Source organism: Suncus etruscus, chromosome 11 (genome assembly GCF_024139225.1).
Source record: "Suncus etruscus isolate mSunEtr1 chromosome 11, mSunEtr1.pri.cur, whole genome shotgun sequence".
Lineage (NCBI taxonomy): Eukaryota > Metazoa > Chordata > Mammalia > Eulipotyphla > Soricidae > Suncus > Suncus etruscus.
The window spans coordinates 56,249,275-56,393,453 of record NC_064858.1 but is presented as its reverse complement, the minus strand read 5'-3'; the positions used below and the strand labels follow the sequence as shown (position 1 = coordinate 56,393,453).

The window sequence follows — 144,179 nt, the reverse complement described above, 5'->3', positions numbered from 1 at the left end:
AGGCTAGTAAACCAATAAACCCAATTTTGAAACAAGATCTGTAAGCAAATGATGGACTTACTCTGATGAACAATATTTTATCCCCTAGTCGATAACGTCCTTCAGATAAGTACTCAATAGAAAATCGATGAGAACAACTGCAAGGAGGGTCTTCAGCAATATGTTTAACCTAAGATTAAAGTTAAATAACAAGAAGCAATTAAATGTCAAAATATATGGTAATTTGACACTTGGTAAAATCAATCTCAAAGATAAAAATTTAAAGGCAGTTAAAAAACTTAATTTATCTCCTTTACTTATTGACAATAACCCCTAGGCCAGACACTGGCCAACTGAATATAAAAACTTGCAGGGAGGTCTTGCTAAGTCTCATTGTTATAGTTCCCCAGGTTGTAGTGTCCTCTTTGAACATTGGAGAAGCTGGTGGATGGGAGAGCCCCTCAAATTAATATAGTGGGAAGCCCTGGGAAAGTATGAGTTCAGTGTTAATTAAGCTTGAACTCCTTTGAGTCCTGGATCACAGTTCTGGCAAATCAAAGACAGGCCAGTCACACATAGGAATTCCTCCCTATCTCTAGTATATCAGACTTGCTTCAAAATTACCATTAAAATAAGAGAGATGGGGGTTGGGACAATAGTACAGTGGGCAGGGTGCTTGCTTTGCATATGATCAACCAGGGTTTGGTCTCTGGTACCCCATATGGTCCTCAAAATGCTGCCAAAAATGATCTCTGAGTGCAGAAATAAGAGTAAGTCCCAAACCTCACTGGATGTGACCCAAAAACCATAAAATAAAATAGCACAGATTTATTCATTATTAATATATTTATTAATTATTCATATTAATCTATTTATTCATAGATTTGTTCATTTATTCACCCAAGGTTAGAAAAATGTAAAATCAAGTTCAAGTAGCCCTTCTTAAAGGACACTTGCCTTATATTAGCCAAACAGGTTCAATTCCCAGCATCCCATAAGGTCCCCCAAGCCTGCCAGAAGTGCATATTGTCTGAGTAACCCCTGAGCACTGCTGAGTGTGGCCCCCAAATAAACAAATAACACAAACTGTTAATCTCCTAAAGAGATAAAAGTTCAGAAGAAATCGCAACTTCCAATCTTTTAGAATATACAACTTTGAAATAACTCACAGAATTTTTAACTACAGTATGCATTTAAAAAATAGTTTTACTCTGGAGCCTTCTCAGAGTGGGGGTGGGCAGCTTCTCACCCTCAATGCCAGAAGACCCTGAAGTCACATCCACACCCCCAAAGCCTCAGCATATAAACAGCCTGTTTTAATCTGGAATGAAGCATGCCAAAGAATCATCCCAATTCTATAGCTCCTGCCATGTATGCAGCCATGCAACATTCTCATATTTCACACTATTAACAGCCAGTAGCCTGGAAAATTGCACAGAAGTCCACAAGGCTCAATGAGCAAAAACAATAACACTGAAGGCTCAGCTAGCAACAAACAGTTTAATAAATCCTCAAACAATGACTTTAATAACATCATTGCGAGATATTATAATTTTCATAAATTTCCTTTTAATGAACTTTTTTTTTGCTAATGCCATTTGCCATTTTGTTGTACAAACAATATAAAATAGATTATTTTGTGTGTGCTAAAGGGGCAGGCTTGAGAATGGGTGAGAAAGTAGGGACAATGGTGGAGGGAAGATCATTCTGGTGAGGGCATTGGTATTAGAATACTGACTACCCGAAACAATGGTATTAGGAACATCTTTGCAAATCATGATGCTTAAATAAAATTAGGGGAAAAAAAGGTTTTAAAAGAAAAAAGACATTTATGTGTATAAATATACATACATATAAAAATCCAGGGATTTTACACTTAAACAGAAATTAACATTAATATTTGCTGAGTTAAGATTGGGTGAAAATAATGTTTCATGTTAGGTACTATGAAAAATATTTTGTCTTACTAAAATTGTATTCTTGAAAAAGCAAAAGCCATGCATACATTACTCAATTACTTCAAAAAGAGAGAGCATAAATAAATTCACTTAACTGAATTTAGGAATAATGTTAAAGTATCTTAAAATAAGTCCAGTTTACCTGATTAGTAATAGAAAACTACATTTGTAAATTTATTCTTTGGGGGGGGGGTTTGGGGCCACACCCGACGGTGCTCAGGGGTTACTCCTGGCTGTCTGCTCAGAAATAGCTCCTGGCAGGCACGGGGGACCATATGGGACACCGGGATTCGAACCAACCACCTTTGGTCCTGGATCGGCTGCTTGCAAGGCAAACGCCGCTGTGCTAACTCTCCGGGCCCTGTAAATTTATTCTTATCTACCCAAATAAACAAATGTAGATCAACTGAGCTCAATCAACAGATCCAGAATTTATCTTCTTATATAACTCACTAAATTAATAAATTATTAATAATATTAATGATTATAATTAGTAACATCAATAATTTATTATTAATAAATAAATTATTATAAAGAGAGCTTATTTTTATATATTCTTCAATCAAGGCATTTGCCTTGCAACTGGCAGACCCATGTTCGATCACTGGCATCCGATATGGTCCCCTAAGCCTGCCAGAAGCGATTCCTGCACGTAGAGCCAGGCACCCCTCCTGTGTGTTGCCGGGTGTAGTCTCAAAACCAAAGAAACAAAAACAACAACAAAAAAATAAGTCTGCTTCTACCTTCTAGGGGAAGATTTAGAACTTTGCCCTCATAACTTCCTCTTTTAGGTTCTTCCTCTCTCAATATGCCACCCACTGAATTAGAAATTAGTATTGGTATGAATCTTAAACAGGAAATATTTTCTTTTAAACTGTGGTAAATGATGACATTTTCATCTTCGGAGCAGAAAAGGAGTGTTACTTACCGCTTCATCCAATTCCTCATGCTGACAACATGACTTTGGAATACTGATGGAATCTTCAAGGCCTGAAGTATTAAGTAATGTCTCTTCTAGCTCAATTTCTTTCTCAAGTTTTACTAATACTGGTGGCTCAACACCATATCTGAAAAACAATGGGGAGAGCTCATCATTTATGGGTCCCTGACCCAAACATTTTGCTGAAGATTGTTATGTTATTTTATTTTAAAGAGTACAACTCCTACCAATTCTCTCATTGTGACATTTGGAAATGCTTTCATTGCCCCAGATTGCCGAAATCTTAGATTATAATTTTGATACTATGGTTCATATTTAGTTAAGGATATTCATCTGGGGATCCTGAATGATGCCTCTATAGTAAGCTCATGAATAAAGATGGGGCTGAGACAGGTATGAGTCTGAGATTAAGCCTTGACTTAGTAGTCAGATCCGCCTGTCTCCAGAGAATTTGTCAAATTTGGCCTGCTAAAAGACTGTAAAATCTTAATCTATCATTAATTGGAAGGGGCGTAACAGGGAGCTGAGGAAGGGAGATAAACTCTGAAGGGTGGTGGTTATGCTCAGGATTTACACTAAGTTCTGAGTTTAGGGATCACTCCTGGTAGGATTGGGGTAGTGTATGTGGTGCTGGGAATCAAAATGGGTTCAACTTATGCAGGAAAAGCTTCTTATCCCTCTACTATCTCTTATTCTAATATAAACTTTTACATTTTAATGTGAAATGAAGAAGCAGAACAAAATCAACAAGCAGATACTGATTACTTTAAGAAGAAAAATACCATAGGAAATCAGGTTTATTTCCATCAAAAATTATTTTCTTTCATTTAGGAAAGATTAAAATGTTTATGGTATTGAAATTATGAAATATTGTATAGTACATACCTTGATACAATCCGACCAATTTCAAGAAGACAAAGATATACTTGTCTTGGGTCTTTGTGCAAAACTAAAAATATAAGATCAAATATTTTAGGAGATAAAATTATATGAGAAAATATGATATTTTATAGCATGGAAGTGGTAAAAGAAAATAAGGAAGAAGAAAGTAGGTTTATTTGCTTGCAGATTTAGAAAAGACATTATTTTCTCTATATACTTAGCTAACAGGAAAACTTACCACAAAATATTACCTGTTTACAATTTTAAGTTAAAAAAACCTAGAGACATTTAATTATTTATATTTCAGGAGCCTGAGTAATATCACAGAAGATAGGGTGTATGCCTTGCATACGGCTGACCTGAGTTCAATCCCCAGGGGATGAGTCCACCAGCAGTGATCTCTGCATGTAGAGCCAAGATTAAGCCCTGAGCACTATCGGGTGTGGCTCCCTACTGCCCCCCAAAACCCATTTTTTTAATTTCCTATCTCTCAAAAGAAGCTACTATTCAAAAGTATGTATCAACTCAATTTTATTCTAAGGAATTATTAGCCTAGAACTATATGTTGTTAACTGCCTTCTCAAGCTTTCTAAAAAACAGAACAGGAAGGAAGATTTAAAAAATCTTTCTGAGACGATTTACCACAAAGCAGTGTTTTCAATTATTTTCTGTCATGCTCCCCTAGGAGCATTCCCCCCCCCCCCCCCCCGGAGAAACCCTGTATCTCTTAGGCCGAGGGAATTCCTTTTCGAATGACTCCATTATTTATTGTGTCTGTGCAGGAGGGAAGAAAAAAGAAAAAAAAAAAACGGCAAAAAAGCACAAAACAATTTTCTTTTTTAGTTATTTATCTAGTTTTTGTCGATTTCTTTGTTTTGGTGTGGTTATTGAAGTTGTTGTCTCCATTTATATTTGTTTTTTTTTTCTTCTTTCCTTTTCTTCCTTTATGTGCTCTGCCATGTTTTTTAACTCAAGGCCATGGCCTTTATGTGGTGCTTATCTTTATTGTTGGAGTGCTCACTGGATATTTTACTTGACACTTCTTTTTGTACACATTTATAGTTAATAAAAAAGTTCAGCAAGTTACAGAATATGAGATCAAAATACAAATATCCCTATAATCCTTGGGAAATTTAGGCCTAATGCTTCATATAGTAGACTTTATTTAATTTTCTGATTCTTTAAAACTTGTATACAGAGTACCGTGATTTTGGCATATGCTTGATTACTGAATATACTTATATAAGTATACTGAAAAGAAATTAAAGAGAAAAAGAGATAAATTAGAAATTTTAATCCTTCATAAGAATGTCACTCTAAGGCATACCTAAAGAGCAAAGCAAGCAGCCTACCCTAGGTGGACAAAATGAGTCTATATATTCAATAGAGAAATGTAAAATACTAAGAAGAATATGCCATTTATTATCATCACAAATCAGCAGCTCTAAACAACGACAGTGATGGAATACTTCTCTCCACCAGGCAGAATACTCACCCTTGGTAGGTTACTACTCCTATTATAACATCATATGTTTTGTAGATAGGTATATTAAACAGAGATAAATGCTTTGAGAAAGAATATAGTTAAAACCTAGACTCCACTAAAGCCACTGCACACGTGATTCTCTTGGCTTAAAAGAAATGAGAAAATATCAATAGTTCTTCAGTTTAGCATAGCTATTCAAAATTAACTTTGAACGTCATTAATCTATTTAGCTAATCACGTTGACAGCTGCTGCTTAAAAGGTAAAGCTAAACACCATACACATTAGGCCTTCTATTATTTCCTTAATTATCCAGTTAGAAAGAAATTAGTAGAAGTTTAGACTTGCTAGAATAATTTTTGATGAAAACAGTAATTAGTAAAGTATTATTCCAGAACATTCTTATAGCAAATTTATTTAGGGCATAATATATTTCTAGAGTATTCTACATGTATAAGCTTTATAATGTACATACCTAGTTATGCAACACATACATATATATAAAACACAAAAATAAATTTACTTTTATTACTGATTCTCCAATTATTTCACATATTTTTGTTTGGTTTTTATTGGATTTTGGGGCCACACCTGGTGGCACTCAGGGGTTACTCCTGATTCTGCACTCAGAAATTGGCCCTGGCAGGCTCAGGGGACCATATGGGATGCCAGGAATCAGATCTGGGTCCGTCCCAGGTCGGCCACCATACAAGGCAAATGCCCTACCACTGTGCTATTGCTCTGGCCCCTATTTCACGTATTTCAAGTATTTTTACCCAAACAAAATTAAATGTGGTGTTATTTGAATCTACATTCAAAATGAAAAACTGAATTTTGTTTGTTTTCTGGATCATAGTCAATAGTGCTCAATATCTGGGGGCATTTCTTGTTTACTACTTGGGGTCAGGGAACAATGTGTCAATGGGAGTCCTATTTAAGCCTCCAATGTAACAACCATGTGCTCCAGCCTTTTGAGCTATCTCTCTGGTCCAAAGTGAGGACTGAGGATGTAACTTAACAGCAGAGCATTTGCCTTGTATATGTAAGATCCTCACTTCAATCCCCAGCATCACCAAAAGGTTATAAAAAAAGAAAAAGAACCAAAGTACAGTTATAAACATCAAGCATAACCGTGACAATAATAGCACTTACCTAACCCTTCAGATTCAAAGAGGTAAGTTTCATCAACTCCCAGGTGCCTACACCAGTGAAGGAAGTTTGCAGTATTATCTCTAGCAAAGAATGAACCAGAAGCAGCATCTTTTTTACAGGGTACTTTTCTCATTGGAAAATTCTGGAAAAGTAAAAAAAAATGCTTTCAAAAAATATATGAAAGATATTTTTATATTTTAATACCTACTTTATAATACTTAAATTTTTAAATTCAATTAAAATATATATGCTATGGGGGAAAGTATTTTAAAAATATTTTGTAATGCATAATATCCTATCAGTATTGCAAACTATAGTGCCTAAAAGGAAAAAGGAAAAGTTTCTGCCACTGAGGCAGGCTAGGGTGGGTAGAAGGGAAACTGGGGACAGTGGTCGAGATGTGGATGCTGGTGAAGGGATGGATGGGTGCTTGAACATTGTACGATTAAAACTCAGTCATGAACAACTTGGTAACTTTTTACCTTTATTGATGGTTCAATAAATTTAAAAATATAATTAAAAAATTTAGAAAGAAAATAAAGAAATTTTTAGAAAGAAAGCAGGTTGTGCTTGCTTCAGCAGTACATATACTAAAATTGGAATGATACAGAGGAGACTAGCATGGCCCCTGCGTTAGGATGACATGCAAATTCGTGAAGCATTCCATATTGAAAGGAAGGAAGGAAGGAAGGAAGGAAGGAAGGAAAGGAAGGAAGGAAGGAAGGAAAGGAAGGAAGGAAGGAAGGAAGGAAGGAAGGAAGGAAGGAAGGAAGGAAGGAAGGAAGGAAGGAGGGAGAAGGAAGGGAAGAAGAAAGAAAGAAAGAAGAAAGAAAGAAAGAAAGAAAGAAAGAAAAAGAAAAAAGAAAAGAAAGAAAGAAGAAGAAAGAAAGAAAGAAAGAAGAAAGAAGAAGAAAGAAGAAGGAAGGAAGGAAGGAAGGAAGGAAGGAAGGAAGGAAGGAAGGAAGGAGAAGGAAGGAAGGAAGGAAGGAAGGAAGAAAAAGGAAGGAAGGAAGGAAGAAAAAGGAGAGGAGGAAGGAAGAAAGAGAAGAGAAGAGAAAGAAAGAGAAAGAAAGAAAGAAGAAAAGAAAGAAAGAAGAAGAAAGAAAAAGAAAGGAAAGGAAAGAAAGAAAAAGAAAGAAAAGAAAGAAAGAGAAAGAAAGAAAGAAAGAAAGAAAAGAAAGAAAGAAAGAAAGAAAGAAAGAAAGAAAAGAAAGAAAGAAAGAAAGAAAGAAAGAAAAAGAAAGAAAGAAAAAGAAAGAAAGAAAGAAAGAAAAAGAAAGAGAAAGAAAGAAAGAAAGAAAGAAAGAAAGAAAGAAAGAAAGAAAGAAAGAAAGAAAGAAAGAAAGAAAGAAAGAAAGAAAGAAAGAAAGAAAGAAAGAAAGAAAGAAAGAAAGAAAAAGAAGCAGGTTACGAACTTGCCTTAGCATGTAGCCAACCCAGATTCAATCCACGGTATGAACAGGAATAATAACTGAGCACAGAACTAGGAAAAAGCCCTAGCACTGCCTAGTATGGTCCAAAATTATACTTTATTTAAATATATTCTAGGATCCTGGGAAAACAATCTAGATTAAAAAAAATCAGCAAGATCAAGCAAGAACTTTGTTCTTCAACATGACACAAACATGACATCAACAGCCTAATAATTGTGAAGCACATCTCCATAGTTATATGTCTCTCTATATACTGTTTCATTCATACAAACTATATACTACATAGTTTCATTTATTTTGTTAAAGGTTAACACATACAGAATCATTTTTACTTCCTTATTACTGATTCATAAAATGTTGAGTTTCTTGAGTAAGCTATCAAACAAGGAAGTTAAGAGTCATGCTTTCTCCCCCCTCCCCCGCCCCCACCACCACCGGTGCCATAGCAGTTTGGTTGTTCTCAGGCTTACTCCTGATTCTGCACTTAGGAGATGACTTATTGTGGGGCTTGGGTGACTATATGGAGTGCTGTAGATGAAGCTGTTTATAACAGCTATATAGAAGCTGTTTATAAGCCTTACACAATGTTCTATTTCTCCAACCCCTGCAGCCCATTCTTCATTCAAGTTCTTTTTATTTTAAATGACTGTCTAAATATTATAGAATCAGAGCTTTTTTAAAAGCTAGACCAAGTGTTTAGATAATCTAAATTGAGGTTTTAGTTTAAATTTTAATTGAAAAAATTTAGGCACATGATATTTTAAATATAATGACACAGTTACATCTTTCCCCCACCTTTATCACTCAGTTCCTCTTTTTCCTTAGAAATAACCACTATTACCATTTCCTGTATATCCTTCTTACTGTTATTATTTTTCAGAATTAAAATAGCTAGCTGTAAAAAAAATATATGATCATGAAAAGAATTAAAATAAAATAGCCAAATAAAAAGAAAGTTTCAACTGAAATTCTTTCATTCAGAATTTTACTAACACATTTCTATTCAGAAGTACGTACTTATAGGTGACAAATGAGTTACAGAGACAAATTATTCTGCAGTTTAATTTGTGTTTATACATTCACTTGCACACTTAGTGATAGATTAGTTGTAAGTAATGTTAAGGATTAAAAAAAAGATTAAAGTAGTCATTTCTTATATATGGATAATAATCTACTGTTTAGATATCATAATTAAATTTTAACGGTTTCATTATTGATAATCATTTCAACTATTTTAAATATATTATATAATCATCTCAATAAAACATGATTAATTTCTGAAAATAATTTTCTGTGGAAGTGAAATTATATTGTGGACCAAAAATTGAATTCCATTTTCAATGTGATATATATCACACACATCACCCCAGGAGAATACCACTTTATATTTTCAAGACCATTTGAGTGCTCAAAACTCACACTAATAGCCATGTTGTTTTTTTTTATTAAATAATTTCTTTAACTGAATGAATGTGAGGTTACCCATTATTCAATTTCAGACATTCAATTATGGAGTCCAACACCCATTCCTTCACCAGTGAACATTTCTTGTGACCAATGTCCCCAGTTTCCCTCCTACCCTCTCCTTGCCTGCGTCTATGGCAGATATTCTCTCTCTCATTCTCTCTTCCCTTTTTTACATGTTAGATACTTTTATTTGCAATGTCTAACACCCATGTTTTATGAAAATAAGAGAAACCTTGTCTTCCTCAAAAAAATGACTTCAGGATCAATGGAAAAAAATCTCCTAAAAAATCATTCTATTAATTGATATTGGTAAACTTACCAAACAATATACTGAAAATACAAGTGATAGTGATGATTATAGCTCCTCACTTTTTAATAAGATCTATCACAAGATCTCTCATTTAACACTCAACAATTCTATAAGCAAAGTTCAAGAAGAGGTAGTTTTTGGATATTTTACTCTGCAGTAGAAGCAAAGCTAAGAACCACTAAATATTATCCTAGTAAACCTGGTAAGATCTTTACAAATAAATACTACGAGTTGAACAGTACTATCTCTATTTTTTTAAACTTTATTGATTGGTTTTTGGGCCACACCCAGAGGCGCTCAGGGGTCACTCCTGGCTCTGTGCTTAGAAATCACTCCTGACAGGCTCAGGGGACCATATGGGATGCCGTTAACTGAACCAGGTCCCTCCTGGGTCAGCCGCATGCAAGGCAAATGCCCTACCACTGTGCTATCTCTCTGTCCCCTACTATCTCCATTTTATAAGAATATTTTCTAGATGCTTAATCTAAATGTCTAAGCACATTATCAAGTTCTCATCTACAGTTGGGAGGAAGTTATAATCTTGTAAAGATGATAAGAAAGGCCCATAAACGAATATGGACCATATATAAAATCACTACTGTCAAATATTGACTTACCCTTAGTTCTTCAGAGTTGCCTGTTCTCACCATGTTTTGAAGAACATCAATCAGTTGGCATAATAGGGCTCCATTGTCAAGTTCCTCCAATAACCGTTCTGCTTTAACTTTAACACCTTAAATACAACACAGATTTCATATTTAGATGCTTCTAGAACAGTATGTTCAAATGTGATGAAAATTTAACTATAGTTAGACAATATTAGTCTCCATATGAATATATGGAGAAATGGTCAAAGGCAATAGAACCTAAAAACTAATCAACAAAACAGAGCTGTTATGGTGGGGATAGGGTGGCAGCAAACACTGAGACAATGGTGGAGGAAGTGAACACTCTAGTAGAGGGTTTGTGCATTAAATTCTGCAATAGGATTGCAAATCATGGCACCTACAATTTATAACAAAGAACGAAAATGACAAAAGACAAATATCAAATTAAAGACAACCGAGGGGGATAGCACAGTGGTAGGGCATTTGCCTTGCATTTGGCCAACCAGGACGGACCCAAGGTCAATTCCTGGCATCCCAGATGAACCCCCAAGATACGGGGATGATTTCTGAGTGTAGAGCCAGGAGTAACCCCTGAGTACCCCTGCATGTAGCCCAAAAACCAAATAAACAAAAAAAAACAAAGACACTGAATAGAATCACTGCAAAAATATAAAAGAAAACAGAAAAGAAATAAAGAAAACTGATGTCTATTTTCTGTCCTTCAGAAAAAGTCTAAGTTTTGATATTTCTGTATTCACCATAAAGGTTATGATATGTACTTCATTAACTAAGCAAAGCTCTACCAATATACAAGAAAATACTATAAATTGAGTGGATTTTGCTTTAATTTTAAAGCTGAAGTTAATAATAAAAACAAATGGGAATATGAACTTTTATCTCTAAAATACCTTCTTTAGAAGCACATTTTGTAGTAAACTTAAAAAGCATTTAAATCATTTAGCTGATATAACTCGAGTGCATGTTTGCTATATTTTCAGTTAGTTTGGGAAATAGGTTAATTTACCGTATTTTCCGGCGTATAAGATGACCCCCTAATTTTGCAGTTAAAACATAGGTGTAGGCCTATATTCACTGTATCAGACAGAACGTTCCTGTGCTGCATGGGTTCCTGTGCTCATGTACCACAGTGAGCCAATCACAATAAGCAAAGGTTCAAAGGTTATACTGTAATAGACTTCCTCTCTAACTCTGGCCAATCTGAGCAGGCTTTTTACAGTGTAGATTCGAGTCCAGAACATTATCTAATTTGCATGCATCAAAAGCCTGCTTGGATTGGCTGAGTTTGAGAGGCGGTCCGAGCAGCCTTGCAGTGATTGGTGCAGGACTGAGTTGGAAAATTCGTTTTGTGGCAATATTCAGACAATTTTCGTTTAGCAGCATATTGAACCATTTTTCGGGATATACTCGGCGTATAAGACGGCACCCGATTTTCGGTTGACTTTTTTTTGTTTCAAAAGTCGTCTTATACGCCAGAAAATACGGTAAATACTCCTTGTGACAACTTGCTTTGTGACAAAACTTTGAAATGTTACATGAAATTCTGAATTTCAGAGAATTCTGTAGAGACAGTTCAGAGAACTCATCTTAATCTCTAAATGAGGATTTAAAAATGTGATGCCAAGAAGCTGGAGCAAAAGCACAATGGTAGGGCATTTGCCTGGCACTCTCGGCTGTTCCAGGACCAGGACTGACCTTGGTTCGATCCCTGGTGCCCCCAAGCCAGGAGCAATTTCTGAGCACATAGCCAGGGGTAACCCCTGAGTGTCACAGGGTGTAGCCCAAGAAGAAAAAAAAAACTGTGATGCCAAATGCTTGGTAAAATGACACATCTTTCTAGTTGTCCAATGCCTCTCAATGCCTCACTCAGAATAGTAATCATTTTAACTAAAGTACATAATCAGAAATGCAAGTCTCCATGGGATTTATGGGAAAACCAGTAAAATATAACTACCCCTTCCCAAATTAGACCTATATTCTTAAACATAAGATTTAACATTAGTAATGAAAATGTTGGTTAGTTCAGTATTATTGATCTCTTTTTCTTTAAGCTTTAAATTTCCTTTTATTCTAGCATAAGCATTGAGATGAATCAGAATATTGCCTCTACTAGGAAGTAAACTATAAGAACAGGGCTATCAAACATTTCACTTAGTAAAGTATCCAGGCCTCTAGAATAATCATTCCTTGATTATCTAAGCCTTACCTAATAAGCCAGATAACCAGATTGAGAGATCTTCTTGCATGGGCAATAGCGTTGCCTCGTGCCTCACAGCTATCCATTCATCATACTGACAAACATCAGTCAAACCTGGCCCATGCCTGGGGGTCCGAGGACTTTGCGGACTTAGAGGCAGGTCTTCACCAAACCATACCTAGTAAACAAAGCCAGTAAGTAAATAGACAGGAAACATCTTAAAAGTCCATGTGAGATACCTGTGTGTTTAAAAGACATGTATATATATATATATACATACATATATATATATACATATATATATATATGTAAAACTGCAGCAGCTCATACTTTAAAGATTTTCAATATTCAACATTGTGGCAAAGATAAGCAAAACCCTAGTTAATGAATGGAGTCCACTGTCAAGCTAAGAGAATGAAAGCAAATATTTTTTCTTTACATAGATTAAGCTAAATAGGTTGCTTGACCAGACTTTGAGCAACTTGGTTGTAAAGTGATTTATAAGTTATATCTTTATAGCAGCTAACATTGGGCCTAGCAACATTTGTTGAATTGTGGATAAATAAATGAACAATGTTCCACTTATTTGAAACATGCTTAAGGAGAATGCTTTCAAGGAACATGCATTAAAAGAAAATCCCAAGGGTAAAGAAAAAAAAAATGGATAGATACCACAAGAGGTAAGCAAAACCAGCAAAATTCAGTAAAAATATCCAAAGACAAAGATAAACATGTTTATTTGAACAACATTTCAGGAATTGAGAATAAAGATTGTGAAATGGTCCATTGTACAAAGTTTAGGGAAAAGACAATGTGTTATTTATTTCCATGAATTTCCCTTTAGTGATTTCAAAAGTATAACAGCAAAAACATAAGCATACTTTTTTTTATAGCCCAAGAAATTAGAAATAGGGGGGCCAGATCAGTGGTGCAAGTGGTAGGGTGTTTGTCTTGCACGTGGCTAACCTAAGACAGAAACAAGGTTCGATCCCCGGGCGCCCCATATGGTTCCCCAAGCCAGGAGCGATTTCTGAGTGCATAGCCAAGAGTAACCCCTGAGCATCACCCAGTGTGGCCCAAAAACAAAAAATAAAATAAAATAAAAAGAGAGAGCGAGAGAAATAGATATCAGCAGATCACTTTGTACCAATACAATTTGTAGGCATTTTATAATCAATGATATTTTACAGTAATTGGAATTATTTGTCTTTAGCCATTTGGCTAAACTTGAATAAAGTAGAGCAGATATACATGCTTGTAAGAGAGAAAAAGAGAGAAGAGAAAGGAAAAAGAAAAGAGAGATATTTGTTAGAAGGGTAGTTTTTTGTTTTTTTTTTTAAAAAATTACATGTGAAAAGAAAGACAATTGTAGTGAGAGGCCATCCTAATTTTTTTTCTTTTTTTTTTTTGTCAAATCAGGGCTTTCCTATTATTAAAAACAGAAAACTCTACAATGGCTTGAAATAATCAGTATCACATTAAATCTATTAAAAGATTGTTAATAACTAAAGCTCATTAATAACAGTGCTCTCAAACATTCTAAAAGCTATAAGCCTGCCAAATTACAATTTTAAGTTAGTTAGGGAAGATTTTGCATATATACACACATACAAATGGCCTTTTTTTTTTAGAAAGAGTTCACAAAAGATTCTCAAAAGAGTTGTTTGCTCAAAAGCAGCTCAAGTTTTGAGATATGAAAAATGACTAGAAAAGTTCTAAATGTATTAAATTAACAAGAAATCAATTGAAAATGCTAGTTACTGGGTGTTTCCTCTCTGTAAAAAAAAAAAAAAAAAAGTAGCAGTCTAATAAAGAAACAGAGAAAGCCTAATAGAGAAAAGTAAATATCCTGAAAAGCTCATTTATCAGGAAGAGAAATAAAAACTTCCATGTGGTGTTAAGGGAGCAGAATCAATATAAATAGGTTTGGATGGAATCTAGATCAGAGAGTATTTCTTGGAAATATCAGATATAACTATGAAAACAATCATCATGTTAAGAAAATATTAAAGGTGATTAGGAAAGATGGGAGGCAAAAAGAGTCGGGGTGACAATGATTATAAAGCACTATATACACAACAGCCAAAAAGAATAAGAAACTGAGAATGTTTCTGAGACTAGAACAAAAGAAGACACAGAAGTAATTGGATTTAAAAACAGTTTTGAATAAGAAATGCAGACTTGAAAGGACCTAAATGGGAAGGAATCAGATCTTCTGGGAGCCTGCCATGGACTCCAGAGTCTCTGAAGGCAAACTGCCTAACAGAACTCTGTAGAGGGCAACACAGCTGCAAGGTGCAGGAGGGCGCACAGGCAGAATTACACGCAGACTTGTTCTTAGCTAATAAGTAAAGTACTTTCCTGCGGCTCTCTAAGTAAAGATATTACTATCTTAATAATATCAATTTGCAGTTGAAAAATGACTATCACGAAACAGGCATGATCTCCAGCTTTATACCTGAATCTTTGTTCTTATTTTAAACAATTAAAGGGTCCACTATGCTATATGCATTCTAGTGGCCACTCTACGGTACTTGTTTTCATTGATTCCTTATATCTACCCTACAAAGCAGTAGTAGTACTCTCACTTTAGATGTGAAATAGCCAGGTCAAACACCTTGCCCAAATCCCACACCACAGAGACAGGACTACTATCAGAAAAGAAATCTGGTAAAAGTTCTCACTTTACTGGGCAAATTTTATTATCTTTCTAAGACCACCAGCTCTCAAAGTGACTGTGATCTTTAATATTCAATCATATTCCATTTTTATCAGAAGAAAGAAAACTTAAGAAGAGCAGCAAATACTAATTGGAACTCTAGGATCTTTTGCTTTGTCTCATTAAACCTACCAAATGAAGCAGAAAATCTTAAATTTTACTATTTGGCTACTTAAAATGCACAGGTACATTAAAAATGGTTTATATCAATTCTAACTGATAGCTCTTATAATTACAATATTTATAAACATATACTAAATTGCCTGAGAAAAAAGACTACAAAATATTTCTATTCTTTTTCCAGGGCAGTAAGGAGATGCTCAATCCATCATTCCTAAAATATTTTTATTATTACAAATATACAATATAAACTAAAGATTAGAATTTAAGAATTAAAAAGTAAAAAATACTTGTTATGAAAGCTGAAATTAATGCAGGTGAAATCTTTTATAATAAGTTTTGTATTTTACTAATTATAATTCGGTATGTTAATCTCATAAATTAAATAATATTTTTCCAAGAAAGTCACTTACTTGAATTGCAGGCTGCATGGTCATCAATATGGGAATGAAAACAGTTTTTCTAAAAACAGAAAAAACACATAAATATGTAGACAATGGTAGCTTTCTATTTCCCCCTAACCCTCTTCTCCATTTGAAAACCTATAAACTACCTTCTAGTTGGAATAATCTGTCTAAAAGAGTATTCAATAATCACTGACAGCTTCTTAATTCATAATTTGAAAGAGGAAAACCTGAAACACATTTTTATATGTGGTTTCTGGCACTAGTATCAAAGAAACCCTTGAAATATCTGGCTAGCAAAATAATAATAAAAATAATAAAACCTAGTTCACATAAAGTCTCCAATTTTCTTTATAATCCTCATGTAAATATAAATATCACAACTGATACTGAGGTATGTATCAGTTATCTAACCCTTACATGAAAATTTGACAGTTCATCTGGTATTTGTATATTTCACAAGCTTAATCATAAGCTGCTTCTGCCAAACGAGGTAAAAAATGCTAAACATTAATTTGAACTAGGAAAGAGAGCTTAATGCCTATATAATAATTTTTCACGCAAACTTTCCCCATGAGGCAAAATGAAAAACACAAAGCAAAAGCAACTACAATTTTAGCTCCAAATTACTATTCTTTATGCATATAGAAACATACAATTTTAATTACAAAATTATTAACATAACTCTTTAATGAAATTTCATATTATAAAACTATGAAAGTTTAGAAACATTTGGAATAATCATAAGGAATATAGAAAACCTAAGAGTTTGAATGTTGATAGCAGCATATTAGTCGTTTGTTTTTTTCCCCAAATCACCACCAAATAACACTAAAAAAGTCACAAAATGCTTTATAATAAGGCTATATATAATACTCTTACTTTCCAAGTGATATTTTTGTCTCTAAAGTGTACTCACATACCTTATTCAAAGGGCCACCTACACATATCACAGGAACATTTCTTCAGTACTAAAGTTGAACTTGAGTAAACCTAAGTGAAAAGTCTAACAGTACATCATATTTTTTTGCAGGGAAGCAAAGGATAACAGAATGTCCTTTTTGATGTCATCTGTCCCATCTCTCTACCATACCAAAAAGGCCAAAGTACAATCGAGCATTACTAATGAGCTTGTTATGCTTCCCACAAGCTAATTCAGTGGGGAATACATTTTACTTTAGCATAAATAATCCTTTGTATTCGACAAAGCCCCACAGTGAGTAGCTTCCGAGACCAGTTTTCAAAAATGCAGCAAAGAAGCTTCTCCCCTTAAACGAAGGAGTCCCACATCATCAGACAAGAGCTTTAACAGTTGGAGCTGCCAACCACAAACAAAAGGAGGCCTAAATTATAAGGCGTGTGCAAATCATGAACAGTGACACATTCACAAAGAAGCTATCACAAGAATGTTTAGTAGTTGCACTTTTTTTATGAAAAATTCAACAAAATTAGTTTTGTGAAAGAAATGAACTTGTGTAAAAACTTCAGTGGCATGAACTTTACAAAGAGTTAGACATTTGTTTAATCATTCTCTAATAATAGAACTACTTTTAAGATAAAAAAAAAATTCTGTAATAGTACTGAGATGAGCTATAAATCTTTCTCCCTGTATAAAGAACTATCATTATACAAATACCTGCTTTCATTGGAAAATTTTGTACACTGAGGAGATTGTATGAATGAACAACTGAATGAGTATTCATTAAAGATCCCGAACTAAATAACTAAATATTGAAGCTATTTATTCACTATTCTCTTTTTAAAACATCTTTATATTTCTGGCATTTAATTCCAAGGACAGTTTCTTTTCTACAGTTAACTCCAGTACTAAATCCACATTACAGTTTGCTTCTCACTCATTAGACTTATTTTCCTCTTTTTCTATGCTCTGAAAAAGTCTCAACTGTTCTTTCTCTCCACATGGGCCAAATATCCACAATACTTCACCTTTGGAATCACATCTTCAATAACAACTTATTAGCTTTATTATTTGTTTCTGTCCTTCTGTACGCTGAAAAAGCTCACCTTAATTCTGTAATCAGAAATGATTTTCTTGGGGCCTGAGCAGTGGCACAAGTGGTAAAGCGTTTGCCTTGCATGCACTAACTTAGGACGGACCGTGATTTGATCCCCCAGCATCCCATATGGTCCCTCAAGCCTGGAACAATTTCTGAATGCACAGCCAGGAGGAACCCGTGAGCATCACTGGTTGTGTCCCAAAAATGAAAACAAAAAAGGATTTTCTTGGGGCAGAATGATGGTACAGCAGGTAGAGTGCTTGCCTTGAATATGGCTGATCCCAGTTTGACCCATGGTATTCCATATGGTTCCCCTGAGTACTGCCGATAATGAGTTCTGAGCTTGGAGACCTCTGAGCATGGCTTTGTGGTGACCCCAAAACTAGGGGGGGAAAGAAAGACCTCTCATGTGACTGTTGAAAAGAATCCTGATGGTCATCTTTTTTGTTTACTTGTTTGTTTTGTTTTTTTTGGGCCACATTCGGTGGTGCTGAGGTGTTATTCCAGGCCCTGAGCTCAGATATTGCTCTCAGAAGGCTTGGGGGACCATATAGGGTCCCGGGGATGGAAAACAAGTTCATCCCGAGCCAGCTGCATGCAAGGCAAACACCCTACTACTGTGCTATCACTCTGGCCCCCTGATGGTCATCTTTTATAAAACAAGGAGTTTACTCAAACTTCAGAACTAAAGAAATTTTAAATTGTAGCAAAAAAATCTGTTCAGGAATATAGTCCAGAGGCATATGAACTATCCTACACACACACACACACACACACACACACACACACGCACGCACATACACGAGAGCATGTTTCTAGAAACAGTGAAGGTACTCATCCACTTGAAATCTGAAGAGGACTTGCATCTAGCCTAATTGTCTTATAAAAGTAGGAGATACTCAAGTTCACTTGTGGCAAGGCTGTTCAAATCAATATGACTTTCAATCATAATTGGAACAAATGCCAACCTATGTAACTTATTCTTTTTCCCACATGTCAATAGTTAAGAAACTATTTTTATTAAAAAGTCACAGGTTGGCACCCATGATCCAGTATAAATTTGGAAGAGGGGGCATATTTAAAAAGAATAAAAAAAAAGTCTCTTCGGAAAAGCAGTAACATTCACCACCTTTACACCACATATATATTCCATACCTGCCAATTCATATATACATTCCACTCTCATCCGTTCCATATATACATTCCATACCAGACATTCCATATATATGCCATATTCAGCCATTCCACAAATACATCCCACACCAGTAATTCCACATATAGATTCCACATTCAGCCATTCCACACATACATTGTACAGCCATTTCACACTGTCAAGGCACATAAGCTACAGAAATATAGTAAATGCCAAAGTTTGGAATGGTATGGCAAAGGAGCAGGAGTAAAATAATAATGGAAGGCAACTGCAGAAATCTTTCAACTAGGAGCCAGAGCAATAGCACAGTAGGTAGAGCATTTGCCTTGCATGTGGCTAACCCAAGCTAGATCCCTGGCATCCCATAAGGTTGCCTGAGCTTACCAGGAGTGATTTCTGAGTGCAGAGCCAGGAGTAATCTCTGAATGCCACTGGGTGTGGCCCCAAAACCAAAAAGAAAGGGGGAGGCAGAGAGATAGAATAGAGGTAAGGCGTTTGCGTTCCATGCAGAAGGTCATTGGTTCAAATCCCGGTGTCCCATATGGTCCCCTGAGCATGCCAGGAGCGATTTCTGAGTGTGGACCCAGGAGTAACCCCTGAGCACTGCCAGGTGTGACCCCCCAAAAAAAAACAAAAACAAAAAAAAGAAGTCTTTTAACTATACTGCTAAGATCTCTCTCAAGACAAGTGATGAAAGCACGGGTATTATACGGTATGTATATTTACCTATACTGATGTCAAAAATCAATTCATCAGAAGGGAGGTAGGGGTCTAAAAGAAGAAAAAAAATTATTTCATAATTTTAATGTGTCACTTAAAAAATTAGATACCTTGGGGCCGGAGTGGTGGCGCAAGCTGTAAGGCATCTGCTTTGCATGCCTAGAATGGACCTTGGTTCAATCCCCTGGCATCCCTTATGGTCCCCCAAGTCAGAAGCAATTTCTGAGCACATAGCCAGGAGTAACCCCTGAGCATCACCGGGTGTGGCCAAAAAAACCAAAAATAAATAAATAAATAAATAAGATATTCTCTCTCAGTTATCTAGAAATTTTTTTCTAGGTTTTAAAATGTTCAGTTAAAGAGTTCCTTATTGCCTAACTGATAAATACTATATCCATACCAAACATGGGCCATTTCTTAAAGTCAGTAAAAAAAAACTCACCACAAAGGACCCATGGCAGTAGTATAAAGTAGCAGGCAGACGCACCATGAATTCCAACTCTGGCATATATTAGCTATAAAAAGTAAATTTCTTTAAACACAGTGCTATATTTGTGAAAGGAACACTATCACTTCCCTCACATGGTGGTTGTAAAGAATAAGTAAATGATGTATAGCAAGTGTATTGCTAGTCTTAACAAAAGAGTTGCATTGGTCAGTAATAAAAAATGGTGGAATGAGCACAGAGAGGTATATAATTATAGTTCATTTAATATCATTTATTAAGGAAATAAGAAAACCAGGCTACTCATATTCAAATCATTGAACATAATTTGGAAAACCATAACTACTAACAGAAAAATAAACAATAGTTATATGTGGAAGTAAACGCTTTAAAACACCTTTAAACAACTAGCTGCTCTGAAATAAATTTGTGACTAACAATTTTATTTACTATAATGAAAGTCTTCTAGAGTTTATCAAGCATAGGTCTTCTGTTTCACACTATCTCCTCACCATCCTGGTCAGCTGAGATCATGTCTCTGGCTATGTCACTGCTCAGGCTATATTCCATTCCATGTAGTAGACATTCATTCACTTATTCAACAAGCATTTTTCATAATCTTTACTAAGTAAGAGAGCTGGTGATCAACACAATGACACAATTAACACGTGACCATCCTTATGGAGTTAAGCCAATAAGGAAGATAGAAAATAACAAATATACAAACGCTACATGATAACTGCTTTGAAAGAAAGAAGAAATATCAAGGGTCTGGAAGTGCAATGAATTAGAAGAATGGTAGACATGAGAGAAGAAAAAGGGTTCTGTACATACAGGACTTTTGTAGATACTGAACGAAGAGTTTGGCATGTTATAAGAACAATGACAACAAAACAGTGTGGTTGAAACATAATAGCTATGCATATAAGGCTGAAGAAATGGATAGTGTCCTCAATACATAGCCATACTAAGAGAATTATATCTAATTCTAAGTGCAGTGAGATACTACAGAAGAGTAAATTTAGCTAAGGAAGTGCACATAATCTAATTTCCAGTTCCAAAAGAGCTGTGCAGAGAGAGAAATATGGGAGAAAAGAAACAGAAAAGAGAGGGACAGAAAAACAGGGCCAAGTGGACAGAAATGTAGGGGAAAGAATGAAAAGAGGACAGAAAAAGGGATAAAGAGTATCCTCAAAGGATGCAGCACACAGGTAAAAGTTGGAGAATATCTGAAAGGGGAAGAAGAGATTGCTCAGCATCTCAGTAGAGACTTAATTACATTTTTATTTACCTCCCCAGACATTCCATATTGGTTTGCATTAAAGTAAAAAAGTTTATTTGGGAAATAAGTTTTTAAAGTTGAAATCTGACCCCATGTGGGCTTGTAAAACTATTTAAAATATTGTTTTAAAATAGCCAGAGAGATAGCACATCATGGATTAAGGTGCTTACCTGTCATGCGGAGAGAAGTGGCCCAGAGCCCTAGTGGATGTGACCCAGAAACCACCTCAAATAAAATAAGTTAATATTTTGTTTTAAAACGTAGTTCTTTATAACTTATCATCTGTAAATGTTAGTTTTGTATGTTTATTCTATATACTTTGGGTTATGTAAAAACTTCTCAGGCAGAATGGAGTTATCGCAAGTGGGAGAAGTTTAAGTAGCTCTTACCCAGTAGACATGTATATGACAATAGTCATTAATATATTTTTAAAAAATGTATATGACTTCTGAACTATGAATTTTTCTGTCACCCAAAACAAGTCCAAGGTAAAATTTTTACATTTTGGTCAAGTGAATTTTCTCTTACCAGAGGAATAGCTTTAAAAAAAAAATAGGACTAAGACTGGTATATAGGTGTAGGGTCCAAGTAAGTAGGACAGAAAAGCTATGCCAAGAACCAAGTATATTTTTCTTACGTTTAAAATAACGGTTCTCCTGGAAGAAATGTATAAATTCTTAGACTCTTACAGTCTTCCACGGTTTAATCAGAATGATCTATCCTATCTAAACAGACCAATCACTACTGAGGAAATTAAAATGGTAATCAAAAGTCTTCCCCAAAGCAGGCTCTGGCCTTCCGGCCTTCTAGCTCAGGAAGGATCTCCTTCCTTCCTAGGAGCCAGGAGGTTCTGCCAGCATGGCATTTGGCAGCCCTCCGCCATGCCAAGGGCCTCTTTAACCGGGCCTAGGAAGGGGTGCGGGACATGGATCATCCCAGCACCCCTCTACCTCCTTCCTCCGGTGCTCCAGGGCTTTTCCTGGCCACATAGCTGGGCAAGCCAGCGAGGTGGGTCCCTTGGAGGAGTTTATTGGTTTTATTGGTTTTCCTAAGCTTTTCCCATTTCCCTCCCAGCTCCAAAGGGTGGGTCTGGGGGTGGGGGCTCTGACCTTCTGGCCTTCTAGCTTGGGAAGGACCTCCTTCCTTCATGGGAGCCAGGAGGAATAGCAGCACAATAGGTTCTGGCAATAGGACTTACCAGGGATTAGTTTCCTTATTAAACCTGTGCATTGTGAAACCGAACATTATGACAAATATATGGATATCATTGTGTTTCATTGCTTGTCATTATCTGAACGCTGTCCAGGAGCTTGTTTTATTCCTTTACACCTTCACTCCCATCTCTTGTTACCCACATTAACCATTTTTCTGTACTAATGATTTTGTTTTGGCCAAGGTGGATTACATATCTTTCACAGTAATTTTTTTGGTTGGAGTCTAAAGCTTCAGCAGGCAACACATCATGGCAAGGTTTCATGCTGTAGGCTTTTTGGCCAAGATAAGGTGAAGATGCAGACTCGGCTGGCCCCCACTTTCTCTCTCCTTCCTCCCTGTCCCCAGGGTTATTTCTGGACACCTGCTCAGGTCCCAGCCAGTGGGTTCCGGTGAGGTGCAATTTAAAAGAGACCCAGGCTTCCTTGCTCCTGCAAAGGGCTGGGAGGGAACTGGTGAACTTTCAACTCCCAGCAATTAGAAGCAAATGACTCTCGGGGAGTCGGAAGCTTCAGCAGGCAACAAAGGGAGGACATGACTCCATGTTCTCTTCACTTGTCCAAATCACAGACCAAAGTGGTGTCTTGGAAATATCCCCCTCCCTCTTGACTATTTCTAAACACACAAAAGGGACACGTGTATCTCCTTTGTATATCTCAGATGTATTCCCTTAACATCTATAACTCTTTTCGAACATCCTCATATAGTGAAAATTCTGCCCACTGGATTTGTTATTTCATTGTTTGATTTTCCCCCTTTGAGATCTGTTTTATAAGCAATACTGGTAGAAGAGTATCTCTGTATAGATTTCATGTTTGAACCAAGTTACGGGGAATGTTGGACTTCATTGGTCAGCCCCCAGCTGCACCAACAATATCTTGTGGCATTGCTTCTCTTTTGCATAGGCACATTAAAATTGGAAAATAATACATATGCAAACAAGTTCTTATCTAATAGAGATGGGAACACATATTTGGTAATGTAATTAGGCCTTTTACCTTGAACATTGGCATAATGATTTGGCTCAGGCCTCAGAAGAATGGGCATCGCCCACACACACCTGAACAATGGATACCATCTATGGAAACAACCACAACTGTCTATAACGTTACCAGGATCCAAGCCTCTACCAGGGAAGACCTACCACTGCTTTGGCATTGACTTACTCCAAAGAGTGCTCCCAATACCCAGACGACTCAGCAGCAGTCTGCATGCAGGGCAGATCGCTTCGCATTTAATGGTATGCTGAAACTAGAGGATGTTCCACATCAGCGTGACATCAATGAAAGAAATGCACAGAATCCAGAGTCTTTAAATATAAGAATCTGATACCAACAATAGCTAAAGTGTGAAAAAGTTTCACCAGGACCTTGAGAATGACTCGAGTTAGACAGATTGGTATGCCTGGAACCCAGAGTCGGTCTCATGCCAATAAACTTCTGGGCTGTGGCCTTTTTGTAATCAGGTCAACAATTTTTTTTCATTTTCCCATTTTTCTGGACCTATGCAAACAACGGCGATTGCCACTACCACACCTTTACTATATTTTTTTTACTCTTATCCTTTAAGGAAAAAAAAATACAACTAACTGAACTTAAAAACAAATAATTGTAGTAGAATGCCTGTCTCGAATACAGGTAGGGGATGGGAAGGGGGTAGGGAGTAATGTTACATTGGTGAAGGGGGGTGTTCTGGTTATGACTGTAACCCAACTATGATCATGTTACTTAAATAAAAAATATATTAAAAAAACGGGGCGGCGAGGTGGCGCTAGAGGTAAGGTGTCTGCCTTGCAAGCACTAGCCAAGGAAGGACCTCGGTTCGATCCCCCGGTGTCCCATATGGTCCCTCCAAGCCAGGGGCAATTTCTGAGTGCTTAGCCAAGAGTAACCCCTGAGCATCAAATGGGTGTGGCCCGAAAAACCAAAAATAAATAAATAAAAACAAATAGTTCAAAAATATATTAAAAAATGTCTTCCCCAAAGCAAAAACCCACGCCCAAGTAGATTCACTAATAAATTCTTTCAAACCTTTCAAGAGGAACTACTATCAATACTTTTCAGGCTCTTTCAGGAATTTGAAGAAACACTCCCAAATAGTTTTTATGAGGCTAACATAATCCTAATACCAAAACCTGACAGAGATGCTGCAAAGAAAGAAAACTACAGGCCAATATCCCCGAGGAACACATACAAAGATCCTCAACAAAATCCTAGCAAATAGGATCTAACACCTCATCAAAAAGATCAAACACCATGACCAAGTATCATTCCAGGAATGCAAAGACAATTCAATATGCATAAATCAATCAACATAATACATTATATCAACAAAAATAAAAACATATGATCATATCAACAGATGCATAGAAAGCATTCAATAAGGTCCAAACCTATTCATGAAAAAAAACTTTCAACAAAATGGAAAGGTTAGGAACTTTTCTCAATATACTCAAGGCCATCTACACAAGCCAATATTCTCAATAGAGAATAATCAATATTCTCAATAGAGATAAATCAAAGCCTTTTCTCTAAAATTTGGCAAAAGACAAGACTTCCCCCTCTCACTACTTCTATTTAATATAGTACTGGAAGTACTTGCCAGAGCAATTAGGTAAGAAAAGATATCAAGGGCATCCAGAAAGAATGTTTGCAATGACATTTTACTTTATTTAGAAAACCCTAAATACTCTACCAAAAAGCTCATAGAAACAGCTTCATATAGAAAAGCGGCAGGCTACAAAATTAACAGGCAAAAATCAATGGCCTTTAATACACAAATTATGGTAGAGAAGAAATGTACATAAAAAATACCATTCACATTAATGTCACACAAACTCAAATATCTTTCAGTCAACTTAACTAAAGATGTGAAGGATCTATACAAAGAAAACTAAAAAAAAACACTGCTTCAAGAAGTAAGAAAAGGACACAAGGAAATGAAGACACATACCTTGTTCATGAATTGGGAGGATTAACATAATTAAAATGGCAATACTCCCAAAGCATTGTACAGATTTAATGCAATTCCTCTAAGGATACCAATGACATTCTTCAAAGAAGTGGATCAAACACTTCTGAAATTCATTTGGAACAATAAATACCCATGAATAGCTAAAGCAACCCTTAGAGAAAAGAAGTTGGGAGGCATCACTTTCACCAACTTTAAATTGTACTACAAGCAATAGTCATTAAAACAGCATGGTATTGGAATAAAGACAGATCCTCAGATCAATGGAATAGACTTGAATATTCAGAGAATGTTCCTCAGACATACAATCTATAAATATTTGATAAAGGAGCAAGAAATGCAAAATGTAGCAAGAAAAGCCTCTTCAACAAGTGGTGTTGGGACAACTGGTCAGCCACATGCAAAAAAAGTGAACTCAGACCTCCATCTAACACCATGCACAAAGGTCAAATTCAAATGATTAAATACTTGATGATCAGACCTGGAGCCACAAGGTATACAGAACAACATGTAGATAAAACAGTCCATGACATTGAGATTAAAAGCATCTTCAAGGAAGAAACATTACTTTCCAAACTAGTAGAAACAGAGATTAAAAAAATGGGGCTATATTAAACTGAGAAGCTTCTGCACTTCAAAGGAAATAGTGCCTAGGATACAAAAGCTACCACAGAATGGGAGAAACTATTTACCTAATACCTATCAGACAAGGGGCTAATATCTAAGATATACAAGGTACTGACAGAACTTAACAAGAAAAAAAATCCTAATATCATCAAAAAATGGGGAGAAGAAATGAGCAGTCACTTCCTAAAAAAAAATACAAATGGTCAAAAGGCACATGAAAAAAATGTTCCACATCACTAATTATCAGAGAGATGCAAATCAAAACAACAATGAGATACTATCTCACACCACAGAGACTGACACACATCACAACAAGAACAATCAGAGCTGGCAGGGATGTGGAGAGAAAAGTACTCTCATTCAGTGCTGTGGGAATGCCTTCTAGACCAGCCTTAATGGAAAACAACATGGAGATTCCTCAAAAATCTGGCTATTGAGCTCCCATATGATCCTGCTATATCACTCCTAGGGTATGCCCTAGGAACACAAAAATACAATACAAAAAATGCCTTCTGCACACCTATATTCATTGCAGTGCTATTTACAGTAGACAGAATTTGGAAACAACAGATCTCCAACAACAGATGAGTGGTTAAAGAAGTTGTGATACATATGCACAATGGAATACTATGCAGCTGTCAGGGGAAAATTAAGTCATGAAATTTTCCTATACCTGAATGGACATGGGAACTATAATGCTGACTGAAATAAGTCAGAGGGAGAGAGACAGACACAGAATAGTCTCACTCATTTCTACTATTTAAGAAAAATAGAAGACATTATTGTAATAATACCCAGAGACAATAGAAAAAGAGAGAGAGAGAGAAAGAGAAGAAGAGAGAGAGAGAGAGAGAAGAGAGAGAGAGATGAGGGCTGGAAGGACTAGCCCATGATATGAAGCTATGATGAGTGCATCTAGAGAAATAACTACATTAACTACTATCATGACAACAGTAATAAGTGAGAGAAATAGAATGCCTGTTTCAAGGACAGGCAAGGGATTGGGAGGAGGAAGATTGGCGAGGGGTAATGGTGGTGGGAGGTTACACTGATGAAGGGGGGTGTTCTTTCCTATAACTGAAATCCAACTGCAAACGTATTTGTAATTGTAGTGCTTAAATAAATATATTAAAAATAAAAACAAAGTAAAATGGTTTTCAAAGATGCCTAAATCCTAATCCCCAGAGTATGAATATGCTATTCCTATGGACAAAAGACCTTGTAGTACATTAAGAGCAAGTGAGAGCTCATCCTGATGGGTCTAGTGGTTTCAGGAATACAAAAATACAGAAGGTAAGACTCAAGAACAAAAAAAATGAAGGGGAAGCAGAGAGGAAAGAAAGAGAGGGGGGGCAGAAAAAAGAGTGGGGGAGGGAGAGGAAAGAAAGAGAAAGAGAGTTAAACCTAGAACTTTGTATGAAGATATGCCAGATATGATGAGAGAGGAGGAGGAGCCTTGGAATGCTGGTACCCTTGAAAGCTGAATATACACTCTCTTCTGAGCCTCCTGAAGGAACAGGTTCACCTTTATTTGAAAGCTATTTCCAAAAATAATTTATTTTTACCCTCCTGAACAAGATGTGCTGTTTTAAACCACTAAGCAATTGGTAATTTGTACTAATCATTATAGGAAATGAATATACACTTAAGTGAAAAAAGATCTAGAGACAGTACTAGATAGTCAGAACACAGTAACAGGTGTAGTGAGCCCAACATATTGGCGCAAGGAGAGCAGAAATTGCAGGTAAAACCCACTGATTGGAGTGCTTCAGAACTGCTATGATCATCATCACCAGATGGTCTTGCCTTCATGTCTCTTGGATATTTTATGGGTTCATTCACACCTTTCAACATTTACAGAGGCATCTTCAGGGAACATCTCCTTTCTACTACTAGATATCCCTTGATTCTTCCTTCTCTCCCTCCTCCTGACCTATGGCCACACCTCTTGTTCAGCCATTACTATCTTTCTCTAAGTTCACTGCAATCCATCACTTTTTTCCTCAGCCTGGTAAGCCTCCAACCTGTTCTGGACTTGTAGTAACAGTGATCTTCAAAAACTCTGATATGGACGCATGTTCATAAGCCCTGCTTTAAAGCCTTTAAGGATTCTCCCTCCAAAGTCAGGATAAAGCCAAACTCCTTAGAAAAGCTAAAAGTCTTAAAGGAGCCCTTTCTGTATCATCAGGACCTGCTACCCAGCAGCTATTAATTATAAGTACTTCAGAGACAAGAACGTTGTCTATCCTACCTCTTCTTTCCCATCATATTCCTACCTCACATACAAATCAGTACCTCTTAAAGACTCCATAGTAACCCCTTTCCAAATTTAGGATTATATATTTTTATATGCTGCTATTTTTCTCCGCTCTATCCTTTAAAAAATAAGGTCCTTAAAGATACCTTACACTTTTTGAAATAGAAATGGCCCAGCTTCATATCTAATCTCAAAAAGAACACCCAGGTTGCCTGGTCTGGGCTGAGAACTCTGAAACCTCAGAATGGAGTCAGCAGATTCCTCCCCCTTATCCCCCATCAGACCCCACCACACACCTGACATTTTCTAGCATAAAAATGGCCCAACTCCACAGATAAACCTCAAGCAGCCAAATTACCAAATCTTCCAAGCTCCTGGAGTGTGGGCCACATATGCCTCTAAATGTCATAGTGCTGACTAGCACAGCAAATTTGGTGGGAAAGTTGTATAAACCATTTTAAGATCAATAAATGAAAACAATAAGACAAAGTTCAGCTAGCAAATCTTCAATAAGTTTAGTAACACTATTGTGAACTATAACAATTATATCACAACTGACTTTATTGATCTATTTTCTGGTAATTCCTTGTAACAAGTTATATAAAATAAATAAATCACCTTTGTTTCTACTAGTAGCAGGATTGGAGGTGAGTGGGAAATGCCAGTGTGTGCAATCAAAATAATGGGCAGTGCAGTCAAGTGTGTGGACACTACAGCTAAGTGTTCCACTTGAGAGCCAGCATACATGAGCAAGTCTAAAACACATGTGCACGCATGTGCCATCCTGTCATTCCCAGATACAATCCTCACTATATATTACTATATATACAAACCTTACTAGATATATGATCCTCACATTATATATTAATGAAAGAGTAATTTTTGTGTTTTAGTGAGTGTTGTAAACATGGTATACTATGGTATACATGGTATAAGTAAACTATTTTGAGCATCCTAAGAGGGCAGACTTGGGTAGTGGTGAAAATGGGACAACAGTGGAGGGAAGGTCATACTGGTGGTGGGATTGGTGTTAAAACATCAAATGCCTAAAAAAAACTAAAAAACTGTATAATAAACAACCTGTGGTGTTATAATTAAAAAGTTAAAGATAAATAAAAATTTAAGAAATCCTTAAGGGTCAGAGGATATGACTCTAGTAAAGTGCATGTCTTATATCACAAGATCTGGCACCACATGGTGCACACAGCCACACACAGTCAGATAGACACATCTATAGAATATATATAATATATATCACAATTTTATGAATAACCTTCCTTTGTACTTCTACTTCTTTGTAGAAATCAGTGAGAGTGCTGCAATTTTACTAGAAATACTCCTAAACAAAAACTGCATTTATTCCTAAATAGACCATAAAACAAAACAAAAAAAAAAAAAAACCTGGGCTGATAGATACATACTACAGTAGATATGGTGCTTGTTTTGCATATAACCAAAACCAAATCCCTAGCATCACTAATGGTCTCTTGAGAACAGAGCCAGCAGTAAATCCTGAGTATAGACAGGTATGGCTAAAATAAACAAAAATAAATAAATTAAAGCAATTAAATCACTGGTACTTTCACTTAAGGAAACAGCAAATTCCAAAGTTTATAAAAATACTAAGACAAAGCAATATTCTTGAAGTTTAATAAAATACTATGTTATTTGCAAAAAATAGAGATATCATTTTTTAGGGTTTATGTTTGTTTGATTTTTTGGTTTTGGGGCCACACCCAGCAGTGCTGAAGACTTACTCATGACTGTGTTCTCAGGAATTACTCTTGGGTATTCTTGGGGAAACTATATGAGATGCCAGATATCAAACATAGGTTAGCCACATGCAAGGCAAAGGTCCTACCCACTGTAATATCTCCCAGCCCCAAACTTCATTTCTTGTTTTGTTTTCCTTTGTTTTGTTTTAAATGTTCTTCTTGCATTATTTGGCAGAGACTCAACTTGAATTACAATTTTAATAGACAGATATAAGTTTATCATAATATTTTTAGGATACAAAAACTGTTAAAGAAGCTAAAATAGCATGACCTTTGTACATAATAAACTAAAAGAAAAACGTACACCTATTTCAACACTAATCTAAAGAAATTCAGGGGGGGGGCTAGAACAATAGCACAGCAGATAGGACATTTGACTTGCAAGTGACTAACCTGAGTTTAATCCCTGGCATCCTATATGGTCCCCAGAGCCTACCAGGAGTGATTTCTGAGCCAGAACCAGGAGTAACCTCTGAGCACCACCAGGTGTGGGAGGGAAGGAGGAAGGGACAGATGGAGGGAAGAAGAAAGGAAGTGAAATGAAGGAAGGAAGGAAGAAAGGAAAGAAGAAAGGAAGGAAGGAAGGAAGGAAGGAAGGAAGGAAGGAAGGAAGGAAGAAAGAAAGAAAGAAAGAAAGAAAGAAAGAAAGAAAGAAAGAAAGAAAGAAAAGAAAGAGAAGAAAGAAAGAAAGAAATAGAAAAAGAGAAGAAAGAAAGAAAGAAAGAAAGAAAGAAAGAAAGAAAGAAAGAAAGAAAGAAAGAAAGAAGAAAGAAAGAAAAAAGAAGAAAGAAAGAGAATGAAGGAAAGAAAGAAGAAAGAAAGAAAGAAAGAAGAAAGAAAGAAAGAGAAAAAGAAAGAAAGAAAGAGAAAAAGAAAGAAACAAAAAACAAAGAAATAAAGAAAGAAAGAAGGAAAAAGAAAGAAAGAAAGAAAAAGAAAGAAAGAAAGAAGAAAGAAAAAAAGAAAGAAAGTAAGAAAAAGAAAAGAAAGAAAGAAAAAGAAAGAAAGAAAGAAAGAAAGAAAGAAAGAAAGAAAGAAAGAAAGAAAGAGAAAAGAAAGAAGGAAAGAAGGAAGAAAGAAAGAAAGAAAATGCAAAAAAATTAAAAAATTTTAAAAATAATATTGTTATTATTGATAGTGTTTAAGTAACATGAAATATTCATACAGTGGATTCATCAAGCCTCATCAAAGAAAAGAATTCTCTGATATGAAAGCATGTCATTATATGCTATGGGACCAAGAAGAATCTTCAGAAGAGCATATATAACTAGAAAATGTAACAATATCTTCTAAATTGTGTTTATGTATAGCAACGGAAAACTTCTGAACATAATAAGAGAATATTCTCAACAGTTTTACTTCTAGTATCAAAAATATTAAGTCCTCCAATAGGGAAAAATAAAAACTATTTTTTGTTTGTTTTTGTTTTGGGGCCACACCCAGTGGTGCTCAGGGGTTACTTCTGGCTCTGTACTCAGAAATTGCTCCTGGCAGGCTCAGGGGACCATATGGGATGTTGGGATCAAACCCGGGTCAGTCCCGGGTCATCACATGCAAAGCAAATGCCCTACTTTTGTGCTATCACTCCAGCCCCAAAAGCTATTATTTTTATAATAATATAAAAATTATATTATATATTATATTATAGAGCCAGAAGACAGTGCAAAGGGCTAGAGTGCATGCCTTGCCTAACCAAGGCCTTGAGTTACACTGCAGCATGTGGCCCTAGAATGGCTGGGTCGTCCCAGTGCTAAGGGACCTAAGCAGTGATGCATCATAGAGTCTGCACACTGCCTTCCTGTCTGGACCCAGCATCACCAGAAGTCACTCCTGGGAATCTTCTTACTAAAAGCAGCAATATAAAGAGAGCCCTCCATCACAGCTAATATTGAATTTTCTTACTGAAAAGTTTGGGTTCTGTAATAAATAATAGGCAGAAGCCTCAATCAGCCAGCAGCACTTTAGCAATAGTCAGCACATGACTAATGGTCATATGCTGGAGATTCCAACCATGCTTACTTTCAGCAGCAAAGGAGAATTACACTCATTTCATCAGCTACATTTATTTTATTCTAGATCTTTGGTAATGAGTGATTCACTTATGAAATACATGTAACTTTCTATTAAATCTGCTGTGTAACAATATAATAAGAGGAAACTAAAAAAAATATAACTGTAACTAGCCAGGGCAAAAGTACAAAGGGAACTAGCCTTGTGCATGGCCAGTAACCCCATCCCATTCCCCACCACACATACCCTGGGGGCATGCTCTCCTTTCCTCAGCACCACCAGAAGAGCTCTCTGCAGAGCCAGAAGTAAGCCTTGAGCACCACCAAATGTAGTCCAAAAACAAACAAACAAATATACATTTATCAATTACTTACAATGTATTTCAATGCATTCTATAGCAGTTACATTTCAATTAAAAAATAGGAACACTTGGAGCTGGAGTGGTGGCTCAGCAGTAGGTAGGGCAAATTCTACATATGTCACATGGTTTGTTAGGTACAAGTAAAGGTATATCTGACATCAAAGAATTATAGATGACAATAGGAAGAAAATAAAAGACAAATATGACAATACATATTAACCTTATTACCTACTTTTCTAACCAATTGTCAACTTGAAAAATTATCTAAATGACTTAAGGGGAGATGGGGGAATAACTTATGGAGGAACTGCAAAAACAGGCAAAACCTAAATGGGAACAAATGAATTTGGAAATATAACTTCTAAATTGGTAGGTCAATTTGTTAATCATTGGACTCCTTTTGTTCAATGACTTTTTGGGGAGGGCACATCAAGGGGTGCTCAGAGAGCATTATTGGTGGTTCTTAAAGGGGCTTTAAAGAATGCTAGAGACTGAACCTAGGTTGGCCATATGCAAGGCAAGAACCCATGCTGATATACTATCTATCTCTGGCCCAAATTCTTTTAGTTTTTAGCAGCATGCAAATTACTGACACTATCTTTTTACACACTTTAGTTTACCAAGTCAGGTAGTTATTATTTTAATATATAAAATATTCAAAATAAGTCCATACCCAGGGCAGAAACAAACCTCGTTCATACAAACAACTTTGTACCAGGAAGCTCCTTGATATAAGAGTAGTGAGTGAGAGGGTCAGAAAACAGGCTAGACAGTGGAATGAGATCATTTGGACTAAATTCTGGGTGATATTTATGAGGTTATTCCCTTTCTCAGCTTCCTCAACAATACTGGCAACACTGCACATTCTAAAATATTTAATATGTAAAGTCCCGAGAACACAGCAGCAGGCTAATTCTAGAAACAGAGTTTGATTATTTTAAGAAATCTACCTGTATAACTAACCAAGGAATGGTTAAGTACCACTAAACCTAAGACATTACCTTCATCTCCTGTTATTAACCTTGGGATAGCTTCAAACATTTAACCCAAATTAAACAGCATACAAATAATAGCTAGGTGTAGGGCACTCTAGTATTATATGTATTATTTCATTTAATCCTCATCACAACCCTGACATCAACAAGGTAGGAACTATTATTAACCTCCTTTTGTAAATTAGAAAATATAGGTTAAGGAAGATTAACTCGCCTAAGGTCACACACCAACCTTGGAAAATCTGGGTTTAGAGTCCATATACTTACCAGCTCTGCTACTGGCAAAAAAAAAAAAAAAAAAAAAAGGAATACTTTTCCTTTGATAACGTCAAAATAACAAACACATAACTAGTCAAAGTCTATCGGTATTTTTGTTTTGCTAAACCCAACAGCGCTAAAGGGTTACTCCGGGTTCTTTGCTCAAGGTCATTCCTGGCAGTGCTTAGGGGACCATCTGGGATGCTGGGAATTGAACCCAGGTCAGCTGTGCGCAAGGCAAAAGCCCCCTAGCTTATCGTTCTGACCACTCCATTGGTCTTTTTTAAATAGGCCTTGGAAAAAAAGATGAGTTAGACCAGTACCCGCACCCGAGGATTCTCACAAGCTTCCACTTTTTTATTCAAGTCAACTCTGAGATGGCACGAATTCCAATTCTAATCATTTAAGTGTCCATAGGATTGGATCAACAGTTCAGAAACTGCCCATTTCCTGTGAGTGTGGTTATTAGCTCAAGGGAAACCAAGCCCAAAGTTACGAAAGGCGCCTACAAACCAAAAAAGAAAAAAAAAAGAGAGAAAAAAAATCAACCCTCCTATCTTCATTAGTAGGTATCTGCAACTTAAGTACCACCGCCCATCCCAAAGCACTCAAAACCTAAGAGCAAAGCCTTGAACTGAGAATATTCCTTAGGAACCAGAGGTGCTTGGATGGAAAACAAATCCTTCACCTGAAACTTGCACCGATTTCTTTTGCAAGCCATACCCACCCACCCCCCAAAGCCGTCCTCCAAACTGGGCTGGTGTGGGGGTGAGAGGGGAGTAGGCATCGCGCTGAGAGATGCCCCAAGACTATCTCTCTGGGAAAGCCAATGGCGAAAAGTAGCAGACTTTGCTGTGTGTTGTTGTAGTCTTTCTAGGGCCAGTGATTGTCACTTTTCTCAGTTAAAGTGACGTTTAACTAATTGAGACCCTATCACGCTCGGCGTTGAGGAGGAAGGGAGTGTGTCTGGAGATCACAAACTAGCTACAGTCGCAGATACTTGTAGAAAGCAGATTCACTGGGTCGCGCTGCGCTCCCCGCACACCTGTAGCCCTTCAGAGTCCCACCAGCACGGGAGGCGGGACTTCAAGTTGACATCCGCGCGAACCAATCAGAACACGGGGATCCCGCCGCCGCCGTCTCAGAATCTACAGCAGCCGAAACCGAACCAAAGCCGGGATTCCACCCCGCCGAGCTCGGGGAAGATTCCTCAACCCCGCAGGCTCAGGCTCGGCCGTCTCTCAGAGACCTCCGGAGATTTCCGATTCCTAAGGCAAAAAAGAAAGCACCAGGGGAAGGACTTACCCGTCCGAGCGCGGAAGGCTCACTTCTCCCTGCGGGGTGACATCGCGGTCCACGTTTGCCCGCCCGGCACGCCCCTGACCAACCGCCGGTGTCGCCTCCGCCTCAGGGTTCGCCGCGGCCCGTCGCCGCCTGTTTCGAAGGGACCAATCAGAAGGCGGAGGCGGGCGGTGGGCGTGGCTTAGGGCCGGGTCCGCCCCGGGGGTCGCTCCGGAGCGCGCGACTAGCGCGATGCGTCAAAGTCAGTCCCGCGGCGGCAGCAGCCGGGGTCTAGTGGTTTGGTGTGGAAAAGCCCTCTGATTAAGAAGACAGCTCTGCCTCCTACCTCCACAGTGGCATCTACTGTCTTCCTCATTTCATGACCCTAGGCTCAAGGGATTATTAGTTCTTAGCATCCAGGAAAGCTAATGTGGCCGAGTGCAAGGGTTTTTATGCTGATCTGCTGAGGAGCCTAACCCAGTTCACATCCGCGGGGATCGGATCATTCCGATAGACACAAGCTGGGCCAACCTAGAGGGGAGTGGACAGACACTCCTAAGCAGAAACCATTCAGAGACAGGCTCCTCATCCCTCGTGACAGGGAGGGGAGCGAGTGGGAGGGGAATCTAGGGAAACCCTGAAAATTTACGGCTGGCTCTTATGGGGAGGATTAACCTCTATATAAAAGGGATTGGGGACCAGCTGAGAGGGTTTGAGGGAAATGCAGACCGGTCCGGAATGTAGGGATAGGGTGATCCTGGGTTAAACTAACTACACAAAGCTTGGGCTGGAGCTGGGTAGAGGGACTTGCTTTAATATGATTTCAAAATTGATAGGGTCAGAAAACTGGTAAGGCTCAGTGGCTGAGGTGCATACTTTGTGTGTGGGGAAACTCGACTTGGGGTGCCATTCCCAGATGGTTTGAAGAGGGGACTGGTGGTGCTGGGGAGTGTATGTTTTAGGAGACTTTTTTTTTTTTATCAAAGAGAGGAGTAAGATTCACAGTCCATTCTAAAATTCTGAACATTGGTAATTACCAATCTAACTGAGGGCTTAGAAAAGGCCTGTCTGGAGACACCTTAAAGAGGCTGACTTGGCTGCCTTCCTTTTCCTGTGCGGTGTGCTGAGCTAAGGAATACAGGAAGAAATCAGGCTGTGGCCTTTGGGGAACAAGGCGTTTGTTCGGTTTGAGATCTGATTTGTTTGAAGAAAGACAAAAGAGCTGGTAGAAATTGTTCGGAAGATGCTTGGAAAGTAAGATCTGAAGATGTTTAAGTTGGTTTGTGAAACAGATAAAGATTTGAGGAGGCAATTCAAGGAATAATGAGTATTTGCTTTGCACCAGGCTCTATCTTAAACAGATGGGACCTGTTCTCACAGAGTTTACTTTCTGGCTGGATGGGTAGAGAAGGGCATCAAAATTCTTACATTATCAAGATGCTCCTGTTTTTGTTTTTCTTTACTGAAGCTAAACCTCCAGAACACCACTGGCTGCCTGAGACTGATAACCCGGTTTTTACCTGACCCACTGTTCAAGTCAAGCTAGGTTTTATAATGCTTTATTTTTTAAGCAGAGGGTTGGTATGTCATACCACTTAATTTTGCCAAATGTTGAATTGATGTATGATTGTAAATTGGAATTGTTGAAGCCCAACATCAAAACACATGCACTTTCTATGGAACCTTAAAAATAAATCATTGTGTTATATAGATCTTGCTTCATGTCATTAGTTGTTAAAACCTCTCTTTATTAGCACATACACATTATGTTGCTGAAATATTTGCATACCATTTGTAAAACAGTGAAATCATGCTCTATAAAGTAGGTACTCATTCTTCATATACACAATACAGTTTCATATTTCTAAGCCATTTCAAAAATGTTGGTAGATTACTTTGTTAATTCCCTTAGTTCTATTTGGTTTTCTCATGGTAACTCCTCTTATTAAGAGAATAGAGCAATGGGACAAGTAAATTTGGAGTCAAGAAATCTATATCAAAATAACACTACTTTGTTTGTTTGTTTGGGGGGCTGTTCTAAGCCCATATTTTCCTCAACTGTGAGAAGTACTCTGTGGGATCTGCCTCTTCTGTATATATAAAGGAAGAATTGATTCTTATAGCTTTTTTCCCACTTCACACTTACACCAATTCCCAGTCAGAGCCTCCCTCTTACCTATCTTGATTCTAACAGTGTAATTAGTAATTAGAGGTTCCACTAATGAGACACCATCTACTTTCATGTATATTTCTTTTAATTCGTGGTTAGGTTAATAATCATCTTAGAGGTTTATTCTTTACTTGAAATGAACATGGTTGTAACAAGTAGAGCAAGCCTTGTTGGTGCACAACCATCAGCTGCAGTCTATTCTGACATACAGATTGTAAAAAGTATACTCTCTTTAAAAAATCCCCCATAGGAGACATGCTGGGAACAAGAGTGGAGGGAGGACAGCATTGGTGGTGTGGAATGCCCCTTCATTCATTGTCTCTATGTACCATAAATAATTCTATATAATGCACTTCAGTCACAATAAAAATTTTAAAAAATCCCCATAATTGGAAGAGTCTTATAATTTTTAAATGTTTGAATTTCATGGCCAAGTTGTGTGATGCTCTTATTGTGACGCCTGAGTGAAATTTCCAGCTCTGAAGCAGGAAGCATAATTCATTTTTTCCAAAACCTAAGTATTAGTGAAGAAAAGGGGATAGGAGCCTTAAAACAATCCGAGCATAGACTATGGATTCAGGTTCCCCCCAATATAACAGATATCGACTATAGAAACAAACACCTAAATGGAATATGGGTTTTCATATCACATATCACAAAAATTAAAAAAAAAAACAATTTGCTGAATTTATTATCTCCCACAATGAGGGAGAAAAGAGACTCGAGAAAAAATAAAAGGCAAATGCAATTGCTGCATAATAATGAAGTTATTTTCTGACTCACATAACAAAGAACAGAGCTTCAAAAACAGGTGCTCATATTGGGGCTGGACAACCAACAATTGGGGCTGGACAACCAACATTGGTCCTGGACAACCAACATACTAGAAGCCCATGTTGGTCCTGTGAGAGTATGCTTCATGGGTGAAGACAACCTGTATCTCTTAGGCCAATGGCATTTTTTTAATTTCCCCAAAATTTGATGTGTCTGTGCAAAAAAAAAAAAAAAAATGACCAAGACCACCAACTACAGAAGATGGATTAAAATGACACTGAAGAAACAGAACTGCCAGTACTACAAAGAAAGACTTCATCATAAGCTCCATTCCTTGAGCTGTACAGATATCAGGATCTCTAGATACAGAGGTCTGATTTTACCATCAATGATGAAGCAGAAGTCTTCCATACACCACAAAAGCAATGAGGGGAGAGTAAATGATCATGTAAGGAGGCGATAGTTAATCCCATGACAGTATACTCCAAGGGTGGAGAAACCCTGTACCTCCTAGGCCAAGGGAATTCTCTCTATAATGTCCCCAATAGTTACTGTGCCTATGCGGGGGAGGGGGGGGAGAGGGAGCACAAAATAATCCTTTTATCCACTTGTATATTTAATTCTTGATTGATTTTTTGACTTCTTTATTTTATTGTAGATATTGAAGTGGATGTCTCCAATTTTATTTTATCTTTTTCTTTCTTTTTGCACTCACATGGTTTGATTTCAGGACCAAGACTATTGTGTGGTGCTTGTATTTATTGCTGCAGTGCTCACTGGATATTTTATTTGATATTTCTTTCTGTATTGTTGCAGTATTTCAATTACATTTTTCCTGTCTTCTCTCAAACTGAGGTTGAAAACCTCTAGAAGGACTCTGCCCATTTTCAGCTTATTTGATTTTTTTACCCCATTCTATTGCTTTTCTTTCCTTCAAACGAAACCACATGACTCGAACTATCTAGCTCCGCCTCTCATTTTTGGTTCCATTTGTTGATCATTTTCTAATTTTATAAGCTGTGTCAGTAAGCTATTCAGGTATACCCCTTCTTCCTTCCTGATATGTTCTTGCAAAGCTATAAATTTTCCTCTCAGTACTGATTTTGCTATGTCCCATAAATTCTGATAATTTGTGTCTTTATTGTCATTTGTTTCCAGGAATGATTTAATTTCTTCTTTGATTTCATCTCTGACCCATTGGTTGTTCAGTAGTAAACTGCTTAATTTTATTCCAGGTGTTAAAATTTTTCTTCTGTGTTCCTTTGTAATTTATATTTAATTTCAGTGCCTTGTGATCAGTGAAGGTAGTCTGCACGATTTCTATCCTCTTGATTTTATGGAGTTATATTATATGGGCCAGCATGTGGTCTATCATGGAGAATGACCCATGTGCCTGAGAGAAAAATATATATCCAGGTTTCTTGGGATGGAGTGCCCTAAATATATCTACTAGTTCACTTTTTCACATTTCTCTTTTCAGAGCTGGGATATTTTTATTGGGTTTCAGTCTGATTGACCTATCAAGGGGTGACAGAGCCGTGTTTAGTCTCCCACAATTGTCGTGTTGCTGTTGATATCTTTTTTCAGATTTTTCAACAATTATATTAAATATTTTGCATATACTCATTGATTGCATATACATTTAGGAATGTGATTTCTTCCTGTTGTATATATTCCTTGATTAGTACAAAATGTCCATCTTTGTCTCTTAAAACATTTCTGAATCTAAAGTTTGTGTCATCTGATATTAGTATGGCCACTCCAGTTTTTTAAGAGTGTTGTTTGCTTTGATGATTTTCCTCCAGCCTTTGATTTTGAGTCTATGTTTGCTCTGACTATTCAGGTGTGTTTCTTGTAGGCAGAAGAAGGTTGGATTCAGTTTTTTGATCCATTTAGCCACTCTGTGTCTCTTAACTGGTGCATTTAGTCCATGGACATTGAGAGAGAGAATTGTTGTGGGATTTAGTGCCATCTTTGTGTAGGAGTTTGGTGTGTCTGTTGGTCTCTCTTAACTTAAAGTAGACCTTTCAGTTTTTTTAAGTTTTTAATCTGCAAAGTTTCTGAGCTGTTATTTATCCATGAAGCTATGTATACTACCTTCAAACCTGAAAGTGAGTCATGCTGGGTTCAGTATTCTAGACAAAGCATTCAATTAATTGAGTTTTTTCACTATGTCCCACCACTGTCTTCTGTCCTTGAGGGTTTCTTATGGAAGCTCTGCTATAAATCTTAAAGATGCTCCTTTGAATGTAATTTCCCTTTTTCAATATTCTATCCCTATCTATGGGATTCATCATTGTGACTAGGATTTGTCTTTGGGTGCTTTTCCTTGGGTCTCTTTTAGCTGGTACTTTTCGGGCGTGCAGGATTTGGTTGCATGTAATCTTAAGCTCTGGTAGCTTCTCTGTAATGATGTTTTTGACTGTTAATTCTTCCTGGGAATTTTCTTTCTGGGTCTCTGAAACTCCAAATATTCTTTTTTTTTAATTGTGACTGAAGTTTATTACACAGAATTATTTATGGTACATAGTGACAATGAATGAAGGGCATTCCCACCACCAATGCTGTCCTCCCTCCACTCCTGTGTCCAGCATGTCTCCCACATATCCCTTCTTTACCCACCAGAATCCTAGTGCAACTGGTCTCCACCTTACAGCTTGTTGTAGGTTGGGTATCTATTCTGTTTAGTGTTCCAGTCTGGTCATTTTTTATTTACACTACATGTTCATATGACTGGTCCTCGTATCATTCTTTTCCCCACTCCATTTATGAGGCTAAATGATTCAAGTTATGCTATTCTGTTGGAGATAAAAAGGTTAAAGAAAAGAGAAGAAAAAATTTAGTATCAACTACTAAAAAAGAAAAAAAATTACTGAATAATATCCACAAAAGTGAAAAAGAACTCCAAATATTCTTATGTTGTTTCTGTTGAGCTTATCAAATACTTCTATTTTCATCTGTTCACATTCTTTGAGTAATTTTTCCGTTGTCTGATCATTTGCTTTAAGGCTTTTTCCAATCTCTTCTGCTGTATGGAGTTGTTATGCATCTCATCTTCCAGCTCACTGCTTCTAACCTCAGCTGCTGTTATCCTGTTGGAGGGGCTTTCCATTGAGGTTTTCAATTGGCCTACTGAGTTTTTCAGACCTGTTATTTCAATTTGGAGTTTTCTGATTTCTATTTTCATATCCTCTTGATTTTTATTTGTGTTCGATTCAACTTGACCTATGCTTTCTTTGACTTCTGTGAACATCCTCCACATTTCTTCTCTAAACTCCATATCTGAGAGACTAACTAGGTAACAGTTGGCCTTTTTTGGGTTATCAGAGTTGCCTCTTCTTTCTCTGTGCCTTATGTTGGCCTTCATTGTTTCCCCATTGCCACACTTGTATTGTGGATTTTTCTACGTGTTATGATAGTATTTGTTGGCTAGAAGATGCATGCAACCACGAATTGATGCTGAGTAGCCTTGCACCTCTGGCTCCACCCTTTGTGGGGAGTCGGCTCACCTCTGAAGAAGATAAGCCCTCAGGAAAGAATGGTAAAGAGGATAAAACTCCCAGGCTGCAGGACAGCAGAGAGAAGACCCTAGATGCCTGCCATGTCTCAGGGCAAATAGCAGAGACCAGCTTTACTGTCTATGGGCAGGATGGCTCACTTCCTGTCTCATATTTCTATGTCTTTTTAAAAATTGAAAAGAAAGGAAAAAGAAAAGTGAATGGGGCACAGGGGCCAAGTGGTTTCAGGAACATTGAATGGAAAAAAAAAGTCAGATCGAAATACACAAGTCAAACAACAACAGAATTAAGAGACCCAAACTATAACAAGCTAAACACAAAATGGACCTGTTACACTAGTAGTCCAGAGAGCTAGATGCAGAAGTTTGGGATGCATGTGGGGAACTATCATGGAGGGAGGTCAGCACTGGCGGTGGGAACAGCCCTAATTCACTGTCACTATGTAACTGAACTACAACTGTGAACGACTTGTAATTCACATTGTTTTCAATTAAAAAAAAAAAAGAAAGAAAAGAAAAATAGGAGCTCATCTCCAGAACCCAGACTCATTAAGAGAATGATGACTCCTAATATTGGATGAACTAGAAAACTGCATGGTAAGGTGAAGATGGGAAAAGGAGGTCAAGTCTGGAAGACTTGTGCAGGTCTAGTGTAGGTCTAGTGTAGGTGGGTTGTCTTTCTGGGACAGGAGAGAGCCACAATTCCCACATCTGAGTTCTACTGACAGTTGCAAAAGAGCCTTGTTCATTATAGAATGTTTGGCAGCATCCCTGGCCTAGACTTATGGGGTGCTGATATTACTCCTACCACATACCTGTGATGACCAACTGTCTCTAGTCTTCCATGGGAGACAAAAAACACCAGCAGTTGCAATTCACTATAAAGAGAGGGGATGGAAAAAGCAAAAGCAAGCAGTCCTTTTGTCTCTTTCTCTCAACTTTCTTCCTTTCTCAGTTTAAAAGACTATGGCTTTCAGAGATGAACATCTCATTGGAAAACCTTAGAATTTAGGCAGGAAAAGAAGATAGGGCTGGTTAGGAACAAAAGATTTAGCTTCTATCATTCTAGCAGCCCTGGGGGTGAAGGTGGACTATATGGGAGGCAGGACGGGAAAGGAGGTGGAGGGAGGACAATTCGGTGATGGGAATTCCTCTGATTCAATGTTAATATGTACCTAAAATATTACTGTGAATGATATGTAAGCCACTATGATTAAATAAAAATTATATTAAAAAAAGATTTAGCTTCTATAGCCAACTTCCCTGCCATGAAGTTCAGAGTTAAAACACTAAGGAGGGTACATAGATTTGCAGGTACAGTGGCATAGTTTTTGTGATTGTGTGAGAAATGATCCATAAAAGTACACATCAAAGGGAGGGAGAGAGCTTCCTTATAAGCACTAACACAATTAGTATTAATTTACCATTTTCCCTTTTATTTTTCCTTTTCCTTTCTAGGTCACATCTGACAGTGAATAGGACTTACTCCTTGCTCTGTGCTCAGGGATCACTCTTGACAAGAACTGGGGGACCATATATGGTGAAGGATATTAAACTGGGGTCAACTAAGTTCAAGGCCTTGACCCCTATACTATTTCTCCGGTCCCTCTTTTAATTATAATATGTATTTTACATTTTACTCCTACAACTTCACATATAGCTCTTTTGTTTGGCTATAAATTCCATAAGATCAGAACACTTTCTGTTTAATATAGTGCCATCATTCCATTTATCACAACTACAGAAAGACTTTGAAAGAAAATACTAACAACACCAACTTGTGAAAGTCCATTTTTTTATTAATAATAGTTATAAAGTTACTATTTAGGGATGCTCAATAATAGTGAGGACCACTAGATAAATTGTTTCTGAGACAGTGTCAGGTCTAAGTTTCACACCAACCCTGGAAGGTAGGAATAGCATATTATACTCATTTTACACATAAAAATACATAGAAATTATAAAGATTAATTTTTGTGATATTCTATCAAGGATAAGAGTTTTCTTACTTTGAGTCAGATTCTGCCATATTTCCTCATGAATATGGTATTGTATGAGTATTTTTATTGTCATTTGTTTTTTGGCTTTAAAATGTTACAAAAATTCTGAAGTAAAAAATGACCCACTGGTGGAATGTTGCTACTACAGTTTTGATACCAAATACAAATTTTTGCTTCATACCAACAACTGCTTCTTAAAACCAATGTTGTGTCCTACAATTCAATTCTAACACTAAACCTAGAGTTCATGCTAATCCCATAGATTAAGGGCGATTTGCCACAAACTCTAGCCCATAAAATGTTACATACATGTCCTACCAGCTAGCTATAATTACCATAATCCCCTCCTTAAATTTCATAATTTGAAAGTATTACTCATAGAATTTAGGAAAATGTCTCACTTATTCTTATGTACTACTGTGAGATAATAATAAAAGCAATAACATAGAAACAGCCTAATAAAGAGGCATCAATAGGGAACAGCATGGGGTGGAGTGAGGGCAGAGAACTTCCCTGCACCTTGATGAGCTCACCAATCAATTCAGTAGCTCTCTTCCACCCTATCATGTGGGGGGTTTTCTGCAGTTCCACATGGTTGATTTAATTGTGGGCTGTTGATGATTGCCCTCAGGCCTCTGCATGGAGAGAACCCTTCTAAATTTGTAATCACATGATGAGCTCCTCTGTCTGTCTTCCCTTCACCTACTTCAATCTTGATGGCAGGTGCCATCAAGAGTCACCCTATTAGTATGAACTCAGGAGAAGTTGAAAGGGGCTTCCTTGAAATAACCAAAGATGCTTCTAGCTCTTCCACAATCTCATAATTCCTGAAGTTTTATAAGCTATGTGTTCATAACCAGGGTTAAAGGCCAAATGTCTATGTCCTATTGTATATCATGATAGTTTCCCACCTAAGAATCACTTTTTTTGGTTATCACCAAGTCTTGATAACTTAATTAGAACCAATCCTGGGAGGTGGACATAGCTTTATCTTCAGTGCCCATATCACAGTTCTGACTTTTGACCTGCAGGCACCACACTACACTCTGTTCCCCAAACTGGATTTATTCCTTTCAACATTTTACTTCTAACTTAAAGTCCCTTTCCTGATCAGTCTTTTTCATACAACTTCAGGCACTGATAGCTTCATTTTACAGTGGTCAAAAGGAAGCCTACAATGGCACAGGGCACTTTTCTTCAAATTACTCCTGGGATTTGTATTTGGTTTGGATGGTACCAGGGATCAAACCCAGAGTCTCATATAGGCAAAGCATGTGCTCTAGCACTGAGCTACATGTCCAATCTCTGTGTCTTCATAGCCACACAATTCCCTAACTCCTACCTTTGGGTCATGCCACCCCTTTCATCTGAATCTTCTTTCATTTTACCTTCTCAGGTTGACTCACAATACTTTCCTCAGCTCTGCTCAGTAAACCCACTGGGCAGTAATTACATCCTTATCATACTGCATCCTTGGGAAGTTTAAGAAAAATCTTGATCTTAATAGGGAAAACTTGATGTTTTTATTTTGGCAAATGAAATCAAACCACTTTTCCACAGACTATTTTTAGTACTTCTGACTGCGTTAGAATTTTAATGAAAACTAAAACAAACAAACAAACAAAATAAATAAATCCCTTCTTTGCTAGCTAAACAAGCTTGACTTCAGCTGACTTGAGAAGAAAGGCAGATACAAACTCATTATTATAGGTATTTTTATTGTATTCACCAAAGAATAGGTGAATTCTAGGGAGAAGAATGCAACATTCTCCCTCACATTCAGTGTAACAATGAAGGAAGGAAATGAAGTAATTCCTTCTTTGGGGGAAATATATAACAGCTGTGCACCCAGCTGTAGGAGTGTTTTCCAAATGCAAAACAAAAACCAAAAATGATTAATTATATACACTGAAGCCAACAGTGAACACTTTTAAGAAAGAAAAGGGAAAGTATTCTGATGCCGCTAGGTTTATATCATAGTATATCTGATACTTCAGTATTGTAGCTCTAGAAAGAATTGCTGGAGGAAATATTTTATATGAGAATTATTATTAACTTTTCTGAAAGTCACTCCTTTGAACTTCAAAGAAAAGGAAATGATCAGAGCAGTTATACCAAAGGATGCATTTCACCAGGGCTTCTATAGGAGAGAGAAAGTAATTTTTCTATTGTGTGAGTTTCTCTCTTTGGAAAATCATTTCTTTAAGCTCCAAGAATATCATTCATAACTATCAGAAATAAGAGTTTGTATAGTTGTCCATTTCTGCTCCCAAGAAAAACTTTTTGCCACTACTTTTGGTTAATTGCCAAAATTGACATAGCACTTTAATAAAATATTTCATAAGGTAAAATGAAGACCAAAACTTGTCTTGTTTTCAATAGACAGAATTGAAGCAACAATCAATTGAGGCACAAAAAAGTGGGGGGATGCCAATTAGAATGAAAGATTCCTTATAGCCTTGCAAAATCCAATGCAGAGAAAAATAATTCTATCTCACCTTTCCTTTACATTGTGGCACTCATATCACCACTACATAAATATTGAACAGAATTCTTGTGTAAAACCAGGTACAAATGAAATAAAGCGAAGTTATATGACCAACTGGTATTAGGAGTAAAGACTTAGCCAGCTCCCCTATCTTGTCCATCACTGCACATCCCAGATTTCACAGAGAAGTGGGGTGAATTTGTGATCGTTCACTCTCCAGGACATCAGCATCTCTGCGTGGTGATGATTGAATGTCCGCAGCTCAGTAAGGCGACCCAGGAGACAGGCAAAGTGTTGAGGGTTTTTAGGCTGATAAATTTTGCACAGCTTCTGTAGTACATCAAGCAGGGGTTCCTGGAGCTTCTCCACAGCTTCTCTGTCTTTAATGTATTGTCTGTCTGTGTTGACATTCAAAATAATAAAAAATGAAAAGGCAGAAGTATTTAGTGGATGGACAAGAGTGTCAACTTTTTAAGGATGTAACAGATACCTGCTGTATACTTAAAATGTAGAAATGAAGTGTTCTATGTACTATATTTTTACACACACATGTAACCACAAGTGAATCACTCACTGTCCTTGGAGCAGAGAAAAGTCAGCAGACTGATATGCATGCCTTGTGTTCTGGAGGCTCGAGTTTGATTTCTAGAACTAAGTTGTCACTGAGCCCAGAGCCAACAGTAGACTTTGAGTATTGTGGGTACGGTCAAAAACAAAGGAAAACTCTTCTGCTTCCCACTAGAGCCTTTTTAAATTTTTCTAGTCAATATTCTGCAGGCTAATTGGAAAACATCACTTCTGGTGTCTGGAAGGCAGGTTCCATGTTATAGTTTTAGTTTTGTGGCCACACCAGTGCTTAATTTAGTTTTCAGTGCTAATCAGTTTAGTGCATAAGAGCTACTCTTTGTTGTATGCTTGAAGGTCACTCTAATCAGTTTTCAGGAACCATATTGTATTAGAGATTGAACCTGGGCCTCATGTATAAAAAGAAAGTGCTTATCTTGTTGAGTTATCTCTCTAGCCCTTAAAAATTAATTTTTAAAATATGACTTTTATGAAAAAGTAACCACTATATTTTGCCTCAATGTAATACATAAATTTATTTAACATTAGTTTGTCTTTTAATAATACTTACTCCCAAATTAAATAAATAGTAAAATGGACAAACTTAATACATATATAATCATGGACAAAAATTAAGTGGTTCTACATTATTGCCATGAATTATGATGCATTAAAACAACAAAATTACAGTAATATGATTTTAATGACAAGGGAAAAGACTTTTGAAAAAAAATAGAGTATTTAAAAATATCATTTGTTTTCTAGTATGTTAAAAAATGTAAATTAATGTGGTTTCTTCTCAAATGTAAACTCCTTAAATAATACTTTTATGGCCACTTAAAGGGCCAGAGAGACAATAAAGTGAGTGGGACTCTTGCACTTGGCAGAAATCCTGACACCATATATATTCCCCGGACTCCCATCAGAGTGATTCCTGAGCACAGAGTCAGGAGTAATATTTGAGCATCACTGGGTGATCCATGACTCAAAAACATGCTCAGACCCCATGTACTCTCAGAGACCCATGTGGTATCAGGGAGCGAGCCAAGGTGGGCCACTTGCATGACATGTACCCTAACCCTTGTAATATCTCTGCAGCCTTTTATGTTTACATTTTTTTTTTGGGTCACACCTGGCAGTGCTCAAGGATTATTTCTGGCTTCACGCTCAGAAATTGCTCCTGGCAGGCACGGGGGACCATATGGGACGCCGGGATTCGAACTGATGACCTCCTGCATGAAAGGCAAATGCCTTACCTCCATGCTATCTCTCCGGCCCCCTTATGTTTACATTTTTGTAGTTTTCATTATCTCCTGGCTCACAGAGTATGAAGTGCTGGGTCAGGCCTTACTTGCTGTATTTTCTCTCAGGTCCCTTCCTAGATCCCTTTATATTCACATTCCCACCCAGTTTCTTTATTTTTTCCCATCCCACTAGAATGGCTGTCTACATGGCTGTCTTCTGCCTGTTGCTTATTGCTATATCTCCAATGTCTAGTACATAGTAGATGTTAAAAAATGCATTGTTTAATTAAATTTTTTATTAAATTAATGTGAGATTTTGAGGGATAAATCTTAAAACTACACTACATTGAAATGTTATGATATTCAAAATTTAAATAGTAAAATTATACATAATTTTATTTCATGTTTGTGTGCTTTTTTAAAAAAGATTTTACTTAATAAATTATTGCTATTGTGTTGGAGAAGAGGGAAGAAAAGTAAAAATGCAGTTTTAAATTTACCTGGAGATAGGATAACAATTGCTGTAAGCAGAGCATATTCTTCTTGAGTCATTTTTAATTCTCCAACACTTTTATAGAAACTAAACATAGGTGTTATATATTCATCAGAGATACCTATGAGAGAAAATTGAAATTAAAAAACAATTAAAAAAATTGAAAAATTGAAAAACAACAGAGAAATTGTAATTTTTTTGAAAGATTAATAAATATAAAACTACAAATACATGATATACATCGTTGTCAGTATTTACTCTATAAGCACATATTAAAATAATAACTCCTGCATATCTGAGAGCAGGGGATTATAACAAAGGTCAGGCAACAGAACGTCAAATGTTATCTAATCACTGATTTGTTTGATTGATTTATGTCACTATTGTCAGTAAGTGCTATTCTTTGAATTACTGAAGGACTATTCAAACATTCCAATTTTCTAGATGAGTTTTTTAATTTTTTAATAGTTTAATTGTAATCAAGGAATAGATAAAAACATCTTTCCCAGCAAAAACAAGGAGTGACACTCAGTCCAGAAAAATCAACTAATAAATAGACTCACCTTACAGACAAGAATTATTTGGCTCTGAAATACTAAATCTGTAGTCCCCTACTAGCATGGGTTCTTAGCTGTTCTTTACAAAGCCATTATGTCAAAAATAAGTAAATAAAATAACCACTATGTGCACAATTAAACTCCCTAACTTGTTCCCATTCCTCTTATTCTGTCTCTTCCATTTCAATGGCCACCTGCCATTTGGCTCACCTGCTACACGCCCTCACTCGAGCACCTGTCCTGCCCCTTCAAACTAGATCCAGGGATCCAACCTGCTGATTTTCCTTTGCAACCCTTCCTTCCCCCCATGATACAGTGGTTCTGGAAATGACTGTAATTTCTGTCTTTTGCTGGCTCACCATCAAGCTGAGGCAAGGAGGGAATCCCTGGGCACTGAATTTCTGAAAGCCATGGAGGAAAAAAATAAAGTGTGGGTATTTTTTTAAAAAATAAGTTTGAATCACTCCTGAGACAATCGGTCCCAGAGACAGGTTCTGGGGACCATATGAATGCAAGACAAATACCCTACCTGCTCAGGCCCTAACAAGAACGTTTTGACAGATGAAAAGCATAGAACAAACCAAGAAGTGTCTGAAGAGAAAAGTATATTATAAACAGGAGCGTGTAGCTGCCAAGCTCAGGATGAAAACCCATCCAAAAAGCTCTTAAGCTCCAAAGTCCTTGTTCTTGACAACTCCTTACCAATAACACTCAGTTTCTCTAAAAATTCTCTACTGTGATAAAAAGACAAGAGCCCGAGTCATAAACTTCGGTGGACACTTGGCATCACCCCATATCAACATGACAACCATATTGCCCCATATCCAGCTGGCGGAGACCAACTTGATGCTTTGAAGACAGCCTGGACTCTACCTTAGTGCAGCTGATAGAACTTTCAGGATGTGCTACACAAAAGCTTGACTGAAGCCTGGCATCAGTTTGACCTTTTTGGAATGTACATCACTATGACCATGAACTTCTAAATTTTAAATCTGGCTTCTTACAAAACTTCACTGGACATGACTTCTGGCTTCAGGCTTCTTCCTAGTCTATACCTAGTCAACCTAGGTATAGGTCAACTTATACATCTATCTATCTATCTATCTATCTATCTATCTATCTATCTATCTATCTATCTATCTATCTATCTATCTATCTATCTATCTATCTATCTATCAATCATCTATCTATCTATCATCTATCTATCATCTATCATCTATCTATCTATCTATCATCTATCTGTCTGTCTGTCTATTTATCTATCTATAGATATATATGTATATAGTCAACCTAGGTATTTTAATGTCAACCTAGTATATACCTTCTCATAGTGTAAAATACATTATGTCAGTCAACAAGTAGAAGTTTGGTGACTCTTCTGTGCCTGGATCCACTTCACGTCTCTCTGTGTGTATGTATGTAAGTGTATGGGAGGGTGTAAGGAGATAAATTAATAAATGAAGGAAGACAAGCAACTGGGGTAGGTTCCTAGGATTGTTCCAGACTATTCTAGACTCAATATTCCAAACCAAACCTAGAATCAGAGAGCATTGTCCACATCAAATCAAAATAACATTGAATTCCAGATGCTAACAAGTACATTAAGCTTTTATAGTACATTTTATAAAAATCCCACAGAATCCTAAATCCTTACTTTTAGAAAAATTTAGAGTCTTCCACCATAAGAGAAAGTCTTGGCCCTTTCTTTGGCTAACCAAGGACCACAATTTTTCTCTCTTTTGCCTTTTAATTCTTTAATTCACCTCAAAGTTTTCTCCTAATTATAGTGTTTTTGTTGAGCAACTGGGTATTACATCACATAAAAGATTGCTTCCATCCAGCTGTCCCATAGGAACCAAACACCCTTAACCAAATGGAATACATTTTATAATGCGGTAGATTTGGGCAATGTGAAACTAGAAATGCCAGTCCTTGGTCTCCAAGAAGTTATATTTAAGAGCAAGTTTTGAGTTTGAAATCTGACCCCATAACTTGACCTTGGGCACATTACTTAAATTCCTGAACCTTGAGTTTCTCCATTTGTGAAATATGAATTAGAATGATAAAATTATCTGATCACAGGTACAGTGATTAATGTTATTCTTGAGTAATAGTAAACCTAAAATAAAAAGTAAAAAAAATCACAATAAGGTTATTATTATTCAAGAACACTGAATGTACACATTAATTCTAAGTTCATCTTAATCTTTGATTAAGTTTGTGCATTTTTGTGTTTACTGGGACCATTTTTTCCTGCTTCCCTAATAAATGATAGTCTTTGATATTTAGGAGCCACATTCATTTGTTATGAATACCTTAAATAATAACTCATGACAGTGTCATTATTTTGTCTTATTTCATTTCCCAAGCAATGCTATGGGGTTCCTCCTAGTGATTCTTCACCATTCAGATTAGATGGTTTATTAAAGGGTCTGAGGACATGGTGCTGGTTTGGCTAGGTAGTATGCTTCCAGATAAAACCAATCAACACCTGTTGTGCTTTGTGGTTCTATTGTACCGGGAGATGCTGGGGGACTATGTTGTGACAGTGATTGAACAAGGGTTGTTCACATATAACATAACCCCTATTCTATCAACTCCAGGACCTATCATTATTTTAAATAGTATATGGTATTTGGAGATAACCTTAAAGGCTGCTGGGTTGAAAAATTTAACTGTCAGAAACCATCTTTGACTGCCAAATTTTCTATCTTATTGTTTTTTAAAATCCCCACTTACTCTTCCAAGATGCTCGTTTCTTTAGTTATCTAATTATAGTTTACAATTCTTAGGAAGGATTAGGTAAAAAAATCTTTAATAGAATGATCATTTTTCATGTTTTAACAGCCAACATTAAGTGTAGAGAAAATATGAAAAAAATTCTTTAGAGAAAATCATTTTCCTACAGGCTAAATGAATTAAATGACTTGGGAACCAAGTCAAGAATGAGAAGTAAGTAGCCTTTTTAAGGGGCTAGCAAAGTGGCTCTAAGTGTGGAACCCTAGATTTAATCCAGCACACTGCAAAATTAAAACACTAAAAAAAGACGCTTTCTCCTGAGAGGAAATTGGACAAATTAATCCAGCATTAAACAAGAGGCTAATTTAGTGTTAATGAACCAGCAATTTCTAATCTAAGAAATGCAATATTAACTGTCCCCGGAAGAGGCAGGCTTCCTCCTGTTTCCCAGTTTAATTCCTCTCTTAAATCTTTGCTTCATTTCGACTCCACGTCTAATGCTGTGATTTTTCTTTTATTTATTTTTTAAATATAATTTTTATTTTTATTATAGTGGCTTACATATTGTTGACAATAATATTTTAGGTACATATTAACATAATATCAGGGGGATTCCCATCACCAAATTATCCTCCCTACACCTCCGTTCCCATTCTACCTCCCATATCCTCCTCCCTCCCCCCGGGGCTGCTAGAATACTTGGTCTCCTCTGAGCCTAGCTTACTACTTAGTGGTCCTACATCTGTTTTGGTCTTGGTACCTCCCTTGTTTCCTCCTCTAATTGGGAGGCGGTACTAGATAGTTCCAGTTATGTGGTTTTGTTTGAAGAAGAGAAAAGTGATAAACTGGGGTAAAAATCAAATACGCCAAAAATGGGCGGAGTCCTTCTAGAGTCTCTCATCATCGGTTTGAAAGACAAAGGGGAGAAAACAGTACAAAAAGAAGTGTCAAATAAAATATCCAGTGAGCACTCCAACAATAAAGATAAGCACCACATAAAAGCCATGATCTTGAGATAAAAAACATGGCAGAGCACCTAAAGAAAAAGAAAAGAAGAAAGAAAGAAGAAAAAGAAAAAAAGTAGTGAGAAGAGAGGAGAAAAGGGCAAGGGAATGCTAGTTTGCTTGAATGTGTTCGATGGGTAGGGCCTGTAGAATAAGTCTGTAGGTCACAGTTGCTGCTTCGGTGTTCTGGCTGATCACATGCTTCTAGTCCTAAAAGAAGGTATAACCTAGAGATAAAGTGTATGTTAAAGAGTTTTCTCGGGACATTCTCGTAGTGCAAGCTGGGTATGGTATCTCGTGTGACTGGGCCCCGAGATGCCATCTTAGTTTGTCCACCCTTTGTATCCAAGAACGCCTGTGGACAGAAAAGCTGAGCAGTTATTTTAAATATAGTAGGATTAAGGCATTAAAACATATTGTTATGAGATATTTCTGTTGGAGTCAGTGATTTCCCATGATATTCTGTACCTGTAATCCTGTATAAGATCCCTAAGGGATTATTATGGACTTTTGTAGTAAAAGGCTGATTACATACCTGTTCTCTCTATGCTGTGTTTCTGCTGTTGCTGGTTTCTTTGTGGTATAATGTGCAGTCAAGAGTTTGTGTTGTTCTTCTTTCATGTGTTTTGGGCACTGCTCCCCAGTGTATGTTGACTGTTACAGTGTTTGGAGTTTCTACCCTGTTAAACCCTGTTATTTGATTGTTGAGTATTAGTTGTATATAAGGTGTATGTTCTAGGTGCTTCAGAATAATGCTATCATTCTGTGTTTATCTTTTGTCTTCTGGCTTGCTTCTTTTAACATAATATATTCTAGGTCCATCCACTTTGCTGCAAAGTCCATGACTGTATCATTTCTGACTGCCATGTAGTATTCCATTGTGTATAGATACCACATCTTAATGATCCACTCATCTGTTGTTGGACATAGAGGTTGGTTCCAAGACTTGGCTATTATACTGAGTGCTACAATAAATAGTGGGGTGCACACATACTTTGGGATGAATGTCCTTCCGATTTGAGGGTAGATACCTAGGAGAGCAATTGCTGGGTCAAATGGCAGCTCAATTCTGAGTTCCTTGAGCACTCTTTAGACTGTTCTCCATAGGGGTTGGACTAGGGAGCATTCCCACCAGCAGTGGATGAGAGTGCCTTTCATACCGCATCCCTGCCAACCGAGGCTGTTCCCATTAATTCGATGTGAGCCATTCTCATTGGTGTAAGGTGGTACCTCATTGTTGTTTTTATTTGGATTTCTCTGATGATGAGTGAAGGTGAGCATGTTTTCATGTATTTGTTGGCCATCTTTTGGTCTTCCTCCGAGAAGTGTCTATTCATTTCATCTTCCCATTTTTTATGGCTTTATTTGGTTTGGGGGCCTCAACTTTCTGAGTGTTTTGTATATTCTGGATATCAGCCCTTTATCTCATATGTTGAGTGAAAAGATTTTTTCCCAGTCAGTTAACTGTCTTCTTGTGTTATGTAGGGTTTCTTTTGCCATGCAGAAGCTTTTTGGTTTGATGTAGTTTATGTTGATGTTTATGTTTGATGCTAAAGTTCTTGCCATTGTTGCTCCATCCTCAAAGACCTTCTTGATATATAGGTCTTCGAGTGTTCTACCTATTTTATTCTCTATAAATTTTATAGATTCGGGTCTATTTTTGAGGTCTTTGATCCATTTTGAGTTGATTTTTGTATGAGGAGTGAGGTATGGGTCAATTTTGAATTTCTTACATGTCGTTTTCTAGTTGTACCAACACCGTTTGTTGAAAAGACTTTCTTTGTTCCATTTCAAGTTCTTGGCTCTTTTGTCAAATATTAGTTGACTGTATATCTGTGGGTTTATGTCTGGAAATTCTGTTCTAACCCACTTGTCTGAGGCTCTGTCCTTGTACCAGGACCATGCTGTTTTGATCACTGTGGCTTTATAGTATAGCTTCAGGTTAGGTAGCGAGATGCCACCCAGCTTCTTGTTTTTTAGTATGTGTTTGGCTATCCTGGGTCTTTTGTAGTTCCAGATAAATTTTATGATTGATTGTTCTAATTCTTTAAAGAATGATGTCTGAATTTGGATTGAGATTGCATTGAATCTATATAGTAGTTTTGGTAGGATAGTCATTTTGACTATATTGATTCTACCTACCCATGAGCATGGGATGTTTTTCCATTTCCTTAGATCCTCTTAATGCTGTGATTTTTATCACAAGGGGGCGCTATTTTCTAACGTAACCACAAAAATCACCAAGGAAAAGTTTTACTGTGAAGGGAGCAAAACATTTATATTTCTGCTAGTTTTTCTTAAAGAAAAATAAATTTTAAAAAGAAGTCAGCTATGAATGAATCCGTTGTTTAAGAATAAAAATAATCAGGGAGGAAGGAAAAAAATAAAAATAATCTTTGGGAAAATAAGTATGTGAGAAAATTGACATGCTGCCTGGATTTGGTATTTAAAATGTAAATGCCCCCTCCCCCCATTAACTTTCTAGTTTTAATTGGGTGCAAGGATAAAGCTCTGAAGGCTCTGAAGATGGTTTTGTGCCCTTCAGACATGGGGTTGTGGGTTCAAGACCTGGTGAGCTAAGGCATTCAGGCCAGTTTGGTGGTTAGGGAATCCCCAAGAAAAATTGCAGAAGATGAGGCAGGAAGAGTCCAGGCCCAGGGCAAGCTTGGGTGTGTGTGGGGGGTGGGGTGGGGGGGGGTGTCTGCACTTCCAGAGCAGCGCTGTCCGTGCTCTAAAGGGTCCAAATCCCAGCAAGGGGGCATGGGGAGATAGTACAGCCTGTGGAGTGCTTGCCTGACTTGAGTTCCATCTCTGGCATCCCCTTTGATAACCAGGCACCGCCTGAAGTGATCCCTGAGTGCAGTCAGGAGTAACCCTAGAACATGGCTTTTTAGTCCTCCTAAACAAAACAAACACACCATGATCTGGGTCAGACCACGGAAGAAAGTAATACATATACAATGGTTTGTGTGGGGTTTTTTTTCTCCCTTTTCTTCCCAACTTTGCTCCTTCTCTTTTTTGCTTCCTTTTCCTATCCCAATTTCCTCTTTGCCCCTCCCCCACCCATTTTTAGAACTCTGGAGTTACTTAAAGTAGACTTCCCTGGGGTTTGTACTTTGGAGGATGTGACCCTGGAAGATGCAGCACTAGTTGCATACTGTTGGCTCTGATTGGGCCAAAGTGTAATTATAAGATCACTTCTTTCCCCCTCATCACGTCTTTAGTTGGGGTACTAAGATTGACAATGAATAGTGCTCACCTGAAATCTCGCAAAATTGTATTCAAAAAATAATTTTTTGGGGGGGCCTATAGGTATACCAGGTGATGCTCAGGGGTTACTCCTGGCTATGTGCTCAGAAATCGCTCCTGACTTGGGGGACCATATGGGACTCTGGGGGATCGAATCACAGTCCTTCCTGGTCTAGCGCTGACAAGGCAGACACCTTACAGCTCCATGCCACAGCTCCGGCCCCTGCCTAAATTTATTTATTTATTTTTAATTATATGCATTTAAACGATGTTCTGAACAATTCTGGGCTAATACATTTTAGGGTTTACATGAAATTGGTAAATTCTACAAATGTAAAATTTAGTAAGAATGAAAAGAATTAAGAAAATTTCAAGAAGAAAATATAAATAGACCTATAAAAGTGTGTTTTATACTGAAAAGGATCCAGACCTCTGGCTAGACAGTATGGCCAGTGGAATTTGCACCATAGAACCCATTTCAACTCTACTCCAGTACTTGGCCATATACAATAGCAGGGTTAGTAAATACATGGTACAATACTTGATTCAGCTTCAGGATCCAAAAAGAAACAACATTATGAGTTCATATGGAAACTATTAGAAAAGAGAGAGCTTAGTTTGAAAGGAAAGCAGAAGTCATCTTTATCCTATATAGATTGTATCAATCTTTGTACTGGGGTGGGGGGATAAATGTTATTTTTAACAACATGTTAAATTATGTGGTTTTGAGCAAATAGTACCATTTTAAACAAGATTTCACCACCTATTTTACTTCAGTTATAAACAAGGCATATAGCGATTTAAAATACCAGAAAATTGGTCTCCTGTGATATTACTTTCTTGTGTATAATAGGCAAACATCCACAAAAATCTGTGTTCTATATGTTTCTATATGTTTGTTTGTATGCATGTGTATATCTATGTATATGTTATTGTCCTAAAAAAGCATAGAAACAGCTGAACAGAGAACTTTATTGGCAATGAAACCACTTCAGTTGGAAAGAATGTTCACCAGCACAGGTTGGCAGGAGAACAGCTTCAAAGAAGGAAAGCTGAGGGTCTGCTTTTATGACCAGCAGAGGTAGAGCAACTTCATAACTTACACATATTCTAGTAGTTTTGCTCAGGAAACTTATGCATATTAATGGAGAAGAACCTATTAGTGGGAGAGCAAACATGGTTGGGAAGCAAACAAAAAGAATTACATGCACAGGAACTGGGGGAAATGTCGTGAGGTGTGTAGTTTAGTGTGGTGATGAAGACCAAGGAAACGAGAGGTCTTTATAATAGTTCTCTTTAGCTGATAGCTGAGCAGAGAGAGCTTGGTGAGTAACAGATGCAATGCACAGCTAGTATGAGTGCTGGTATTGAGTTAGAATGCCTGCTTTTATATCCCAACAATTTGCTCATGTGTGATTGGTATAGGTCAGTTAGACTCTCTCGGTACATTTTTCTCATCTATAAAACAGGTCCATTGGAAATACAACTGACTGCTTTTAAAAACAAACCTTTGCATAATCAAATGTTATATTGCTATCCTTATAAACAGATAATTAAATTCTATACTATGTTAAGGAGAACAAAAACCAAAAAATACTTTACATTTCAAAAGTTTATCTGTATTGTATTCATGGCCAAGTTGCTTTGGCCTATGAAGGGCTAATTTTAATTTTCTGACTATTAAAATATAAAGCCAGCATTAGTAAGCCACTTCAATTCTATCATATTTAATGGTATCATCTGACTATTCCTATTTTTATTAAATATCCAAGTTCAAACACATAGGTTGTATAATACTACACTGGATTTTTCTAACATTTATTTTTATATGAATTACTTTTTAATTTAATCTTATTTTTAAAATAATGTCTTTAACTTGAATCACCATGAGATAAACAATTACAAAGTTGTTCATGATTGCATTTTAGTCATACACTTATCTCTTCACGAGTGCACATTTCCCACCACCAATGTACCTAATTAACTTCCTGCCTTCCTGTTCTCTCCCTATCTCTACCTCTAAGTCAGACATTTTTCTTCTTTCTCTTTGTTTTAGGCACTGTGGTTTGCAATCTCACTACTAAAGGGGTATCATGCATATTACTTTACATTCTTTCTACATTCAGTTCTTGTCCCAAATAATCATTTCCAACTATCAATGTCATAGTGGTTCCTTTTCTGCCATAACTTCACTTCTCCACTCTTTGTGGCATGCTTCCTATTATGGACCAGTCCTCCTGGACCTCATCTCTCCTGTCTTTGGGTTTTAAATACTTTTTTTTTATTTAACCAGATGAGCCACACATAGGATGAAATCAGGCCGAAAATGCAGCACAGCACAGAAGAGAGGCCGGGTTTTAAATACTTTAAAGGGCTTTTTTATTGATAAATGTTCTGTGACTTATAAAACTATTAATGACAATGTTCATGCACATAATTCCAAAATTACACCCATCACTAATGTCTCCATCATCCTCTCCTAAGGATCCAATGCCCCTCCCTTTCACCTCCATCCATCAACTCAGTTGTGCTGATCAAAGTCAGTTCTCCTGCCTTTGGCTCTTTGTTACTCCCTTGCTCTATAACTTTAAGTTCCATAATGAGATAGATCAATCAAGACAGAAATCTGTTTCTTTCTACATAAAAAATAATTTTTTAATAATGTATTAGGATTATATAGAAACAATATAATCATAGTTAAGCTGAATTTGATATATGTTCTGATGCCTTGATTAAAATAAATAAACACTCCAATCTCAGTAAATAAATGTATTTTAGGAGACAGTATCTTTATACATAAAATTGGGATTTGATAGTAAGAAATATAGATCATGAATTAGAAAAACAAGAATAGAAATTTTACAACATATTCATCAAAAATAATAGATATAAATAGGGTATCTTGATATGTTATCTGTAATTAAATGCACCATTGAAATAAGAATATGTTATATTTGCATAAGAATGAAAAGTTATTCTGAAAGGTCATCTTACAGATCAGGTTTTTATGTGGTATATGAAAGAAGTAATGTCTGAAATTCACTGGGAAAGAAAAATTTATATTTATAAATGGAACCATTATTAAAGAAAATAAAATCCTAAGTAGAATATGTGAGTTAGGTTAATTTTTTTAAGTTAGGTTAATTTTTATTGTCACAATACATTGTTGATGTTTGGGTAAGTTCCTTATTGTTTTTAAATAATATCTTTATTTAAACACCATGATTACAAACATGACTGTAGTCTGGTTTCAGTCATAAAAAGAACACCCCCTTTTATCAGTACAACATTCCCACCACCAGTGCCCCCCATTTCCTTCCTCCCATACCCCCTGCCTGTATTCAAGACAGGCATTCTACTTCTCTCACTAATTAACATTGTCATGATTGTTGTTAGTGTATTATTTCTCTAACTGCACTCACCCCTCTATGAGGTAAGCTTCACCTTTTGAGCTGGTTCTTCTGGCCCTCATCTCTGGGCATTATTAAATATTGTCTTATATATTCTTAAAACCCATAGTAAGTGAGACTATTCTGTGTGTCTTTCTATGATATATTTCACTCAGCATAATAGTTTCCATGTCCATCTATGGAGAGGAAAATTTCATGACTTCATTTTTCCTGATGGCTGCATAATATTCCATGTGTATATGTACCATAGTTTCTTTAGCCATTCATCTGTTGAAGGACATCTTGGTTACCTCCAGAGTCTGGCTATTGTAAATAGTGCTGTGATGAATATAGGTCTGAGGAAGGGATTTTTGTATTGCATTTTTGTGTTCCTAGGGTATATCCCTAGGAGTGGTATAGCTGAATCATATGGGAGCTCAATTTTCAGTTTTTTGAGAAATCGCCTGCTTGTTTTCCATAAAGGCTGGGCTAGATGGCATTACCACCAGCAGTGAATGAGATGTGCTTTCTCCCCAAATCCCTGCCAGTACTTACTGTTCTTGTTCTGTGTGATGTGTGCCAGTCTCTGTGGCATAAGATAGTACCTCATTGTTGTATTGATTTATATCTCCCTGATAATTAGTGATGTGGAACATTTTTTTATGTGCTTTTTGGCTATTTGTATTTCTTCTTTGAGAAAGTGTTCATTTCTTCTCCCCATGTTTTGATGGGGTTAGATGTTTTTTCTTTTTAAGTTATGCCAGTACCTTGTATATCTTAGATATTAGCCCCTTGTCTGATGGGTATTGGGTGAATAGTTTCTCCCATTCTGTGGGTGGCTTTTGTATCCTAGACACTATTTTCTTTGAGGTGCATAAGCTTCTCAGCTTAATATAATTTCATCTGTTTATCTCTGTTTTCACTTGTATGGAGAGTACTATTTCCTCCTTGAAGATGCCTTTAGTCTCAATATCATGGAGTGTTTTATCTACGTGTTGTTCAATATACCTTATGGTTTTGGGTCTGATATCCAGGTCTTTAATCTATTTGGATTTGATCTTTGTGCATGGTGTTAGGTGGAGGTGTTAGATGGAGTTTGCTTTTTTGCATGTGGTTGATCAGTTGTATCAACACCACTTGTCGAAGAGGCTTTCCTTGCACAATTTTGAATTTCTTGCCCCTTTATCAAAGATTAATTGATTGTATATCTGGGGAACATTTTCTGAATACTTAAGTCTATTCCACTGATCAGAGGGTCTGTCTTTTGGGTAAGTTGCTTATTACGCATCTTTATTTACTCAAATCAGATTTTGAAAAATTTCTTAAACTTTTTTTAAACTTACAGAATCAAAAACTCTAAAGCATCTAATGAAGTATAATTTTTTTATAACATTTAACTTTCAAAACACTCACTGTGACTATTGTATTTATTGCAGGTTTCCCTGTTTCTTGTCTCAATCTCCCCAAACCTTTCATCCTATTATTGTTTAATCTTTCTACAGTATTACAGGAGTCCTCTGTCATTTGCTCCAACTATTCAAAGGTCCTCCAATTATGTAAGAACTGAATTTAACCATTTGATGGCAATGTTCATCAAATTCGTTAAATAATATTACACTTACAGCACATTTAGTTTCATAAATATTTTCCAACATTATCAAAGTACTTATGAATACAGTATTATTCTTTCCACATCTTTACATTTGCTATATCTCTTTATTATCACTGTGTTGCTATATTATAATTATTATATATCTTAGAATGTCTTTATTGGGCTTTTTTGGCTTGACTAGTTCCTAGTCATCCTTCGTGATTCAACTGTTGACTTTTTAAGCTTTTATGAATCACCACATAGTCTCACACAGAAGATAACTCTTCTTTGTGGTCCAATTTCATTTCACATTGTTATGTTAAGGTTATCATATAGGCAGAACCATATGGAAATGAAGAATCAGGCATGTGAAGGCAGAGTAGGAAGAGCACCTTAGAGTTATAAATCTGAGACATGTGGTAACTTATGCTGAGATGGTGGCCTCAAATAGGATTTGTTTACTATTCTTAGGATCTAGCTAATGTCAAAAGATGATCTTTAGGCCAAATACATAATTTTAGACACATACTCTTAGAAAACTAAATTTAATAAATAAATAAATTTAATAAATTAAAGAGGAATATAGTATTTGGTTTTGTCTATTGGAAATAGTTAAGTTCAGAGATGTTCCCAAAATATTGTGCAATTAACACTCAAGGGAGTATAAGTACCCTCTTGACTGTTAATCTCGAAGCAATTGAAGCTTAGCTCTGTCTCCAACTCAGGAACATTGGGAGTGGGGGAACTATTTGTTGCCTTCAATTCCAGGAACTTGGCCTTAATTTTGTTTCTTGTGATGATCTCTCTCTTAAAATACTGTCTAAACTTGGGTTGTCTATTTTCTTCTAAGCTTGACTAATAAGCTTGGAAATGGCAACAAGGAGTAAACAGAACTTGAGTGTAAGAGAGAAAGGAGAAGTTGTTTAACCCTGGATCAATTTCTGGCCCCATAAGGTTCCTGGAGCACTACTGGTTATAGTTCTGACTCCTGAACACTCTCTGGCTGACCTAGACGGTCCCTAGTAGAGCAGGTTTTGAGCAGTACCACATCTTTGGATTCTAGTATTGAACTAGTGATGTGGTTAGCTAAAAATTTCTGGAAGGAGTGACCTGAGACAGTGGCTGGCAACCTTTTTTTTTTTCAACTGAGCCAATCTCGCCAAAACCACAATTGAAATTTATTTTGAGAGCCACACAGGGCGCACACTGACAGAGTCTAGGAGCAGAGTCCTGACTCCTGGAGCGGCCGCCCAGCACACAGAAGAGCCAGATTAAAAGTGTAAAGAGCCACATGTGGCTCGTGAGCTGCAGGTTGCCGACCACTGACCTGGGAGAACCCTCCATCCCTTGAAAAGTTATTATTTCCAAAATGGGTAATACACTTAATAAATAGCAAAGGGTAGATTTGTGTGTGTGTGTGTGTGTGTGTGTGTGTGTGTGTGTGTGTGTGTATACGTGCATGTGTGAATACATGTGTGTGCCCATGTGTGAGAGATCAAATTCAGGGCCTCATATTGGCGATATCAGGATTTTACCACTGAGCTACTACCCTGAATGTCTAAACTAAGCACACATTCTCTAGTGGAATGCTTTGATAGTTAAAGAGAGTTGATTGTAAAATTAAAAATATTTTGTCATCAGACTCATCACCCCAGTCTGTTAGGTTAAAGAAATTAGATGTGTCTGATGGATTTTCTTAAAGAAAACATTGCCACAGTCTGAAAACCAGATCAATGAAGGGAAGATATTTCTGTTTTTTTTTTTTCCTGAGAGGTTTGAACCACAATGATCTATCATCTGCAGAGAGCCACTAACTTAAAACCAAATGCTTAAACTCATATTTTATATATGTATTTTTTAATATTTTATATGTAATCTAGCAGCTTAACTAATTTAACCTTTTCATTTTCTGTCAATTTCTTTCTTTTTTTTTTTGGTTTTTGGGCCACACCCAGTGACGCTTAGGGGTTACTCCTGGCTATGCACTCAGAAATCGCTCCTGGCTTGGGGGACCATATGGGATACCGGGGAATCGAACCCCTGTCCATCCTAGGCTAGCACTTACGTCTTACCACTTACCACTTGCCTTACCACTCTGGCCCCCGGACTGTCAATTTCTTGTTAAAACTTAACTCTCAGGGCTAGAGAAATAGCATGGAGGTAAGGTGTTTGCCTTGTGTCAGAAGGATGGTGGTTCGAATCCCGGCATCCCATATGGTCCCCTGAGCCTGGCAGGAGCGATTTTTGAGCTTAGAGCCAGGAGTAACCCCTGAGCACTGCCAGGTGTGACCCAAAAATCGAAATAAATAAATAAATAAATAAATAAACTTAACTCTCTTGCTTTGTGCTGGATCTTTACCAACTTTTGATACAAGTAGTTGATCTCTCTGTAATTAGTGCCCTTGTAATTATAGAGTGAATAGTTTTCCATGAAAGGGTAGGAGAAAGCAAACTAAAGAGCTGGTAGGATGCTTGCCTTGTCTGCAGCTGATCCTGGTTTGATTTCTAGCATCATGTATTATCTCTCAGAACCCCACCAGGAGTGATCCCTGAGCACAAAGTCAGAAATAAACCCTGGGTGGTGGCAGATATGGCTAATAAATCAAAACCAGAATTAAAAACAAGAGTTGTGTGACATCTCCAAATTTTACAATACTGATATCCCAGTAGAAGAATACGAAATGAGATGAAATAGTGTCTTAGAAGACCACTAAGATCAATAAGCAAAAATAATACCATAGAAGGCTCAACTAGCAACACACAGCCCAGTAAATCCTCAATGACTTTAGTAACACCATTTTGAGATATAAACTTTTTTATAAATTTTCCTTTACTGAACTATATTTTAATAATTCTGCTTATTGTAACAGGCAATAAAAAACGAATTATTTTTGTGTCCTAAGGGTAGGGACAATGGTGGAAGGAAAGTCACATTGGTGATGGGATTGGTGTTAGAACACTGAATACAGCCTTAAATAACTGTATTATAAATGACTTTGTAAGCCATGTGTTTAGAAAAGGCTACAAAACTTACTTCCATAAAAAAGAGGAATAAAAAGAAATAAAACAAGGTGAAGGGTGATGAGATGCAGACAGCAATCTTAAACTAAGATAGTACTTGCTTATGGGTTAGTGAGTTTCTCTTAGCCAAATCTTCCTAACAAATGGAAATAAAATTCTAGGTGAACCACATGTAGTCTAGAGATGTATGGTTCAACACTGTAACAGAAGACCATAATACTGTACCCCACACTGAAAATTTTGTTGAGAGGGTAGATCTCATCTCGCTCAAAGCCTTCTAAGCAGTCACAGCCAAAAGCTCAGAACACAAAGATATCATTTGCCCAAGTCCAGAACCCATATTTCTCAACAACATAGAGTTTTTAGAATGGTGAAAAGATATAACACTATAACAAAATTTTTTTCCTTCTCCTTTTTTTTTCTTCTTGAAACCTCTTTCTCCTAATAGCTCCCACTCTGACTTATCAGAAAGGCCGGGAAAGCATACTTTTTATATTTTCCCTGTCCTATTATAAAGAAAACCTTTAATGTCTCTCATTAATTGGGAATGAAGGCTAATTAAATCCTCAATCTTGTTACTATAAAATATTTTTCTATTCTGTATCTCTCCTTCTGATATTAATCAACTATTCATTTTTTATTGTGCACATAACTTGGGCTTTTTGATTCATGCTCCGGCTGATTTTTTTTTTTTTTTTGCTTTTGCTTTTCACAGTAGGAGTGGTAAAGGAGGACAGCCTTGTCTTGACCAAATTTTAGAGGAAAGGCTTTTAGAGTATCTCCATTGAGAATGATATTTGCCATTGGCTTGTGGTAGATGGCCTTGACTAAATTGAGAAAAGTTCCTTCCATTCCCATATTAATGAGAGTTTTTTTTTAAATCAAAAATGGGTGTTGGACCTTATCAAATACTTTCTATATCTATTGATATGATCATTTAGTTTTTATTTTTCTTTTTGGTGACATGATGTATTATGTTGATTGATATACATATGTTAAACCATCTTTGCATTCCTGGAATGGAACCTACTTGGTCATGGTGTCAGACATTCTTGATGAAGCATTGGATCCTATTTGCTAGAATTTTGTTGAGGATCTTTGCATCTGTGTTCATTAGGGATATTGGTCTGTAGTTTTCGTTTTTTGAAGCGTCTCTGTCAGGTATTGGTATTAGGGTGATGTTAGCTTCATAAAAAACTATTTGGGTGTGTTCCTGATTCTTCAATTTCATGGAAGAGCCTGAAAAGAATTGGTAGTCGTTCCTCTTGAAAGGTTTGAAAGAATGCATTAGTGAATCCATCTGGGCACGAGCTTTTGTTTTTGGGAAGACTTTTTATCACCATTTTAATTTCCTCAGTCTGTTTAGATATGCTAGATCATTCTGGTTTAAATGTGGAAGATTATAGGAGTCAAAGAATTTATCCATTTCTTCCAGGTTCTCATGTTTTGTCACATACAGTTTCTCAAAGTAGTCTCTGATTACTTTTGAATCTCTGTATTAACTGTAATTCATCTCCCCCTCTGTTTCTTTGTGAGTTTTGCTATTAGTTTATCAATCTTGTTTATGTTTTTAAAGAACCAACTTTTGCTTTCATTGATCTTTTGGATTGTTTTTTGGATTTTCACTTCATTGATTTCTGCTCTATGTTTCTTGCCATAGTGACTAGGAAAGAAAAAGATATCAAGGGCATCCAGATAGGAAAGGAAGAAGTCAAGCTCTCACTGTTTGCAGATGACATAATACTATATTTAGAAAACCCTAAAGACTCTACCAAAAAGCTTCTAGAAACAATAAATATTTATAACAAAGTGGCAGGCTACAAAATTAACATGCAAAAATCAATGACCTTCTTGTACACCAATAATAATAGAGAAGGAATGGATATTTAAAAAATCCCATTCACATTAGTGTCACAAAAACTCAAATACCTTGGAGTCAACTTAACTAAAGTGGTGAAGGACCTATACAAAGTAAACTATAAAACCCTGCTTCAAGAAATAAAAGAGGACACACAGAAATGGAGAAACATCCCTGCTCATGAATTGATAGGATTAACATCATTAAAATGGAAATACTCCCCAAACCATTATACAGATTTAATGCAATCTCTCTAAAGATACCCATGACATTCTTCAAAGGAGTGGATCAAATACTTTTAAAATTCATTTGGAACAATAAACACTCACGAGCTAGAATAACCCTTAGGAAAAGCAATATGAGAGGCATTACTTTCCCAAATTTTAAATTGTATTGCTAAGATATAGTCATTAAAACAGCATGGTACTGGAATAAAGACAGACTCTCAGATCAATGGAATATACTTTAGTATTCAAAAAATAAAAATGTTCCCCAGACATTCAATCAATTAATTTTTGATAAAGGGACAAGAAATGCAAAATGGGGCAAGGAAAGACTCTTGACAGTATTGGCATAACTGATCTGCCACTTGCAAAAAAAAAAAACTAACTCAGACCTCCACCTAACATGATGCACCACAGTCAAATCCAAATAAATTAAATACCTTGATATCAGACCCGAAACCATACGTATATATATAGAACAACACGTAGGTAAAACACTCCAAGATATTGAGACTAAAGGCATCTTTTTTTTGTTTGTTTGTTTGTTTTTGTTTTTTTTTGTTTTGGGGCCACACCCGTTTGACGCTCAGGGGTTACTCCTGGCTATGTGCTCAGAAATCGCCCCTGGCTTGGGGTGACCATATGGGACGCCGGGGGATCGAACCGCGGTCCTTCCTTGGCTAGCGCTTGCAAGGCAAACACCTTACCTCCAGCGCCACCTACCCGGCAAAAGGCATCTTTAAGGAGGAAACATCACTTTCCAAAGAAGTGGAAGCAGAGATAAACATATGGGACTATATTAAGCTGAGAAACGTCTGCACCTCAAAGGAAATAGTGTCTAGGATACAAAAGCCACCCACAGAATGGGAGAAACTATTCACCCAATACCCACCAAATAAGGGGCTAATATCAAAAATATAAAAGATACTGACATAACAAGAAAATAACATCTAGCCCCATCAAAAAGTGGGGAGAAAAAATGAACAGATACTTCCTCAAAGAAGAAATATAAATGGCCAAAAGGCACATGAAAAAATGTTCTGCATCACTAATCATCAGGGAGATGCAAATTAAAACAACTATGAGATACCATCTTACACCACAGAGACTAGTACACATCACAAAAATAAAACAAAACAAAACAAAAAACAAAGCAACAACAACAACAACAAACAAGAACAGTCTGTGCTGGCAGGGATATGGAGAAAAAGGAACTCTCATTCCATTCTGGTGGGAATTCTACCTAGACCCATCTTTATGAAAAACATAATGGAGATTCCTCAAAAAATTGAAAGTTGAGCTCCCATATGATCCAGCTATACCACTCCTAGAGATACATCCTAGGAACATAAAAATACAATTCAAAAATACCTTCCTCACACCTATATTCATTGCAGTGCTATTTACAATAGCCAGACTCTGGAAATAACCAGAATGCCCTCAATAGATGAATGGCTAAAGAAACTGGTACATATATACAATGGAATATTATGCAGCTGTCAGGGAGATGAAGTAATGAAATTTTCCTATACATGGATGTTCATGGAATCTGATATAAGTCAGAGAGAGAGAGATATGGAATAGTCTCACTCATCAATGGGTTTTAAGAAAAATGAAGGACATTATTGTAATAATGCCCAGAGGCAATATAAATAAGGGCTAGAAGGACCGGCTCATGATATGAAGCTCATCACAAAGAGTGGTGAGTGCAGTTAGAGAAATAACTACACTGACAACTATAGTGACAATGTTGACAACGTCAATGGATGAGAAAAGTAGAATGCCTGTCTCGAATATAGGTGTGTGTGTGAGGGGAGGTTGGGGACATTGTTGATGGGAATGTTGCACTGGTGAAGTGGGATGTTCTTTTTATGACTGAAACCCAACTACAATCATGTTTGTAATTAAGGTGCTTAAATTAAGATAATATTGAAAAAATGTTCCCAGTAAATGCCTTGCTCAGATGCCAATTCTTTGTGGAGCACTTTACCATTACTATCTTTGTGCAGTTCTTCCCTCCCCTCTGGAATGTAAGTATTTTAGTAGAGGGCACCTGTCTAATTCCTCCCTTTACCCCCACCATAGTCCTTGACCTTAACTATTGGTTAAATGAACGAAAGATTCATTGATTATATAAAAACAACACAAGGTTTTTTGTTGCTGTTGTTGTTTTGTTTGATTTTGTTTTAGTGACCAAACCCAGGCGAACTTAAGACTTACTCCTGGCTCTGCTCTCAGGGATCATTTCGGGGGTGCTCAGTTGACCAAATGAGGTGCTGAGTCAACTACAAGCAAGGTAACAAAGTGTCCCAACCACTATACTCTCTCTCCAGCTCTAAACAATGCAGTTTTTTTTAAAGGTGAATTTAAAAAATTGTTAGTAATACAAATTATGTTTTGCTTTTTAACTCTGGTAAAACCATAATGAATAAAAAACTATTTAAATATTTTTAATGAAAAGGTGAATTATAAATAGCATCACAACAGGGATATTCAATACTCTGGTGGTGGAGAACTGCAGTAACATTATCACAAATATCCCAAGTATCCTTCTTCCCCACTCCACCCAGGCCTGTACTGTAGACAGGCTTTCTACTTCCCTCATTCAGTCACATTTTGTTATGATAGTTCTCAGTGTAATTATTTCTGTGACTGCACTAAATGATCCATCCCTATGATGAGCTTCATGTCAGGAGCTGGACCCTCCAGTCCTCTTCTATTTTGCCTCTGAGAATCATTACACAAATGTTTTTCATTTTTCTCAAAACCCATAGATAAGGGAGACCATTCTGTGCTTATCTCTCTCCCCCTGACTTATTTCACTCAGCATAATAGATTCCATATACATCCATGTATAGGAAAATTTCATGATAATGGGATCTGAGCAATCTGAACAATTGGGATATTGGTCATTGGAATGTTGCACTGGTGAAGGAATATATATACATACATACATATAAAAGAAAAGATAAGGCCTCCCAATTCTTACCACAGGCTGTGTTCTTTACACTAAATGTATAAAAAGAGGAGTACAGAAAATGCACCCCATATACACCTCAACCCAAGCCCTTCGCCTGGTTTGTATTGTGAATTGGGGCACAAAAAAAATTATCACAAATACCATGAATATTAACATATTTTGTTACTAATAACTAAAAATACAATTTAGAAGCAAAATAACACAAAAAATTTCCTTTCAAATAAAACATAAATTGTTTGTTTTGTTTTTTGGGCCACACCTAGTGACACTCAGGGTTATTCCTAGCTATGTGCTCAGAAATCGCTCCTGGAGGCCGGAGAGATAGCATGGAGGTAAGGCGTCTGCCTTGCAATCAGAAGGTTGATGGTTTGAATCCCAGCATCCCATATGGTCCCCCGAGCCTGCCAGAAGCGACTTCTGAGCGTAGAGCCAGGAGTAACCCCTGAGCGCTGCTGGGTGTGACCGAAAAACAAACAAACAAACAAAACAAAAAACAATTAAAAAACGAAAGAAATCGCTCCTGGTTTGGGGAGTCATATAGGATGCGGGGGGATTGAGCCAAGGTCCGTCCTAGGTCAGCTGCGTGCAAGGCAAACACCATACAGCTTCACTATCGCTTCAGCCCCAATATAAACAATTTAAATTGTTTTTTGTTTGTTTTGTTTTGAGATCACACCCAGCGATGCTCAGGGGTTACTCCTGGCTCTACTCAGGAACTACTCCTGAGTTACTAGGGGAATCATAAGAGATACCAAGGATTACATTCCAGTCTGCCACATGCAAGGTAAGCACCTTAACCACTGTGCTATTCACCAATATTTAATTTTTAATAGTTTTATTAATTTACTTTACCATTGTTGTAAAATTGTCTAAACACTTTGTTTCCAATCCTGACTTAAAATTACTGATTAGTGAGTATTTTAATTTGTTCCTGTCAATCATAGAATGATAGCAGTTTAGGAAGAAAAGGTCTTGTGAAGTCATCTTAACTATTTCATCTCTGTCTTACTAAATCTAATCTATCTCAAGAAAATGATTTTTTAAAACAAATATCCTATGAGAGTTTCTGATAATTTATACCAATGTCTCCCGATCTTTTCTGTCACAATATTACTCCATTAAGTTAAACTAAGCTACTTTTACTGTTATTACTAGGTCTCTAGTGGGTAAATATTTATTGGGGGGCCCACCCAGTAGTGGTCAGAAGTTTCACAGGTCTGGGAGTCAAATCCAGGTCTCCCACATACCAAGCATGCACACTAGTTCTTTATGCTGTCTCTCTGGTTCTTGATAGAGCACTTTTGAAGTGGTATTTCCTGTCACTTCAGTCATTTATCCCATTTTTCAATTTATTTAAATGTAAAGCTGAAACAAAAGTGGCACTTCATAGGAATTTTGCAAGGATAATGATAGCATTATTTTTTAAAAGTCATAAGAATAGTAGCTGAGACCAAGAAAAATATGTACAAATGTTGCTATATTGTTTCTTATTTTGTTTTGAAGAGAGATGGATAGTAGTTTTTTTAGTTTGTCATAATAGTTTGGTAGAATAAGTTATCCTTGCTTCTTTCTGCAATGCATTTTTGGACCACACCCAATGGTTTATTCTTGGCTCTGTACTCAGGGATCATTTCTGGTAGTCTCAGAAAGCTATATGGAGTGTCAGAGATTGAATGTAGATATTAGTCATCTGCATGCAAGGCAAGTACCCTGTCCATTGTACTATCTCTCTGGTCCCACATAATTTTTTTAAATCAAACTAATTTTTTTTATCCTTTCATCTTAGTGAAATGAAGAGTAACTTTGTTATTTTTACTTGAATCAGGGGTCTCAAATTCAATTTACCTGTGGGCCGCAGGATGCAAAGTCGGGGTGATCTTGAGTGCAAAGTAAATAGTAAGCCTTGACCATTGTGGGGTGTGACCCAAACAACTAAAACAAAACAAAACAAAAAAAGATTCCTCTAGGGCAGGGCCACAAAATGTTGTACAGAGGGCCGCAAATGGCCCGCGGGCCTCGAGTTTGAGACCCCTGACTTAAATAATATGGATTTTTGAGCAACATCTTTAAAAAATTTCTATTTAACACATAATTTCTAGTCATTCTCCTGTTAGTCACATGGCATAACTTATAAGATAGGCAAGAAACATATTCATGGGGTATAAACAGTCTTACTTTCAGAAACTATTTTTCTGCCATTAGTCAAACTACTTACCACTCTTTCTAATTCTTTCTTCCAATAGATCAGCATGTCCAGCTGGAAGTTTCTTATTGAAAATCTCAGCTGAACGGAGGAACATAGCTTCAACTGCAGATCCTTTTAACAAAGCGATCTGATCTTCATGGTCCAAAGTCTGAAATCCTAGAGGAATATTATAATCAAATTAGCATTAAGGAGTTGTAAATGCTGCACAATAATTTTTCTCTATCACCATCCTCCTCTTGGTAAAACATTTCTGAAAGTGATGTTACTGTTTTAAGGTTGAGTAATTAAACTGGGTCAAGAAGTATCTTTTGAGCTGCCTCCCAAAAGAAGCTAGTTTATATCTATATTGAGTAGGAGTCATTGAACAAATTGGGCAAAAAATGCATCTCAAATCCACACAATATCTATGTAATTCATAATAAACATGCACTGCTTATGATGAAATCGCTCTCAGAAATCAGTGACAAACAGTCCACCCTGGTACCCTAGGTAACCTGGTACCCCAGCTCTGCAGACTAGGAACATCAAACAACCCCCCCCCCAAAAAAAAAGGTTCATTAATTCCATAGTTAAAATATAGAAAAGTAGAGAAGAAAGTCGTGCTTGGATTATATGCCACTATTTTAGGGATTCTGGGAGCTCTTTGTAAGGTCAAGGCCAAGTCTCCAGCACCCTGACAAGTTTAGTTAGTTCTGTTAACTGAATGATGAATGATGAATGGACTCAACTTGGTCTCACAAAACACCCTTTCACTATTAGGACAATATCATGATTATTTGTAATAATGTTGTAATTATTTTCGGGAGGTTTGGGCCACACTTGGTAGCAGTCAGGGGTTACTCCTGGCTCTGTGCTCAGAAGTCACTGGCTGGCTCAGGGGACATATGGGATGTGGGGAATAAAACCTGGGTCTGTCCCAGATTGGCTGCATGCAAAGCAAATGCCCTAACACTATGCTATTATTCTGCCCCAATAATGTTGTGATTTTTATGATTATTTTTAAAATATTTTTTTTCTCTAGAGTTTTTTATGTTTTATTTTAGGTTGTGTTTTTAATTATTTCCTTCTGGTGTATTCATTGAATGCACATCAATTTTACTTTTCCCCTCTTTATGCCAGATACTGGAATGAAGAAGATTTAATATGTTGCTATTGGGGCTGGAGAAGTACAGAACTTGCCTTGAACCTAATTGACTTGGGATCAATCTCTAGCTTCATATATGGTCCTTTAAGCCCTTGCCAGGAGTGATCCCTGAGCACCTTGTATGTATCCCCAGACAAAAATGAACTAAAAAAAGTACTGTCATATTTTAAACACCTTTAGATAAGCTTCACACTTATGAGTAAAATGGTATTTTTGACTATGATTATCTCTTTGTTCAAGACTAAGTGACCATCTGCTGGGGGAGAAGGGAGATGGGGAGCATAGGTGGTGGGATTGTTATACTGGTGAATGGGGGGTGTTCTTTTTATGACTGACACCCAACTACAATCACGTTTGTAATCCTGGTGCTTAAATAAAGATATTATTTTACAAAGATAAAATAAAAACTGTTCCCATAAACAACAAAATTATTTTCTCCTTTCAGTTTTTTGCTCTCCTATAATCTTATTTTTGATCAAAATTGTCTTCAGCTTAATTAGCATATACAAAATTAAGTTCCTTCTTCATTGTTAGAGAGAAATGGGAGAATATTAATATTTCAAAGATAACAAGAATGTTTTCCCACATTTTATGAGTTTTCTGTAGACTTATGTCTACCAATGACATTTCAACAAAATAAGTATCATGCAGATGGAAAAGAGGGGCAAATTAACATCTAATTAAAATTTCATGTCAGATATTATCTTCTATCATTTTATATTACAATGTCATACTGCTGTAAAAGTACTTATTACATTTTTCTACAGCACAGGATTCTGGGGGTTATTTTGCTATTGTTTAATTTGTTTTGTTTTTGTTTTAGGGCCACATCTGGCAAGTGTCCCTGGGTTACTTCCTGGGTCTGTACTCAGGGATCACTTCTGGTGGGCTTAACCATAAGGGATACTGTGTTGACCATAGGGGATACTGGGTTGGTTGTGTGCAAGGCAGCATCCATTGTACTATCACTTTGACTTTTACACCATTGGATTCTAATGTACACATGTGCAATTCACACACAGCCCACCCCTCCATATATATTTTTTTTCATCCTCAGTAAATAGGGGCAGGGGGGAGAGAAGTAGTTTGTATTTCTTGTTTTGTTGTGCAGGTTTCTAACTCAGGACATAATAAGTATGAGGCATGTGTTCTACCACTTTATTATATCTGACTCTGTATTCTAATATGTTTTGAAAGCGTTGATACAACCAACCCCTTATTGGCTAGGAAAGCATGCTAAAAAGCATCAAAAGAACTGGGGGCTGGAAGATTTTTGCCTTGTATTCTGCACTGGCACTATGAATTGTTCCTTATTCCATATATACTTTACATTAAACCTTACCAATTCTTGAATCTCTATTTTGTTTTTTTCTCCTCTATAGTTGGATTTCAATCCAACCAGACTTTACTGGTACAGTAGTATACTAACTGCCTCTAGTCCCTTCTTATTAAAATTCATTGTAGGAACTGAGAAAAATCATACCTCTATAACATAAATTGTATCACCTCAATAAAAATATCACCCCTAATTTCTTTATCATCTAGCAAACAAGAACTAAATTTCTTAGTTAATTCCTTATTATCTGATTCAGACTTTCCTTATTTCCACCCAGGAACCTACTATATGTATTAATCTATAGCCATAATAAATTAAATTTCTCTCTCACCTCAAAAATTTTATCCATTTTATTTATTTGTTTAGTTTGGCGACACATTTGTCCTAACCCTGGGAGTGTTCTGGTAGTGCAAAAAGTCACATTCACTACTTCTTGGAGACCATAGACTGCTGGGAACCAAACCTAAGACTCCAAACACATACAGCATGTTCTTCTCCACTTAAAAGTCCTCTTCCTAGCCCTGTAAGTCCATTCTTGTTTTTGCCCTTTTATATTTTCACAAGTTGATTCTCACTTGAAATGCCTTTTCTCTTCCATACCTCCTAGAAAGCTCCCTGGCTCCATTCCACATTTAATATAAATATTGCTCTTTTCGACCTCAGGTACATTTAGTGACTGCTTCCTTGATTCAAACAGTACTTTGTATATGTACCTTTTAAAAATTATAGGGTATTTAATCACCTACCTTGAAGGTAGTAGCTAGGTATTAAATGTAAGGTGGGTATAAACCATAAATACAGGGAAGAATATCAACTTTGAAAGGTTTCAATTTATTAGCCTATAAATTTATAAAATGAGATAATTAGATAATGACCCCAACACTTCTTTAATATAATAAACACATTCCTCTAAATCTAAAATGAGATTATATCATCCATTTTACAGTAAACAATCTTTCTCACTATTACAAGAATACTGTAGGGTGTAGCAGAGAAGCAAATACATGTAAAAATACCTGGAAGTTTTTTTGTGAATTCTACAAGAATCTGGACATGACTGGTAGCCATTTCTGTTAAAATGAGAAAATTTTCTTCTGCACTGAATTCTTCTTTTAACTAAAATTTAAGAACAAACCAAATGATTAATAATCAAATTAAGAGGAGAAATCAACATAAAATCATTAAATTAAATATCTAGATTTGATAATAAAATTTAAGATCCCGTGCATAAATATTTTGCAGATTCTTGGAGAGAAGTTATTACAAAGGTAGACTATTACCAAGGTAGATGTGAGATTTTCTTATTCATATGTTAATGGTTTAATGTTGCTAAGGATTGATATGTATAACTTAAATTTTAAGCTTAAAACATTTTAAAATACCATCTATATAAAAATTCTTAACTCAAAGGAGTTAAAGTTCTAGAAAAATGTTAACTTTAATTTCTGTACTTTCAGATATTATACATACAATTTTATTAGTTATTTCTTGAGGCATCCTCTGTTTGCTATATGAATCCATAATATAATTTAAGAGGTTCTGTTGATCTGGGGTGAGTTCAGTTTTCTCCTACACTGACAAAAAAATAAAAGGTGTTAGAGAAAATGATTATAAGAAAATGTTCCACTTGTAAAATCTGGAATAAATTACTAGCAGAAATTATTTTTATAAATTCAAAGTTTTGGGACTAAAGAGACAGTACAGTGGATTGGGCATTTGTCTTGCAAGCAGCTAACCTAGGATGGATTTCTGGCATCTCATATGCTCCTCTAAGCCTTCAAAGAGTGATTACTTAGCTCAGAGCCAGAGGTAAGCTCTGAACACTGCAGGATGTAGCCAATACAATAATATAAATAAATAAATAAATAAATAAATAAATGCCCCAAGTAAGATAAACTTCTTTTCATGAACCCTTGCCATTGTCAAGGACAAGTTTACACACCTTCATTGAGTCCACATTTCTCCCAGCTTGAGTCTCCCTTCTCAATGACAGGCAAAAAGAGGCCACCAAAACTCACTTTGGAAAATTCATTTTATACACCAAACCATTATCACTAGTAAACGGGATAGTGGGAGTGGAATGGAGCCAGGGCGTCACTTTTTAACTTGCCACTTTACTGCGATGGGATTTATTACACCTTTGGTTGCATATGTTCCATTCTTGATTGACAAAAGCAGCAGCTCATGTCCAGTGAGTCTGACAGAGTGGAAATGCTGCATGCCTCCTGACTCTGGCTCTAAGCTGCAAACCTCCCAGCCAGATTGCTGCAGCTCAGCGCATGTGTACAAGCCAGCTCTGCTGCTGTCGTGGCAACTTTACACGTTATTACCCTGCATGACTTAGTGGTCGAGGTCACTTGTCGCAAGTACCGTCCTTCACTGTCTTCATTATTGCTCTGATCTGCGTGCTGCTTCACATTTTTTCTCAATCGCTTAGATTTACACTGAATTTCAGTTAACAAGCCTGAAAACAAACAAACACAGCGACTCACCAATCACAGAAAGGCCTGCAGGGCATATGGAAACAAGACTGCTGTTATTGAGTTGGCTCTGCTAACGCCATCAACAGAGCCAGCTCTAGCCTTATTGAGTTATTATTTCGTGGAGTTTCTTAGGGGATTGGATTTGGAGTGTTTCCTACGCAGAGTTTAGGGACACAAGGGATCACTCTCGGGTATACTTAGTCAACTGGGCCAAATGGTGCTGCTGCGACCAACGATGCTGGGCCCTTTAAGTGCCACCCAGTGGTTTTCAGGGCAGGGGAATGTGGCACAGGGGTGAGGGTGGGGTGTGAAGTGCAGTTCCTCATGAATGTTAGGTATGCACCCCTCACTTCCGAGCTATCTCTTTGGTCTGCTTCTGACATTTGAAGATTTTTACTTTGAACAATAAATTAATCTCCCAAATAGATAGTGCAAGAATTAAATGCATGCATTCCATGGGCCGGTTATTGGTTGCATCTCTGGTACCATGTAGCCCCTTAAGAACTGTTGAGAGAAGCACTGACAGTCCCAAGATGCCAAATGTGACCCTGGAGGTCCCCAAAGCAATACCAGGTTGTCATGTCAATTCCCAGCATGGCAGGTACCATGTCCTTGGCACCAATCTGCTGCTCAGTTGACTGAGAATTTACAGAAGGGCCTCAGAGCTTCCTGATTACTTCTTGAGACCTTCTCACAAGAAATTTACTTTTATAAGTATGTATCTTCATTGCTGAATAGGAATAATATCTGCATCATAATGTATTATTATATAAATTAAATGCAGATTTTTTGTACATGAGCTTTAGAGGAACCAGTGTTATTATATAACAGGAAGGTGCTTGCCTTCTATGCAGCAGATCCAGATAAGATACCTGGCATCCCATATATTCCTCTGAATACCATCATGTGTGATCCCAAACACAGAGCTAGGAGTAAGCTCGGAATACTACTGGTTGTGACACAAACAAATAAAGGTGAGCTTCATAAAAACATATTAAAATATTATAACAATGCAAGATATTCAGTAAATTAAAATGAATGGTTATCTAGACCAGGAATTAGGAGAATCCATTCATTTTTTATTTACTGAATATGTAAAAGCAGTTTTATTATTACTTTTTACCCATATTTATATAAATGTCTATGACATATATTTGGTTTAATATAAACAAAAATAAATGTTTTGAGTGAGACACATCATTGGGGGAAAATTCTGAACTCTTGTTAACTTTCAGAACTGTTAATTCTGTTAATAACTCAGATATTATTGTGAACTTGGTTAAAGACAAAAGTAACTCAAGAACATTTTCTTTTGAACAATTAGATAAAATTGCCATACATTTTTATTTAAACAGAATAATAAATAATAGTGAAGAACCATCATTCGCATTTTATTTAATTTCCTCATAATATTATTAATAAAATTGAGTTTTTATATAGAATTTCTTTGTATAGAAAATCTATTTTATAGGCTATGAAAGTATTTGTTATTGGGTCAGTTTCTGTTCTAATATAATCAATTATCATGCATGGAGTCAGGAGAAATGTCGTGAGTACTTCTGCTGGAATAAGTTCATATATAAGTAATGAGCAATGTGAACTACCCAGTATCAAAGCATTTCCATTGCAAGGTTAGGTTTCAGCAGCAAGCCCCTACTGCAGACTCTGGCCAGCTCCTGTTGCACATATACTAGATAAAGATTGTAATCGGCCACTATAAAATTTTCATCCACAGGTCTGGATTATTTACACTGGCCTATTTTCCCTCTTCCTGCACAAATTATATCACTGTCTATCCCAGGTCAGGAAACAATACAAATGGAGTCACTTTCCAAGGGTTTTTATTCCATAAGGCATTCCATTTCTGATTATTTCTATCCCCTTGGCGACATTATTTACCAATGTGTGTTTTGAGAAGAAATAGGTCGTATCTTAGAATCTGAGTAGAATTTGCAGAATGAAAAATGAATGTTATATACTAGCATGCATTTCAAATTTTTATAAGGATTGTGGCTCCTCACATTGCCATGGCAGTTAATACAGTGTCTCTTTATCAGATGAAAGGGGAAAATTATATTAAAACTCAGAGTAGTTAATTTCCTGTGGAAACCTATACAAATTGGTTTAAAGCAGTGCTATGAGAAAAAAAGATTTTTAATAAAATGACTTGGTTTAAAACTCTATTTAGACAATTCAGAAGCAGTTATACCTTACAAAGTATTTTTTTTCTTTTTTTTTTTTTCCACACCTGTTTGATGCTCAGGGGTTACTCCTGGCTAAGCACTCAGAAATTGCCCCTGGCTTGGGGGGACCATATGGGACGCCAGGGGATCGAACTGCAGTCCTTCCTTGGCTAGTGCTTGCAAGGCAGACACCTTACATCTAGCGCCACCTCGCCGGCCCCTACAAAGCATTCTTAACTTTCCCCCACAATTGGGAAATCTTGTGCTAATCAAACAACATGGATATTAATAAAATTTGGAGAAAACTGGCTGTCCATTTTTTGTAGCTTATGAAAACATGTTATTTTGACCCGTTTCATGCCATTTCACATGTAATTCATTGAAACCACATACAAACACACAACAAAACACAGGCATTTCTGTAAGTGAACAAAATGCTCTTGAGTTTGGACAACTGCAATGATTCATTACCCTTTTAAGTACAATGATGGTCTAGCAAATCTCTTCTTGGAGATGTGAAGCATCATTTTATCTAGAGAGTTTACCTGACATTTGCCTCCTTAAGAGATTTTAGGTGGAATTTAACTGCTTGATGTGAATACCTGTATACATACATTCAGCCAACATTCCCATCTCTTTGCACTTCCTTAGTCGACACTCTTGGCATTTTCTTCGCATATACATATCCATCACACAATTGCCACCATTTTTGCACTTGTACACTGCATTTTTGGTAATGCTTCGCCTGAAGAAACCTATGAAAAAAACACAGCAAGGACTCACAAGAAAACTCTTAATATCTTCTGTTCAGAAAAGCATTTTAAGCAAACTCTGAGCGTGTTGGCAACAAGGGTTCCTTCAATCACCTACAGCATCTCAATGACCACTGTGATCAATTTCTCCCTCAAAAACAGAGATACATTTGAGGACTACTTTTGAGAACTACAATTGCTTAGGAAAGATAGTGTTGTTTTTTTGTTTTTTTTGTTTGTTTGTTTTGTTTTGTTTTTTTGAGGCCACACCTGTTTGATGCTCAGGGGTTATTCCTGGCTAAGTGCTCAGAAATTGCCCCTGGCTTGGGGGGACCATACGGGACGCTGGGGGATCAAACCGCGGTTCATCCTTGGCTAGTGCTTGCAAGGCAGACATCTTACCTCTAGTGCCACCTCGCCAGTCCTGATAGTGGTTTTTTTAAGATACAGAACTTAAGCAATAGAATTGCTGGTGGTAGGTTTTGTTTATTTATTTTATTTTATTTTATTTTAGAAGAGTGACAACATTCAACTGTGCTCAGGAACTCTCTGCTCAGGGATCACTTCTAGTTGACTTCGGGGGACTATATGGGGTTTTAGGTATCAAATCAGGTCAGCTGCATACAAGGCAAATTCTTTGTCCACTATACTATTTCTCTGACACCCAGGTCACTTTTGTCTGCCTAGAATTTAAGACTGGTAGAGGGAAAAACCAGGCAAACCACCTACCAAATGAAATGATGTGTTTCAGTTGTGATTGGGACAAACGTGGCCCAGAGAATGATTGTGGATGAGGAGGTTCACCTTGTAAAAGAATGTTGAGCTAATTCCACAGAAGTGATGTGCTATGACCAGGGACACCTGGAGAGACCTCATTTAATTGTTTAAGTCAGTAGTGAATGTGCCAGCCTGATTCAGTTATCAAACTACAACCTTGATTGGAAAGCATCCAAGGCATAGTTTCAGAAGCAGCCTTACTGCAGCTAAGCTGCTTAGAGTTGAGGAGGGGATTTAAATGACTTCCTTTCTGCTTGCCTTTCCTTTTCTTTTCACTTCTTTTAGCCTCTATCAGCTCCCCATAGTTTCTGATTCTCCAAAGTTAAATGGGAAAGGATCATAGAAACAGGTAAAGAAGTGTTAGGAAAAGTATTTGTTTGTTTAGTATGGTTAAGAACTGACATGCCTGTATGTGTTTGAAATCAGCCATTTCTCCCTTTGGCTGGGCAAGTAAAAGAACTCCCCTTTTTTTTCCCTGGGATCTGTCTGTTGGCAGTGCCATGATGAGGGCAAACACATTTCTGTTCTAGATTATGTTCTAATCTAGCTCATGGCTTGTAGATTATTTCTTGCATGTTGGTATTTGGCAATTTACCTCTCTTCTCTTCATACTGAGGTCCTTCTATGTAGACCTCTGGCCATGGATTTAAGCTCTTTCCCTGTTAGCTATATTTGATGTGGGGTAGAGAAATCTCTTTCCTCAGCAGATAGCCATCCTATTTTATATTTTTTCAACTTCATTTTACATGCTCTAAAACCTTTAAAATCTACTCTATTATTCCCAGCTCCTGTCCACTTTAGACCTCAAAGTAAGTGAGCTACTTAACTCGTACTTGTCTCTGCCACTGCAAGATGGACTCCCTTTGGAATGTAGCATTTTAATGTATCAACTGAAATAGAGTTAGCAGGAATGATTCTTTTTTGAGCAGTCTGTTGGAAAAATACCTAACATTTATTAATGTTTACTAAACTAACTATTCAAGCCACTTTACTAGCATTTAGTTATTTATCTTATCAAGATCACTATGAAAGAGAAAAAGGGAAAAAAAGACCATGATGAAGTGCTTATATTACTGTATTATAAGGAAAGCAAAGGCACATGGCAGTTATCTTGGCCTCATCACATAGTTAATAAGTAGACCAGGAGTATTTAGACCCAGATAGTCATGCTTCAAAGCCCACAACTGTAAGCATTGCATTAGAATTGCCCTTTGGTCACAAAAGAGAAAAAATAACTTGATAGTAAGTACCTGCTTATCTGAAAGGTGCATTTTCTGACATGGGACATATTAAGATGATTAATTTATTCCTTGGAGCTTTCAACAAAATTAAGTAGATAAAAAGCATAAATAAGGTAGACTGGCAGTGATAGAAAATTTGGTATTATATGCATCACTGGAATATAGATGAAAAAGTGATTATTTCAGGCCACAATTTATATTTTTAAGGTTGTGCCACATCTGGGGATCGGTAACAGCACCATAACATTTACATATTTGTTATGGCCATTTTCCAGCAGGAGATAATAAAATAATTGTTATAGTAAGTTATGACTCCACCCAAAAACTAACAATTTTCCAGCAGCCAGATGGGTATACCCACTATATAAACTGAGAACCATTATTTCCATTATAACTACATTATTTCCATGTAGTGGGGGGGAGCTGGAGTGATAGCACAGTGGGTTGGGCATTTGCCTTACATGCAGCTAACTGGATTTGATCCTCCACATCCCATATGGTCCCCCAAGCTTTCCAGGAGTGATTCCTGAGCACAGAGCCAGGAGTAGCCCTGAATACTGCCAGGTATGGCCACAAAAACAAAAGAAAATTAATTAAAAATTTAACAATGGATTTCAATATTATATAAGTATAAAGCTTCCTTGGATTTGGGAGAGTGCTTAATCTGAACTTTCCTCTGGACAGCCTTCAACCTTTAAGTGAAAAATATACTTCTTCCTTTCCTCCACACTGAGAATATGATATGATAAAGGTGGTGATAGTGGTGGTGGTGGTGGTGGTGGTAGTGAGGATGATGATGATGATGATGATGATAATGATGATGATTTTGCTTGGAGGACTACTCCCACTGTGTTGCTCAGGGATTACTGAAGACTATTTTGTGAGGTACTTGCGGGCTATACCAAGACCTCCCACATGCAAAGTATGTGCATTAGTTCTATGAGTTATTTCTTTGGCTCCCAGTGATAAAATGTGAACTAGACGTGAATTGAAGATGTCACTGTGTCTCAATCCAAAAAAGCCCTAAAGCACAAATGCTGGAGAAAATTGAGATGCAGAAACAAAGGTCAGATAATATTTTAACTGGTTCCTTGAACCAGTTAATCTTCCTCTCAGGAAAGAAGAAAGTTTAGTAGAAAAAAATGGCTTTGGTAAGAATATGAAAGAAAACCAACAATATTTCAAAGCTCTAAAGCTGAAGTGATAGTATAATGTAGTGGGTAAGATGTTTGCATGTGCACAACTTTCACCCCCAACCCCACCAGGTATGGCTCAAAGATCTAAAACCAGACACACAAAAAAGTTCAAAGTTCTTCACCTTGATAACACAAGAGCAACAAATGCTTATCTCTATATAAAATCTCAGGTAAGGGTAATTTGAGACAAGCCCAATAAAACAAACTTTTCAAAGGCGATGGTGCATAGTTCCCTCCTGGAATCCATCTTCATCCCAACTTGTGTGCTCTCAACTCTTTCTCCTCTGGATAAGTGTATGTTTTTCTTTTTCTCCCCTCATATTTCTTGAATAAAGAGATTTTACTTCACTATTTGTCTTCTTCCTGAAATTATTTTCTGTGATGGTACCTCAGAACCTGTGTGGCAGTCAGAAATGACTTTCATTTTCAAATAGCAATCCCTCACACTAGCCAGAGAGCAGGGTTCCCTAAGATCCTGGGTCGTAGGGACAAGCTCCCATGTTGTGAAGATCAAGTGAATCTCAGGTACAACTTGATGGCAGCTTAGTGGGGAATATGCGATGTAAGCTTCCAGGCCAGACAGATGCTTCTATACCACAGCATATGTACAAGTTGTAACTCTTTCAGCATTTTGCCTTTTGGCTCAATTGGGCTGAATAGGGAAGGTGGGTAGTAATATTCTCTATCTTTTAATATTAATAACTACTTCTCTTTCCACTTTACCCAAGTAAGTGGAAGAACATTAGTTGAGACAGCCAGAAGTCAGGAGACCTAGTTTTTTGAAGGAACCACTCTCAAACCTAAAAGAAGACCATTACCAGAGATTAGGTGTCCTGCAAGGAAATTGGTAAAAATAGGAAGGAAAAAGCCAAGAAACATTCAGGGTGTAGTAATTAGCTCAACATGGAGAAAGAAGCTTAAGGGAAAAGCTAAGAGTCAAGGTCAAAAAAGTCAGACATTCAAAAAATGGGGAGAAGAAATGAACAGACACTTTGATAAAAAAGAAATACAAATGGCCAAAAGGCACATGAAAAATGCTCCTTGTCACTAATCATCAGGGAGATGAAAATCAAAACAACAATGAGATACCACCTCACACCACAGAGATTGGCACACATCACAAAGAATGAGAACAATCAGTGCTGGCGGGGATGTGGAGAGAAAGGAACTCTTATCCACTGCTGGTGGGAATGCGGTCTAGTCCAAGCTCTATGGAAAGCAATATCGAGATTCCTCCCAAAACTGGAAATTGAGCTCCCATTCGACCCAGCTATTCCACTCCTAGGGATATACCCTAAGAACACAAGAATTCAATACAAAAGCCCCTTCCTCACACCTGTATTTATTGCAACACTATTCACATAGCCAGGCTCTGGAAACAACCAAGATGCCCTTTAACAGACGAATGGCTAAAGGAACTGGTACATATACACAATGGAGAGATGAAGTCATGAAATTTTCCTATACATGGATGTACATGGAATCTATCATGCTGAGTGAAATAAGTCAGAGGGAGAGAGAGAGAGACACACACACAGAATAGTCTCACTCATCTATGGGTTTTAAGAAAAATAAAAGCCATTTTTGCAACAATCCTCAGAGACAATGAGAGGAGGGCTGGAACACCAGCTCACTTCATGAAGCTCACCACAAAAAGTGGTGAGTTCTGCTATAGAAATAACTACACTGAGAACTACCATAATCATGTGAATGAATGAGGGAACTGGAAAGCCTGTCTGGAGCACAGGTGGGGGTGGGGTGGGATGGAGGGAGATTTGGGACATTGGTGGTGGGAATGTTGCACTGGTGAAGGGGGTGTTCTTTACATGACTGAAACCTAATCACAATCATTTATGTAATCAAGATGTTTAAATAAAGAGGAAAAAAAAAGAAAAGAAAAGTCATGAAATTTGCTAAAAAAATAATAAAGTAGTATTTGGATTATCCAAAAAAAAGTTAGATATGCTTGTGAATTTGTCAGCTAGAGTAACTTTCAGTAGAAAGATCTTAACATTTTTCCAAATGTCAAATCTAACCACATAAAGTCTAAAAAAAGACTGTGTTTCAGATTAATGTTGATACTGGAAGTGCAAATACCAAGGTATGCATTTTAGAAAAGACTACAGGTAAAAAAAAAGATATTTTCCTTCTTAGACAAAATGACTATATTCATTGATCCCACTAGCTTACTTGAATAAAACTTCCCACTACTCTAGCCTGTCACATGAACAGTCCTTTTAAAGCATAGCCATCAATACTGATAACTCAATAGGAATAATGCTGATCCCAAGAATACACAAAGGAAAAGAACTAGGGCAATTTTGCAGGGTTCTTTTTTATTTCCTTTTTTTAGTCTGGTTTTAAAAGAGAAAGAAATCATTATCATCTCAATAGCTGAATTAATTAGCTTTCATTCAGAGGCAGCAACACAATATTATCAGTAAATCACTTAAATATGGCTACATATACTATATTTATACTTATGCAAATTTATCCACACACATACCTCTGCCTCTATCTTGTGCATATTCAACAAGGCTCATATCAGAAAAGTCATTTGAAAATGAATGGGAAGGAAATTTACTGAGGAACAGAAGCTCCCTGGTAATAAAATATGAGTAGTCAGGGTTTTGGCATAGCCATCAGAGGAATAAGTAGCTTTAGGGGAATTCCTAGTGAGCAGCAATAGGGAAGTAAAATGTGTCCCCTCAATTATGTAGAACAATGTAGATCCTATTTATCTGCTTGCTTACCAAACCTAAATCTCAACCCTAAACAAATATATACATGTAAATATGGGGACACACACACAGATCCACTGATGGCCAGTAGGCCATTCATTACTTTGAAATCAATAGAATATTGATTAATTAATGTTGAGGATCTCCATACTTTTCAAACAACAGCAGCAAAACACAGAGTTGAGCAACCAGTATTTTCACTATGGTCTCAAAGATCCTTCTTGTAGATCTCATTCAGCACATGTAGACTAAAACAGGACTCTGCCATCCAATTATATAGAACTTACTTTGTACCTAGACACTTCACGAATGGAGATTATTCTATATTCAAATACTCCTGTGAGGTACTTTTATTATTATCTTGTCTTACAGATTAGATCATTGAATTATTTATACAGGATTTAGTTTGCTCAAGGTCTAAGAGATAGTAGTAACTGGTAGAGTTCAGACTTGAACTTTGATAGGCTCAAATTTATCTTCCTAACTACTATAGTATGTTGTCCTAGTTAACAGTTTATGTTACTACAAATGGTCCATTGATAGAAATTTCTGAGCCCCTCCTCCATTCAATGTGCTACAGTTCTCATCTATCTCGAAAATTTCTTAAAAACATCGCCTCTTCTGCCTCCTCTGCCACCTCTGCCATATCTGCTATGGAATCAGTCTCCTCAGAAGAGGCCTTTTCCAGTATGATTAATGTAGGCCTTTTCCAATGAGTCACTGAGTATGTAGCACTATGTCTGATGCCATTTGTTCCTGGGTATGACACTGTTCACAATATTGGGTTACTTTGACTTGTGAGCAAGGAAGTCCCAAGACTAAGAAATCATTGCCTTAATCCCTTTTTCCTACTCCTAATGAAAGAAGTGATCAGAAGATGGAGTGGGTAAGGCCCTTGCCTTGCTGTTGGCCAAGCTGGGTTCAATCCCCTATAATCCCTATATTGTCTCCTGAGCACTGTTCAAGAGTGACTCCTAAAACTAAAACCAGGAGTAAAATCTGAGCACCACTGCTGTGCACTTCCTTGGGAAAAAAAAAAATCCAACAAACAAAATAATTGATCATTGCTCCTCTAATAATCTAATTTTACTGCATAGTCATGACAGATTTTAATTTGTTGCTAATATGTGCTGCTCACCACTGCCTTATCTACCCCTGCCTTCCTCAATGAGGAAACTGCAGGAATGAGAGAGAAGGGCATTCATCTCCATCACAGTGTCAAAGAGAATAGGAACTCAGCATTTCTCCTTGAGCTGCTTGCTAAATTTTTTAGAACTTGATTATGAATTCCAGTCCAGGTAATTTGTTCTTAAAATCATCTATGTAAAAATTGATTTGTTCAGCCATAATAATAAACTGAGAAAGAAAATGATAAAGGCCTGTAGGGATAGTATAGCAAGAAGGATGCTTGCCTTGCATGCAGCTGACTAGGGTTCAATTCCCAGCATCACATCTGGTCTCCCTATGTAATCAATGATGTTCCAAGAGTAACTCCTGAATTCAGAGCAATGAGAAACCTTTGTGCATTGCTGAGTGTGGCGCAAAAATGAAAAAAAAATCATAAATTTTCATTTTAGCACTGAAAATGAAAAGAATAAGTCCTAATAATATTTAAAAGTCAATTTGATTAATTGTACTTAATGATTTGGGAAAACCAAAAACCTAAATCCTTTCAATCATGCTCAAAATTAAAATAATTTAATTAGCTATAATGAATAATAATAATAATAAAGACAGAATTCTCATCATTTAAGTCAACTTCATCATTACCTTATTTTTAGAAGCACCCTTAATTCCCCCCCTTTTCTCATCCTATTATTTTTAACATTCTTCACTTCATTTAACTTTATCTGAAATTATCTTATCATGACTGAAGAGCTCACTCTTTACCATAATTTCAAATGCTATAGGTAGAAAGGGATATGGTAATGAAGGAAGGAGATATAATTACTTCCCACATGTGTGCTCTAACGATTTGTATGTCCTTCACAGCAACAATGAATTTAATTCATTCACTTATTTATTTTTATGTTGTGTTTTGCAGCACTCCCCCCGCTTTTTTCATCTTTATTTAAGCACCATAATTACAAGCATGATTGTAGTTGGGTTTGTCATAAACAGAACACTCCTCTTCACCAGTGGAACATTCCCACCACCAAGGCCCCACATCCCTCCTTCCCCACCCCTGCCTCTATTCGAGACAGGCATTCTACATCTCTCATCCCTTAACATTCTCATGCTGGTTGTTAGTGTAGTTATTTCCCTAACTGCACTCACCACTCTTTATGGCGAGCTTCATATTGTGAGCCAGTCTTTCCAGCCCTCATTTCTATTGTCTCTGGGCATTATTACAATAATGTCTTTAATTTTTCTTAAAACCACAAATCTGTGAAACTATTCTGTGTCTATCTTTCTTCCTTTGACTTATTTCACTCAGCATAATAGATTCCATGTACATCCAGGTATAGAAAAATTTCATGATTTCATTTCTCCCAATGCGTTGTAGCACTCCTGATAGTAAACAGAGGTCACTCCTGATGGTGTTTGGGGGAGTTGGCACTGCCAGGAAAGGAACCCTATTCTGCCACATGCAAAATAAGCATGTTAACCCCAGTTAACATGTTCTCCAGCTCCAGGAACAACTGATGTACTGCTTTTAATTTTTGTGGGAATGAATACATATAGTCTTGTAATACGATCTGAAAATTTTTTTAATTCTGAATTTTTATTAAGCACAACTCTGTCACTTCTGAGTAGCTTCACTATGTTAGAAAGACATTTACAATTTTTTAAACAACTTATTCCTAACAACATATATTATGTGGAATCATCACGCTGCCTTCAAGCGTGTCACCTCCTTAATCAACACTCTATCCCAATCTTTTTTGGGGGGCACACTTGGCCCTGCTCAGGGGTTACTCCTGGCTCTGAACTCAGAAATTGCTCCTGCAGCTCAGTGACCATATGGAATGCGGGGATTGAACCCAGGTCTGTCAGGGGTCGACTGCATACAAGGCAAATGCCCTACTGCTGTGCATCTTTCCGGTCCCCTCTTCCAATCTTTTAGATTATGTTATTTTCCCTGTCACTCCAATCTCAATCTCACTTCCTCACCTCTCACTCTTAAGAGATGGCTGTGTTTATTTGAATAAGAAAATTAGAAACTATCACAAGATAATTCCTTCCTTCCACTTATTGAAGATGGATGGTCATCTTCTAATCCATTGCCATCTTAAAACATAGCCTCTCTGGAACTTTACCCCTCCATCCCTAGTGCTCTTTATTCCTCTTCAGGCAAATATTTCCTAAAAGAACAATCATTCACTGTCTCTAATTGCTCTTTTGGTTTCTCTTAAATCCATGCTGACTAGGTTTTCAATCCCCAAATGTCAACTGAAAAGAATCCCTGACTTCACTTTCCAGTGAAATGGCCACAATAAATACTGTCACATCTCAAATTCATATCACTAGACCTCTTGGCACAAATTACAGTTGCAGAAACCCGAACACCCATTCATAGTCCCTTGGCTATCACATAGGCCCTTGCAGCTTAGTTTATCCAGGACGGAAAAATTTGCTTTTATTCTTCAAATCTACTTCTCCTCAATTTTCACATCTTACTACTAAAATCATCTCCCTCTTTTTTTTTTTTGGGGGGGGGGGGCGGGGACACCCAGTGATGCTCAGGGGTTACTCCTGGCTATGTGCTCAGAAATCACTCCTGGCTCGGGGGACCATATGGGATGCCGGGGATTGAACCTAGGTCCGTCCTGGATTGGCCACGTGCAAGGCAAATGCCTTTCCACTGTGCTATCATTCAGGCCCATCTTCCTCTTGTTTGGACTTAAAGTTTGACAAAGAAAAATTAAATGAGATTTATTAATGCTATAGATATAGGAGAGAAAAAGAAGAAAAAATTATTTATATTGTATTCATTCTACCCTTAAGCCAAGTATGGTACCTGTTCTCATCAGGAACTCAAAGTAAGTTTGTTGAGAAGGAAGGAATGAAGTCTACCCCCCCCATTATTAAGCATTTGATTAGATCTCTCAGGTTATAAATTATATTATATATATCAGGTTATGTATATATATATATCTCAGGTTATAAATTAATTGTCAATAGTAGCAACTATGATGATGTCACAGCATTCTTCCTGTGAGATAACCTCACTCTCAAAGTATTTCTAGTGACTTAACCTGTTTAAACTTGGCAGATTATCAAATAAATAGAGGTATAATCTATTTTTCCTTAATGCTATTCATTAATAGAATAAATTTTAAAATGAAAAACAACATCACTATGTATATAAGATGTACACTTAAGTTTGAAGATTGTAACTTATCTTTTCTAATATACTGATAGCTGTTTTAAATATGTGTAATATGTAAGTATAAATTAATATTGTATGTGATAATATTGCTTTTTTAATAATGTCACTGATGATTGTCATTTCTATATGTGGAAATGGCTATGAATTTTACTTAGTTGCTATGGTATTTTTTAAGAAGTTAAAGTTTATGGAGCTGCAGAGATAATAGAGCAGGTAGGTAAAGTGCTTGCTTTGCACACGTCTGACCCAGGTTCAATCCTTGGCATCCCATATGGTCCTTCACCTACCACCAGAATGATTCCTAGTTCAGACCCAGGAATAACCCCTTGAGCATTGCTGAGTGTGACATACCCCCAGCAAAAAAGTTAGTTTAAAAAATTAAAATAGATGACATTTAAAAAGAATGTTTTATACTGAAATGAAGGGAATTTCATTAGTTTATAGTAGTGACTGCGAGGTCAGGCATGTAGTTCAGCAGTAGAATACTTGCTCTGCAAGGTAAGCCCTGGGTTTAATTCTCTGTGCCAATGTATTATACAAATAAATAGTGATTGCCTCAGTATTAGAGAATGTCAGAAGACATTCTTCAGATCATGTGTGTGAATTCATATCATAAGCAGAATTTGATTAATTTGTTAGTTTGCATTTTCTCCTCAAATGCAGAACTGACTTTTAAAACATTCATTTACTTTGCATTTGCATTCAAACTGACTTTGGAAAGCTATTTATAGCAGGATTATACAGAGGAATAATTGTTGTTCAGGAACCTTATAAATTACAGTACCAATTCTACTTATTTCTTTCATAAACTAGGAAACCTGGCCAAGAATCTGAGAATTTGTATCTCCATCTACAAAAAATTCAAAGATGATATTATCTTATGAACCCATTATATGCATAAATGAAATAAACATCTTATAATAGTTATATTCTACTGTCCCAATCCATAAATTATACCTTGTCTAATTTTAGTTTGTGCATATGAATATTTTGCAGTAGCTTTAAGAATATTAATGTGAACTTGAGGATGGATATAGAGTGTACTATGCTGAGTGAAAAAAGTTAGAGGGAGAGGAATAGACATAGAATGATTGTACTCATCTGTGGGTTATACAAAGAAGATTGTATGGTATTAATATCCAAAGACAACAGAGATGAGGGCCAAGAGGACCACTCCATGGTAGGAAGCTTGCATCTATGAGTGGAGGAGTGTAGTTAGGGCAGAGAAGGAACCTCTATGACAATGATAGTTGGAAATGATCACTTGGACAAGAACTGGGTGCTGAAAGGAGATAAAGTGATATCCATGCAGTAACGATATTGCAAACCACAGTGTCTAAAAGAAGATAGAGAGAGAAGAAAATAAAAATAATTTATTAGAGAGAAGAGAATAAAAATAGTTTATTAAAAGCAAAAGTAGTACTTGGGGAAAATTTTATAGAATTTCAGAAAAATATTTAAAAAATAAAATAAGATCCAAAACCAAACTTCCACCTTGGGAGATTACAGAAGAGCAAATTAATTCCAAAATAAGCTGAAATGGATATCATCTAATATATCAAGAACAATATAAAAAAAAACCCATAAACTCAAAAGTGAATCCTTTAAAAGAAAAAAAATCAATAACTCTAATGAAGCTAAGAGAAGAGGAAATACAAATTACTAATCAGAAATAGAAAAAAGTTCAATGTTAACAATCCCATGGACATTAAAAGTATAAGTCAATATTATAACTAACTAGGCTTTTCCTGATTATTCTGTGTTTGGGGGCAGGAGAAATGGTCATGTAGATATGGACAGACTACCAAAATAATCAAAACCAAAATATAAGAAATAAACCAAAAGTGATTATTAGCAGTTGCCTCTAGGGAGGAGGCCTTGGAACAGAAAGCTGAGACTTTCCCCAAATATGTCTCATAAATAATTATTTAGTTATTAAATAATTATTGACTTTTAAATCCGGTACTCATTGCTTTGGCAAATGGTCATTAAGTGATAAAGTCCAGAAGAATTAAAAGAAAATCTTGTTGTATATTTGTTGAAAGGACATGGAGAGGAATAAAGATGTCTCACTTAACTTATATTTGTATAAATTTTGGGGCTGGTGTTTTGGTGGGCACACCTGGTGATGCTCAGGTGCTAATCCTGACTGTCCTACTAGTGTTCAGGTGACCAGGTGGCCTGGGGATCAAACCCAGACCTTCTACATGCTAAACAAGTGCTTAGCAAATTGAAATATTTTTCTAGTAAATATTTGAATATGTATGTATGAGCTGCTTACATATCTATATGATAAATAACCAGTAATTGAAGTCTTCTACAAATAAATTTTATTTTAATAAGTTTAATAGTTAGATGTTGCTTATGTATTTAATTTAAAATGTTTTTATTTTTCACATAAATGTTATGTCTTAAATCATTAATATATATTTATTTGAAATATCTTTTGTGGGTCAGCAATGCTCAGAGCTTACCCCTAACTCTGAACTCGGAATTATTGTTGACATGAGATGCCAAGGAGTGAGCTTGGGTTGGCTACATGCAAAGCAAACTCTTTACCCTCTGTGCTATCACTCTGGCCCAATTCTTAACCACTGAAAATTATACTTTTATCATTTAATGTTTCTGTACTTTTAGCTATCATTTTATTGCTTTCACATTTTAAAATATTTGTTTTATTTTATTTTCCCTTTGGCTCAGTTATGAAATAGCTTTCACACATTGCTCTAAAATGGTGTCTATGAAAATTGGAATTCTATTTGTTTTGCTACTACTATAGCTCATCTTCTTAAAATAATGCCTGTCAAATAATTGATGCTTAATAATATATGCTGAATAAAGTACAGAATTAATTTAAACTTATAGAAATTGAAGCCTAAATTAATTAACTTGTTAATTAATAGGAAATGAGAGAACTTTGAATGAAGGTAGACTATGACCCAAATTAGAAAAGCTTATGAACAGAAAAAAGGATAAGATAAGAAGAACTCAATAAAAATAACAATAGCTATTGCTTCTTGAGCACTCGAGTGTGCCAGGTACAGAAACAGATGTATTCAATTCAATCTCTCTCTCTCTCTCTCTCTCTCTCTCTCTCTCTCTCTCTCTCTCTCTCTCTCTCTCTCTCTCTCTCTCTCTCTCTCTGCCTTACAACCTCCAGATAACTGTCTCAAAGATTTGTCCTGAAAATTAAATGGGTTTCTACATGTAAAGCTTCTTGGAAAAGTCTACACTTAATAATAACTTGATATATTTATATCTATCATTTATCTACCTACCCATCTATCCACCCATTTCCTCAGTCTTCATCATCATATTGTTATTGCCATCATTAACCATTTAATCCTCATCATCATCATCTTTATTTTATTTTGTTTGGGTCCATATCTAGAGATGCTCAAGACTTTCTTCTGACTCTGTAACAGACTCAAGGATCACTTCTGGCAGTGCTCAGGAAACCATATTTCCAGAATGCTGATGATCCAACTTGGGTTAGCCACACGCAAGGCAAACATTATCCACTGTATTATCACTTTTAGTCTCCCACTTTTGCAGTAATTCTTTTAAAAAAGAGCTTCCAGTGCAGTGTAACTGTTTGGAACACTGCCTTGCATCTCATTCTAAAATCACTTGAGGGGCCAGAGTGATAGCACAGCGGGGAGGGCATTTGCCTTGTATACAGCTTACCTGGGTTCAATCTTTGGAATAATTTCTGAGCTCAGAGCCAGGAGTAACCCTAATGCTGCTGGGTGTGGCAAAAAAAAAGAAAAGAAAGAAAGAAAGAGAGAGAGAGAGAAAGAAAGAAAAAAGAAAGAAAGAAAGAAAGAGAGAGAGAGAGAAAGAGAAAGAAAGAGACAGAGAGAAAAAAAGAAAGAAAGAGAAAGAAAGAAAGAAAGAAAGAAAGAAAGAAAGAAAGAAAGAAAGAAAGAAAGAAAGAAAGAAAGAAAGAAAGAAAGAAAGAAAGAAAGAAAGAAAGAAAGAGAAAGAGAAAGAAAGAGACAGAGAGAGAAAAAAGAAAGAAAGAAAGAAAGAGAAAGAAAGAAAGAAAGAGAAAGAAAGAAAGAAAGAAAGAAAGAAAGAAAGAAAGAAAGAAAGAAAGAAAGAAAGAAAGAAAGAAAGAAAAAGAAAGAAGAAAAGGAAATCACTTCACCTGTGAAGTACTACAGGCTCATTATTAATTTTTATAGGTTTAGAACTCAGATACAAATTCATTTATATGAGTTAGGTTTTCTCAATTTCTCTAAAAGTCTAGGGAAATGAAAGGACCCCATGGAAACTTTCTACACCAGAAGATTTTTCATTATTCTGGAAGTTTCTCTAAAATATAAAAACTAAGTCACATTTTATGTGTTTATTTTGTTCATTTATTTATGTGTTCACTATGTATTCAGAAAGACACTTGGATCACTCATTTGCTAGTAAAATGCCTTTTAAGCTTCTGCCATGTCTTTATGAATAGCTGTTCACTCTCTTGACATGAGCATGAATATGACTGACACTGACCTATTAGAAAATGCAGCCATTTGAAACTTCCAGTCAGATGCAGATTGATGCAGATTGGTTTTGTAAATTGAAGCTTGAAGTTTGCATCAAAATCCACATAGACATTAGCTGATTTCCTTACATACTCCTGATAATAGAGCGAAAAGAAAGCTGTTGATTTAAACTAGTGCCCAAGGATTGGCCATCATTGTCACTCTGCTTTATGCCTGCAAAGTTCAGTAACTAGGATTATTTTCTGGTTGAAATTTCCCTCACTAATATTGTAAGTATCTATGACAAATAAAACATCCAGAAAAAATGATATTTCTAAGTGAAATAGAGAACAAGGAAATAAGGAAGTTTAGTGATGAGCTGTTTTTAAGTTAAAACGTTTTTGGGAAATTATACAACTGGGAATACGCTTGCCTTGCATGTGGTCAACCTGAGTTTCTACCTGGCATCCCAGGTGTATGCCCTGAGCATACAAAGCAACAACAAAAATGTTTTTCTTGTGTGCACTTTAAATTAGTTTATTTTTTCATATTTGTATTTTTTATTTTTTGTCACAGCTAGGGATGCTTAGGAATCATTCCTTTTAAACTCAAGGGATCTTGCAGTGACAGGGATCAAGCCACAGCCTCTTGCATGTAAAGCAAATAATGTCTTATTGAGCTGTTGTTCTTGTCTCTTTAGGTACCCTTTGAATTATGACATAACACAATCTTCAGTGAATATTTAAGCAAGAAGTCCTCACAAAGATCTTATAACATAGATATTGCTTCAATTTTGCAGAATGGAGGTTCAGGAAAGGTAAATGTTTTATGAATTAGGAATTGAACAGCTGAATATCCATTGCACGCTTCTTATATTTCATTATGAGCTCTCAATTGTTAAGGCAGGAACACCACATATGGCCAAAAATCTGCCCATTCATATAGGTTAAGTACGAGATGTACCCTTCCCTCCCAAACTGAGTTCTGGAATTGAGTGTTCAGACAAATGTAGAAATTCTAATTTTGGAATCCTAGAACAAAGGGATTCTTGTTCCCTTTTCTGGAAGATACAGAGGAGGTTCTTGACTTCCCTGTACTAAGGCAGAGGAAATGGCAGCTGAAGATTCCAGTACTATAGCTGAGAGATAACGGACCTCCCTCTCTAAGCTTTAGAGAAGCAGGGATCTAGACAGGAAGGAGAAATGCACTCAGGAGTCCAGGATGGTATGTCAGAAACTTTCCTCAGGATAATAAAGGAAGTATTGCACTGCACTTACAGCATCAAAAACAAGTATCTTACCCCTCAGGCTCAAACCCTCCATAACTCTACCTAATCCTGGATTTTAGAAAAAACTCCAGAAAAGTTTAGGAGAGTGAGGAGGTGACTAACATATTCCTGAATTGAAGGAGATATAGTTACCTCCAATGTTTGAAATAGAAGTAACTCCAATGTACAACATCAGGGTATATTTCTAGCATGTTTGCCCTGAATTTTGTGTGCTCTTTCATTATAGTACTTCCAGCTAATTCTACTCTGACCCTTGAAAGTCATTAGACTAATTTAGGGATTATTAATCTAGAATAGGGATAATCAAACTCCGCCTACATCACTGAGCCAAATTAGGCCCATTGCCTGTTTGGTTTTTTTACTTGCCTATTTTTATAAGTAGTCACAGTCATGCCTCTTCCTCACAAGGCTGTACTTGTAGAGTTGTACAATCAAAGAGTAATTTAAAAGCTTAAAACATTTCCTCTCTGTCTCTTTATAGAAAAAAATTGTCTACCCTGGCAAAGAATATGTACATGGCCTGGTTCCAGCTCATGCCCTCCCTGGACACCTTTTGTTATTTTGTAGCCACTCTGGGGGCAATGCCTCAAATCAAAACCAACAACAAAACTCTGCCTTTATCAGCCCTTTGAAAAATGTTACTTCCCAAGGTCTGGGGTGTAGCTTTTGATAGAATGTTTGTCTGGTATGACATCCACCCTAGCCCATACAAAACAACACAATATATATCTCTGCCCAAACTTGAAATATTTTTTTTTAGTAAGCCCTTTTCTTTTAAAGAATGAAAATTATAAAAAATACAGTAAAATGGTGTAGGTGGCAGTTGTTGTTTGCATGGGCCCAGCAAAATATGGGGGAAATGGAAGGGAAAAGCCTTGGCCTAAATATGAGACCTTACCCCTGAAATTTTCTGGCATAAGACCAACTCTGTACTCCAGGCATACTAGGTAGTCCAACCACTGAGTCATTTTCTGTGGTCTGAATTTTTTTTTTTTTCTCTCAGATTCACTGTTGTTGGTGTTAGGTTTCTGTAATTGAAGATTCTGGTTTCTGTGCATCTTCTTTATTGAAGTCAGTATGATGTTGAATGTCCTCTAGTTTCACCTCACCATTAGCAGGCAATGTGGAGAGCCCTGCCCTGCAAGCAGGTTTTTGTTGCTGCTAAATTGTCTTGTTGTTAAGAGAAACCTCTTTGGAGTAAATGGATGCCAGGGCAGCAGTAGGATCTTCCCTGGTAGAGGTTTGCTTCCTGGTGATGTTATAGACAATTGTGGTCGTTTCTGTAGATGGTATCCATGGTGTATGGGCAATATCTGTTCTTATGAGGCCTGAGCCAAGTCATTATGACCTTTGAACTTGAAATATTTTATTCCCAAAGATCAATTCTTTTTCTTCCAATGAAGATTTAAAAATTTTTTTCTTTTCTTCCTTTTTTTTTTTTAGGCCACACTCAGGCAGTGTCAGGGATTATTCCTGGCTCTGTGCTCAAGAATTACTCCTGGCAGATTTGGGAGGGATGCTGGAGACTGAACCCAGGCTGTGTGTGCAAAAAAACACACCTTAGCTGCTGTACTATCATTCTGACCCTTCAGTTTTCTCTGTCTCTCCTTCCTTTCCTCTCTCTCTCTCTCTCTTCTGCCTTTCCCTCCTTTCCTCTCTCTCTCCTGCCTTTCCCTCCTTCCCTCCCTCCCTCCTCCCCTCCCTCCCTCTCTCCTTCATTTCTTCCCTCCCTCTCTCTCTCATTTTCTCCCTCCCTCCCTCTCTGTCTGTGTCTCTGTCTCTGTCTCTCTCACTGTCTCTCTCTGTGTGTCTCTCTTACTCTCTCTTTTTGTTTTTGGGCCACACTCAGCGGTGCTCAGGGGCTACTTCGGCTCTGTGCTCAGAAATCACTCCTGGCAGACTCCTGAGTGGGATGCTGGGGATCAAACCCAGGTTGGCCGTGTGCAAGGCAAAATCCTCATCCTCAATGTTATAGCTCAAATCCCTTCAATTCTCTTTTAAACATGTTTTTTTTTTTTTCTTGTCTCTTAGAAGTCTGAGACCTTGCTTTTATTTTGGGAGTCTGCCATCTCTAATTTGTAATCTCTATTTTCTATTGTTTCACCTCTGAAAGGAGGTGAATTTGAGCCAGTTTACTGACTCTACAGGGTTATTCCCTTGGCTCAAACTGTATCAATAGTAGACTTTTTTGTAGTCAGCAGAGCCATGACAAAATACTTTGAGTGTAGAATGATTATTTAGTGAACAAGCATTTAAATACATTCTGGCCTGGTGATTATTAGCAAAAGTTCCGTTGGATTTAAAAGCTCTATCTGTGAAACTCTGGTCCACATTAACTGGGAAGCCTGGGGCAAGTTGCATTTCACTTTATTCATCTACAAAATGGAAATGATACAGAGGGTAAGGTGCTTGCCTTGCAAACACTGGCCCCAGTTTCATCTCCAGCCCCATCTAAGGTCTTCTCAGCAATGTGAAAAGTGATTCCTGACCACAGAGCTAGGAGTAAGCCCTGAGTTAGCACTGACTGTCACCCCAAAATCAATACCAATACATAAATAAAATGGAGATAAGGAATGATAATTGAAAACTTTACTGCTAAAATATAAATAGATATATCCCATGTACTTATTAGTCCTGGTCTCTAAGAACTTCTTTTGGAAATCCCTTTTTTCCTCACTTTTTTTTTTTTTTTTTTTTTGGTTTTTGGGCCACACCCGTTTGACGCTCAGGGGTTACTCCTGGCTATGTGCTCAGAAATCGCCCCTGGCTTGGGGGGACCATATGGGACGCCGGGGGATCGAACCGCGGTCCGTTCCTTGGTAGCGCTTACAAGGCAGACACCTTATCTCCAGCGCCACCTTCCCGGCCCCTTTTTTCCTCACTTTTAACACAGGCACAGATATGTGTACCAAAGTTGCCATAGGATCTAAGAAAAAGAAAAGTTGTGTAATATGCTTATGATGAGAAATGTCATATCATTATTGGCATTGAAATTTATAGGATTTTTTTCTGAATAAAATTTTCAGAATAAACTATACACCTTTTTTTATTTATTTCTTTTTGCACAGGAAACATGATTTGTGTCTAGGCCATGTTGCTAGTCTACAATTTTACCTACTGAGTTGTCCTTTCAATGACCTAGTACAGAGCAGGTCCCCTCCCCCTTTGTCCTCTGTCCTCTTATCCCACAGTGAGAAATTTCGCAATTGAAACGCTCAATCAAACTGCTCTGCCAGATGAATTCTCAGGTGCATTTTATAGAAGATTTACTCCAGTTGTAAATCTGTAGTACAGACCAGTTGTAAATCTGTAGCACAGTGGGTAGGGCACTTGTCTTGCATGTGACTATCCAGACTCAATTCCTAGCATCCTGTGTGGTCCCCATACCCTACCAGAAGTAATTACTAAGTGCTGAGCCAGGAGTAACTCCTGAGCATTGCCAGGCATGGCCCAACTTCCCCATTTTCCCAAAAAGATTTACACCAATTGTTCTCAATGTTTAGATAGAGTGTTAGTGAAATCAAGTACTCCTGAGCTTTATGTACGGAATTCAGATTCAGCAGTAGCTCAGGTGGAGCATTCTCTGCTTGCATTTCCTATAAGTTAAAAAATGATGCTATGGACAATACTTGGAATAGTGCATGTCTACACAGACAAGAAAAGAGGTGTTTGGGAATTGGAATCAATAACTAATGGAGTCTTGGTCAGTTGTTTTTAAATTCAGAAGGGAAATTATTTTTCTCTTTTAAAGGAAATCGAATAAAATCACAAGTCTTTTCAAAGTGAGTTATATAGTTTACACAATTTGATCATTTGAACTTTCAAAGGTTTTGGAATGTCCTTGAGCTATTCTTATGTGACTGGGTCCTCTGTTTATCTTTATAGCAATCATTAACATCTGGGAACCCCAATTTGGCACAGCATTGAACAGATGTCACTGTTCCAGGGACAGTTCTGATTCAGTTTTCAGAAACTCAGAAATGAGCATGGTGCCGAACTCAGGACAGTCATTTCACAAATATTTGTTGAATGAGCAAATATAAAAATTGCCAGATGAATCTCCTAATCCATTCTGGTCTTTCCTCTAATTTTTTTCTTGTTAGTTGCTCAGGTGGCCACACACAGGAGCCTGAGTCATGCCCAAAAGGGCTCTAAGGCCACCAGGACCATACTTGGCCCCCAGAAGGCCATTTGATGCTGAGGATCAAAGCCATGATCTGACCCATAGATAGACTCTACTACTTGAGCTAAATATGTCCACCTCAGAAATGTTACTAACTTGTTATCTGTGTCCCATCCAGAGAGTAATCACCAAAGATTTTATATGCAGTCATTAGCTTATTTCAGGTGCTACAGTTTATTCATTTTAAATGGATTGCAATTTTATTGATCTTTCCCAAACAGTCATTCCCTAGGTTTCTGCAAAATGTTACTTCCTTTTTCTTTCTGTTTTTTATTCCTGTCTTTCTCAATTAACTAATGTACCAAAAAAAATGTATTTTAGTGCTCATGGAATGAAGTCTTGATCCCTTTGATCTTAATTTTTAATGTATTATTTTAAGATATTTTATTTCATTTCATGGTGCTTTAGGGTATATGTGCTATCAGGGATCAGGGATCATGTATTGAATCCTGTACATGCAAGGCATATTATTTGAGCCACATCCTTGGCTTGGTGATATTAATTTTTTAAAATAAGAATTCAATATTTTCTGTATCTGTCTATCACTGCCTCTTTTCTTCTTTCTGATGCAGAGATCATTTGTACATACCTAAGGTTCTATACATGAGAAACTTGAGGTCTACCACTAGGCCATATCAGTAATGTGATTTATATTTACCTTTTTCTAAAAGAGCATCAAAAGCAAACAAAACCTTCAATAATGAATTCCTTTTAACTATGTGTGGTAGTAAATAGGAAACAGTTACTTTTATTTTCCCTACTCATATCAAAGTCTCAACAGACATCTCCTTTTCTACATAGGTGGTGAAATAGAATGAGGTAGGACCATGGAAGGAGAAAATAAGCAATCATATTTGAAAAAAAGGACAATCCAATTCAAGGGATTTAACAATTAATATAGTAAACCTTAACAGAAGACAATCACCCATTGGAAGATACTTACCTTTGCACCCCTCACAGGTCAGTGCATTATAATGGTATCCAGATGCTCTATCTCCACAAACAACACACAACTCATCTCCTTTGATTCTCCCCGTGGAAGTCCCCATTCGGGCCTTCTTTGCTACGGGACATTCGGCTAGCTCTGTCTCTCCAGGATAGAGGGACTCAGCGGGCATGCGCCTGAGTTCATATATCCCTGGAGAGTACCACTCTTCAGGCTGCTGCTGGTAAAAACCCAGGTTGGAATAATAAGAAGATGGTGAAATCTGCGGCTGAACTTGAGGAAATGGAACATTGTTGTACTGGGCGTAGGACTCCACATCTAGGGTCTGCCCCAGAGTAGCTGCAGCTTGTTCTGTAAGCACACCTGAAAAGAAAGCAAACCTGGTATTAGCATTCTCCCAGCAGCTACAGGGTGGGTCAACAATGGAATGAAGAGTCTAGGCTCAAAGAAGAGATGGAAATACTTAACTACATACAATCAATAACTTTTTTCTAATCTATTAAAATTAACTGACAGATTAAAAAGCTTGGAAAATATCTGCAAATACAACATACTAAAAACTCACATAAGTTTTGCACATCAATAAAAAAACACTAAACTTGGAAAATTTAGGATTTCTCTTTTAAAAAAAGAAATATTTTAAAGTGACTCAATGGGAAAAATCCATATTTCACAATAGCTCAAGGCACACGCAGTTTTTAGAAATATAATTAGAAGTGGCTCGTGAACATACAAAAATGTACTGATTCTTGGCAATAAGTAACTTAAATAATTCAGTTGAAACTATAAAATAAAAAATAGTGTCATCTTTTTCAAATGTATCAAGGTTTGAAACACTGACATTTCACTGGTTGAGAAAACAGATATTTTGGCAGTGCACAATATGGTTCAGCATTTAAAATTCAAATACTATTTCAACTCAACAATTTCGTGGCCAGAAAATTAATTTTCAAGATATCCTTGGCACACATGTGTTCCTTGGGCTCATGCACATGGTGACTGCATGCATGTGTTGTCCGCATGTTCTTCTGAGATGTGGACTTTCCTACTTTCATGCTGGGTTGTGTAATGGGGTTCTCTCTGCCTTTGGAGAAGAGGCCCACAACCTTGGGTGCGTTGTTCTTTCTTATCCTCTCCCACCTCTTCTCAGAATTTCCAAATAAGTTCTGTTATTATTTAAAAAATAAAATATAAAAAAGATAATCTTCACTGATAAGAAAAACTATGTAAAGATTTTTATTTGCAGCAGCAATATTTGTAAGAACCAGAAATGGAAAGTCATTTAGGTATTCATCAGTAGAAGTGCAATTATATAAGGTTCATTATCAAATCCTTATGTATCTGTAAATCGTGACTTAGGCCTATGGATACGAATATGTAAAGATTTCTACAATATGGCACTACTTGAAAAATTAAACTTTAAATTAATATGTAAGTTTATTTATTTATTTTTGGTTTGGGGGCCACACTCAGCTCTGCTCAGGGCTTACTCCTAATTCTGAGCTCAGAGATCTCTCCTGGCATGACTCTGGTTATCATATGTGGTGCAAAAATATTGAATCAGGATCAATCAGCTGCATGCAAGGCAAGTTTCCTTATTTCTGTGCAACTTCTTTAATGTTATGTACATCTTGTAAATGTGCACTAGCAAGCAAAAGTATGTACAGCAAGGCAAAGTCCTGTGCTACACAAAACAGGATGATGAGTACTTATAGAAAGCTTTGGTTTGGGGGTGAGAGATTGCGTGATCTTTGACTGTGGTGTTGCCATATACATGTACTATTTTAATCATTCTACAATAAACACATTGGGGGTGGGGTGGAATATGAGAGGAAAAGGAATGAAAAGCCTGGAAGTCATTTTTTATTAATTGCTTTATTTAAGTACTATGATTATAAAATTGTTCATTTTTGGGTTTCAGTCACACAATGTACACCACCCTTCATGTACTGATATGTACCCTTCTCACCAGTGATGTCTTCCTTTTCCGTCCCACTTCCCAATTCCCCACCTGTCTCTGGGGCAGGAAATTTGCTTCTCTCGCTCTCACTCTCTCTCTTTCTCTCTCTCTCCTTTTTTGTCACTGTGGTTTGCACCATTGTTAATGGAGGGGTGCATTTCACATCACTTTCTCCCCTCTCAGCACTCAGTTCTTGTCCAGAGCAAACAGTTCCAACTATCATTGTCCTAGTACATCTTTCTCTACTCTAACTGCACTCACTGCTCTTTGTGAAAGATTCCTACTCTAGGCTGGGACTCCTGACACTCCTCTCTATTGTCTCTGGATATCATTACCATACTGTCTCTTTTTCTTCTTATATCCCACAAGTGAGTGATATTATTCTAAGTCTATGTCTTTCCCTCTGACTCAGCATAATAATCCATGTATAAGAAAATTTTATGGCTTTATTTTCCTAATGGCTGCATAGTATTTCATTGTATAGATATACCACTGTTTCTTTTGCCACTCATCTGGGTGCCTGGGTTGTTTCCAGATTTTAGCTATTGTAAATAGTGCTGCGATGAACATAGGAGCATGAAGGGCATTTTTGTATCATGTTTTTGTGTTCCTGGGGTATATCCCTCAGATAGTATTCTGAATCATATTGGAACTCAATTTCTAGTTTTTTGAGGAATAATCATATTGTTTTCCAAAAAGACTGGACTGTCTGCATTTCTTTTTCCTTTTTTTTTTTTTTTTTTTTTTTGGTTTTTGGGCCACACTCGTTTGACACTCAGGGGTTACTCCTGGCTATGTGCTCAGAAATCGCCCCTGGCTGGGGGGAACATATGGGACACCGGGGGATCGAACCGCGGTCCATCCTACGCTAGCGCTTGCAAGGCAGACACCTTACCTCTAGTGCCACCTTCCCGGCCCCTGCATTTCTACCAGCAGTGAATGAGCTTCCCTTTCTCCCTACACCAGCACTGATAATTTTTGTTTTTTGTGATGTGTGCCAGTCTCTGTGGTATGAGGTGACACCTCATTGTTGTTTTGATTTGCATCTCACCTGATAATTAGTGAAGTGGAGCATTTTTTTAATGTGTCTTTTGGTCACCTGTATTTCTTCTTTGAGGGAATATCTGTTCATTTCTTCTACCCATTTTTAAATGGGGTTAGCTGTTTTTTTTCCTTCTTGCAAAGTTCCATCAGTGCCTTGTATATCTTAGATATTAACCCCTTATCTGGTAGATATTGGGTGAATAGTTTCTCCCATGCCAAGGGTAGCCTTTATATCTTGGTCACTATTTGAAATGCAGAAGCTTCTTAGTTTAATGTTGAAATAATAAACACTTGAGAATTATTGCCTAGCCCTGAAGCAGCCCAAAGGCATGAAGACCATATTCCTGTGATACGCAAATCCTATGATCCATGGGCAGAAAAAGACTGAGGCACCACCCAGAGGCAGAAATTCAAATCCCCACAAGTGTGTACCCCTCGGAAAAGGAGAACCTAACCAAAAAAGTGCCTAAGATTATAAAGGGACAGCCAACAGTGCAAGATTGTGATTATGATAAGGCCATCAACAGTGCAAGACTTTCTGTGTCAAAGTCCAAATAAACTTCTATGTATACCAAGCACCAAAAAAAAAAAATTATTGAAGGAATATATAAAATCTCCCTCCCAAAAGCCTTTCAGGGCTTACTCTTCAAGCTCCTATTCTCCCTTGAACCATGCATCTCACTTGCTTGTCTCTATTAGCTTGCTTTTTTTGACTCTGAAGAAGCCAGTGCTCTCTCATATTCCCTCTCTTTTTTCTCCTCTTACATTTACCTAAGTTTCATTCAATAAAAATTATCTTGCTTTCCTATTTTGTTTCCTCACCTGAGGATCCAGAAAACCTGTCCTGAGATTAAAACTAGCTTGTTCTTTCCTGTAAAGAGCCTGTTTTCTTTCCTACAGCCTGAGTCCACAGGTCCCAGAGAAATCAGTGGCAGAGATGAGCTCCCATGCCCTACAGAACAAGTGGACACCAGGCAGGCAGCTGCTTTGTTGGGCTGGTGGAACATGAATATCTGTATTGTGTACATTCTTGTCATTGACTTTGTCTGCCCTGATCCACGCCAGGCATTTCCTGAGCACTGTTGGCTGAGATGGTTTGAGCACAGTTGTAGAACCACTCTTTTCTCAAATCTATCTCCCTAACTCCTGACTTTGTCAGGTCACCAGCATACACAGATAAAAATATCAAAAAATAATCACCATAAGTCCACTGCCACACATGCTAATATTTGTTTTCTTCTGTGGGAACTTTAAATATCTGCCCCCTAGGAACTTTAGAAGGGCAACCCATTATTTAAAAACCTTTATTTTGATTGTAGTTTAGGTAACATGGTTACAATAGAATTCGTGCTGGTAATTTTAGCTATCCTTATGTCATTTCTATATCTTTCTCTCCTAAACCCCCAATTACCTTCCCTCCTTGCTTGGTAATAAATTCAGTTCTGTAGCCTAGGGCCAACAGTTTGTTATTTAATACTATGGATTCCCATGCTTGATTGCTTTTCTATGTGCCACAGATGGGTGTGATCATCACTTGACTTTATCTATCTGACTAATTTTGCTTAACATAATGTCCATCAGTTCCACTTAACTTGCAGCAAACTACACTTAATCTTTTTTAATTGAAGAGTATTCCATTGAGTCTAATCATAAATCATAACTTCAATATCTATTCTTATTGAATACTGTGTTGTTTTATCTCCTAGTTATCATACTTGGTGCAGTGATAAACAAAGGTGTGGGTTTTTCTTTTCCAGATGCAATCCAGTACTTTGAACTATAGTTACCATGCTGTATCTTACACTGTTTAAAACAAAGTGTTTTTGCTGAAAGCTTGACATGCAATAAGTACTCAGAAAATGTAAGTAGCATCAAAATAGAAATAATAATTATTTCTATGAAATAATGCCTTATCTAGAAAGCCTCTAAATAATGGAAACTATCAGATTGTATAAATACTTTTTTACCAGAAAATACATTACGGCATTTTAGAAAATGTAAATATTTATGCTATACATTCATAGATACAAACCAGATTATAGAAGAGTATGTACATGTGTTTAATTTTTCAAACCCAGAAATTATAGATTAAATATATACATTATATACAATTTATGAATAGCTTATATAGTTTATATAGCTTACGAGTAGCTTATATATAACTTATAAATAGCAAGATATAGAGCAAATTAAAGTTTTATTGACAAGCTCCAATTGTCACAGCAGCAAACTTGGGATGAAAAATCCAGTGTCAGGGAATCGAATGAAAAAACACAGAGGTACAGTTCCTCCTCTGAAGTCCTTGGGGGCCAATGTGTTTTGGAACTGAGCATTCTTTTGGCTTGTGGACCAGAATGCAGTGTGATTCCTTCTAGCATAGTTTGGAATGGAACCCAGAATCAAAACCAGCAGTACTGAGTGGAGGAGGAGAAACATAAATATGAAAGGGTGGGGTCCAGGGACAAAGTGGTCTCAGGAGCATTGATGTAGATATAAAAGGACAGAACTAAATATCCAAATCAAAGTCAACAACATGGGATCAAGAGACCCAATCTTTAACAATCTAAACTTAAGATGGGCCTGTTATACTGGGGAGCAAAGGGATAAACTCTGGGAACATTGTTAGAGAGAGGTAGACACTGGCCCATATTTGATTGCATGTCTGAAATCCAACTATGAAGAACTTTGTAAATCACAATAGTTTCAATAAAATAAAATTAAAAGCCAGCAGTATTTTCCATGGAGAAATATATGGATATTAACACTAAAAGGAATCAATAAATGTTAGGAATAATCTCAGATCAGATTTTGTTCACTTATTTAGATAAAGATTTTTCCAATATCTTTAAAAGTTTTATTATAGTTTATGTAGTTACAATAACATTAATAAGGTTTATGATATCAATATATAATGACTACTACCAACAAAATGCTCTCAACTTTCTACTACTAACATTATGCCACCCCTACTCTGTTCTTTTCTCCACCTCCCTCTCCACTTCCTGGAAAGTGGTATATTACAATGCCAAGAGTTAGTCATTGTTTTCCAGGTTCTTTAGAAAGTAGACATCTTATTATAGAAGTAAATGTACTTCTATAAATCAAGCAATTTTCAAGGCATTTGAGGGGGCTATCCCCAGTGATTATTTGCCAACTAACTTCATTGCTGGTGTCCTATAATGTGGAGCTCCTTAGACCCTGGGCTGCCTCGAACCACCAGGGCCACATCCAATGATGTTAAGGAGACTATGCAGTGTGTCTTGTATTATATGCTGCATTTCATTGCATGCAATGCATGTGCCTGATGACTAAGTGATCTCATCGGTCCTAGATTACATAAAAATAAGTTTTTGCTTATTTATATCTTATTCAATAAGTTTGCACTTTGGGGAAAACATTTCATTTTCAAAATGTTTGTAGCTTATTGATTAGGGATCATGGATGCTTAATTTCTGAAAAATTTTTTGGAATCTGTATTTGGATATCTATACACTTCTTCCTTCCTTCCTTCCTTCCTTCCTTCCTTCCTTCCTTCCTTCCTTCCTTCCTTCCTTCCTTCCTTCCTTCCTTCCTTCCTTCCTTCCTTCCTTCCTTCTTCCTCTTTCCCCTTTCCCTCTAAATCTCTCTTTATTTTTGATGCCACAACTAACCTAGGGCTTCAAATGTGCAACGTAGATGCTTTACCTCTGAACCACATCCTTTTTCTATAGTTGTTTTGTTTGTTATTCTAGAGTTTCACACATGGCAGAACTCAAGGATAATTCCTGGTTCTGTGCTCAGGGATAACCCTGGTAGGGCTCAGGGGACCATATGGGATGATTGGGCTCAAACCTAGGTCCGCTGTGTATAATGCAAGTGCCTTATCCACAGTACTTTCATTCTGCCCCTATAGTTCTTTTTTATTTCTAACTTCTCCCTAAATATAAGACTAATAGGTATTAGAATTTAGAGAATTTCTACAATAGTAAAGTAAAATCCATTAATATCAACGGCTTGCTGAAAAGAATGTCTGCAATTGATTCAGAAAACGATTGGAAAATAAAAATTATACAATCTTAGTGCAAAAATCAATTTTCTTTCTTTCATACTCAACTTATCCATATAAAAACAACACCAAATTAGTATATATAAAAGATAAAAGGTTTTGACAATAGACCACAAAGTGGAGAAATATAAAAATATGAAGTTATTTAAGAGAAGATAAAAGAGAAGAAAAATCTTGATTTGTTTACTAAAAATATGTCTAAAATTGCTGAAGTAAATAAGATGAAAAATATTAAAAGTGCATTTAAAGCAATAGCTGCACTTACAGTTACTCTTTTAATTTAGCGTTCAACATATATTATTCCTAATTAATGCCCTGTCTCTCCTTCTACCCCAGTTTCTTTCCACTAATAAGTCAAGTTTGGTAAAACAACTAGCCAGAGGTCAATCAATTAATAACCAAATATTAATTCTATGGACTCCAAGAAAATGTATCTTTACTTTTTACCTCATATTCTAATTCCTAGATCTCTGATCATTCTTGCAATTAAAAAATTTCATAATCAGAAGACACAATGGACCCTCAATTTAAGTTAGGTAATAATAATATATATATACATAAAAATCTCTGGAATAATTTTATTAAAACACAAACATATAAATAATGCTACATAATACATAATATGACTATCAAGAGAGTATAAATATTAGTCAATAATACCTCCATTGCCAAGTAATATCCACTTCTAATTCTTCTCAGTGTTCCTACCCAATCTCCACAGAGTAGAGATGCTAAATATACAAAACACTTACAATAAAAAATCAGCACAGAGGCCATAGCAATAGTATAGCAGTAAGGCATTTGCCTTGCACACGACTGATCCAGTTTTGATTCCCAGCATCCCATATGGTTCCCTGAGCCTACCAGGGGCTATTTCTGAGCACAGCCAGGAGTAACCCCTGAACACAGCCAGATGTGGCCCAAACCCTCCTCCCAAAATCAGCAACAGCCAAAAATAAAGACACTAGAACAACTTCTGCCAACAGCCAAAAATAAAGACACTAGAACAACTTCTGCCATGAGCTGTGAGACCTGGAATAATTGTCCAATACTTTCATTTCATATTTTTATATAAAGTGTAACTATTAGTACCCTTTGATAGGTAGTTTAAATATAACATACAATTTGGTACATTTACTTCTATAATAAGATGTCTACTTTCTAAAGAGCCTGGAAAACAATGACTAACTCTTGGCATTGTAATATACCACTTTCCAGGAAGTGGAGAGGGAGGTGGAGAAAAGAACAGAGTAGGGGTGGCATAATGTTAGTAGTAGAAAGTTGAGAGCATTTTGTTGGTAGTAGTCATTATATATTGATATCATAAACCTTATTAATGTTATTGTAACTACATAAACTATAATAAAACTTTTAAAGATATTGGAAAAATCTTTATTGAATGGTTTTAACTAATAGCAAGTTAGTACTTTAATAGAATATTGGTCTATTTTGATGACAAAAGTTACAGATATTTCTTTCACTTACAAAAGCAGATTGAATGCTTGCTATTTGCCAGACAATTTATACTGGCTCAAAGGATATAATAGTGAAAAGGATAAATAAAAAACAAATAGGAAAGGCCCCAGGTTTTTCTGCAAGTTGTGTTTGTATGATTGGTGTGATGATGGGTGACCAGAGCAGGGAATGTCACGTTGGAACAAAACCAAGAAAACAAAGAATTTTCAGACAGAGAATATGAAATAGGGGCCACAGAGCTTTATATGTTTTCTAAAAATGCAAGTTTATTTCTACTTTAGTAAAATTTAATAGAAATTTATATTCATCTGTTATCTGGAATTGTGGCTATTTTTAGTAGTTTATCAAGGAACAGAATGATTTGGGATCCTTAATATATAACAGAGAATTTCTCATGAGATTTTAGAGCACACCTAGTGGTGCTCAGAGTTTACTCTTGGCTCTCAGGAATCATTCCTGGGATGGCTCAGTAGACAGTATGTGGAATTGAACCCATGTTGACTGTGTGAAAGACAGGTCCTATCCACTGTTCTATGGCTCTAGCTCCCATTTTATTTCTTTATAAGACTCAATGTTTTTATATAATGGATGAAGCTCAGGACTTTAGTTATGTTCACATGTCCTTTTTTCTTTTATAGAACCATTTGAACATTAGAACTAACTTTACCTTTTATTGAAAAGTACCAAAATAGACTATGCACACCCACTAACTGTGAATATAAATTCTACAAATAACAATTATTTTTTTAATTAAATCCTCATTTTTTTCAGGGTAGAGTGCGAACACAGTCCCCCACTACCACAAATTATGCAGTCGAGTTTCCCACATTTGGGGAAATCGCAGGGGTCAGCACATCCAGAGTGCAATGGATAAGCCTCGCCCTGGGGAAACCACCTTCGTGATCATGGTATCTCCCCTGCCAGGTAAGTATGAATTCTCATTTTTTTTTTTTTTTTTTTTGGTTTTTGGGCCACACCTGGCGGTGCTCAGGGGTTACTCCTGGCTGTCTGCTCAGAAATAGCTCCTGGCAGGCACGGGGGACCATATGGGACACTGGGACTCGAACCAAACACCTTTGGTCCTGGATCGGCTGCTTGCAAGGCAAATGCCGCTTTGCTATCTCTCCGGGCCCGAATTCTCATTTCTTAATCCTACCTCTTACCTTTTCATTTAAAACAAAGTGTACACATGATATTCTTTTATCCCCAAAACATCAGTGCATAATAAAATATATTCCAAGACCTATTGAAAATAAAAAAGTCACCTAGTGACAGTGTTTTAAGTGTTCACCTGTATCAGATTTTCCTATACTTTATTTTTATAGAGCTCTCCCCAGCTGTGCTTGGGGGAGAGGCTATTCCCAGTGGTAGATGCCACCACTGAAGGGCTGGTGGGAGCCAAGCAACACCAGGAATCAAAGTCAGGGCCATGTGCGTGCATACAAAGCACATACTTTACCCCTTCGAGCTATTCTCCTGCTCCAATATTGGTTTTATTATTTTTAAAATTGTGCTTATTTTATGTTATTATAGTTTAAGTAATATGGTTTCAATAGTGTTCACTCTTATGGTTTTGATGTAAAGTTACTATATTAAACTTTCACTACCATCAAAGTGTCCAAGACCCTCCAACAATGTCCTATATCACTTTTAGTCTACTTCTTTTCTTCCCACTGTCCTCCTGGGGAGAGTTCCCAGATAGGAATATAGGAATACAGAAATGGACTCTAAGATAGCGTGAGGCCAATGCAAGGAGATCCAAACAAATTCTATTGGGTTGGACAGTCTAGCCTTGAGTGCTTTTTCTAAGGAGTGTCATTTTAGGGAACTTTCTGAGATGACCAGCATATTCTCTACTTACCAATCTAGTAGCCACTCAGCTGCAAAGGGATACTGAATCTTAATATATATAATATTATATATTAAACAAAAGTATAAATTGAAACAAATTTTAAATATTTTGAGTAATTAAATAATTTTAATAATAACTAATTTAAAATAGTCAAACTTCAAAATAATAAATATTATATATGATATAAATAATAATTAATTAAACTTCAAAATGGTAAATAAATCATTTTAAATAATTAAACTTCAAAAATTAAGCAGTCGTGTGTGGCTTGTGATCAACCAACAAATCAGACTGTGCAGGTCTCTGGAGTCACAGACAGAACTAGTGTGCACCCTTATAGAAGAATCAGATTCATCTGGTCACAGCAGCACTTTATCCTCCCCTCACAGATAGTTTCTGAGGAGCCTGAGGTAGGGTTCAGATTTTTTCCAGTTTCCCCATCCTGACAGGCTAAATGTTTTGTGAATGTCTCATGAATGGAAACACTGTCTCTCTGCCTTCCTTATTTCCTAATGCAATGCCATCTTTGTGAAGTAGTTTGCTCTTCTCCAGGCCAGGCTCTTGTGATACTGGTGTTGCTTCCTGATGGGTCAGCTGACCCCCTTATGTGAGAGACCTGCCCAGTGTCTTCAGACAGAACTAATCTCTTCTATCATCTATCTACACCTCCACTGCTGCACTAATCAGAAGCAAGCACAGTCTTTTCTAATAGACAAGTCTGTCGTCCACAATAAACTTGAAGAGTCAGGGAGAAAGGAAGACCCTATTATTGCAAATCAGATTTAACTCACCTATAGCTTGTAGATGTATGAGCTTGGAGAATATACTGAGTTCAAGTTTCTGCTCTTTCCTCTAGACATTGGAATAATAACATCTATATGTGAGGGGCTGCAGCAAAGAGAAGCCAAGTCTATCAATCTAAACTCTGTAGTGCCTGATACCACCATTATTGTGGTGGCTAATCTGTAAATTCTTTAGGGAGTATGTTCTTTTTTTCCTTTTTCCTCATTCTTGGCCCCTTGCACCAAATCTTTTCACTGTGTAAAAATGTTTGCAAAAATAATATAAATAAAAATTTTCTTTTCTGAGCTAATTAATTTCCAGTTCTAAACACGGTGGCTATCACTTTTGAACAACACATGTGGACAAGAAAGTCCATGATTAAAAATTAAGTTCAAAAAATTAATTATTGCACAATCATTCATTTCTCTAATAGCTAGATACTTAAAAGAAAAGATACTGCTGTAAGGAAAAAATAATAAAAATTGTATTACATATCCCAGGTTTTAAGTATAGTCTGGTTCACCTCAACAAAACAACAAAAAAGAAGTATCCCATGCCTCATGCTAAACTCTTCACTCATCCACTTTTTCATAAAGTATCAGGAAAAATCAGCTGAGAAACTTTCAGCACAAAATGTTTCTCAATCTGTTTTTCTCAGCAAAACCCACATTTTGAAATGTGTCTGATATCTGACTCCTATATACTATGTATGAATAACTGAAATGTTTATTCATGAAATAACACTTATTTGCATTACTTGAATATGCTGACATTTTATCTACTTTCATATACTTTATTCTAATTTTTAATGCAAGTCACAAGTCACAGATTCAATTCCATTGACTACTGGGATCTAAGCCTTGTCATTTTGGAAACATTACCTTAAACCCGTGTAATAAAAAACTGTTTCTAGTGTCCGCACATTAGATATGCCTATTTTTTATTGGGGGGGGGGTGGAGAATGGTTCTAATTTTTTGTAATATCCTATCAGAATTTTAAGAAAGCAAACTTATATTTCATCACAAAAATTACTTGTAGGATCTTACAAATCTCAGCTCATGATACCCTATCAGTAAGTTTTGTAAACCACGCTACCTAAAAATTAAACCAAAAAAAGTGCCTGTCATTGAGACAAACAGGAGGTAAGAAGGAAACTGGGAATGTTTGTGGAAAGAAGTTGACACTGGTGATGGGATGGATTGGTGTTGGAACACTGGGTACCTGAAATTCAATCATAAATAACTTGTAAGATCACAGTGCCTAAATGTTTTTATAGTCATTCTTTAATGTTAAAAAATTTTTTTTCTTCAATGATGCGTCATTCCAGTTCCAGTCACTTCAACTCAGTTTTATAGTTCTGACTGAGCCATCTCTGACAAAGGTCTTTTATTCTCACAAACACAAGTACAGCGAGTCAGGTACTTGTCTGGCACATGACAGACCTGTTCAATCCCTGGCACCACATATGATCTCCTGATCCATACCAGGAGTGATCCCCGAGTTCAAAGTCAGGAGCCTTGAGCACTACAAAATAAATTAACTAAAAGACAATTCTCTCACATTTCCTCAGTGCAGTGACAGAAACTCAAGCCAGTAATGAGAACAATGTCCTACCTTTCGAAGGCTTCAAGCTCATCATATCCATGAGAAATCCAGAGGAAGTGTAACTGTTGTGGGGACTAACCTGAATTGGATTTTCTAACTCTTGAAACTGCATTACCATGCTTAGCTTATTCCCAGCAACTGAAAATGAGACTGGGTAAGGAGTGACAGAGGCCAGAGGTTGTATGGTTTACTAATTAACTTCAGTACAGAGAAGAATATTTGTAAATGTTTATGAGAAAAGTCCTCGATGCCAAATTGCCTAGTAAGCTGGAAACCAGTTGCTTAGTAAACATTTAAGGAGCACTTTTCCAGGTGAAGAACATTTAGAGGGTATATTTCTGTTTAGTGGCCTTGAAAGTAGATTTGAGGGTCAAGCGCTATGTTCAAAGGTCTTGAAATTTGTTGCTCTCAGAAGACTTCAGAATGGTATCATTAGATAATGTCAGGAAACATTAAAGCATAGTTTTTAATAAGTGGGAGATAAAGTGGTTAAGGATTCATGCCTAGCATGAATAAAACCAACTTAGGTTTGATTTCTGGTTCCATATGTAAGCACTGCCAGATGCATCCCTGGAAGCCTGTGAACCCTTTTATGTATGGCAACAGAGACTCTAGCACCACTGGGTTGACTTAAGTAATCACCATTGGGCTGACGCTGATACTACACAGGACCTGAGTAACATCGCATCCTTGGGCCCTTGCAATGGTCTGGTTGACCAACAATGTCAATGGAGTTCCTAGGCCTATTTGAGCTCTGCTTGAGAGGCTTCCTCCAAAAAATAATAATAAAGCATAGTGCTGCTTAAGAGTAAATGATTTTGAGCTAGATAATAATACAATGAATAAGATGCTTGCCTTGCAAGCAGCCCACCCAGATATTATCCCTGGCATTCCACATGATCCCCTGAGCCTGCCAGGAATTATTACTGAGAGAAGATCCAGGAATAATACCTGGCTTACTCAGGACTAAGCCCTCCAACAACCAAAAACAAAAAAAAGTGAAAAGTGAATAATTTGAATAGTAATTGATCTATTTATATCCAGTGTAACAGGTAGAACTGTCTACAACAAAAGTTGGTATGTTGAAGTTCTACCCCTATGTTCTGCACCTCAGAATGTAACCTAATTTGGACACAGGGTTTTAGAGTAAGTAAATTAAAATTTTATCCTTATACACAGAGACAGACATGCATAGAGGGAAAACAAGGTTAATAGACACATGGAAAATTCTGTCATCTGCACACCAAGCAGATAGGGCAGGATCAAAATTTCTTACAGGAGATTAAAAGACATTTCTCCAAAGATATGCGGGTAGAATAAGGCAAATTAGTAATATTTATAATTTGATATCACACAATATTAAGACATGCAAATCAAAACAATAAGATCTGATATTACACCTGTCAGAGTGGTTTCTAATTTAAAAAATAATCAGGAGCTGGAGTGATAGCATAGCAGGTAGGGCATTCTTCTTGCACATAACCAATCCAGGTTCAATTCTCATCCCATATGGTTCCCCAAGCCTGCCTGGAATAATTTCTGAACTCAGAGCTAGTAGACACTTGAGCACTTGAGCAGTAGGTACGCCTCAAAAACCAAACAAAACCAAAACAAGCAAACAAAATAAACAGTCATAAACCAAGGTTGGTGGGGATTCATTTAAAAGAGACCTTTTTCACTATTGGTGGGAATATCATCTGGTTCAGTCTCTATGGACACAGTACGGAGATTTCTCAAAATACTGACTTAAAGCTTCCATATGATCCAGAAATTCCACTTATTAGCATCTACCTTCAAAACATTAATTTCCAAAATATGTATACACCTATGCTCATTTCAATGCTAAGTACAACAGGGTATGGAAGTGGTACAAATGTCCAATGACAGGTGAATGTAGGTAGGAAGTGTTTTATATATATACATATATATGTATATATATACATATACACACAATATATACCATTTTTGACTTGGTTTTCTTAAGAAAGTGGAACCAATTATCTAAAAACTTCACTGAGATATTATTATGAAAGATTGGTAAAATGATATTTATAATATACTTAACACAGTTAGTGGCTACCTTCCCATATTTGGCAGTTAAGGTTGTTCAGATTTAGATGCATGTTTTTTGAGTCAGAATAATTTCTATAGCTTATTTTTTGCAAGAGAAGAGTTTTAGAATAAGAATCACATGTCTGGAATTGACCCCAGGAGAAGGCAACCAGACCTCAATTTAACCTTCGACCAGTCTCTCTGCTTCCAGGTGTCTCATTTGTCTGTATTGGCAGATGGTAAAACATAGATAACAACTCCTGCCCTACTTCTCTTTTAGAATAGCCATGAAGGCAAAATGGCATGATAAATATGAAAGTTGTTTTAAAAGGCAAAAGTGATCTATATATATATATATATATATATATATATATATATATATATATATATATATAACATCCAGGCCTAGATAGTACTATAGCCTTTACGAGTTTACATATAGTATCTCATTGGCTTCTAATTTTCTTCCTTTGAGAATGGTACTGTTTATGGGATCCTTTATTTTCTTCCCTATTTTACAGGTTTTCAAAGACAGCCCAGTGACCTTAAGTGACCTAAAGTCACCCAGTTAGTAAGGTATATAGCTAGAACTTTAATTCAAGTCTTCTGATTCAAAATCCTGTGGTTGAAAATCTATTTATTTGATTTGACAACTAAAGCAGATTATTTAGAATTTTTAAATATCCATCAGTACAAGGTGAATGAACAGCAAGGGGTCTACATTACAACAATGTTGTAAGAATCAATTGTTACAAATAAATCACTGACAGTGAGTCAGGCTTTATCCTGAGAAATCTGTTAAATTAGACAATTCACTTGCCCAAAATTAAGCAATGGATTCTTAGGAATTAAACCTAGGGTCATCAGAGCTACCACTGTTATTCTCTAAGCATAAGAGTTTTTCCGCATTGTCATGGCTGTAATGTGATGTTTCTACATCTTGTGCTAGGTTTCATCGAATAAGAGAAGTGTGTGTCTGCTTTGGTCTGTTCTGTAACCACACAGAACCCTCGGGTTCTGTCCTTTGGCCTGGTCTGCTCACCTGAAGGCACGGTTTCCAGGATGAAGTGAAGATTTTTCTTTATTTTTTATTTTAATTATGAGAACAAAGATGCAAAGAAAGAGGACAAGGTAAAGTTACAGTGGAAGGACAATCACCCATAAACAGAATTCTCAGTAGTCCCATTGCTGATATCTTAACTTTGAACTTTCAGCCAAAGAACATTAAGAAAAATAAAACAGAACCCATGTACAATTACTTTGTCCCTCAAGTCCTCAGATTGTAGTACATAATATTTCTTAGCAGCACACAAAGCAATCTAAAGACATAAAACATATGTAACTCCTTAAACATTGAAGGCAAAGTACTTTTTACATTTCCATGCACATGCATATTAGTTTAAGTTAACCTCAAAAGTTTAAGTGTGTTGTTTTTCTTAAGGATTAGAGTCAAAGGAGCATAGTAAAAACGGTGTTAGAGTGGCAATTACTGTTTGCATAGGCCCACCAAAATATGAGGGACATGGCGTAAAAACCTTGGCGTAAATACACGGAGACTCTACCCCTGAAGTTTCCTGGCAAAGACCAACTCTAGGCTCCAGGCAAACTAGTTTGTCCAATCCAGGTCATTGTCTATAGTGCCAATACACTTTTATTTTTCACACAGTCTCTGTTGTTGGTATCATGTTTCTGTATTAAAGATCCTGGAATCTACATATCCTATATTGCAGTTAGGTTGGTGCAGAGTGTCCTCTCGTTTCACCTCACAATTAAAGGCCAATACAGAGAACCCTGTCCTTAAGCAGGTCATTGTTTTTGTCAAGTATTGTGAGTGTTAAGGGAAGTCTCTTTTGAGCAGGTCATGTCAGAGCAGTGGTAGGGTCTTCCCTGGTAGAGGATTGCTTCCAGGTGTTGTTATAAAAAACCTTGGATGTTTTGTAGATAGCTTCCCTGGTTCAGGGGTGAATGGAGGATGCCCATTCTTCTGAGGCCTGTGCCAGGTCATTATATCAATGTTCAGGGTGTAAGGTCCCATTGCACTACAAGATTTGTGTGTTCCAATCTCTATTAGATAAGAACGTATTTGTATGTATAGTATTTTCCCATTTTAATGTGCCTATGCAAACCAGGAACAATGCCACGTGGCGTTTTCGGCGCATATGGGGGCCTTAAGAACAAGTCCAACAATCCCCATGACATGGTTCAATCATAAGCATTAAACTGAGGAACTCTTCCACCAAAATTCCTTACTGAACAACTCACAAAGAGAAGACAAGATAAACAGTGGGTAGAATTGTCACGGTAAAATAATATTTAGAAAGAGTTATAGCTGTTAAAGAAAATACACATAAAATATTCAAAAGACATATGGGTCCATTTTATGTATTTTGAAATAGTTGGGGGTTGTTAAATCCAATGCACGACTTTGGTCTGTGATTAGAACTGTGTAGTACTGAAGTTAAAAAGGGTAAATGTGGGGTACTGATGGTTGAGGGTGAGAGAGTTAAGGAGCAATAATGAGCTTTGTAGGGGTGTGTGAAAGGGCAGAATCTGTTGGGGCAGGAGGTTGGTCTTGGTGCCTAACAAATTAAAGAACTGAGGGTAAAGAGGAAGATAACGAATCCGGATTGGGAGATGAGGGAGTAGAAGGGACTCTGTGTGGAGGAGGGGAAATATATCAGAGGGGATATATACATTGTATAGATGACTTGTTTATAGATTCCGCTTGGTAGTCAGAGAGGACCACTGTATAGGAAGTCATGTCTACACATACACTGATTTTAGAGATCTATTTGAATATTATCCTCCAAATCTAGGGAATTCCATTTCTTTTCCTAAAAACAGTCGAGAATTAAGAATATTTTTGGGTGTTGTTAAAAAGTATATATGTCGCGCGGGAGCTTTTGAAAATGAATAATAGTAAGAAGAAAACTCCTGAATGGGGTCCAGTCTGGCGTGGGGGATCTCAGTCCCCTGGAGTAAATGGTCAGCCTAGGGGGCCTATGGCTAGCTGTCCTGTCCAGAGCCCCCAACATACCAGCTGAAGAGAAACAGAAGAACTGGCATGTGGAGTCTTCCAAGCACAGCCCTGCCTCTGTAGTTTGTGGATGCATATGGAGGAATTTATCCCCCCTCTCCCCAGGGCCCAATTAACCAAGCATGGCCTGAAGACTCACCTGGTGTGGGGGAATCTCAGTCCCCTGGACTAAGTGGTCAGCCCAGGAGGCCTATGGCTAGCTGTCCTGCCCAGAGCCCCCAACATACCAGTTGAAGATACCCAGAAGTCCTGGCATGTTGAGTCTTCTGAACCCAGCCCAGAAAATCTTTTATTTCTTTTTTTTAATTTATTTTAATTTAATTTAATTTATGCATCACACAGTTGACATAGTTGATCATAGTGCATTTGTTTCCAAATAAGTAAAAACAGTTATTTAAAAAAATAGAAAGAAAAAATAATGGAAGAAATGAGAATAAAAGAAAAAGTACAGTAACAAGTGCAATTGTGAAAATTATTGTATCACCAATGAAGTTATTAATATAATGGCTTGCTAAGGTCTTATTGATATATGTCAAGTCTGTTAAATTGGGGGTGTTCCTTTAGGGATTATAGCGTCAAACAAATGAAGTTGTCCAGAAATTCAAAGCTAGAGAGCTACAAATTCTAAGGGCATATCTCAACTGCAAGGTCTCCTGAAAGAAGAACCAGTTTGAACGAGGCAACTGCATTGTGATGTGGTTACAGCTGTCAAGCTTCCCCAGAAGAAGGAAGATATGGGGAAGGTGACTGCACTCTCTCCCAAAAAAAGCCCTGTGATATCAGTTCAACAATCAGTGTACCTGAAATGTGGTCCGATCAGCATCCTTGCAGGGAATCAAAGAGGGTCAGTGATGAGGCAAGCCATTAGGAAAATGATGATTCTGGGTGATGGAAGCAGCAATCATGGTTTCATCAGGTTAGGGGTTTTGCTCACTCTCCTCTCCTAAGATGGCCAGCCTTGTGCTAAATGAGCCAGTGTAGTCATTATCTTTCATGGCTCAATTTGCATTTCATGAGAGAAAAAAGTGAGTCTATAGAGCTAACTTAGTTCAAACATAGGAACTGCAATGCCATGCTTGTTGCCTCCATCACCTAGAATTACCATTTCCCTGATAGCTTGCCTTATCACTGGCCCTCTTTGATTACCTGCTGGACGCAGAACTGACCACACTTTAGGTGTGCTGGTTGTTGGGGGCTGATATCTCAAGGGCTCTTTGTTGGAGCAAGAGCAGGCATCCTCCTCAATAACTTCTTTTTTCTGGGAAAGCCTGGCAGCTGTAACCACACCCACAAATGCAGCCGCCATGTTCAAACTGGGCCAGCACTATAACAGAAAATCTTAACATGATAGCCATGATGCAGAAGATAATCAAGAAATGAAGCACTCTCCATTGTCATTCACACTTTTCTCTCTCTCTCTCTTTTTTTTTTGCCGTGAATATACACATTTGTTAGTTGATTTTATGCTCATCTTTTCTGAGCGTGGATATCTGAGTGCTCCTTAGCTCTGTTTCTCATCCTGTGTGGTTGAGAACAGGCTGGGGTGGTAATGGACGCACCCATCAGAGACTAACTAGTCTAGATCTTTTTCCTCATTTGTCTTGTTCAACTTCTATATGCTATTCAAAAGAAGCAACAATTATGGGGGGCCTAAAGGGAATTGTCAGCCAACACTTTTTTTTTTCTTCTCCCATTTTTTAAATTAAATTGTCTTGAAATAGTTAAAAGGTTGTTGATAGGTGCCAGAGTGATAGCACAGCAGGTAGGATATTTGTCTTGCACGTGGCTGACCCAGGACTGACCAGAATTTGATTCCTGGTATTCCACATGGTCCTCCGACCTCCCAGGAGCAATTTCTGAGTGCAGTTCCAGGAGTACCCCTGAGCACTGCTGGGTGTGACCCCAAAACAAAAAAATTTTAATACAGGGGCCGAAGTGTTAACACAGAGGGTAGGGCAGGTGTCGGCAACCTGCGGCTCCGGAGCCGCATGCGGCTCTTTTGAAGGCTTGCCGCGGCTCCGGAGCCGATGTCAGAAAAAAAAAATACTGCTTTAATCTCAGCTCCGCTTCTCTCCGCTATATCTATAGCAGTGAGGCGGAGCTGAGGAGCGGAGCCAATGGAGGCAGCCGTACCTGGTGACGTATATAGCATTAAGGTAAGAAACAATATATGCAGTGTTATATTTGTTTTAAATGTTGCAATGGTTTTGCGGCTCCCAGTTTCCTTCGGAAACGGGTCCAAGTGGCTCTTTATGTCTGAAAGGTTGCAGACCCCTGGGGTAGGGTGTTGGCCTTGCATGCAGCCAACCCAGGTTCAATCCCTGGCATCCCATATGGTCCCACAGTCCTCCAGGAGTAATTACTTAGCACAGAAATCTGTGTAGAGATGTAAATAAGAAACAGTGGGAAGGGACTGAGTAAATAGCTCAGGAGTCAGAGTACCTGCAGAAAGACTCAAATTTGATGCCCTGTACCCCAATGGCCTCCCAAGTACCATCAGTCATTGGTCCCCCTAAGTATACCAGTGGTAAACTTGTTGATCCTCAGCATCACCAGCCCAAGCAATGAAGCATACATAGAACTACAGTATCATTTGGAGTGGCCCCATGAGCACCATTTTGGAAGACCCTGGCCCCTTCAAGAAATTGTGGATATATACATTTAAATTTAAATAAAGATAATTTTCTTTTTTGTGTCAGTTTCAGTCACTGGTCTCTCTCAATCTCTTAAATACTTCATTTTGTTTTATCCATCAATTCAGACCTATATTCATCTGTGCCAACTTCTGAAAATTTTAGGTATTCTTCATGGAAATACACCTAAAATAAAATATCAACCCTATTTCACGAAGTTATGTCTTAAAATCTTAAATTGTATTTTAAAATACCTGGCTAATTTTGTAGTGTTTGGAAGATTTTTTTAACCAGAAGGCATAGGCAAAAAAAACAAATCCTAAAATAATGTCTTCTAGTAAAAAATAAAACTATCAGAGCCAATGAGCATAAAGAGCTAGGACAAATATAAAGTAATGAGAAATTGATAATATAAAAGGAATATGTTAGTTACAACTTTAGCCGGTCAAGGTCCCATTCAGAAGGAGGATTCAGGCAGACTATTAAGTGTAGTAGTAGTAGTAGTAGTAGTAGTAGTAGTAGTAGTAGTAGTAGTAGTAGTAGTAGTAGAAATAATAAAAATATGGTTTCCAGAGCTGTTGTCTGAAATGCTGTAATGCCAAGTTGAGGCAAAGCATGTTTCATTCTTTGGGGCATCCATAAACTTATTTGCATACTGTTGGATTTTTGGCTACTTGAAAATTCTTTGCATTCAACAATGTTCAAATAACAGAAATTGCTTCTTTAATAAGTAGAGTGGGTGTTCAATTATTTCAACAATTTAAGTTGATACAAATACATTTCAAACTCTAGATTGATTGTAATGTTTTTGCTACCTTGAAGTTTATGGACCTCTTTCCCACAAGGCCCATTTAATCCTCCCAACCAGCTATGAAGTGTCAGTACTATTCGCATTTCACTGGGGAGAAAGCAGATGCTCAGAACTTCAATTACCTCCAAGATTTTCCATTTTATTGCTAATTTCTACTGACATTCAGTGTGCTTTTTCCCAAAGTCAATTAGAAGATGAGTTATGAGAGCACAAAACTATTACTTTCTCTGATTTATATTCTATGACTAGCATGCTTTTAAATGTACTTAGTTTTTAAAATACTTTGATTTATGTTTTGCATTTTTTTATTTTTTTATTTTTGGGCACACCTGGCCGAGCTCATGGTTACTCCTGGCTCTGCACTCAGAAATTACTCCTTGCAGGCTTGGGGGGCTATATGGGATGAGAGGGATTATCTGGGATTCAACCCACGTCTACCACATGCAAGGCAAATGCCCTACCCTCTGTGCTATGTCTCCAGCTCCCCTCTTCTTGCATTCTTAACCACAATTTGTTGAGGTATACCTTTATCTTAATTAACTTGCCACCTTTTACTACTTTACTATTTTAAATAATGAAAAGCCTCGGACTTTGTAATGATTACCTTTTATTATGCACTAATTGCATAAGGACCCTACTTTTCTCATTAATCAGAGAAACCGTTTTAATTCAGTAAATTATTTTTTTGACTAACTTTTTGGCTTGCAGGATCTCCCAAAGAAAGCAGATGTATGTCTACAAGAGTACTGTCTACCAGGTAGGATGGAATTACCAACTGGATAGATTTCTGGCTGCCTGGATTTTTTAGGGAGGTGTTGCAGCAGAATAAATTAAAGCATCTCACCAAGTGATCCTAACTCCATATCTACCCTTCCCTTCTATCCAAGTTTAATTCCTTGTTTGCTAGAAGAATCAGACTAAGAAAAGACCAAAGAGCAAATTCACATTTCCCCATTCCCACCATAAATCTTAGCCTCACAAGAAGTTATTTCTTCTGTGAGGCAAACTCCCTCCTCCATTCTGGTAAGATTGTCACCTTCTTTGGTCCACAGCTCCTTTTAGCAAAAGTGATAACAGATGATCCTCTATAAATTCAGACTTACCTCACGCTGACAATTCATCATATTTTTACTTTCTCTATAGAAATTCTTCCCTACCACACTGAGAATCTACTGAGAGTACAAAAGCACAGTGCAGAAAGGCAGGAAAGTTCTTGTCCCCAGGGACTACTCTTAATCAATGGGATCCAGAGTTCAGTTAGTAACTGTTAGTCCCAACTCCCTCAGCACACAATTGTTTATACTACCCAGTACTGTCAAGTTTCCCTTGCCTGGAGCAGTGACTTGCTCACCCATCTCATCATGTATTTTTCTCCTTCAGTTTATCTTCACCCTGACTCTTCTGCCCCTAACATACTTTCAGATCTAAGCTGCCTTCATACAACAACCCCCTTAAGTAAAACATTAGAGAAAGTGAGGCCTATAGCTCACTCTACAAGAAGCTAAGAGATTCACTCAAGAAGTTACTGTGTCTCCAGTGTTCATTAGTAAATGTCCAGCAGTATTTGTTGAATGGTTTGTGCTTTACCTTTCAATGTCTTAATGTTGGGACCTAATTATGATCCTTATAGTAACCTATAGACAAGGGTAGGGACCATGCCTGAACCACACCATTGGTCATTTCACATGTCACTTGAGTACCACTGAGTCCAAGCCACCACTTCTTGACAAAGCAAACTGTTTTGGATTCAAATGTTAAAACTTAGGCCCCTAGCATTTTCAGCCTATTAATCTCTTTAATACTAATGCTGATTATTAGAAATGTAGATATAAAACAAATATTTAGAATTAGTTAAATTTAAAAAGAAGACAAAGCCCCTGTAAATGCAGTTAAGACATTGGGATTTTGCTTTTGGTATTTTCCCCACTTAGAATTTTCTTGACTCCTACTCTACTCCCAGCCTCCCGCCACCGCCACCATTTTTGTTGTAAACCAGGGACGCTGGAACTTCATAAGCTTTGCCACTAGCTTTATCACTAGACTTCATCTTTGACTACTCTCAGCTTCTTATATTTTGGTCTCACCTTAATTATCAGCTCTCCAGAAGCTTTCTTTTTGTTTGTTTTTTTGTTTTGTTTTGTTTTGTTTTTGAGTCAAACCCAGCATCACTCTGGGGTTACTCCTGGCTCTGTGCTCAGGGGATTCTGGGATTCGAACCACGGTCTGTCCTGAATCAGCTCTGTGCAAGGTAAACACCCTACCACTGTGTTGTCAGGTCCTCGAGAAGCTTTCTATACCTGTTGAAAGCCCATTCTTCCAGTTAGTATGACATCGCCTTGCTTTGTTTTCATAATCTGATATTATTTTATCTATTTTCTATTATACTAAGGCCTTAATCATATTTTCTGTTCTATTCCAATACATGACTTATAATTAGGTGTTCAACATTTGGATGGAAGAAATGATAGCTATTCATATAATATTCCAGGAACTTTATTTGCTTTCGTAACAACATTTCATCCAGTTAGACCTCTGAAAAAGAATTCAGCTCTCCAACTAATTGAACCCAGAAGTTAAAACTGAGATTAACCCTTTTTTTTCCTCCAGTCTGCATTTGACCCCAAACAAGAACAAATAGAAAATTGGGAAGCAGAAGGAATGAAATGCCACCAGGCTTCTACTTCTTCTCTTTATGGTCAGCTTCTGCTAGAGACTACTGCTCAGCAATATGAATCTAGGGTCTGTTGACACAATCTTCATCTGACAATGCTTCAGCTCTTCCTGTTTTGTTAATCTCTCTGGGACCTGCCTACACCTTGCTTGGCTTCCCAGCAATTTCATTGCCCATGTAACCATATTTTTGGTGTAGAGTTCCCAGAGGAAGTTCTGTTTCTTGGTCAGGTTTGAAATAATAGGAATTTTTAAAAATATCTTTATTTAAGAACCATGATTACAAACATCTTTGTAATTGAGTTTTAGTCATAAAAAAGAATACCCCCCTTTACCAGTGCAACCTTCCCACCACCAGTAACCCCTTCCACCTCCTCCCCCACCCCCTGCCTGTATTCGAGATAGGCATTCTATTTCTATAACTCACTATCATTGTCATGATAGTTGTTAGTGTAGCAATTTCTCTAACTGCACCACCACTCTTTGTGGTAAGCTTCATAACATGTCTGGTCCTTCCAGCCCTCATCTCTATTGTCTCTGGGTATTATTACAATACTGTCTTTTATTTTTCTTAAATCCCACAGATGAGTGAGACTATTTTATGTCTATCTCTCTCCCTATGACTTATTTCACTCAGCATAATAGTTTCCGTATCCATCCATGTAGAGGAAAATTTCATGACTTAATTTTTCTGATGGCTGCATAGTATTCCACTGTGTATATCTACCACAATAAAACTGAGGTTAATCATTATCCTGACATATTTGCTTAAAGTGACTAACTTCCTAAGAAATATTTGATAATTTTCTACCCCATTATAAGTAAAATCTGAATGAATTTATTTCATAACTATGACACCAAAGCTCAAATTGGAGATGTTAGCATGCAATGTTAAGTTCAAAGCAGGAAAGGAATTTTTTTAGATTTAAGTTCATGAACAAAGCTCAACTGTACTCGAGACAGTCTACTTGTGGAACTCAGGGAGATCCAGTGTAGTTCCAGGGATCAAAACCTGGTAAGCTGCATGAAAGGCAAATACCCTAATTCTTGAACTATCTTTCTCACCCGAAAAGGGAGTTATTATAAGGGAAAAAGTCTTTGGTGAATATTCTTCACTTATATGTGCCTATCATTATAATTATGTTGTAGTTCTGATGAATAGAGCAAAATATGTAATGATACTGTCACATATATAATAAATGTAGATTTTTTTTTTTTTGGTTTTTGGGTCACACCCGGCAGTGCTCAGGGGTTACTCCTGGCTCTATGCTCAGAAATTGTTCCTGGCAATTAGGAGACCATATGGGATGCCAGGATTCAAACTACTGTCCTCTGCATTCAAGGCAAACGCCCTACCTCCATGCCATTTCTCCGGCCCCAGATATAGATATTTTTAAAAAAGAATCCTACTCAACTGAGTGTAAGTAAAGATAAACCAGTGTGATTAAATTAAATTAAGGAGCTTCTGTACCTCAAAGAAATGATGACTAGGATACAAGGACTGTCCATGGATAGGGAGAAATTGTTTGCTGATCAATCATCTGAAATTGGGCTAATATCAAAGATATAAAAATTACTGGTAGAACTTTATTAGAAAAAGCATCCAACCTTTTCAGAAAATGGGGAGAAGATATAAACAGAATTTCCTCATAGAAAAAAATACAAATGGCCAAAATAAACAAAATATTCTGCATCATTTATCTTTAAAAGATAAAAAATCAAAGCAACAATGAAATTATCATAACATACCACAGAGATTGGCACACATCAAAAAGAACAACCAATGCTGCCTCAGATGTGTGGAGGAAGAGATTCTCATTCACTGCTGGTGAGAATGCAGACTAGTTCAGCCTTTATAGGAAAAAATATGAACATTCCTCAGAAATGAAAGCAATTGAGCTTCCATTTGACCCAGCAACTCTACTTCTTAGGACATATATTAAGGGCCCAAAAATAAAAAAGGGAAATATATTTGCACCCTTATGCTTCTTGCAGTACTGTCCACAATAACTAAAATCTGGAAACAACTCAAGTGTCCAAGAATAGATCACTGGATAAAGAAACTATGACACATATACACAATGGAATATCATTTGGCCATAAGAAAAGATAATGTCATGCAATTCGCTGCTTCATAGAGATGCCTGGAGACTATCATGCTGAGTGAAGTTAGTCAAAGGAAGGGACACCAACACAGAATGATCTCTCTCATGTAAGAATATAAAGAAACATGATGGTAGAATAATGGCTACTCAAAGACAATGGAAACAAAGAGCATGAGAACTGATAGGAAACATGCTACTTAATGGGGCTGAGGAAGAGGATGGGATAGGGGCAGGAAATGCCTTTGGGGGAGGAAAGCATTCAACCAGGATGAGTAGGTTATATTGAAAGCTGGTAAAGTGTCATGTACAAAACCCTATCAGAAACAGTACTGTAAACCACAGTGTAAAAATTTATACAGATACTCCTCACTTAACAACTTACCTGTTTAGCGACTGCTTGCACTTAGGACCATCTCTTCACCCATTATTTTATTATTTTATTTTATTTTAATATCCTTTTTCCATCTTGTACACTCTACAGTACAGCACTGTGGTTTTTGGTGCTTTAATGTACCTACTTTACTAACTTTATATTCTGTAGAACATTGCAGTACTGTGTGTAAATTATACAACTTATGCGAATTAAAACAAGTGGAAGTTTTCAGTTTGATCTTTCTCATTATTTTACTTATTCAGAATACTGTATTGTCAAGTACTATGCATATACTGTACTACTGTATACAATACATGCAGTTCCTCACTTAACGACCGATTCGCTTAAGACCAAGGAGTTGAAACAGAATTTGTTTGTTAATCGAGGAGTACTTGTATTAAGAAAAGTGAGTCTCTTAGAAGCAGACAGGTGGGAAGCAAATGGGGTGGGGGCATTGGTGGAGGTAAGTGGACACTGAAGGAATTGGTGTTGAAACATTGCATACCTAAAACCCAGTCATGAATAACTGTGATTTTATGGTGACTATATAGATTAAGATAAATAAAATAAAATGAAAATAATCTATAGAGGTATATAATTAAGCAAATAATTAAGTGATCCAACAGAAAGGTAAACCCTCCTAATTTACTTGACAGTGTCCACAAGAAAAGCCTTGCTGTTAAAATAAGATGTGGCAATTCTATTAGATAATTGGCATTTCATCAGCAATGACTGCTGCTTTTGGTCACTCAGAAAGCTATTGATAAGCTTCTCTTTTTCCACAAAATCTCTCTACTTTTTTCTGCCTATTATTTATTTTACTTACTATTTACCAAGTACATAGTAGGACCAATAAAATATAATTGCTGACCTTAAATCCCCTGACATTGTGGGTTTGGTGCACGTAGAACATTAAAGAGGTACCACAAACAATAATCTCTCCCCGGGAATGTTCTGGTAAACCATCACACATCAAGGAGTTAGTGATTGGTAGATTATAGCATAAAAATGAACCAAACTCTCCCAGGGACATCTGCAACCAAGCAGAAACATAGACTTTCACTCACTGAATCTTGTGATTCCAAATGTTTGCTTCTTCACTGTCTTAGTCTACCATATTCCAAATACTAATCCAGAGTGAAAGATGTTTCTATAATGGTTCTTATGCAAAAGAAAAATGCTTTTAAGAGTGACAGAAAACTTCCTTATCCTGTCCAAAATATTGCCCCTGCTGACTCATAGCCAAAGTTTTCAATTAAAATGCTTTATAACAAGATGTTTTTCCGAAATGCATAAATTATATCGGCATATTAATTTATGATATCACCCAGTTACAGTTCTACAGAAAATAATTTGTACAATTTGTACAAAATCTAGTTCAAGTGTTTATCCTGACAGGGTGCCCTAAGTCCCCCAGGAACAGAGGAATCAGATAAAGGAAACCTATAGCAGAGCTATATAATCTTAGAAACTTCACCCTTTAATAGGTATAATATTAAGCCATAAGATTCATGATTCCATAGTTTAGTACATGCTATTATAATACAAGGATTAGCTCTATAGCAGGAATTTATTTTTATTCCCAGATCTGATAATTATCTATGGCCTTGAACAAGTCACAAAGCTCTCCAAGTCTTGCAGTACTTGTCTATAAAAAAAAAAAAAGACCAGTAGGTTCAACAAATCCAAGGTCCAAACTGCCACTAAGCTTGCAAAGTAGCTAACATTTATCAAACACTTGGAAGGAAGAAAAATGTTTTCTTCAGTTGGCTTCACATTGTAGGTTTTCCCCTCATATATTTTCCAGATGAAATATGATTTTGCTTTTATCCAAATGAACTTGTCAACTTACCAAATAAATTGTCAGAAAGAGAAAATTCATCTGTGGCTGGTAAGTGGGAGTGTTCAATGAGATTCATTTTGGATCCCATCCAAGCTTTTCTATTTGCAAATGCACTTTTACCTTGGGTGTCATCAAAAGAAAAACTCTAGGAGGCAAATAAAATAGAGGGAATGAGGAGGTGAATAATAGAAAGGTGAGTCAAAGCTAACTTACAAAAACGATTTCATTTGGAAACATTTTCCCATGGCATTTCTTTACATAAGTGTCCTTAACCTTTATCATTTTACACCTCTATTATACTTACAAATGTCCTAGGTAAATGCTTTTAGAAGAGATATTTTCTAATTATCTGGGGAAGCATCATTTACTTTTATTTAAGTAGTAGCATTTAGTGGGCTGGAAGTGGAACCCAGCTGGAGGAGGAGATAGAAACCTTGCTTTGCATTTGTGAGGTTTGAGATATGTCTTGCAGAACAAATAGTTTGTTGTTTTTGCATTTGGAAGATTTAGGCAAAATCTGATGATATTTTGGTTATGTTTTTATTTATTTTACATGCAGAAAAAAGGAAATAAATAGGAAGGTATTGATACATAACAAATAAGCTAGGAAGAGAAAAACATAGATAACTAAGGCAAAAGAATTTAAAAAGCACCACAAAAAAGAACTAATAGAAAAAAAAGAAAAAGGTGGTTACCTGGGAAGAAAAGAAAAAGAGGCTGGAAGAGGAGGCAGTTTACCAGTATGAAACACTAGAATTATAAAACTATGTAGGCAAGGTGTATGTGCATAATAGTGTAAAGTTATATAGCGTTGTATACTTATATAGCATTGCAAAACTTAAACTTACATAGCATTGTAAATCTGTGATAAATCAACAATATCTCATGTTTTTATAAAAAGTTCTTACATTTAAATAAGATAAATTGACTATCTTAAACTTTATCCTATTTTGAAGTCTTTTGCCAAGAATAAAAGTCATTGAAGACCACTCCTTGCTGGAATTTTCTTAAGAAAGCATCAAGTCAGCAGATCAAAATTCTAGAGGATGGTCACCACCTCCCCACACCCCATACCCCACACCAAGATCCTTAGTTTTTCCTTTTTAGAGAAAATTTGGGAGGCTTGCATTTTTAGTTGTGTATATTTGGTCATATATTTATTTGAGATAAAAAGAAGTTATGATAAAAAGAAGAATAATTGTAAATTTTACTCAAATGCCTAAAATTTCATCCTGAGGTGGACAGAAAGAATAAAAATATCCGAGAATTATTGTTTACATTTAGATTTTCCTCTAGGTCTTCTTCCTTTTGATATGTCTTCTCTCTTAAGCAGTAATTTGAGGGCCAGACTGGTGGCACAAGGGGTAAAGGGTCTGCCTTGCCTGCGCTAGCCTAGAATGGACCACGGTTCTATCTCCCAGCATCCCATATGGTTCCCCAAGCCAGGAGTGATTTCTGAGCTCATAGCCAGGACCCCTGAGCGTCACCAGGTGCCCCCCAAGAAGTCATTTGAAAAAATTATAAAGTGAAAAGTTATATCCTCAAGACTTTTCCAAGGTTACATTTTCTTTAGATTTATTTTAAAATATTCTTATACTGTTCCCCATGAGAAGTCATTCTATTTACAAATAAATATTTATACTTGCTAGTCAGAAAGAGAATATAGAATTTTTGTTGAAAAGGTATTTAATTCAATCTTTGAAACTTCTTTATTATTCATATCTGTATTGCTTTCTCTTTCACTCAGAAAATACTGTCCATTCAAAGAAAAATAAGTTTGATATATATCTGGCTTCAGGAATGTTAATTCATCCAATTCATTGAATCTTGATGTCAAGAAACATATATTAAAGACTTGGTATGTGATAATTTATGTGTTAAACCTTTAGAGATAACGTGGTAAAATGGAGGAAGGCATAGTTCAAGAAAACAAGTCTAGTAATGAATTTTAAAAACATTTTAAAAACAATCATGTAAATGCAGATCATTATATCGTTGTGAAAGTTGTTAGCAAAGATTGGGATACTTGGATTGAGAAGCTTGGCTTAGAAATAGGAAATAGAAATAGGAAAGTGGCTGAAGGGAGTATGATTTCAATGGGGAAAACTAAATATAGAAAAATACTAGAGTACATGTTATTGGTGGCATTCAAGAGAGAATAAAGGGGGGGCGGGCGGTGGCACAAGAGGTAAGGTGCCTGCCTTGCCTGTGCTAGCCTTGGATGGACCACAGTTCGATCCCCCGGCGTCCCATATGGTCCCCCAAGGCAGGAGCAACTTCTGAGCGCATAGCCAGGAGTAACCCCTGAGCGTTACCGGGTGTGGCCCAAAAACCAAAAAAAAAGAGAGAGAGAGAGAGAATAAAGGATAAGGAAAAAGAGGGAAGAGAAGGTGAAAAGATGAGAATAAAAGGAAGAAGAGGAGGAGGGGGAGAGAGGAGGAAGAGGAGAGAAGAAGAAGAAGAAGAAGAAGAAGAAGAAGAAGAAGAAGAAGAAGAAGAAGAAGAAGAAGAAGAAGGAGGAGGAGGAGGAGGAGGAGGAGGAGGAGGAGGAAAAGGAGGAGGAGAAGGAGGAGGAGGAAAAGGAGGAGGAGAAGGAGGAGGAGGAGGAGGAGGAGGAGAAGAAGAAGAAGAAGAAGAAGAAGAAGAAGAAGAAGAAGAAGAAGAAGAAGAAGAAGAAGGGAGGAGAAGAAGAGGGGAGGAGGAGAAGATGAGAGAAGGAGGAGGAAGAGTAGGAAAAGAAGGGGGAGGAGAAGAGGAGAGGAGGAAGAAGAAAAGGGGGAGGAGAAGAGGAGGAAGAAGAGTAGAGACTGAGAAGAGTGAGAGAGAGAAAGGACGAGATTCCAATGAAGGGATACAAACTCAGGTGATGGTGAGAATGCAGATATGTGGTCCATTTGGTCAACCATGGCAAGATCATAGCCTAATTTTCTAGCAAGCCAAGAAACTTGTTGGAAGTAATCCACTCAAAGTAAGATCTAGGGACCATAATTGTTCCTTCCAAAACAAAGACTCAGTCATTAGGGGAATGTGTCATTCTAAATGTCACAAAGGGTCTGAGCCACTTGTACTTGACTCAAAAGTTCTTTCTGCTAGTCTGAGGTGAAAAGGAAAAGTGTTACACATAAAAATTTTGTATGAAAACATTAAACTATAAGGTATAGCTTTCCAACAGAATGAACCTTGTAGGAAAGTCCTGGTTTTAAACAACTGACACATATCACAGTGGGACTTTGATCCAAAGAAAACTCAAAGGGACCTATCTGGGGGCAGTTGTGAAAGAGTCAGTGTTGCCATCTCCCCTGGGGAAATGCCCAACAGATAAATTGTGGCCACTGGTCAGGACTACTTTCCCACATATACCTAAAGAAAAGAGGAAGTGATTAGAGCAAACTTTATTATATATATTACATGTAATATATATATATATATATATATATATATATATATATATATATATATATATATATATATATATATATATATATATATCCAAAGGCACTCCTGAAATACTTTGGGAAAGGAGGAGGAGGAATCTGATCAGCAGATGGAAAATCTAAGGAATAAAAATGATAGCCAGTAAAAGTGGAGTTGATACTACTAATGGAGCCTCGTTAGTACTCACAGCTAATTTACAACTTGGGAATTTCAAATTTCAATACTCATGTATGTAAAATCACCCCCACTCTCCAACCCCAGTTGAATGAGTCTAAATCAGGGTAGTGTATTAAATAATACAGATCAGGCTGAGGGTGAAACACATGTAGTCTAGCTATCTTCTACCTTGTATCGAGTGAGCTAGCTGCCTGCCGGAACTATGGTTTTTATTGAGTAAGAGACCACCCAAGGTGGGGCAGTAAGGACAGAGTAAGGGCAGATATCTCAAGCTATTGTGAACCTGTACCAGCCAGGTTTACATATAAGACAATCTCTGTTTTGAGGTATAACCATGTTGTAAACAAACAGATAGAAAGGAACTAAGAATGATCTTTGTTTTGGATGAAATCTAACACATGGATAGTATATGCATATAATTGGTATGTATATATTTAGATATAAATGGTATAAGAATTTCATATATATAGGTATTATCTTGTCACTGTTCTTTTGGTTGCTGTAAATCTGCCCATTTTCAATTGATTTTATAGTCAATAGATATATAACCTGTTAAATACGCTAAAAATCCCTCAAAATTCTTATTATATCCAGGAATTATGTCCAGGAAACCACAATGTAGAATAAAAATCTTTTTCTAAATTCAACCTCAATTTAGCTCCTGTAACCTAGATGCATTTCTTCTGGTCTTTAAAATATACTTTATCTCTTTTTATTTGCTTTTACTCACCCTTTAAAAAAGTTCTATTTAAAATGTTTAAATATTTTTGTTCAATTTTTATCATTGTGACTTACAAAAAAAATACAATACTTTTTACAATACTATCCCCATAAGATTTCTATTAAAGACAAGCTCACAGTTTCTGGGGTTTCCTTTTAGGAATTTCCTCTACCCCTCTTATGAGAGAGATCATTCAGTGTCAGTCACTCTTTCTCTGACTTGAGTTACTCAACATGGTACTCTTTGCATGACTTTTATCTTTTCTTACAGGGAATAGATATTTTATTATATATATGTATATATATATGTGTGTGTGTGTACTACAGGTTATTTTTATCCATTCATCTGTTCTTGGACACTGGTTATTTCCAGTTATTAGCTATATGAATAAGTGCTTTGATGAATATAGTGAAAAAGTATTTTTGAATAGTTTTGGGGCCATTGGGGTAGATTTCAAGGAGTGGAAACATAGAGTAATATGAAAGCTTAATTCTAGTTTCTTGAGCAGTGCCATATTATTGTCATAAGGGCTGGAACAGTCAGCATTCCCACCATAAGTGAATGAAAGCCCCTTTCCCTGTCCCTTGTTTTTAAATATTGCAATGTACAGCTCTCTATTATTCAGATAAACTCAACATTTTTTGTAGGTAGGTAGAAAAGAAATTTGTAGGAAGGAAGGAAGGAAGGAAGGAAGGAAGGAAGGAAGGAAGGAAGGAAGGAAGGAAGGAAGGAAGGAAGGAAGGAAGGAAGGAAGGAAGGAAGGAAGAAGGAAGGAAGAAGGAAGGAAGGAAGAAGGAAGGAAAAAGGAAGGAAGGAAGGAAGGAAGGAAGGAAGGAAGGAAGGAAGGAAGGAAGGAAGGAAGGAAGGAAATATTTATATTGGTACTTTGGTTGTAGTGGTGTGATAACATACTTTGAAGAGGTGCAAAATTTATACCCCTAAAATAAAGATAACTAATATTATCTCAATTTTTCCAAAAAAATAAAAATTTGGCTCAATTAAAATATACTTTATTTTTACTTAGTTCTGCCAAATTCCCTATTTGGCAAACTCTTAATGGAGAAATGGCTCAATCTAAGGATTCCATTTGCCTATTGACACAAAGGCTTAGAAAATAATTTACCATGCTCTTATCCAAATGAAAGTTTGATTCTGTATCAATTGGGTTATGACCCCTGACTGTATGGGTGTTCAGATTCTCTAACAAAGGATTCTCCAGAATACTCACAAGCAGTCTATTCAAATCCACTTTGTTGAATTTATGATTCCCAAAGTGATTTTTAAAAAAGGAAAGAAATTCTTCTTTGAGGACGTATCTGTTCATTTCTTCTCCTCATTTTTTGATGGGGTTATGTTTTTTTCTTATTAAGTTCTGTCTGTACCTTGTATACCTTAGATATTAGCCCCTTGTCTGATGAGTATTGGATGAATAGTCTCCTATTCTGTAGGTGGCTTTCATATTTTAGGCACTATTTCCTTGAGGTGCAGAAGTATCTCAGCTTAATATAGTCCTATCTGTTTATTTCTGTTTCCACTTGTTTGGAGAGTGCTATTTCCTCCTTGAAACTGCCTTTAGTCTCAATGCCATGGAGTGTTTTATCTATGTATTTTTCTATATACTATATATATATCTTCAGGCCTGATATCAAGGTCTTTAATCCATTTGGATTTGATTTTTGTGCATGGTGTTAGATGGGGGTCTGAGTTCGCTTTTTTTGCAAGTGGCTAACCAGTTGTGCCAACACCACTTGTTGAAAAGGCGTTCCTTGCTCCATTTGGATGTCTTCTTCAAAGACATCCAAATGGCAAAAAGACACATAAAAAAGTGCTCCACGTCACTAATCATCAAGGAGATGCAAATCAAAACTGCATGAGATACCTTCTCACACCACAGAGACTGGCATACATCACAAAGAACAAGAATAATAAGTGCTGGCAGGGATGTGGAGAGAAAGGAACTCTTTTTTTTTTTTTTTTTTTTGGCCACACCCTGCGGTGCTCAGGGGTTACTCCTGGCTGTCTGCTCAGAAATAGCTCCTGGCAGGCACGGCCATATGGACAGGCATGGCCATATGGAACACCAGGATTCAAACCAACCACCTTTGGTCCTGGATCGGCTGCTTGCAAGGCAAACGTCGCTGTGCTATCTCTCCGGGCCCGAGAAAGGAACTCTTATTCACTGCTGGTGGGAATGCCATCTAGTCTAGCCTTTATGGAAAACAATATGGAGATTCCACTAAAAACTGGAAATCGAACACCCAAATGATTCAGCTATTCCACTCCTAGGGATATGCCCTAGGAACACAAAAATACAAATCAAAACTCTCTTCCTCATCACACCTATATTCATTGCAGCGCTATTTACAATAGCCAGACTATGGAAACCAAGATGTCCTTCAACAGATGAATGTCTAAAAAAAACTGTGGCACATATATACAATGGAATATTATGCAGCCGTCAGGAGAGATTAAGTCATGAAATTTTCCTATATGTGGATGTATATGGAATCTATTACATTATGTGAAATATGTCAGAAGGAGAGAGATAGACACAAAATAGTCTCACTCATCTATGGGTTTTAAGAAAAATTAAAGACATTACTGTAAGGAGGTCCAGAGACAATAGAGTTGAGGGCTGGGAAAACTAGAAGGACTGACTCACAATTCGAAGCTCACCACAAAGAGTGGTGAACTCTGTTAGAGAAATAACTACACTAACAGCTAACATGACAATGTTAAAAAATGAGAAAAGTATAATGCCTGTCGTGAATATAGGTAGGGGTGGGATAGAAGGTGGGGCATTGGTGGTGGGAATGTTGCACTGGTGATGGGGGGGTGTTCTGTTTATAACTGAAACCCAACTACAAACATGTTCGTAATCATAGTGCTTAAAGATTTATTATATTAAAAAAGAAAATTGCATGCAAGATAAAGAAAATTCAATTTTTGAAAAGTAATAAATTCAAACAGTAAAAACATTGAAAAACAGCCAGTTCTGCTCCATCTCACTTCTTTTACCAAAATACAACTAATAATGACTAGTTCCTGGTGTGATCTAGATTCTATGCCCACCTTTATCATAAAACATCCTTAGACACTATGTCTCAAACTGGCATTTGCTAATTTAGGTCAAGAATGCATGCTAAGAGTGGTTTTATGTATTCAAATAATTAAAAAAATTAAAAGAATTTTGATTCAGTACAATAATATAAAATTCAAACTGAAGTAATCATAAATTGTTTGGGTTCTTGGACCACACCTAGCTGAGCTCAGAAATTACCCTTAGGAGGATCAGGGGATGTGCTCAGGCCATCGGCAAGGCAAATGTCCTATCTGCTGTGCAATCACTCTAGCTCCAAACTTATGCAGAGTTTTGTCATACAACTGAGTTTATAAAACAGTAATGGCTTTTGTTTATGAAACAGTAATGGCTTTTTTCTCTAGATAATGCTAGTGTTGAGTAATTATAGATACATATAGACAAAAAATGTACTACCTAGTCCTTTATAAAGAAAGTTTGTAAAAATAAAAACCGTCAAAAAATGGGAAGAAGAAATTAAGAAACACTTCTCTGAGGAAGACCAACAGACAGCCAAAGACACATGAAAACATGTTCATCATCACTTATCATTAGGGAAATCCATATTAAGACAATGAATTACCATCTTAACCAAGTGAGTATGCCAAATATCAAAACTAATGAGACCAATCTCTGTTTATGGTGATGCATTAAGAAAGGAACTCTAATCCACCACTAGAGGGAATACTACCTGGTCCAACCCCTATGGAAAACAGTATGGAGATAATGTTACTCCCCCCAATTCCATATGCTAATGTCACCTGGATGGTCAGACCCACCCACACCTGAGAGGGGCTGTTGTTTGGGATAGAGGGTAATTGAGGCTGGCTGGGTGAGGGGCCAAGAGAGAGAGAGAGAGAGAGATAAAGAGGAGCAGAGAGAAAAATCCTGAAGGATGCTTGGAGGGCAGTGATAAGAGGCTCTGAGAACTACCATAACCATGTGAATGAATGAGGGAACTGGAAAGCCTGTCTAGAGTACAGGTGGGGGTGGGATGGGATAGAGGGAGATTTGGGACATTGGTGGTGGGAATGTTGCACTGGTGAAGGTGGGGTGTTCTTTACATGACAAACCTAATCACAATCATATTTGTAATCAAAATGTTTAAATAAAGATATATATAAAAAAAGAAAAGGCTTAGCATAGAGATCATGTGAGAAATATGCACATGGTGGTTAGGACTGTAGAATAAAGCTGAATAACTCCTGAAACTTGAACTGTCTGCTTGTGGATCATTTCTCCGAAGTTATCCTACAACCTACAGATCAGCCTACAAGCACCGGGTAGAGTCTAGAAAGGCCTCAAACCCCACAAATCCTAGAAAATTTTAATTGTATATTTAATCAACAAGGAGGGTTCTCAGTAAACTCAAAATTAACCTGCCATATGACTCAGAAATTCCTCTCTTAGGTATCTAGCCACAGGACAGAAAGACATTTATCCAAAAGTATGTATGCACACCACTATTCATTACAGCAGTACAATAATAGGTAAGACTTGGAATCAACCTTGATGTCCAATAACAAATTAATGGATCATGAAGATGTGGCACATATAACAATAGAATACTATATAGCAGTAGTATTTGTAATGATTTGTAGCAACATGAATGGAGTTGGAAAATATTATGTCAAATAAAGTAAGCCAGAAGAAGAAGGATAGATACAGAATGATATCAGTGATGTGTGATATTTAGAATAACTCCACTAAGAAATACAATGGTTTAAATGATAGATACTCCAAACACCATAGGTGCCAGGGAAGAAGGGAATAAATCAAGTGGAAGAGGAGAAACACAAAGCCTTTGCTCTCTTTTATACTACAAAGAAAATTGCAACAACGGAAACAGCTGTTTAAATTGAACAGGTGTTCAATCAAACTTTCACTACAAAGGCCTATAATGTTCTAATGTTTTTATTCACAGGTGCAGAATACAATTATATGCCAGGGACTCCAACTGCAGTGCTCATTATCAGTATGATTTAGTGTTTTAATTTTATTATGTATAAAATAGCTCTGCAGGATCTTTGTTCACAGAGGTTCTTGGAGATATAAGTTGGACACACTAATTTCACAAGTCAGTGCTCTATCATATATAAGACTCTGAATACAGTGCTCATTATGACAATGTCTTGAAAAAATAGTCCAATTTACCCATTTTCTTTTGATTATCTCTGCTACTATGACCTAAAGCTTATGACCATAGAGATAACTGAAATAGGTAACTGCACACCATAGACTTTTGTTACAGGCTCCACACATTGAGTATGATTTTGAAAATTACTATTATCCTATTTTCTTTTTTCTTTTTTTTTTCCAATTCAAGCTATGTTACTATTATATCATAATGCCCACACTCAGTTTCCTTTCAGGAAAGGAACCTTAATGTATAAGACATGGTGAATGATACTACATAGTGTAGACTCCTCTTATAGTGCTCAGTACCATATTGCTTAGTACTTCAATTGTGAAAATTATGTTTATCCTAAAGTGTTCTATGGACAATCTAACTCCAAAAGCTTCACTTAGCAAAGTTCATTCAAACCACTAAAGAAGTGCTTAGAAATTGGAAAACCTTTCTCCTTTGAAGTGCTGGCCCAAATTTTTTTAAAAAAGTTTTAATCTATTTAAAAATATTTTAATCTATTTTATTTACTTTTATGTTATTTATTAATCAATTGTTTTGACCCATTCCATAAAAGTCAGGCCTCCAACTACAAACTATGAATAGATCTATAATGTCGGCCTATAAATGAGCATGAGTGTATATGTAGTGGTCTCCTTCTTTTTTAAACAACTTTATTACATACATGATTGTGTTTGGGTTTCAGTCATGTAAAGAACACCACCCATCAACAGTGCAACATTCCCATCATCAATGTCCCAAATCTCCCTCCTCCACACCAAACCCCCGCCTTTACTCTAGACAGGCTTTCTATTTCCCTTGTACATTCTCATTATTAGGATAGTTCAAAACATAGTTATTTCTCTAACTAAACCCATCCCTGTTTGTGGTGAGCTTCATGAGGTGAGCTGTAACTTCAGTTATTTTCTCTTTTATGTCTGAAAGTTATTATTGCAAGAATGTCTTTCATTTTTCTTAAAACCCATAGTTGAGTGAGACCATTCTGCAACTTTCTATAACTTATTTCACTCAGCATAATAGATTCCATGTACATCCATATATAGGAAAATTTCATGACTTCATCTCTCCTGAAAGCGCATAATATTCCATTGTGTATATGTACCACAGTTTCTTTAGCCATTCATCTGTTGAAGGGTATCTTGGCTGTTTCCAGAGTCTTGCTATGGTAAATAGTGCTGCAATAAATATAGGTGTAAGGAAGGAACTTTTGTATTGTATTTTTGTGTTCCTAGGTTATATTCCTAGGAGTGGTATAGATGGGTCATATGGGAGCTCGATTTCCAGTTTTTGGAGGAATCTCCATATTGCTTTCCATAAAGATGGCATTCCCACCAGCAGTGGATAAGAGTTCCTTTCTCTCCACATCCCTGCCAACACTGCTTGTTCTCATTCTTTGTGATGTGTGCCAATCTCTGGGGTGTGAGGTGGTACCTCATAGTTGTTTTGATTTGCATCCCCTGATGACTAGTGATGTGGAGCATTTTTTTATGTGTCTTTTGTCCACTTGTATTTCTTCTTTGTCAAAGTGTCTGTCCATTTCTTCTTCCCATTTTTTGATGGGATTAGATGTTTTTTCTGGTAAAGTTCTGTCAGTGCCTTATATATTTTGGAGATTAGCCCCTTATCTGATGGGTATTGGGTGAATAGTTTCTCCCACTCAGTGGGTGGCTCTTGTATCCTGGGCGCTATTTGCTTTGAGGTGCAGAAGCCTCTCAGGTTAATATATTCCCATCTATTAATCTCTGCTTTCTCTTGCTTGGAGAGTGCACTTTCCTCCATGAAGATTCCTGTAGTCTCAATGTCCTAGAGTGTTTTGCCTATGTGTTGTCCTATATATCTTATGGTTTCGGGTCTGATATCGAGGTCTTTAGGTTATATTTGAATATAACCTTCGTACATGATGTTAGCTGGGGGTCTAAATTCAATTATTTGCAAGTGGCTAGCCAGTTGTGCCAACACCACTTGCTGAAGAGGCTTCCTTTGCTCCATTTAGGATTTCTTGCTCCTTTATCAAAAATTAGGTGATTGTAGGTCTGGGGAACATTTTCTGAGTATTCAATCCTATTCCACTGATCTGAGGGCCTGTCCTTATTCCAATACCATGCTGTTTTGATAACTATTGCTTTGTAGTACAGTTTAAAGTTGGGGAAAGTAATTCCTCCCATATTCTTTTTCCCAATGATTGCTTTAGCTATTCTAGGGTGTTTATTGTTCCAAATGAATTTCAAAAGTGTCTGATCCACTTCTTTGAAGAATGTCATGGGTATCTTTAGAGGGATCGCATTAAATCTGTACAATGCTTTGGGGAGTATTGCTATTTAATGATGTTAATCCTGCCAATCCATGAGCAGGGTATGTGCTTCCATTTCCGCGTGTCCTCTCTTATTTCTTGGAGCAGAGTTTTATAGTTTTCTTTGTATAGGTCCTTCACATTTTTAGTCAAGTTGATTCCAAGATATTTGAGTTTGTGTGGCACTATTGTGAATGGGGTTGTTTTCTCGATGTCCATTTCTTCCTTAATACTATTGGTGTATAGAAAGGTCATTGATTTTTGTGTGTTAATTTTGTAGCCTGCCACCTTGCTATATGAGTCTATTGTTTCTAGAAGCTTTTTTATAGAGACTATAGGGTTTTCTAAGTAGAGTATCATGTCATCTGCAAACAGCAAGAGCTTGAATTCTTCCTTCCTATCTGGATTCCCTTGATATCTTTTTCTTGCCTAATTGCTATAGCGAGTACTTCCAGTGCTATGTTGAATAAGAGTGGTGAGAGAAGACAGCCTTGTCTTGTGCCAGAATTTAGAGGAAAGGTTTTCAGTTTTTCTCCATTGAGGACAATATTTGCCTCTGGCTTGTTGTAGATGGCCTTCACTATATTTAGAAAGGTTCCTTCCATTCCCATCTTGCTGAGAGTTTTGAATAAGAATGGGTGATGAACCTTATCAAATGCTTTCTCTGCGTCTATTGATATGATCATGTGATTTTTATTTTTCTTGTTGTTGATGTTGTGTATTATGTTGATAGATTTACAGATGTTAAACCATCCTTGCATTCCTGGGATGAAACCTACTTGATCATAGTGGACGATCTTCTTAATGAGGCATGGAATCCTATTTGCCAGGATTTTGTTGAGGATCTTTGCATCTGTATTTATCAGTGATATTAGTCTGTAATTTTCTTTTTTGGTAGCATCTCTGTCTGGTTTAGGTATGAAGGTGATGTTGCCTTCATAAAAGCTATTTTGAAGTGTTCCTGTTTTTTAGATTTTATAAAAGAGTCTTGCCAGGATTGATAGAAGTTCCTCTTAAAAGGTTTGAAAGAATTCATTAGTGAATCCATCTGGGCCTGGGATTTTGTTTTTGGGCAGACATTTGAATACTGTCTTAATTTCATCAATAGTGATGGGTGTGTTTAGATATGCTACATCCTCTTCATTCAACTGTGGAAGATTATAAGAGTCCAAAAATTTATCCATTTCTTTCAGGTTTTCATTTTAGTGGCATAGAGTTTCTCAAAGTAGTTTCTGATTACCCTTTGAATCTCTACCATATCAGTAGTGATCTCTCCTTTTTTATTTCTAATACGAGTTATCAAATTTCTCTCTCTCTTTCTTTGTTAGTTTTGCCAGTGGTCTATAAATCTTGTTTATTTTTTCAAAGAGCCAACTTCTGCTTTCGTTGATCTTTTGGATTGTTTTTCAGGTTTCCACCTCATTTATTTCTGCTTTCAGCTTTGTTATTTCCTTCTGCCTCCCTATTTTGGGGTCCTTTTGTTGAGCTCTTTCTAATTCTATGAGCTGCGTCATTAAGCTGTTCAGGTATGCCCCTTCTTCTCTCCTGATGTGTGCTTGCAAAGCAATAAATTTTCCTCTCAATACCACTTTTGCTGTGCCCCATAGGTTCTGATATCTTGTGTCTCCATTGTCATTTGTTTTCAGGAAGATTTTAATTTCCTTTTTGATTTAATCTCGAACCCACTCGTTATTCAGTATGAGGCTGTTTAACTTCCAGGTATTAAAGTTTTTCTTCTGTGTCCCTTTGTAGTTCACATATAATTTCAGGGCCTTGTGGTCAGCGAAGGTAGCCTGCAAAATTTCTATTCTCTTGATATCATGGAGGTATGTTTTATGTGCTAGCATGTAGTCTATCCTGGAGAATGTCCCATGTACATTAGAGAAGAATGTGTAGCCAAACTTCTGGGGGTGGAGTGTCCTGTATATATCTACTAGGCCTCTTTCTTCCATTTCTCTTTTCAGTTCTAGTATATTCTTGTTGGGTTTTAGTCTGGTTGACCTATCAAGTGTTGACAATGCCATGTTGAGGTCTCCCACAATGATTGTGTTGTTATTGATATTATTTTTCAGATTTGCCAACAGTTGTATTAAATATTTTGCTGGCCCCTCATTCGGTGCATATATGTTTAGGAGAGTGATTTCTGTCTACTGTATGTATCCCTTGATTAATACAAAATGTCCATCTTTGTCCCTTACAACTTTCCTAAGTATAAAGTTTGCATCATCTGATATTAGTATGGCCACTCCAGCTTTTTTATGGGTGTTGTTTGCTTGGATGATTTTCCTCCAGCCTTTTATTTTGAGTGTATGTTTGTTCTGACTATACAAGGTGCGCTTCTTGTAGGCAGCAGAAGGTTGGATTGAGTTTTTGACCCATTTAGCCACTCTGTTTCTCTTAACTGGTGCATTTAGTCCATTGACATTGAGAAAAAGAATTGTCCTGGGAGTTAGTGCCATCTTTATATTGAAGTTTGGTGTGTCTATTGGTCAGTCTTGTCTTAAAGTAGGTCGTCCAGTTTTTCTTTTAAGAATGGTTTTGAGTCTGGAAAGTTTCTGAGCTGTTGTTTGTCTGTGAAACCATATATTGTTCCTTCAATCCTGAAAGTGAGTTTTACTGGGTGCAGTATTCTAGGTGAAGCATTTATTTCATTGATTTTTGTCACTATGTCCCACCACTGCCTTTTGGCCTTGAGTGTCTCTGGTGACAGGTCTGCAGTAAATCTCAAGGATGTTCCCTTGAATGTAATTTCTCTTTTCGATCTTGCTGCTTTCAATCTGTCTTTATCTGTGGGATTCGTCATTGTGACTAGGATGTGTCTTGGGGTGTTTTTTCTGGGGTCTCTTTTAGTTGGTACTCTTCAGTCATACAGGATTTGATCGTATGTATTCTTTAGCTCTGGTACTTTCTCTTTAATGATGTTCTTGACCATTGATTCTTCCTGGAGATTTTCTTCCTGGGTCTCTGGAACTCCAATGATTCTTAAGTTGTTTCTGTTGAGCTTATAGACTTCTATTTTCATCTGTTCCCATTCTTTGAGTAATTTTTCCATTGTTTGATCATTTGCTTTAAGGCTTTTTTAAAATTTCTTCTGCTGTATGGAATTGTTATTCATCTCATTTTCCAGTGTACTAATTCTACCCTCAGCTTTTAACCTGCGGAAAAGCTCAACCATGTTTTTCTTTAATTCATCTACTGAGTTTTTAAGACCTGATATTTGAGCTGAAATTTAAGTTTGTATTTTTTTGATTTCTATCTTCATATTCTCTTGATTCTCATTAGTGTTCTCTTCTATACTTTCTTTGAGTTTTTTAAACATCTTCCATATTGCGACTTAAACTGAGAGACTCTATTTGAGAGACTGAGTAGTTGGTTGGTCATGTTCAAATCATCATTGTTGCCATTGTCATTTTCTATGTCTGGCACTGCCTGAATTGTTTCCCCATTGCCATACTTGTATTGTGGGTTTTTCTACGTGTTGTGGTTGTATTCACTGGCTAAATGATGTGCACGGCCGCTAAGCGAAGGGGATAGGCTGCTCTCCTTTGGTTCCTCTTTTTCTGGGCGTGTAAACTCACCTCCAGGGAAGGCTCCAGGGAAGATGAGCCATCTGCAGATGAGCCACAAACAGGATGAAATCAGGCCAAAAATGCAGCACAGCACAGAAGACAGGCAGATAGGGTTGCTGGCATCTGAGTTCCAGCAGAGTTCAGCGGCTTCCCCTTTCTGGGCGTGTAAACTCACCTCCAGGGAACGCTAAAGGGAAGGCGAGCCAGCTGCAGATGAGCCACACACAGGATGAAATCAGGCCAAAAATGCAGCACAGCACAGAAGACAGGCAGATAGTGGTTCTGGCATCT

At 37.0% G+C, this 144,179-nt stretch overlaps 2 protein-coding genes and 3 non-coding genes across 8 annotated transcripts in view; 2 read left to right on the top strand and 3 right to left on the bottom strand.

Annotated features, from left to right (window-relative positions):
* The window catches only part of GAS2L3 (growth arrest specific 2 like 3), a 20,279-nt gene extending 4,575 nt beyond the window's left edge, over window positions 1-15,704 (bottom strand). Inside the window, exons 1-7 of the mRNA XM_049782810.1 lie at window positions 15,681-15,704; window positions 12,438-12,606; window positions 10,223-10,338; window positions 6,396-6,537; window positions 3,763-3,826; window positions 2,866-3,004; window positions 62-169 (exon numbers count right to left, since the gene is read on the bottom strand). Coding sequence (XP_049638767.1) covers window positions 62-169; window positions 2,866-3,004; window positions 3,763-3,826; window positions 6,396-6,537; window positions 10,223-10,338; window positions 12,438-12,606; window positions 15,681-15,704 — 762 coding nt within the window. The remainder of the gene's footprint in view (window positions 1-61; window positions 170-2,865; window positions 3,005-3,762; window positions 3,827-6,395; window positions 6,538-10,222; window positions 10,339-12,437; window positions 12,607-15,680) is intronic.
* Window positions 6,962-7,068, top strand: LOC126023634 (U6 spliceosomal RNA). Its single transcript, XR_007500741.1, has one exon. It is a non-coding gene; the product is annotated as a U6 spliceosomal RNA (small nuclear RNA).
* Window positions 15,705-45,825: 30,121 nt separating the features above from the next.
* On the bottom strand, window positions 45,826-128,602 carry NR1H4 (nuclear receptor subfamily 1 group H member 4). 4 transcript variants are annotated; one of them, XM_049782820.1, is made up of 9 exons: window positions 128,481-128,602; window positions 100,179-100,544; window positions 78,852-79,004; window positions 75,914-76,047; window positions 75,054-75,152; window positions 74,600-74,699; window positions 71,113-71,259; window positions 48,293-48,406; window positions 45,826-46,382 (listed from the first exon to the last, which is right to left on the bottom strand). In XM_049782820.1, exons 1-9 carry the CDS (start codon window positions 128,557-128,559, stop codon window positions 46,144-46,146), a joined length of 1,431 nt encoding a protein of 476 aa, XP_049638777.1. In that variant the 5' UTR covers window positions 128,560-128,602; the 3' UTR covers window positions 45,826-46,143. The 4 variants fall into 4 exon arrangements, with proteins under 4 accessions (XP_049638777.1, XP_049638778.1, XP_049638775.1 ...); XM_049782821.1 differs by having other exon boundaries at window positions 78,864-79,004; XM_049782818.1 differs by lacking the exon at window positions 128,481-128,602 and adding an exon at window positions 112,957-113,066.
* Window positions 68,890-69,021, top strand: LOC126023222 (small nucleolar RNA SNORA51). The gene has a single exon (XR_007500424.1). It is a non-coding gene; the product is annotated as a small nucleolar RNA SNORA51 (small nucleolar RNA).
* LOC126023584 (U1 spliceosomal RNA) lies at window positions 109,475-109,638 on the bottom strand. Its single transcript, XR_007500698.1, has one exon. It is a non-coding gene; the product is annotated as a U1 spliceosomal RNA (small nuclear RNA).
* Window positions 128,603-144,179: the final 15,577 nt, after the last annotated feature.

Excerpts from the sequence above, each read along its gene's own strand:
- NR1H4 (XM_049782818.1), bottom strand. The coding sequence starts at position 113,065 with ATGGTAATGCAGTTTCAAGAGTTAGAAAATCCAATTCAGGTTAGTCCC. Across the intron at positions 79,005-100,178 it reads GACCTGTGAGGGGTGCAAAG|GTTTCTTCAGGCGAAGCATT; the intron begins GTAAGTATCTTC and ends TTTTTTTCATAG. Across the intron at positions 48,407-71,112 it reads AGAAAGAATTAGAAAGAGTG|GTATCTCTGATGAATATATA; the intron begins GTAAGTAGTTTG and ends TTTCTCTCATAG.